The sequence below is a fragment of the Vitis vinifera genome, chromosome 13 (assembly GCF_030704535.1).
Source record: "Vitis vinifera cultivar Pinot Noir 40024 chromosome 13, ASM3070453v1".
Taxonomy (NCBI): Eukaryota; Viridiplantae; Streptophyta; class Magnoliopsida; order Vitales; family Vitaceae; genus Vitis; species Vitis vinifera.
In genome coordinates this window covers 6,116,864-6,223,161 of record NC_081817.1, presented here as the reverse complement: position 1 = coordinate 6,223,161, position 106,298 = coordinate 6,116,864, and the positions used below count along the sequence as shown (strand labels likewise).

Below are 106,298 nucleotides of genomic sequence, written 5' to 3'. Positions count from 1 at the left end.
TATATAACAAATATTTTAAAGTTTTTTTCTTTAAAGATAATTAATTCAAATATCAACATTTTTTTACTTATTTAATAACCAAATTTAAAATTTACAAAACTAGTAAATTAGAGCCACAAAATTAGACACTTTGATATTTCTATATTAAAACTTTAAAATTTTCAAAATCTATTGAATTATTGAATTATCGAATTATTAATTGTGGAAAAAGTCAACATTATGAATGATGTCATCGTGGAAATGGTGTTCGAGATTGCTTCATCATCGAGATGGGTCATCTCAGGATGATGTGGTTGTTTGGACAACGATGACATTGTACTCAAGTTGAGGGAGCGCAAAAATGTAGCTGGATGAGGGACAACAACAATGCAGAGCACGTTGTCGTCAAGATAGGTCGCCATCAGGATGGCATTGTCGTCGGGATGGTGCGGTTGTCGAGCCAATGACGACGTTTGACTAGAGCTAGGGGGTGACAACAACGTAAAGCAGAAGGTAAAGGGGATGGGTTTGAGGGACAAAATATCATCATTTCGATGCAAAACACATCTAAACGACGTTGTTTTGAAAAAGAGGAAAAAAAACCCTTTTGAATTATTTGATTTGTCCAAAACCAACTGGGTCAACCAGTTCACTGGTCCGATCGTCAGTTCTGGGGGTTTGAGACTAGTTCAAAATCTATCCGACTCAAAGGTGTGTGTCAAATCGAAACGGTTACCAATTTGACCAACTAGTTTGGTCCGGTTTTTAAAACCATGGTGTAGACCCCTCTTGTGGACCAATAGATTTTCCTTTGGACCGAGAAGAGTCGGTAGCATGTTGTTGGAATGGGGGGACAGTTTCCATAGTAACTGCATGCATGAGACGTGTGGCAAGGATGTGACCAAGGATGAAAATATCGGTAATCACGGATATATCGAAGATATATCGGCGGATATTTTGGAAAAAAATATTGATAAGACTAAAATTGATCAAAATTTATAAAAATATAAGAAAAACTTCATAAAAATGTAATTAGAAGTATAATGATATTTTTGAGTTGTTTTATTAAATAATTTGATATATGTATAATATGATTTATCATATTTGATAATAATATCGTATGCATCGATAAAAATATGAATTTTATAAGTGTACATTTACTATTAAATTACATATAATATTATGATATTTGATTGTAATATGTCTAATTTTAAAATATATATTAATATTAAAATTATGATTCATTTAATTCAATTGTATTAAATAATATAAAATAAATTATGATATATGTATAATTTTTTAATATTTAATTAATTATTAATGATATTAAAAACATTATGAAGAAAATTATATAATTTTTATATTTTTGGTAATCAATTAAAAGAAAATTTTGCATTTAATTATAAAATAATTATAATTAATTTGCTCTTGAAAATATTCTTTTAATATTTTCTTTATATAATGAGTTTAAGTATATATATCTTTAGTGCATAATATACAATAAGGGTGAGTGTGCCCGGATGGCAAGTGGTTTGAACCTCAAACCTTTTGGTTTGGGGTTCAAGTCCCATCAGCAACAAAGGATTTTTCAGACACTGTAGCACATTGACTTCACTGTAGCGCGTTTGACCGTCGTTGACCGGCGTTGGTAGAGGTTTGGAGATGGTTGAAAAACTGAACAAAAGGTAAAGAGGATGATGAGCTGGGCAATGTCGTCGTTGACCCGCGTTGGTAGAGGTTTGGAGATGGTTGAAAAACTGAACAAAAGGTAAAGAGGATGATGAGTTGGGCAATGTCGTTAACAAGAATAGCTCTATAGAGAAGAGGGGGCTGAAATAGGAAGTAAGGTGGGAAGTGGGAGCTGAACAAAAAAACAAGGGGTGAGTACTAGCTGAAAAAGAGGAAAAAAAAAAAGTTAGAAGCCATGCAACTCTTGATCATGAGGGATCATTCCAGGAAAAGCTACTGTGAGCTTCTCATCTCATTTCTAATTTCCCCACTGTTTCACTCTCATTTTCAACTGTTTTTTCTGAGATTGATTTGTTGAGTGGTGTAGACATCAAGGGCTACTCGTTTGCTTGGCTAGATCTAACTCCCTACATGCATGCTCTGTTTTGGCTTGGTTTTTGTATGTTTGTTTTCTCTTGTGAATGTCTGATGCCTTACTCTTTCTCTGAACTAGATACATAAAAATCATGCTCTTACTTTCTTTAAATCCCTCATGTTCTTTGTTTTTTGAGGATCCATGACATAGAGCCAAGTTCATGCTTTGTTTTTAGGTTTTTTTTTATTATTATTATTCATCTCTATTTCTTGCTCTGTTTCTTGCTAATGGTGGGGTTAAGGTCATCATGGCTAGTTCCAAGTGGGGAAGTTTCACACAATGACATAGGCTCTAGTAGAAGTAAGATTTATATCGGCATCACTATTCTTTTCAAGTTTTTTATGCACATCATAAAGGATTTTTCTGCAGTTCCAAATCGGTGTTCGCCATTCTTCATTTCACGTTGTCCACAACTGGAGATCGTCATGCACCTCCATTGGCAAACTTAAATTGGACACCAACATCGCTTCTAAAGAAGGATAACTGTTATCGACATCATCTCCTCTACTGTCTATTGCAATTGAAAACAAAGAGCAACATCTTCATTATCTTCTTGGTTACCACCAGTTCATGTCTCCATAGAGGAGTTGCAGCAAGTTAACTTACCATCACCATACCCGATCATCACCAGATTTTGGAAGTCATCATATTGTAAGACGGGCACTTTTCAGATGGATGCAACCATGAATTTCGACAGGAGGATTAGAAGATTGTAGCCATGAATCTCAGTGAGAGATTTTAAGGATCGTAACTATGAATTTCAACGGATGATTGGAAGATGTTTTGGAATTTTATAATGGAGATTATAGTTTTGAATATCGGTGAAATGGAAGATAATCTGAGAATGGTAGACATGAATATTGTAATATTGAAGACAAGAACACGTTCAGTTAGTTTGAGGTACTGATCATGAATCATTTTCTTCTTTTGTTGTTGCATTTCGTTGGGAGAATTGAAAAGTGACAACATCTAGTGGAGATCGCATTAGTGGTAGCAGCATATGGCAAAAACATGTGGATAAAATTCAAGTGGAAAAGGTGTTAGTTCCTAGCTGAAAATTAATAGAATTGGATGATTGAATTGTAGCCACGTAATAGAGTTTCATGGTTGCATTTCAGTGGAGATCAATGGTTGTATAGACAAAGATTGTTTATGGCTGAAAGTTTCTTTAATTTAAGTAGAAATATGGCTGAACTTCAGTAGATTTGGTGGCTGCATATAGGATGATCGAATGGTTGAAATCCAAGTGAAGTTTTGTGGGTATTTTCATGGTTGAATGTGTTGAAACTCTAGTGAAGAAACTAGCTTATAAGGTGATCGAATGGCTGAAATCCAAGTGAAGTTTTGTGGGTATTTTCATGATTGAATTGTGCTGAAACTCTAGTGAAGAAACGAGTTGAAGGTGACTGCATATAGGGTGATCAAATGGTTAAAATCCAAGTGAAGTTTTGTGGGTATTTTCATGGTTGAATTGTGTTGAAACTCTAATGAAGAAACAAGCTGAAGATGGTTGTATATATGGTGGTCATGTAGCAAAGAATTAATGAAGAAAATGCCACATGTGTATGGCTATGCATGGCCACTCTTGGCATGCAATCCCAATGGCCACATGTCATCCTCTTATTTTTTCATCATTTGATGTTAAAAATAATTTTCCACATTCCAATTTTTAAATAATTTTCGAAACTCCAATTTTTCTCAAATAATATTAATTTCACTTTGGTTTTCAAATGATTTTTTCAAGTCGTTAATTTTTCTTCCTTCCGTAGGGTTTTAGGTAAAAAAATCTCATTTTTTTTTTTATAAACTTACTACATTTCCCTTCAAGTAAGCATTTTCACAAATTTTCTTTGATTTTCAAATAATCTTTTATTTCTCTTGATTTTAAATAAGAATAAATATGATTTTCATAATTTCAAAATAATGGAATTTGTGGAATTAATTCATGCAAAATCAATTGGGCTTTGGTAGGAGCCCAACATCTAAGATATTTTCTTTAAAAATAATTTGAGTGAAGTGCATAATTGACATTGATGGTATCTTACTCTGTTTTGTGACACATGTGATATATTTTGTATTCATTATTATGCACTAATCACATTTCATGATAGCGCATTATTACTTGCTATACGATCTCACTCCTACCTTATTTATTCTCTATGCATGATTTGTTTCCATTATAAGACTATACTTTGGTATCAATTGATTTCCTTTTCAATTGTCACACTTGTATCACCTTATTTAGTAAAGACTTATTTTTAGGGACTTAGAGGGGTATTACGATCTTTTACCGTATCTTCCCAATAGGTAACCTAACCCCAGACCCAACTTTGGTTTTTCACAAACTTGTTTTTCATTTAGGGTTTTTCTTTCTTATTTTGTGTTTCCCTTTAAATAAAAAATAAAAAATAAGTGACGACTCCAAGTCTTTTCTAAAAATCAAAATTTTCACCAAATAAATAAAAAAAAGTGAGTCACGTCATCGTGTGAAATGCGGGGTCCACACATGATTTTTAATAATATGTCGCATAAGTATAATTACGAAAACGTTTTTAATAATAATAAATTACTAAAAATGACATTTATTACAAAAATAAAAATATTATAATAAACCAAAAACTTTTATTACAAAAAAATATATAAACATTTATATTGTTAAAAAACTCAAAAAATTATTTTAAAATATTTACAAAAAATGGATTAATAAATAAATATCAATCATATAACAATTCTTTAAAATAAAACAATTTATGATTAAGGTGTTTCGAACGTTGGTTCTTATAGTTTGAGGCTAATTCAAAAGTTGTCTGGCTCAAAGGTACAAATTAGACTAGAACGGTGACTAGCTGACAGTTTGATCGGTTTGTTTGGTTTGATTTTTAAAACTATGTGTGGACCCCGCATTTCGGCTCAATGCGTTTCCCACTCGAATGGCGAGCTCGATTTTTATTTGTTTTAAAAAAAAATGGTTTAATCGATTAAAAAAAATGACTTGGAGTCGCCACTTATTTTTGTTTTATTTTTAAAGGGTAAACAAAATAAGAAAGAAAAACTTTAAGTGTGACTCCTTGTTTTGGAAAAGGTCGGTCTACGAAAAATCAGATCAGGTTCGGGGGTCAGGTTACTTATCGGGAAGGTACAGTACAGACCGTAGCACCCCTCTAAGTCCCTAAAACGGGTCTCTACTAATAGAATGAAGCTGACATAGCAATTAAGGAGGGAAATCAATGAATACCCAGAACTATCATGCACATATGAGAATCAAAACATGCACAGAAAATTACCAAAGTGGATGTGGATGCGTACCTGGGCAACGATCCAATAAAGTGCTATCAAGAAGTGAGGTTAGTGCACAGTTAAGGAGTAATCGCATGTATGTTAGAGAGCAGGATAAATAAATCATGTATGATAACCAAGTCAATTAGTCAGTCAATCAATCGATCAGTCACATATGTAGGGCCCCCACTGAAGCCCAGTTCATTTTTGCATGGACCAAATCCGTGAATTCCATTATTCAGAATTACAAAATTTGATTCTTTACTTATTTCAAAACGTTTTTTAAAAACAGAGGAGGTGCAAAAATGGCTTGCCAGAAAGAAAGTGGCGACAAAGCTTTATTAAAAATGTGACTTTGGAACCTAAAGAAAATGCTCTAAGGATGAAGAAAAAGATGGAACGTCTGGTGGATAGAATTCCGGATGTGAGACATCCGGGGAAGGTGAAACGTCGACGGACAGGATTCCGGGTGTGAGATACCCAGAGAAGGTGGAAGGTCGGTTGGGTAGAATTCCGGATGTGAGACATCCGGAGAAGATGGAACATCGGCGGACAGGATTCCGGATGTGAGATACCCCGGATGGAAAATGGCGGCGGAGAGGGATTCCGGGTGCGAGACACCCGGATGGAAAATGGCGGCAGAGAATGATTCCGGGGGGTGAGACATCCGGATGGAAATGACGGCGAAGAGGAACTCCGGGCGTAGAACACCCAGATGGAAAAGGCAGCGGTGAGGGGATTCCGGGTGTGGGATACCCAGATGGAAAAGACGGCGGTGAGGAACTCCGGGCGTAGAACACCCGGATGGAAAAGACGGCGGTGAGGGGATTCCGAGTGTGAGACACCCAGATGGAAATGGCGGCGGAGAAGGATTCCAGATGTGAGACATCCAGATAAGGTAGAACGTTATTATGAGTAGCATGAAGGATAGACATGGGTTGTATGGATATGGAGGCTTGGGTGAGTGGTTTTAATGGATATGCGAAAGAGTGAAGGATAGAATGCACCCGGGAGACCCCATGTAAGTGGGGAAGTGGAGGATACTTGATTCCCGTAAGCTTGAGTGAGGAAATGGGTATGACGACCTAGAGAGAGAGGTGGATAGATGAACGATAGGTATGAGGATGCTGATGAGGTGAGCTTTGCTGCCATAACAACTACCCCAGATTTTCTAGGATCTCTTTCGGGCAGGGATGAGAAAATGGATGCGTACCATGGACGGATATCAAGAAACAGGGAAAGTAAAAGAAACAGAGCTCGAAAGAAGATGAACGAATAAAGGGAAATCTCAAAAAATCCACTTCATGAATCATCCATGAATCTTTTGAGCAGGTGGGTAAACCATATCCAATGCAACCATCCTCATGATTCTCAAGCATTTCATAACCACCACAGGAGCATATCAAATTAAAAGATGGACAAATCTGCACACATGCAGACATACATATCAACAAACAGATCAGTGGCCTTTAACATCCACCCAAAACAGCATTATGTTATGGAAAATCAATGAATAATGAGAGACAAGGAGAAAACCGCGTACATACCTGGTTCCTCAAGCAAAAAGAAGTCAAGTCTTAACTCTCTCAATGAGTTTCTCTCTCCAAAGACTTCTTAGGTAAAGCAGCTCACCTCAAAATGTCTCTCTCTCTGCCGTCAAGAACTCGTTATATCTCATTCGTAGCTTACTCTCTCAGCTAAAAAAAAACCTCCTCTTCCCCTTCGTTTTTTTTTTCGCTCCTCCCTAACAACCAAAAAGCTCCTCCTTCTTCTCGTTCCACCACCTCCCCTTCCTCTTTTCTCCAATCCTCAGAAAAATATCTTTTCCCGAAAAAAATATCTTTCCCATAAAAAAATATCCTCCTCTTTTTCGTATCTGTTCTCCATTTTCTTTGTCCCCCCCACGATCTCTGCTGCAGCCACCTTTTTCTGCCACATTCCTTTTGCACCCCCCTTTTCTTCTCTCTCATCTGCGCCCCTTGACGACCTGCGGGACCCCCCTCTAGAAAGTTCCTCCACGTGTCAAAGTCCCTACTACAGCTTCAAAAAGCGAGGTTGATTCCTATGGCCACTAAGGATGTGACACGTGGCCCACCGGGATAGTGACGCCTGGCGAAAAATGTGATCTGCAAAAACAAATAGAGAAAAGGTGACCCATGCCTAAATGGGGGTCTACACCATGGTTTTTAATAAAATGTCGTATAAGTACAAAAACATTTTTAATGATAATAAATTACTAAAATGGGAATTTATTACAAAAAGAAAAATATTATAATAAACCAAAAACTTTTACTACAAAAAAATATATAAACATTTATATTATTAAAAAACTCAAAAAATTATTGTTATAATTATAAGAAATTTTAAAAAATATTTTTAAAAAATCGGATTAATAAATAAATATCAATCATCATATGACAATTTTTTTAAATAAAACAAATAATGATTAAGGTGTTAAACAAATTCACTTTTGACTCAATGGAGTTGTTCAGCACGAAACCATTAGGAATGGAATGTAGCTATTTAAATGATTTTAATTTTTCAAACCTATATTTTTTTCATATTTTGTTCTCCTTTTGTTTGACACTTCGGAACAGATGATAGAAGGAAAGGGTATTTTAGGAATATTAAAAAAAATTGAAGTGTTTTTTTAAATAAATACCTCCCAAGTTCTTCTCTAAAAAACATTATAAGTGTTTTTCTAAAGTTTCAAAAGTGTTTTTCAAAATATTGTCAAATACCTAATTTTTACCATAAAAACATTTTTAGATGTTTTGAGGGCTAGAAACACTTTTAAAAAGCACTACTAGGCTCTAAGAACTTATTATTTAAACTATTAAATTAACATTTTTACCCTTATTCATTTTAAAATATATAATAATATACAAGAACCACTAACGTTAACCATGTTTATAATTTTTATTCATAACCATGTTTAGGCAAAACACAATCAATGAATTTTAAAAGTTATAACTTTTCTATTCCATGTTTATCATTTTTATAAAATAAATATTTTTTTTATTAGATCATTTCAATTAAAATTTAAATTCTTTTAAATAAAAAATTTTGTTATTAATTTATTCGGATGATAAAAATAAAATTCATTTGATTTATGGAAACTATATTTAATCAAACTCTTAATTGATATTTTTTATTCTTAGTTATTTAATATAATATAAAATTAAAATTCTAAATAAATTAATTAATTTATAATAAGTGGTTTTGGTAAAAGATGATGAAAAAATAGACTAGGTAATATATTCTTTTTATTTATTATAAATTATTTATGCTATATAAGATTTTCCTTTTTTACTTTCTTATTGCAATCTTTTACTCTAAAATTTATTTTAATTATTTTCTTATTTTGATAAAATATTAAGAAAAATATTTTAAATTTCTTCTTCTTCTTCTTCTTCTTCTTCTTCTTTTCTTTCTATCTCTTTCTTTTATGGCATCCAAATATAAATATATCTATATATATATATATATATATATATATATATTCTAACATTTTCTCTATTTTTCAAACATACCCTAAATGGTTTTCTTTAAAAGAAAATTATTGTAATAAATTTATGAGAATTTTACTAAATCTTTTTTAAAATTAAAATTGAACTTCTTTTAAAATAAAGTTTGTGTATATTTTAAAATAAAGTCTTTATCATAAAAAATAAAATTATAATTTTAAATAAAAAACTATTTAATTCATTTCGTTCTTATAATTAAAATGTTGAAATTAAGACAAGTCTCATATCACTTATGTTTTTTAGTAGAAGATAGTTGTTAAGAAAATTTTTAAACATTTATACCTTCTTTTAAATAAATAATGGTAGAAAAATACTAATTATATTTTATATAAGAAAATATGACAATATTTTTTATATTTTTAAATATAGCTTGTGAAATTATATTATTAAATGAAGATTTAATCATTTCACTTAGTCGTTGTATTTTATTTTCACAAGGTATTATATACACATGATGAAATTAAATTTGTCACTTAAACCTAAGATAATATAAATAAATAAATAAGTTTTTGTTTTTATTAATTAGAATTAAAACATTTTTTGTACTTAATTTTCATAAATTTTGGAGCCAAAACAATAGATCAAAAAGATTAAAAAAATAATAATAATAAGGTAATGGTAACCTAACATTATAAGCCATTTATTTTTTAAAATAATGAAATTATCAAGTCCTTCCACAAATAGTCAAGGGATATGATAACAATTAAGTATTAGCTATGACTATAAACGTGTTTTGGACACGACTTCATTTCTGAAACCAAAAGTCATTTCCCTCCTAATGTATCCTTCCATTAATTTTTTTTAATATATATATATATATATATATATATATTATGTATAGTCTGTATGGATATTAATAATAAAACCTTGATAAATGCTCGATAAGTTAATAACCCAACTTAAATAATAAAATCTTTCAAGCCAATTAAAGCTAGCATACTAAATTAATAACTTCACTAAATATATAAGATAATATTTTTTTTTTAGAAATTTTTAAAGACATAGGGAAATATAAATTAATAATTTTATAATACAAACTTTTTACAATTTCTATTTTCCCAATTTGATTTTTTCTTAAAATATGCATGTAAAGTTGTTGATCTTTCTTGGTATTTAATGAACTCAACCTTATTCTTAATTTTTATATATTTTTTCAATTTATTTTTTAAAATATTTTGAGTGAAAAGCAAAACATCCTAATCATTGGATGACAACGGATTTTTGGTATTGTGTCTACATATATATATATATATATGTTTGTATGTAATTGAAAATTTGGAATTCTTATTATATTTTTAAACTTGTAAATAGTTTTTACTATATTTTTAATTTAGAAACTATATTTTTAATTTAGAACCGATAAATGGATGAATGGTAGAGGCTATACATGGATATAATACATCAAATTTGTAAAAGTTGGAAATTCAAATATTGAGTCAAATTTCATCATTTTCCAAATATAAGAGGAATTAGAATGTGTTTTAATGTAGAAAAACCAAAAAGAGAAATAAATTGAAACATCAAAGGCTTAATGATCCGGTATACATACATTACAACTCGCGGCTAAAAAACCAACATAAATACTTTCTTAGTTATTTTGAATATGAATTTTTGCTTTGACAAATTTGAATAATTATATGTTTTTCCTTTTTAGGATTTACAATAAGAAAAAAAAGTTATGATTCCATTGATTATGTTTGTATTGATGAGATTGGATTTTGACGATCCATATGTTCATGTTAGATCTCCATATTTTAATCTTCAAGATGAATGAAAAGATGATTGTAGACCCCTCTCCCGGTTGGTTGAGACCCCAAGGCCAAGTATGGTTTGTTTTTTTGATTTTTTTTTATGGGAGTGGGTGAGATGGGAAAGATTGAGAGGATGGGAAGCAGTGGGAAAAAGGGGAATGGAGGTGAGGTTGTTGGTGGTAGAAAACGGGGAGAAGTGGAGAGAAGGGAGAAAGGAAAAAAAAGAGGAAGAAAAAGAAAGGAGGAGGGCAGAGAGAGAGGGAACCAGGGGGAGCTAGCTTGGGAGAGAAAGCTGGTTGTTGGGAAGCTTTCACAAGTTCCAAGTGAGTCCCTTTCGAGTTTAATACGTTTCTTTCTCTCGATATCTGGCATCATTTCTTTGTTGACCCATGGGTAATATTTTAGCGATTTTGTTGTGGACATCTCAGATTATTTGGTTTTGAGTTTGAATGTAGTAGGCTGCATGTACACGCCTTGTCTTTGTTTTCTCCTGTAAATAGTTGGCCCTCCATTTTAGTTTGTTTAATGCTTGAGGGTTGTATCGAGTTTGTTCATCCTATTTGAGCCTTTGATGAGTTTTGTGAGGTTCTACAAAGATCTCCAAGCCATCGCCGGCGCTCGTAGCGATGACCTCCGCACCTCCGGCGTCGCGAGCGGTCCTAGCTTTGGCGGCCATGGCGCCCTTGCTGGGGAGCTCCTTATTGAAGACAATGCCCAGGTGGGGCATTTAGTCTTGATAGGCTTGAGGGTTAATGGGCTAGGGTTGATAGTTTGGGCTTGGTGGAGATGGAGCCCAAAGCTTTTTTTTAATGATGGACTTGGGCTTATGATGGAGATGGAGCCCAAAGCCCCATTATTATTATTATTATGCTAGTTTGGGCTGGGTGGAGATGGAGCCCAGAGCTCTTTTTAATGTTGGACGTGAGCTTGGGCTTATAGACTTGGGTTTATGATATCATCATTATTAATTATTATTATTACTATTCTTATTAACTATTATTATTATTATTATTATTATTACTAACCCTTATCATTATTATTATTATTATTATTATTATTATTAACCCTTATTATTATTATTATTATTATTATTATTATTATTATTATTATTATTATTATTATTATTAATTATTATTATTATTATTATTATTATTATTATTATTATTATTATTATTACTATTATTATTATTATTATTATTATTATTATTATTATTATTATTATTATTATTAACTATTATTATTATTATTAACTATTATTATTATTATTAACTATTATTATTATTATTATTATTATTATTAACCCTTATCATTATTATTATTATTATTACTATTATTATTATTATTATTATTAATTATTATTATTATTATTATTATTATTATTATTATTAACTATTATCATTATTATTATTATTACTATTATTATTATTATCATAGTCATTATTATTATTAATTCAATTTTCCAAATCTTATTATTGTTATTATTATTATTATTATTATTGTTAATTCAACTTTCAAAATCTTATTATTATTATTACTAATTCAACTTTCAAAATCTTATTATTATTATTATTATTAATTCAACTTTCAAAATCTATATTCTCGCAGTTTAATTTCTCAAAATTCATTTCTTATCATTACTATTCTCGGCAGTTTAATTTCTCAAAGTTCATTTCTTATCATTGTTATTATTATTAATTCAACTTTTAAAATCTATATTCTCGCAGTCCGATTTCTCAAAGTTCATTTCTTATAATTACTATTATTACAAATTCAACTTTCAAAATCCATATTCTCGCAGATCAATTTCCTAAAGTTCATTTCTCATCTTCTTTGACAAATTTCAATTTAATTACCGGAGCTCTAATCTTTTAAATCTAATTCCAAATACTCCAATTTTCAAATAAACTCCAAGAATCCAGTTTTCACTCGAATAGTTTTAATCCCATTTCGGTTCCTAAATAAGTTTTTGATTTTCTTGATTTTACATAAGTAATAATGAATTCTTCATAATTGTAAAACACGGAATTTGTAAGATTAATTCATGAACAATGATTGGGGCTTTGGTGGGGGCCCTATGTTTGATCCTTTTTTATTGTCAACTGTTGTACTTAATGTATTTTGCTTGATTTTAGTTTTGCACTCCGATATGCATGAGTTATATTCCATATCCATTGTTCACTAATTCTGTTTCATGATAGCGCATTCGTGACTGGAGGTCCAGGTACGCGCTCATTCTTGTTTTGATCATTCTGTACGCATATTCTGATCCTCATATTGTGCACGATCAATCTGAATGTTCATTGTTTTTCTTGTCGATGACCACGTCAGCTTCATTCTATTAGTAGAGACCCGACTTTAGGGACTTAAAAGGGTGATACGGTCCATACCGTACCTTCCCAATAAGTAACCTGACTCCCGAACCCGATCCGGTTTTTCACAAACCGCCTTTTATAAAATAAGGAGTCATACTTAGAGTTTTCTTTCTTATTTTGTTTACCCCTTTAAAAATAAAACAAAAATAAGTGACGACTCCAAGTCAGATTTTTAATGAATAAAAATCATTTTTTAAATAAAAATCGAGCTCGTCATCGAGTAGGAAAAGCATGAGCCGAAATGCGGGGTCTACAATGATATTTATATTTATTAATATAAATAACTCTTCGAGAACATTTAAATATCAATATCTTATATTTTGGGTAACTGTTTAAGTATTATAGTTGATATTTGTATTATGAATAATGTGGTAACAAATCTTTGATAATTTAATCATTGTAATTAATGTGTGCCATATAATAATGTTTTGGTAAATGTTTTGTTGATTTATATTAATGAAAAAATATCATATTATATAGTGTTAGAAATATGATATATGATGACTTTTATTGGTAAAAGAAAATTTGTGAAAAAACTCAATGAATTAAGAAAATGTTATCATCAGTTTGATCGTGATTTAATTGGTTTCACCATGATTCAATCGTCGATTTGATCACGATTTAATCATTAGTTCAACCAATGAACCATGATCGGGTAACTTTCCTTGATTAATTATTGATTTAGTTTTGAAAATATTGGGAAAACAAAAAGAAATTGAAAGAAAAAATAGGATTAGGGTTTTGAATGAATGATTATGAAGAGGTTGAAGAAAAAAAAAATTACACATTTCATATATATATATATATATAAAACAAAAGGATAAAATGGATAGATGTTTATAACAGACAGTGACTGTATGCATTAACAATTTCCTCCCCTTTAAAATCCGAAGGAGACAACAATTTCAATATTCAAACATGTCCAAATGAAAAATGCCAAACCGAGAAAGAAAATCTACGACGTATGACGAAAGCACAAGGGGCATAACTCCACCCATTTCGTCACCCAAAGTCCAAACAGAACTGGACCCACCGCAGCTAACCTGCGCAGGAGGCACAGATCCATCCTCCTCGTCCTCCAATCCTCCGTCAAAGACTCAAAGGTTCTTGTAGGGTTGCAATTGAACAGACCCCACAAACTCCTCTGCAACTTCAGCCTTTTCTTCTCTTCATCATGTCTGACACTTTTCGATTTTACCCTTCTCTCACTCCCCTCCTACCCACAACCCCACGTGGTTCCTCGAGAATTCTTCAGCAGTTCTCCATTCCAGGCCTCTCGATATCTGATTTTCCAAGAAAATCTTTGAATTTTCCCCAGAAAATTGGTGTAAGTGGAGGGAAGGTCTGGGCATTAGCAGCTTGGAACCAAGAAGGGCCTTTGCAGGACCTGGATGATTCGCCGGTGTCGGTTGAACTTAAGCCCATTTCTAGTGATACCCAGTTCGATCGCATTCTTGGCGAGGCCCAGCAGCTTGAAGAATCCGTGGCCATTGTTTGGTATGTGTATTGCATATGGCCATTGACGGGATTTTCTGCTTTTGTTTAATTTGTTGATTGTTGGCATTTGGGTTGCTTGAATTCGGAGCATTTCGGTTTTGGGTGTTTCAAAATTTTGAAGTAGATTTAGAATCCTCTCCAATTTGATTGCCGAGTTCATCACACGTTGGCCATGTACCATAGGTGGACTTCACTTTCATGCAGCTCCATTTGTGTAAGAGGACACTCACTCAAAGGGTTTAGGCTGTGTTTGATTCTGGAAAATTTGAGGGAAAAAGGGAGGGAAGGGTAGAAGCAGAGAAAATAAAAAATAGATTTAAAATAAAATCAATAAATTATTTTTATTAAATTCTTTTTTTTCTTCGATTTAAAGATTAAATAATTTAATACTGTAGACATTTTTATTTAATTTTAATTATATATATTTTGGTATTTTTTACCATCAAACTAAACATAACAAAATCATATTTTTTAGCTTTTTTTTTGTTTTTTCTTTTTGTTTAATTTTCTCAGTACTCTTAGGAACCAAGCATAGCCTAATACTGATGCTTGCTGCAGCTTGAGTTTTCGAGTCCCAAGGACGGAGCTTATCGATAGGGACTTGGATACTTGAGCTCCAACAAGTGTTGGATGAGTCACCTAAATCCATACTCCATCAAATCATGCTGTTTCAGAGTACCTGCAAAGTAGGCTGGATGCGTCTGGAATAGAGTTTCAAACGAGCAGACTGGGAAAAACCCGAAAAGGAAGGCATCTAGGGCATTAGACAAGTTACCTCAAGATATTTTTGCCCTTACCCTTTGACGGTATTAACTCAACCATAGTTGTTGTCTTTGACTTTGGGTACCTCATCTAGCCTTAGGCTAGATGGTTATAACTGCTCTCTGTGTTTTGTCAAAGGATAATCCGGGAGTTCTGGAAGGATCTCATTCCGAAGTTAGGTTGTCTCCTAAAAAATTTCATAATAACAGTCTTCTGACCTCAAGATCAGGTGGCTTACCTTGTAACTGAACTACCAGTAATGGCTTGTCCCAGCATTGGCTTGGGTGCTCATGCATAGTTGACCACTTTATGGCAGTTCTGCAACAGCCTTGTGTTGCACTAGGATGAGTTATCCCTTCATGTCCTATTTTAATACATGAACCTGCTAGCAATTTCCTTATATGCTCTGTTGACAAGTCCCATGGCATGCAGACTAGCACATAGTCACATGTGGGTTATACCATCGCCCTACTCCTGGTGTCAGAAGTTCCATGGTCTTGGGGCCATTGGAATGATGACGTGTGTGCCCGTGGTCTCTGTGGTTCCATCTTATTAGTATGGGGTGGGAGGTTGGTGCCCTAGCGTAGGTGTTAATTCCATAGGTGGAGGCCTAAGCTTTTTGTTTACCCATAAGATGGTGGAAGTCACCTAGGAACTATGCTAAAGAAAGGATTTGATTAGGGCTAAGAAGATTCTATATGGACTTGATGCATCTTGGCATTGGACTCGATCTTTCTACTATTGAGTACCTAGTGTTGAGGCCTTGCGTCCCGATGATCCACGTACCTGCCAGGTGGACGCACGCTTTCAACCAAGATAGATTTCTGGTTCAGTCGTCCCTGCAAAAGATGTCCGGACAAGGTGTCCGGACACCCTCTTCGATGGTTTTGTCAGCCATGTCTAGAGAGATTAAGCAGTTGGCCTTTTACTAGGTATAGCAAGCTTACCTTATTCCTTGTGTGAAAGTTCCTTTATATAGTGTCAGAAGCTCGTCCTTCCTCTTTAATGATGGGAGGACTTTTTGGCTCGTCATGATGACTCCAAGGTGGTGGCAGGACCATCATCACCCTGTGGGCGGCTGTCAGAGATCTTGGGAGGTGACTTGCCATCATTCCTGTCATTTCACTCTGCAGGCAGTGGATCGTGGGAGGTGACCTGCTACCACTCCTGTCCTTTCGCTTTACAGGCGGCGGATCGTGGGCTGTGGCAGACTGTCGGAACGATGTAGCAAGACTTGTTCACTTCAGTCAATGATCCGGATAAGATATGTTATCGTCCGGACGTGACATTCGCGAGTGACGTGTGCTTCTCCCTGAGGGAGTCCGGATAGGGGAACGCGCCACATGTCCTCTTGGGGAGTCCAGATGGAGTTTTATCCGGATAGCAATGCGTGCCACATGTCCTTCTTTGGGGAGTCCGGATGGAGATACTTCGGATATCAAAGCGCGCCACGTGTCATTAGGGGGAGAGGTCCCTACACCTAGTACTTAAGGGTTGCGGCTTGATGGTTAAAAATGGATGCTTGCTAGAACAATAATACTCTTTAAGTATGTGTCAAGACCTTCTTGACCACTTTGGAAAGGGGCGTCACTAATGTACATAAGACACATGTCAATGCCACAAGAGTTAATGCCTTAATAATTACTATCTTTGAAATTTGGATCCCTTATTAAAAAAGGGCTTGTGTTTTTATAATTCTAGAGAAATGTAGTTAACTAATCAGTAGAGGCTCAACAAACCTTATGTGCAAATTAGTTTTCTTATATTAGCTTCCCTCTACTCTTTAGTTTGTAGCTCCCATCAAAATATTTTAAATGAATGTAGGATTTAATCACTAGGAGTGGTAATGAATTGGCTATGTTTACAATATCTAAAATTACTACTTGATATATTTTTAGTAGAAGTGATAGATTTTAAATGAATGTGGGATTTGATCACTAAAAGCAATAGAAAAGTGATAGCATGGATATTTCAATCATTCATTTTTTTCTTTTTATACATAGAAAATATATTAAAAGCACTTGAAAAGAGTGAAATGTACATAAATAGTGCCTAATAGACAAGCAAAAAAGAAGAAAGAAAACCAAAAAACAACCTCCTTACTTCGAACTCAACCAATTTACAAAGCCAATACACTCTAACCCAATCCAAAAAGATACACATAAAGAAAGCTTTGATTGCTCGATTCCACTGTTCTATATCTTTGAATGGCATCCTATTTCTTCCTTCCAGAATGTCCAAAACAAGCACAGAGGAGCCACCCTCCTAGCTTTCTTTATCTTCTTCCCCACAAAAGAACCATGTTAACTCAGAAGATTTCCATTTACAAAGGAGTGCATCACCCAAGTCACTCCAAACAAAGACTATCATAGGATTTTCGCCTTAGAAAAGTGAAGGAGCAAGTGATTAGCCAACTCTTCATCCCCTTTCATATTCTATATTTATGATCATTCCTTAATATTTAGCCATACAAATATATTCCTTTCTTTATGGGTGTTGACACAAAGTTCTGCCAAATTCTTGACTCCCCATCATCCCACATAGACACAAACAAAAAGAGAGCAAAAAAATTATGAAGTTATTGATCATGTTTCAAGTAAAAATCTAATGGTGTATATATGGATGAAAGGATTAATGATTCAACAGGTGAGGATACAAATGAGTTGAATTGACAACAAACTTCCACCAAGTGCTATGATGGATACATATGGGAGAAAGATGGTGTTAGTACAGAGATATTACTAAAAATCTGCTCCATTTTATGATTTTCAACAATATTAGATTTTTTATTTTTATTTTTTGCTGAAAATCATCATAAAAATTTCAGTTTGATTTGCATAGAATTAATTAATTAAATGGTAAAAATATAAAATCTTTCTAGTTTTAGTACATGTAATTTACTACACTTATATATCAGATCCATCATGTTCTCTATTCTTTTCTTCAAGCTGATCCCTTAACATTCTATATGAAACCTGATGACCTTTAGGGATGAACTCATGACCTTAATTTCACCTCAATTATTTTCCTTCATCCTGGGAGTGGTTGTGATTAAAGTACAGATAAAATTTCTTCATTCTTTTGATGTATGATAAACTGCTTTCCATGATAGCATTAAGTTTATATAATTAAGGAATACATGTAATTTTTAAAGCTTATATACTTTTTCATTTTATCTTAAGAGAAGCTTACATGAAGTTGGGTTCTTAAGTAAAGTTATTTGGGTTTGTAGGATGGCAACCTGGTGCAGAAAATGTATATATTTGAAACCCAAATTGGAGAAATTGGCAGCTGAATACTATCCAAGGTTGGATATGACTCTCTCTTCTAACCATCTAACTGAACTGATTGTTATTCCTTCATTAGGTCCTTGGGTTGTGTTATTGTAGTATAGCCATAGCTTTCTGGAAGCTTGTTTGTTTCCACACATTAAAAATTTTGCTAAATTATCCTGATCTCTGGCAATGGCAAGGGAGCTCTCCAGCAGGTTCTAGAATTTCTTCTTTTATCTGACCACTATTATTTTGAATAAATAATTTCCTTTTTCTTTTCAAAAATAAAAAGTAAAAAATTATTTTGAATAAAAATTTTGCATTCTTATAATCTCATTTTACTGTATCTGAACCATCCACTCTGCAACAATGGTTTTCACCTTGTCAATGTTAAATATAAATTCTATCTTGATGTTTGCCCTGATGATTTAGTCAACATACCTTATCAAGTTGCTCATTATCTTTCCACTTTCAAAAACCATCAAAATTGAAGTTCCACTCTTGGTTGGAGGTGTCAAATGTACTTTCTTATCTGTATTCTTCAAACATGGGCAACGATAGTTCAAAATTTTAAGGTACAGCATTAAGCTACTTCCCAATTTTTCTACGATGTGATAGAATTTTGGGGTTTATTTCTGGAATACCCTAGATTTTGTGGTTCTATAAATTCAAAACAATATATTACTTGATAAAAAGCATTTCTCCCCATGTTGGCCAGCCCAATGTGGAGTATCACTGTCTAAATAACCAATCTTCAAAGATATGCTTGGCAGTATACTTATTAATTAATCACACTACTGCATTAGTGTTTGTGGAAATATTGAAGCTTTGTGCACCATAAAAGGCAAAAAATGGGATCTCAAATGGTTTAGATGATCAAAAGGGGGGTGATTTCCTTTCAAATTGCAAATGTTTGGAGCATTCATACGAAATTCAGTCTTCATCCATAAGGGAAAAAAAATATTCACTTTTAGTTTACTCGTGTACATACTTATAGCTCCCTCATTTTCCCCAATATGGTTCTCAAAAGATTTCTTATTGCACATGTCATATTTCTTGTATTATTTTGATTGTGTTTCATTTCCTATGCCATTTTCTCTCCTGCTTCCTAATTGGTATGGAAAAATGTGTAAAATGGGGTATTTTCAATACCAAAAAGCTGCAAAATAATATTGAGTGAGTTCATTGCACCTATGTCATATTTCTTGTATTGTGTTTTGCAATCTGGCTTAGTGATTCAGTTATTTAGAATATATTTTTTTTAATATGCTTTGATGTAGATTGCGATTTTACTGTGTTGATGTCAATACAGTTCCACACAAGCTTGTTGCTCGTGCCGCAGTCACTGTAAGTTTCTTATGACTCCCAATGTTTTCTATTATACAGATGTTCATTTTGCTGCCTAGTTTCTGATTCTTCAACTATTGCTTGGTTGTATATTAATGGTTGCAGAGTTGCTCCCCCTGTAAACTTCCACATGTTTCACCCTTATTAATTCTTTTTAATGTGTCCAAAATGTGTAGCGATGCTCAGGACAGTATTTTGTTACCTAGTGAATTTCCCTCTGATCTTACATGAATTATAAGCACTACAACTTTCACAAATTATCTCCTTTTGGATTCCTCAAAAAAAGGAAAGAGGGAGAGAGAGAAGAGAAAAAAAAAAGGGAAAAAAGTTGTTACCTCCTGTAACATTTACTGTATAAAGCAACAACAGCTCCAAGGAGGAACTATGGCAACACGAGTTGAAATTTTCTTGTGGATAGTAGCCTTTTGTAATCCTATATAAATACATGGTATTTGAATTAACAGCGTTAATTTCTCTCTTATGGCTACTTGTTAGTTGTTAGAAGTTGATACAACTCGTGTGAGCTTTGAGTACACGTGGTGTGTTTGCATTTGCTTCTATTAGACACAACTTATTTAAGTCACTTTCTGATTTAATAATTTTTGGGTTGGAAACACCAGTTGGTTGTTCATGAAAAAATCGAGTCGTCTTTAATTACTTAACCAAATAAGTGCAACCCTTGTGAAGTTTATTTTTTATTGAATGCCACAAGGAATGAATGTCCTCTAAAAAAATGCAGCTTTATGGAAACCTCTTGTGGTCCTTACGCAATGGTCATTTTACTCAAGCTGTCAATAGGTTGAATTCAGGCAGATTAGCATTTGAGCCCATGATATCTCTCCTTGTTGCAGTGAACCCAACAAATAAAAGCTAGGAACAATGCACTAAAGTTAAAAATAATTAAAAATCACAACAAATAGGTTTCTGGTTGCCTGGTTAGAAAAATTGATGAGAACCTGAGGCCACCTTTTTATTGGGCAACCATATAGAAAAGTGCATTTAACTTTTAGTGATTCAGCTTAGGCATCATTTTAAGAAGTTTATGGTCAGATTGGTGGGGGGAATGAAAAGGTGGTATATCCGTGGACACACTAAAGCTTTTGTTTCCTTTGTCCTTTTTTAATCATACAACTATGGGATTGATTTGCTGCTATGAACCCTATGGAACTTTGTTGTTGCATTTTATATACTTATTTGCAGAAATGGTCACTGACCTTTTTTAATTACATTTCCATGTATGTGAACATGGGGAACCCGAGCAGAAGATGCCGACTATACAGGTAAATTCTATTGCATTGCTTGTCTTTGAGAAATCTACCATTTGATCCACCCAAATAATGGAAACAAACTGTGTAACAAACAGCTGTGGAAGGACAGCAAGAAGCAAGCCGAGGTAATTGGAGGACACAAGGCATATTTTGTTGTTAACGAGGTTCGTGAAATGATTGAAAATGAATGTGCCATGTAGTACATCATTTGAAGGTATTTTGTTACAGTTCCATTTAGAAAAAAAATAAAAAAAATAAAATCAATTTGTATATTTTCTTAATAAACTTTAGATAGAATACATATAAATGGAAATCTTGCATTTGTTTTTGTGTATTACTTTCATTCTGAGGCTACCATATTAAATGTTTTCTATTAGCTTAAATCTTGGGTGCCAATGTCATTATCACCCAAGCTCGCCTTCAAACCTAGCCAGTCACAGTTAGATCTGGAAGAAGTTGGTGAGGGAAGCGCCTAACTGTTGCTTTTGTTCCTGGCCTGCTTCATGATTAATGGCTCAGTTAGAGGTCTGGGTTCTTAGTCATAGTGCTTTGTGCTCTGCACATTTTAGATTGTAAAATGCCTCAGCTACAAAATGCTCTGGGAACAATAGTATTCCTTTGGGATGTCAATGTCTCTTTACAGAAAAAAACTATAGAGGTTGTTCACTGCTGTTGCTCTTGCAACTGGAAAAGATGAACAATCTGAATGGTTCTTTTCTTCAAATGAAAAATGTAGTTGCCATCTCTCTTTTGTCATTGATGTATCAATGTTTCAAGGTGCAGACAATGGTGTATGACTAGTTTTTTAGGATCTATGTGACCCTCTAAGGAGGTTGCTACCTTATAGGCTAGAATATTGACAAGGTCATTCTCACACTTCAAATGCTGTGCATCAATGCTCTTTGCATGCATACAAATGCTTGTGGTTGGGAACGAAAAACTAAGTAGGCATTTGGTAAAACTTAATACTTATTACTTAAATTAATTTTAAGCTAAATTATTGTTAAGGGAATATTTGGTAAAATTTAATATTTATTATTTAATGATTTAAGTTAATTTTAAATTAAATTATATTTAAGTTGTTAACTTAAAATTTAGAATTTAATTATTAATATTGTTTGATAAAATTAGCTAAAAATTTATTCTAAATCATCAAATTGACATATTGTTTTCGAATTGGAAAAACGGATGTCTATTTTTAAGATCAGAATAGTATATATAATAAATTCTTCTTACGGAATCAATGGTTATTCGTAAATAAGTCACTTTCCACTTATCTGAAAGGAATATGCTGAATTCCCCTGAAACTTGGATAGGTATTGCATGCTACTGAACATGGAATTAGATACCAGGAACTCAAAAGCCTCAAGTATTTGATATCAAAGGCTGGGTGGAAATTAGAATCAGCCAAGGAAAAACCTACACCACTTTAAATTCTTTTTACTCTAAAGTGCTTTAGAGAATAATTCCTTTATCTTAATCCTATTCAGCAATTTAAATCTTTTAAAGATTGTTCACAACTCTGACACAAGGTTGTCAAGGCAACCGCCCAAATTGGCCTCAATCTCATCCAACTTAATCCTACAATTTTAAGCTGGATTACTAAAAATGCCATTGCTGTTATAAGCCTTGTTTGGATTAGCTTTGAGGCTTTTATTTTTAGTTTTTAGTTTTTAAACTTAATAAAGGCTTTTATATTTGTTTAGCAATTCTAGTAATTTTGTTAATATTTAAAAGTTAAAAGACTTTTTTTGTCCAAATAATCCTACAACAAATATATGGACATAGAAAGTCCACGACTTAAAGAAAGTGGCAATCATCACACTTTGAAAACCATCACTTCACATCTCTTCAAAGTGGAGGTCGGCAGGACTTCGGTGGAAATATGAATAAAAAAAATATATAAAATATATATTATTTTTAATATTTTAAAATAAAAAATAAAAATTTTCTCATATTTATGATTAAAATATTTAAATTTTATAAATATATATTTTTATATTATTTTATTTAATATATAAAAATAATTTATATATATCATATATTAATATTATTTTATACATATTTTTTTAGTTTTCTTTAATTATAAATTTAATTTATAATAAAAAATTTATTTTACAAAATGAGTCTATAAAAAAATTTAATATATGAGATATGATATAATTTTTTCTGTTATATCTTACCTCATTCTCAATCCAATCACCGATAAAATGTGTACTAAAAATAGAAGATTAATATTTAATATGTCCAAAAATTGAGTGTAATGGGAATGTACACAACCAAACATGTAAACCGAAAGAAGGTTGCTAGTTTGCATGCACGTAACACCGTCCATCACCGTCCATATATAATCGCACGTCCCCGATTCCAACCCACCTCGTCCCCACACTCCCCCTTTCTCTTTCTCTCGGCGAACGTTTCGAAAAATCTCCTTCGAATTGTTCCAAAATCGTTCCTATATTTTCGATCTTCTTTTTCCTTTGATTTTGAAGCCTTCAATGCCTTGATTTTCTGATTTTTATTCCAAATTTCAACTCTCAATCCTCGATTCCGCAGCGTAAGTGCACTTACCACCACGCCGTTTCCTACTCACAAAATCTCTCTAGATTGTATATAGTGGGATTTCTGCATGGATGTGCACAATTTTGTTTATATTTTTTGACGTCCTTTCTCAAGAATCGATTGCATTATTTGTTCGTATTGATGGGGATTTTCGCGTGAAGGTCTGGAGTTTATTTGTTTATTTATTTATGTTTTTTTGTTATAATGATTGATCATGTTTGGTCCCTGAGAAAAGGAAAAGAAAAGCAAACAAGGATTTTAATCTTAGATATTTCATGACTTGTACCTAATACAACTATTTGGATAAATATCGGTTCCATTTTCTTTTCATTTCCTCTGGCAATCAAATAGAAATTAGGTTTTTCAGGAAAATTTAATTAACATATTTTTAATTTTTTTTTATTTGGTTAAATAATGATGGTTTTGATTTGATTTGTTTTGCTGGTGAATTAGGGTTTTGGATATGGTCACTGGGAGTAACACGGATATGAGGACAAGTCTAAATGAGGGGCAAAGCCTAGTGGATGGGAATATAGGGGATTATAGTTTACACGATGAACTTCAAGCAATGCTGCGAGAGCAGCGTAATAGAGGACTTGTGGATCGAGGCAGGGATCTGAACATTTTTCGAAGTGGTAGTGCGCCACCCACGGTTGAGGGGTCATTGAGTGCTGTGGGCGGTTTATTTAGGAACGCAGATGTTAATGAAATTAACCATAGGAGTAGCAATAAAACCACCAATGGAGTATTAACAGAAGATGAGATTCTCTCACACCCTGCATATCTTTCCTATTACTATTCGCATGAGAATATCAATCCTAGACTTCCCCCACCTATGTTGTCTAAAGAGGATTGGCGTGTTGCACAGAGGTTTCAGGCTGGCTCATCCTTTGGGGGAAGTGGCGGTTGGGAGAGGAAGAGGGCTCTGGTTGATGATAATAGTTCATCCTTGTTCTCAAGGCAGCCAGGACTTTCAGTACACAAGGTAGAAAGTGAATTAATGGAATTAAGGAAGGCTGCTGGGAGGCATATTCCAAGGCAGACCTCTAGTGATTGGCTAGAGAGGGGTTCTGACGGTTTGACTGGATTGTCAGGTGCAGGACTTGGTCCGAGGACAAAGAGTTTTGCTGACATTCTTCAGGTGATTGATTTAGGCCAATACTTATTGTTTAATATTTGTAGATTTTTGTGATAGTTTCTTGCAAGATTTATTTTTTGGATGCATGATTATGATTCAATCATTTTTATGATAGCTGATGTAGGACAACCCTAAGATTGCTGGCTATAATCAAATAGATGGGCTGAGGTTTCAATCATTTTAGGGTTCAACAAGGGGAACATGAATAGAATTATACCAGCAGGAAAAAAGTAAAATGAAAGATAGAAAAGGAAAAAATAAATAGGGAAGTGATCTTTGGCTGCTTCACATAGAAAGTTCAAAGACAAATGAGAATAAATAGGCAATTCCACTGAGGTGGAGACATTACCCGGGCATTGTCTAGGTGATAAAAGTATTGTTTTTTTATTTGCCTTTTATAAATTTTCATATGAACAAAAATTTTAATACATGCAATTAATGTCTTAGTTGTTATATTGTGGTATTGAGTGTACATTGTGTTTCCAACTTCTGGGCCACTGTAAACATGAATTTAAGTATATCTCAGAAGAATGAAGCATTAAATGCCAAACTGAAGTCCAGATTGATAGTTCAGTGTTTGTAAGCCAAATAGAAGGCAAATGAAAATGGTTTAGTCCCTTTGTTGCACCTGATCTTGAATTTGTATTCTGTGAAAGTTTCCATTTTAATGCGTCTTGCACTGTACTCAATCTCCATTGCTCAATTTTTCCCTTTTAAAAGGCTTCTCATATGAAAGATGTGGAAATTTGCCATTGGACCATAATCTGAATCAGATAAACTCATGTGCTGTGGTCAGCATGGTTTACGTTTATTATACACTTGACAATTTTTAAGTGAACTTTAAATTTAGTATTGTTCTTGTTACCTATAAAAAAATCATTTTATTTTTCTGCTTATTCCTAAATGTTGGGTCCTGAATAGCTCTGCTCAGTGTTTGTGCCTCTGATTCACAATGTCATTCCTTAAAAAGAAAAAAGAAAAATAATCAAAAGCAAAAACAAAACCAAAAGAGCTCTTTGCCTTCCCATGTATAAATCCCCAATAAAGAGGGAGGAAAGAGTGGTAGTGTGGAACTTCAATGTTTCAGTTTAGATAACTTGGTTTTGACCAATTACAATTCAGTCTTCTAACTTACATTGGCTTGGAAAGATTATTTTCCCTTTTTATTTCTACACTTATGCATTCATATTTATCATTATCCTGCTGATCCAATGGCTTTGGATAAAAGTTGCATTCCAGTTTGAAGTTTCTGATTTGTTATTTGTGCATTTACCCATCATACCCATAGACACATGCCCCATGATATTGGCTGATAGATGTTTTGAGCAATCCTCTTTGCTCTTTAGCCTGGCTATCACACTATTTCATGCATTATCAATTTATAATTTTGCATTTGTTGCTCTTTAGAATTTCTCACTTTTGCTTTTCTAGAATCAGGGCACAATATGGTGTGCAGGCCACTTTATATCAGTTCTTTTGATAAACTCCACCACCATAGCTTCTATCTGACTATCACACTCATTGAGATTATGGATTTCTGAGATCACCTTGGTTTTGCCTGTAAATATAAGTAAACAATTCAATTGGATTCAACATGCATAATCACTCAAGATAAGTGATAACAGTTTATTCTTGTTTTATCTGGCTTTCTATTATTTTAATAACTGAAGTTATTTTATGTTGCAGGAAGGACTTGATCGACCTGCATCCTTATCAAGTCCTTTCCCACGGCCTGCCAGTCATAATGCTTTTGGTGATGTTGTGGATGGAACTGCTATCTCTGATTGCTATCCAGCAGAGTTGTGTAATGGAGTGGAATCCATCAAGAGCTTGCATTCCAGATCAAGTGCTCCTGGCAATGTTAGACTTCAAAGTCCTGGTGCTACAGTTTCTCATTCTTTTCCATCTGCTGTGGGTTCATCTTTGTCAAGAAGTACAACCCCTGAACCTCAGCTGGCTGCGAGGCTCCCTGTTTCTGGGCTTCCTCCTGTTAGTAACAGGGTTTATCCAGTTGAAAAAAATATTGTTGACATGAATGTCCAAAATGGTCGTTCTTCTAGCATGACTGAGCTTTCTAATATCACAGCTACTTTATCTGGCTTAAGCATGTCAAGAAATAGATGTGTAGATGAAAATAGTCACTTACAGTCTCAACTTCATGCAGAATTTGATGATCAATCTGATTTCCTGTTAAATATGCCCAATGGTAATAGCCAGAGTGTGCAGCAGCAACTCACTGACAAATCCAAAGCTGCAAAACCCTACACTTCTACAAACTATCTTGATTTAGCAAGAAAAAATAGAATTGTAACAGATCTCGATGGGCAAATAAACTTTCCTAAAAGAACCTTTTCTTCTGCCAGTCTTTACTCAAAGGTGAACTCTTCAGGCCTTTCAAGTTTAGAAGGACCTAGTTATCAAAATGCAAATATCCCAAGCATAGACTTCACAGGCCATGTGCCTAGTGGATATCATGTGAATCAGAAGCTGAATACCATGATCAACAATCATAATGATTCAGGTCAGTCATTTGTTTGGTCATGTAGCTTTTCATACAACCTTTTTTTTTTTTTTTTTTAAATTATCTCAAGGTTTTGCTTTTATCATTTGTTGTTGAAGTTGCGTTTTCCTTTTAGGTCCAGCTTTGAGTGGTAGTGGAGATGGACAGAGTTTGAGTCGAAGTGGAAATTGGGTGAGCTCTGACCTTCACTCATACATGGAACCGCATGGTGTCCACTACATGCAAGGAACTTCAGATTATGCAACACGTACAGCTGCTAGCCAGGGTGATCCTTCTTCAGTGAGGAATTTCATTGGCACTTCACATGGAGATTTGTTAGGGTTGCAGAAAGCGTACCTTGAGACTTTGCTTGCTCAGCAAAAACAACAATATGAGTTGCCACTTTTAGGTAAATCTGGTGGTTTGAATCAAGGGTACTATGGGAATTCTTCGTATGGTCTTGGCATGGCTTATCCAGGAAATCCAATGGCAAATTCTGCACTTCCTTCTGTTGGATCTGGAAATCCAATGTTTCAGAATGATCAAATCTCATGTTTTACTTCCATGATGAGAAGTTCAATGGGTGGACCTATTACATCATGGCACACAGATACTTCTAACATGGAAGGAAGATTTGCGTCAACCTTGTTAGAAGAATTCAAGAACAACAAAACCAGGTCTTTTGAACTTTCTGACATTGTTGATCATGTAATTGAGTTCAGGTATGCATATAATCCTGTCTTAGTGCTGTATTCTACTTATGAAGCACAAGCTTGAGTTCTAAGAGTTTTAATCTCCTATTCTTAATACAGTACTGATCAATATGGGAGCCGCTTTATTCAGCAGAAACTAGAAACTGCCACAGTGGATGAAAAGATTAAGATATTCCCTGAGATTATTCCTCATTCTCATACTTTGATGACTGATGTCTTTGGGAATTATGTCATACAGAAAGTATATCCAAGAAACTTAATGAGTACGCTATTTATACATTCTGAATTGTTACTTAAATTGTTTTACTTGCATTTTCAGTTTTTTGAGCATGGAACAGAAAGTCAAAGACAGGCACTAGCCAGTGAACTTACTGGCCATATTTTGCCCCTAAGTCTTCAAATGTATGGTTGCAGAGTTATTCAAAAGGTTCTTTCTTAAGCTTTACATTCTAATTTCCCAGCATTCATGTTTTGGTGTTCTGTCTCTCTCTCTCTCTCAGGCGCCCCTCCATTTATCTACTAACCTTTGAACCTTCTTAAACCCTTTTTTCCCTCTATCCTGTGTGTACTAGTCCTTGATTCTTTGTGAACTTAAGGACAACCAGTCACATACTTGAACATTAACACAACAAAAAGGGTTTTCCATAAGGAGTTAACCGGGAAATATGGGTGTTAGGTTATGCAAAGTGCATTGAGTTGATTTTCATCCTTCTCAATAATAACTATGAGGATGGAAAATTTTTGTCCAGTAAGCTTATTATTTTATCTGCATATCACACTCCACAAGGTACCAAGTTTATAAAGAGACTTGCAACCTTATTACCCTGCACTTCCATTTGATGAATGTAATCCTACAATGAACTTTAGAAATTAGCAATCCTAGGCATGAGTGATTATGTTAAATGAGGGCGTTGATAACTGTTTAGAGAGCTTTTCTATCAAAAATAAAATTACTTAGAGAGCCTTGGTTATTTTAGTGATAAGAGTCTACTCTGAAGAGATCAAAAGGTTAATTGGGAAGTTGATAATAGAAACAATCATTCATTTTTATCCAGAGAGATTGGAACGAATAATTAATCAGGTGGTGAACAGTATGCAAACTTGCAGAGTCAGCAATCTCATGAGGTATCAACTATTTTACAAGGGCATAAAGATATTTGAAATGTACTTGCAGTGACTGTTTCCATATTTTTACAAGTAAGATAGATTGATGTTAATTATGGAATTTACTAAATGAGAAAGAAATGAACATATTTTGCAGCACATGACTAATCCAATTGAATATCCAATAACAAGTCGGCTTCAAATTCAACTTGGCCTTTTACACCTTAAGATGATCCAAGTGAATAATTCCTTAATGGATCTGACTTAAATATTCCCTGGTTGAGCCTCAATTCAATTCGTTTACAGGATTGGAACAGATATGAAGTTTTGGAGGAAGTTTCCAATATCGCTGGATGATTAAGTCATCAGTCTCTGCTATTGAAATGAATGTAATGGACATTTTAATGGATGTATCTATTGCATCATTCTACAGTATCACTTTAATACTCTCTCCTTAATGATTCAAACTCTTCCTGACACTAACATTCCTTTTCAAGCTGGACCCTAGATGTGAAGAATGCATACTTTGTCACATATCTGACAGAACCATATTTCTCCATTACTTTAGCAAGGTCATCTTGCTATTGTTCTTCTGACTTGGTCAGTTGGATTATCTATTTCTTAGCATTGATTGCCTAATGAAATGATTAGGCAATTAGAATATTTTTAGGACTAAGAGAATTGTTTGGGCACAACTATTGTATTGTATGAGAAGTGTTTGATCATGGTGTGATGCTCAAGATTTATTTCATTATAGAAAGGTCCTTCATGCTCTAATTCTGTCACAGGCCTTAGAGGTGGTTGATGTGGATCGGCAGACTCAGATGGTGGCAGAGCTCGATGGTTCAGTGATGAAATGTGTTCGTGATCAGAATGGGAATCATGTTATCCAGAAGTGTATAGAGTGTGTCCCGCAAGATCGAATTCAATTTATCATATCATCCTTCTATGGGCAAGTTGTGTCACTTTCTACCCACCCTTATGGCTGTCGTGTCATTCAGGTATGGAATTTGTAGTGTTGTCTTCATCTTCTTTTAGTTTATATCTATATCTTCCATTTTATAAAAAATTTTGTGGTAACAGAGAGTACTGGAACATTGTGATGATTCAAGTACACAACAAATCATTATGGATGAAATCATGCAGTCTGTTTGTATTCTGGCACATGACCAATATGGGAATTATGTTATTCAGGTACTTTTACTAATAAATTTTTTGTTTATTTTCTTGTTAGATTTCATGCTTGAATTCCCTTTCTCTGGTACTTGTTTCTTTTCTGACTTTTCCCTTTTGATGATCTCTGTTTTATCATTATTGTGTTATTATTTTACCTATAATTTTTTTTTTACTTCATTTGTCCCCTGAGGTTCGTTCCTTTGCTTGTTTAGCATGTCTTGCAATATGGTAAGCCACACGAACGATCTGCTATTATCAGCAAGCTTGCAGGACAAATAGTAAAGATGAGTCAGCAGAAGTTTGCTTCTAATGTTGTTGAGAAGTGTTTAACTTTTGGTGGTCCTGAAGAGCGTCAACTATTGGTGACTGAAATGCTTGGTTCCACTGATGAAAATGAGCCCTTGCAGGTTTGCGCATCCTTGCTTTCTTCTAATTCAAATACTATATTATTTTGATTATTTTGATAAGCAATACTATACTATCTTTGGTGCTGAAGATATATTCCTCTGTTTTGTTTTTTTAAAATTAGAATTTCATTTTGATAAAAAGATAAGTTGAGAAAGAGAAATCTAGGAACCAGAAAAACAAGAATTCAGAATTTCCTCCTTATCACTCACCATGTCATGTCTTCCTTACGATAGGCTGCCTTCTAATATCAGTGGGCTGCATAGACTAGTTTTCTCATTCCTGTATACATTTTGTACAAACTAAATGATTTCTGAAGAGCTGTGATGTTGGTGATGATCAGTCCCACCCAAGTTTTTCTGGTTGTCCATGAGAGTAGCCTTGGAATTGTTCTCTGCTTTTTTTTTTAATATTTATTTTACCTTTAAATATTACATGCCATTGAAGTCCTTGTTTCAGTGTTACATTCTCCACTTTCTGTTTAACAACTTAATATTCAACAACTAAGCCTTCTATTGTTCAAATTATGTCTTTTTGTTTTTAAAATCTCTCTATTAGATGGATATTGTAGTGTGGGGATGGATAGAAGTTTTCATCAGGCTCTAGTAGATAGATGTTGGGTCAAAATGATCATTATTATTATTATTTTGATCATTATTATTAAGAGATTCACCATTTTGTCAATTGCCATTTGAGTCCAGTTTGTGGTAAGAGAAACAGGCTTTGCAGTGGATTCTGCATTGTACTCCTTTGATTCCTTGCATTTCCTATTGAGATATAGGTGGAGTCACAAATCACGAGTCACCACTGAAGGCACCAGGTGTTCTCACTCAAGACACCTCTCACGATCTTGCTTGGAATGCACTAAATACCTGGCATTGGAATTCAATTCTCTAAGATGTCCATATTTTTGAGTGTTGAAAAAAAAAAAAAAGGAAAAAAAAAAAAATGAAAGATTGTGTCTGTGCTTGGAGAAAAATCATACCCTGCATTAACCACCTTTCTCCCATTAGGTTATCAGTTGGACTAATTATGAGAGAGAAAAGTATTTTGGTAAAGGTAGTTTAGTAATTTCTATATTTTTTGCACTAGTCTATCATTTAGTTTTAAGTCTTTTTTTGTTTTAATTGAAATTGATTTTAATAGGTAGGTTTTTTTTGCATTGGAATCTTATTGGGAAAAGGTTTTGACATTGGATCAGCTGCAAAGAAAAAAATGGTCTTTGGTGAACTAATATTTTCTCTGTAAGGAAGACAAAGAGTCAATAGATCATATCCTTCTGCATTGTCAATTTTCTATTTTTTAGCCTGTGATTTAATTATGAAAATGAGTCATTTTCCTACTAGGAAATAAAGTCTTACTCTTATTAGGAAAATAAGTTCTCTGAGTCTCATAAACATTATGTACCTATGTTGTTTTTTTTTCTTGAGAGTTTTTAATGCCTACCGAGCTTCTTTGTAAGGTGTGATCACCTTCTCTTCAGTGAGATTGCTATGATGCCTAGCAACCTTGGTTTGATTGCCAAGAGTATTTAGAGAAAAGCAGGAGGTGACACACGGAAAGATGAAAAGAAAGAAGATTGTTGGTTAATACCAGCGATGTTTTTAAGAAAAAAGTGGTGTTGAAAGCTGGGTGAGGCTATAGGGAAGCACAATTTAACACAGCTGAGATGACGGCTGGTGATTACTTGGCATGCATTTTGCTGAATTCACTATCCTCTTTTTAGTCTTCTTCGCAACATTGCTTTTCTTTTATTCTTTGATAATATTTTGTTGAAATGTCAGCTTGTGAGTGTAGAGGATGAATGAAATTAGAGCCATCGAGAGGAGTGCGAGAGTCAGAAGCGTCATGAAGTTTGGCACACATGGTGGGTGTGCAAACAGGGGCATCCTTCAATTTAAGTATAAGAGGTTGTGGCTGAATTGCCGTGTGATCTCTTTTACATACCCTAGGTAAATTAAGGTATCTTGGTAGTGTCAATTTGACATAGACAAGGAAAGAAGAATAGGAAGAATTAGGATACGTTCATCTAACATAGAAAAGTAAAGAAAAAATAATAAGAACTAGGATGTGTTCCTTGTTAGACATGTTTGGGAGAAAGACTGCCAAATACTATACCCAGGTCATGCAAGCAGGTCCTTTATTAGACATGCTTGGGGTTTTGGGGAAATTGATTTAGCATACCATAGCTTCAAGTTAAAATTTTGCTTCAAAGTTAATCATGTACAGGAGTTCTATTAGAAAACTAATAGATACCCACAAAACCGATTAATCATGTACAGGAGTTCTATCAGAAAACTAATAGATACTCACAAAACCGAAGTACAGTTAGTTCCATGGAAAAAGCTATTATCCTACTGTTTGTCGGTAGTACTAGGATCTTCGGATCCATGTTGGTCTTAAACCTTGGTTAAAGTTGAAGTTTCATCCTGATCTTGGATTCCTTTACATCCTTGTGGCCATATAAAATGAATTTTCCAAGTACCCTTAAATGATTTGGAAGTTATGATAGAACCATTATGGATTTTTAAATTATGGATACCCTCAAAAGTGATGAATTTAGGTTTGTGTTGGACAATAAATTTTCGTAAAAGCTTAAGCTTGTAGGATTTAGGCTCAAATAATTTAGAAGTTATGATAAAACCATTATAGATTTTTAAATTACGGATACCCTCAAAAATGATGAATTTAGGTTTGTGTTGGACAACCAATTTTCCTAAAAGCTTAAACTTGTAGGATTTAGGCTCGCAATAGATATTATGCACTCTTAACACCTTTCTTCATGTGTAGCATTCATTTTTGGGCGTATACATGGGCTTAATAAATTGGGTAAAATAAACATGCAGTGGTGAGGTTTGAACACTTGATCTCCCACCTAATAAGGGTGGGATATCATGTTGTACAACTAATTTTCCTAAAAGTTTAAGCTTGTTGGATATTGTGTCACACCCTACTCCAAATGACCCTCCTGTGAGTTTATATAGGGAGTAGGAAGCTTCTAGAGCCATCCACACTTGTCCATTGATGGAAGAATGTGGAAGATTCTAGAGAAGCCTAGAGATGTCCACACATCTCTACACTAGGCTAGGAGACATTGGAAAAGTGTGGGGCATTTTAGAGTATTCAAGAGTCATCTTGTACATAAGAATTGTGTAGGATGTTCTAAAGAATTCTTGACTTGTAAAGAACCCTTCAAGGTTCCTAAGAGTTCCTGAGGTACCGATAAATAGGTGAGGGCCCCATTTGACCAAGGCACCAAGCAAGTGAGAGCTTCCTAAGCATTGTAAGCTTACTTGTGCAATAAAAGCTTCCTTTCCTTGTGTTGCCTTTGGTTCTCTTAGCTTCCAAGTCGCCTGCCTAACTTAGCCTAGCTAGCTAAGTACAAGGGGAAGGTTGACTTTGCAACGTCAGGTATCTTAAAGTTGTCTAAATGCTGTGTGAGCTTAGGAGAAGACTAGCTCCGTGACATTTGGCTCACAATGTATTTCATACACTGTAACAGTTCTTGTGTCTTCCATGTTGGGTTTGCAATGAATTGAACTTCCTCCAAACTGTCAGATGGTGATTCCACACTAAGCTCAGCCAATTAGCATGTCTACTACATCTTTTTTTTTTTTGCTTAATTTCTTTTTATCTGTGACTCAGAGGGAGTTAGCATGGCTAAGCTTGTAAATTTTTATATAGATTGCTGCTATGTTTTGTATGATACATTATTTATACAGTTTCCCAATTGAAAACTAGTTTTATCGATCAAGAACCAAGGAAGATAAAAGAGAAGCACTTATTAGTTTAGTTCCTTCTTGTTTAGGTGACCCTTTATGAGTAAGAGGTTTTAACTTGTTTATTTATCTATCCTGTTCATCTAGTGAAAAAGTGTAGACTGAGCAACACTGATGAATTGCAAAATTGCAGATCATGATGAAAGACCCATTTGGAAACTATGTTGTGCAAAAGGTTATTGAGACTTGTGATGATCAGACTCGAGAGTTGATTCTCTCTCGCATCAAGGTCCATCTCAACACCCTGAAGAGATATACTTATGGTAAACATATTGTTTCTCGGGTGGAAAAGCTCATTGCAACAGGAGGTGAGTAACCCTTTTCCTGTAAATCATTTTTTTTTCCTTTTTTTTTAAAAAAAAACATAACTAGTAATACTCAATCTTTAATATATTTTTTGCAGAAAGGCGCATGGGATTGTCATCCTCATTTTCTTCTTGAGGTATCCCAATTTCAAAGATGAGATGAAGACACCCTGTGTTTCCCATCAAAAAAAAAGAAGGGGGAAAAAAAATGATTTTGTACAGCTGACAGGGATGGTGATGGTTATCATTCTGAGTCCTTATTTTCTGTTTTTATGAATGTAAATAAGTCAAAATGGTAGACGGACGGCCTGTTGGAATAAGATTTCACATGTCCAATCTCTCAACCAAGGAGGTCATTTTTTGACCGTGAAGGTGAGAGATAAAATAGGGTATAGATAGGCAGCCTTTCTGGGATTAGATAATTTAATAGTTGATAGTTTGTAAAGAAAAATTCCTGAGTGTAAAGGGTGAAATGCAACGGGTAAACATGTGAGGTGGAGTTTGTTTCACTAGTTTACATGTATATATTTCTGCACTTTATTTTTCACGACATATATTGTCATTTTTCCACTCTTATTTCCATGGAGTAATGGAACCATAATTTTCCTCCAATTTATGTTTGTATAGGTTAAGGTTTCAAGCCTTGTAATTTCACATTAAAAAAATAGGGTAGATTTATTGTCGAATTAGAAATGATAAAAATGGATAATTCTATTCACATCCGAATTCATTCAACAATCTGGTGGTAAGGGAAGGATGATTTAATGATTTGTAACCTTTGAGAAAGCATCCATTACCACTATCCCTATGCGTTATAAATCATTCCTTCATATTTCGTTATTTCAAAATTTAAAAAACAATAGAAAAAAAAAAACACTACTTGGAGATTTTGTAAAGATTTGGTAATTTATTCTTTTTTTACAGTCAACAAGATTAAATGGTTGTACCCATTGGGCCAACAACTAATTCACAGGTATGCACCCCCATTCAATTTTGTGTCTCTCTCTCCACGCAATCCAAATGCAAATCCAAACCCACATCTTCATGATGAACACCTCTGGTCTTCATCCTCCTGTTCTTCAATATCACTTCCGACTCCTTCATCAACTTGACATACTTCTTTCTTACACTCAAGAGCGGATGGACCTCTATGCCGGAGTTTTGATTGTAAGCCTGTTTGAGAATGGCAGTACAGGTCTTGTTCCGGAGGGATAAATAAAAGATATGGGGATGTCTCTCAAATGCCTTGTAGAACTTCTGCGGCAACCCCAGGAATTTCCTGAGGCACAGTAGCTTCTTCCTCTCTGCCGAGTGTTCCACAAAAATACTCAACAGCTCATGGAGCACACTCACAACTCGTTTCTCCGACGCATCACTGGTTGGATCCAAATTGGAAGAATCCTCGTAGGGAGATACATAGGGAGCCTTCTGGAACTCATCTATCCAATTCTCTATCTTCCTCTTCAACCTCAAACCCTTGGAGGGATAAAGGGGAAACTCAATTGCCTCGATTGACCCTTCCTCATCATCCCGCGTACCTTTCTCCATTGCATTCATCTCCATTACAGACAAGACCCTTTCGTCCGACACCACCCCTAGCCCCTTTTCCCCATCTTCCATCTCCACAAGCTCAAAACCCAAATCAGAATCAAAACCCTCGTCAATACTTGATTCGGGCAAGCCCAAATACCACCGCAGACCTTGAATTACCCTTAGAGGAAGCACCCTCCCCCTACTCATCAATATTAACTTCTTCAACCGCATCCATATATCTTTCTTCCGATCACAATAAACCGCGCGCTCTTCCTCATGGAGCGCCAAGGCTTGTGGGGTGAGCCTGAACCAGGGGTGGTTATACTGGGGTCCAACAAACTCCTCAAAAATTGATGGGTAGAGTCTCAAAAACCTGGCAACCTTGACGGGGACGTCCAATTCGAGACCCCTTTTGGAGACGGCAGAAACAGGGATGCAGGCATTTGGATATTGAGAGATGATGTTTGTGAGGGAGGTTATGGGTTTAAGGAATGGGGAGTAGAGGATATGTGGAATTGAGTCATAATAAGAGTCCTTTTTCCATTTCATGTAGACATTCACATAGTTGCACTTGCGGGTGTGGAGGCAGGGGAGGTTAATGATGGCTGCTTCTGAGGATGAAAGTAATTTCTTGAGGGTATTGCGGAACAACGCCATTTCGGTTTGAAGGTCGCCACCGCAACCGCCGCCGCCGCAACCGCCGCCGCCGCCTCTCTCCCACTCTCTGCCCTTTCACTCTCAAACCCCTCTCTGCAAGCAGTTCGGGAACCTAATAAAGGGCTCTTTTTGCCCTTTACTAAAAAGTTCATTGAAAACAAAAGATTTCGAAATCTAAGGGCACGTTTGGTTGCTGTTTTTGAAAATTGTTCTGGAAAACAGTTTTTGAGAACAGTTTTTAAGAACAGTTTTTGGTGTTTTTAAAAAAAAAATTATGTTTGGGAACTGAATTTTAAAAAACAGTTTTTGTTTTCAAAAACAAAAAAACATGTTTGGTTGAGTTAATAAAAAAAAAATTTAGAACAAATAAAACAAAAAACACGTTTGAAAGATGTTTTTTTTTTCTAATTAATAAAATATTTTCTTCAAGTAATTTTATATTATAAATTTATAAATAATTTTTGGATATATAGTTCATTTAAATTAAAAAAAATTATTTATTTTATTAATTAAAAAATAAAAATATTTTTTATATTTTTTTAAAATAAATCAAACATAATAAAATTATTTTTATTAATATTTTTTTATTTAATCTTTTACTTTATTAAAAATTATAACATATTCTATTAAATTGAGAACAATTAAATTTTTTTTTTATCTCTACTAAAACCAAAAATTAAAAATGCCACCCACTTCTCTCTCTCTCTCTCTCGGGCATCAAGAAGCCCTTTTCTGAAGTTGCCCTCCAGCCGAGAGAATCCCTAAAAGGCCCTATTTTCCTCTGCCACTCTCAATCCTCGCAGGTACTAATCTAATCATGTTATTATTATTATTATTATTTTTGCAACCCCCGTTTGATTCCCAAGAAAATCCATCCCCCATTCGATTTCCGGGAAAATTCATCCTCGTTTGATTTCCGAGAAAATCTAAGCAAAAACCCCAAGGAAAACCAAAAAAATGGATTTTCTTTTGCTCCCTGTGTTTTCTGGATCCGTTTTAGGGGTCTCTTTGCTATTGTGCCATTGGATTTAAATTTCACGAACCTTGAATCAAGACTGAGACTGTGCTGGAGAAGAGATGAGAACGGGAAGAAAAAAAAAACACGGAGAACAGATGGTTTTTTTTGTTTAATTTTGTTCTGTAAACAGTAAAAAAACGGGGAAAACAACATTTTGTTGTTCTTTAAACAGTGCCATTTTGAGAACACGGGAAACAACAAAAACAAAAACAACCCTCTCAACCAAACGAGTTTTTGGTGTTTTTTGTTTTCAAGAACAGAAAACAGTTCTTGAAAACACTAAACAAACAGGCTCTAACCATCCGCCATTTTTTTTTTCTTAAAATGATTTTTTTAATAATAAAAAATAAATTACTTTAATTTAAGAATTACAGTTCTTGAAAACACTAAACAAACAGGCTCTAAACAAATTTAAGAATTATTTTATCTATTTTAACTAATTAATTCATATTATAAAATTTAAACGGGATTAAAGTCTACCCTAAGGAAATCTTTGTACCCTTTTTTTATTTTAAGGTTATTTGGTTAAAAGATATGAAATAATATTCAATTTGAAAATTTAACCCTGTTAGGCTTAAAAATATATATTTTTTTTAATAAAAATATCCTTATTTAAAAAAAAAATCTTCTAAAATTGATTACTTTTCATGAAGGGTTAAATTTATAAAATTTGGATCATTTTCACCCATTTAATCAATTATTATTCTTAATTATAATTTTTCTAAATTTTTTAATATGAAAAATAAAAATTATTTATAAATAAATAAATTTCATAAATATTTTTTGTAACAAGCAATTTTTTATTTTATAAGTATTGAAAAAGGAAAATTTTTAGAAATTGGATTAATTTTTTTATTTAATTATATATATTATAGGGATAGTGTGAGGAAATAGCCAAACGAGATTATGGTGGAAAAGTACCACTTTTCCAATAAATAAAAAAATTGGAAAGTGAAATCTTTTCTAAAATATTTGTGAAACTAATCTTTGTACCTTCTATGCTCCAACACCCTTTATTTATTTATTTTTTATTTTCAAGAATCTATAGAAACAGGAAAACTCTTCTCTAAAGAGTGAATTTCACAACACACTTTATTTATTTATTTTTGCTTTTCAAGAATCTTAAAGAAAAAAAATGAGGAAAACTTCTCTCAAGAAGTGATGTGATAATAGTTTTATAAGCATACATTAGATGGCTTAAATAATGAAGTGATTAATCACTAATTAATACTACTATCAACTTCAATATAGAAGCAACACATGTACGAAACTATTTTTAGCAAACTTAATGTAAGTTAACTACTAGCTTTTAACAATCCCTTTCAAACTTAGAGTAGGTAAGTCTTCTACTTTTAGTTTGTATTTGAGAGTTTGGAACTTAGAACTTGGAACTTGAAATTGTCTCAATGAAGATATCAACAATTTAATCAATGGAGGGCATATAACATACATTTATATGTTTTTCTAAAATTTGTTCTCTCAAAAAATATAAATCAAGCTCTATATGCTTAGTCCTGGTATGAAGAATAGGATTTGCAACAAGTATCGTTGTGCTTAAATTACCACAACATATAGCTAGTACTTTGGTACGACTGACTTTTAATTTACCAGACAAGAATTACAACCAAGACCTTTCTACTACAATGAGTTTATTGAGCTTCCTCACTCAACTTCAGTGGAGAATTTGGGAACTGTGTCATTTCATTGATTTCCAAGCAATTACGTTTGGTCCCAAATAGAGATAATAGCCTAAGGTAAACCTCCCATCATCTTGATCCAGTGCCTAGTCCACATCACAAAAGCCAACAAGGTCTAGAGGAGTAGCAATAGATGATTTTCTAAGTAGCAAGCCAAATTCCATTATCCCACTAAGATATTTTAAGATTCTTTTAATTTGTTTCCAATGAGCCTCTAAAAGGTTTTGCATGAATGGACACACACCTTATTATGTTGAAAGCAATTTCAAGTCTTGCAATGTTAATATGCTACAAGGCTGCCCTAAGTACAGTTTTGTGCATCTATGCACTTTCTAGAGGGTCACTTCCATATGTTGTAAGTTGAAGTCCACTTGTCATTGGAGCATTGACTGCTTTAGCATATTGCATCTTCACTCGATATAACAAATCAATAATATACTTTTTCTATGAATTGTGAAGTCCTTTTGCAATGTGTTTCACTTAAATGTCGAAAAAGTAATCTACAACAATAAGATCCTTTAAGGCAAATTTATGATTCAAGCTAATTATCCATTCTTGCACTACTTTAATACTACTTCCAAAAATAAGAAAATTCATCTACATATACCAAAATAAATATAGAATCTTGAGAAGTTATCCAACCGAAGAGTGATTGATCTAACTCGGTTGGTTAGAAACCAAAACCACTAAGAGCATTGTATAACCTCTCATATCAAGCCTTTGAGACTTATTTAAGGCCATAGAGAGACTTATAAAGCTCACAAACTAAATGAGGTGCTTTTGGATCTTTGAACCTAGTTGGTTATCCATATAAACCTTCTCTTGCAAGTCACCATTAAGGAAAGCATAGTTCATGTCTAGTTGTCAAACTATCATCCCTCCTTTTGCAACAAGCTTGGTTTTATACTTGTTATCATTCCATCAAGGTTTTCCTTAACTTTGAAAACCCATTTGCACCCTATAGTCGTGATCATTTACAAAGAGAGCATAACCAATTAAGACAAGCAAATCAATGAAACCCCTAATGTTTAATAAGCAATCAATAGTTAATGGATTTAGAGGTTTTCTTCATGTTTTGCAATTGAGTTATAAATTGAGTGGCTTTACTTTGAATTTGAGAGGTGAAATATACCTCTAGAGTACTCCATATGTGAGTTGAGGTATCACAATTCACCATTTGAGGAAGAATTCCTTCTAACACTAAGGAGAACAACTATGACAATCAAATAATCATATTGTTCCCAATCCAAGAAAACTAGATTAATCTTATAGATTGCATCATTTCTAGGCTCAAGAACTTCAACAAAGGTGTTTTCTTGTCAAGAAATGTTGAACAATGTTTTCAAAACCAAACCGATCATTGAACCAGAAAAGTTACCGGTTCTTGAACAAAAAAGTTATTGGTTCATGGTTCACTAATCAGACCAGTAATCGAATCACGATCAAACTAGTGACATCATAAATATGTAATTTATATATTTTTAAAATTTAAAATTTTTTATAAAAATTTAAATATGTGAGGAAATTAAAAATTAATAATATTTATTTGTTTAATATTATCAAATTAGTATATACTATATAGATGTATTAATATTTTAACATTTTATTAAATAAAATATGCATAATATTTAAATGTGAAGTTATTTATTGAAATTTATTTAATTTATATATATATATATATATATATTAAAAGCTATATATTTAATTATTTTATAGTTTAAAAATATATATATTATTTTACTTTAAATTATTTGCATTTTTATTATTATTAAATTTTTGGGAAGAATCTATTTTTTTTATTTGATGTGGAAATGTTTACATAAGTCATAAATAGTGTAACGGTGGGAGTCCTGACTTTTTAACCTTAATGTTATAGGATCCCATGTTGCCAGTCCCACATCCAAATGGCATGGAGAATAAAATGTCTTTATATTGTTGGCTTGCCCAGCATCTGGATGGCCCATTTTGGCCAAAAGAATACAGGCTCGAATCAATGGCCCGGTTCACCGACCTAGACTGGATTTGGCTCCGATCAGATCGGCCCGTCCAGTCCGATTTTTAAAACTATGATTTTGAAGCATGTTACCACTAGCAAGAACTTGTTTATCCTAGATGATGAAATTGTTGTAGAGAGTGAGTGACTAAAAGAAACAAATCTAGAGGAGTATGAAGAAGTTGTCATAATGGAAACCAAAGAACTTCATTTGTTGGATAGTATATCTTTATACCATCCCAAGAATCTAAAGAAAAATAAGGAAGACCCTTCTCCAGGAAGTGAATTTCATAACTATTTGTAAGTCATACACTTTTAGATGGTGGGAGAACTATAGTTTGTTAACCACATACTGTCCTCTCGTTTTCTTCCGATTTTCCTTCCTTTTTTTCTTCTGATTTTTTTCCCCTCATCTTAACCATCTTTCCACTCCGAATCTGCTCAATTTCAAATCCCTTCTTCATTTTCGAATTTTTGTGGAAGAATGAGACAGAGAGATAAAAGGAGCACAAAAGGAGGTGGGATCCTCCCTCATGCATTGAAGGATTGAAAATCTTCTATTCTCCTTATAAATCTAACAAGACAGTGGCAAATTCCTATATTTATTATTTAAGAAATACTATTAATATTTTTTTTTTGAAAAAATATTGTATTATCTTTTACAATTTACAATTCAATTAATAAATAAAAACATGATTTTACCATACCAATAAATATTATTTTATAAAAATTCAAAAAGAATCTTGATTTGATTTAATTTCATTTGCATTCAATTTTCCAAAAAATTATTTACACTTATTTTATTAAAAGAATTTATTATAAAATTTTAATTTGGCAATAAATTTTTTTTTACTTGGTTTTATTAGAAAAAAAAATGAAATTTTATAACTTTATTTACAAAAGTATTTTGATTTTATTTTATTTAAAAAGGAATTAATTTCTTTATAAACTTTATTTACAAAAATATTTTCAATCCAATTTTATTAAGAAAATAATTTCTACAACTTTAATTTACAAAAATGACCTTCAAACTATTCTCATTAAAAAAAAAATTATTTAAAACCTCTATTTATAAAATAAAATAAAAATTACTTTTAATCCCATTCAAATTTGGGAAAGAATTTGTTTAAAAATCTTTTTTTTGACAATTTTATGAAAAAATAACTTTTTGGATAATTTTGTTTAAAAACATTTTTTTTTTACTTTTTATTGAAAACAATTGTCCAAATTCTTCTAAACACAAAATATCTGAATTTTTATTAAAAAAACATTTTTTATTAAGAAAATATTTTATGTTGTATTATTTTTATCAAAACATAGTTATTGAATTGTTTATTTCATTAAAACAAAATTTTTGGGCTATTAACTGTTCAATTATATATATACTCAATAAATATATACAAAAGAATATTTACAGGAATCAATAAAAATAAAACTAAATAAAAGTGTAGAAATAAAATATGTACCTAATAAGTCTAAGACAACCTCAATGTCTTCTTACAACTTTTCAAGTCTCGTTTTCTTCATAAAATTTGGTTATCCACGTATCAAAAATCTATATAAAACCAACATAATATCAATGTGAATAGTAGAATAGGTCCATACAAAACAAAAATGAGTATGAAGTAAATATTCAGAAATACACAAAATCCAAAACAACATTCAAACTCAAATTCAATATGTTCGAAAGTGTACTTCAAATTAGTCCAATAAATTTCACCAACAACAAATGAGCTCAAATTCCATATTAATTAACAAACCAAAATATGACAAATTAAAATAAATTCAATTAGCCTAAATACAATATCTCATCATAAAAAATAAAGAGCCCAAATCAATATCAAACAACAAAATATGCCAGCCTAAAATCCAATAATAATAATAATAATAATATAACAAAAAAAAAAACCATCACTAAATCCTATCAAAAAGCTCAATATGCATGGACTTAAATCAATAAATAAATCCAAATTGAAGTCCACAAACATGAGAATTAATTATTGTACAAACCAAAATAAAAATAAATAAATAATAAATAAAACAAAAATAAAATAGAGTAAAATGGAAATTTACTTATTTTTTGAAAAACCCATGGATGGCCGGAGTTGCTAGTCGGCGATGGTTGGTCGACAATGGCCGACAGTGGAGTTGAGGGGAAAAAGAAAAGAAAAAAAAAAGGAAAATAAAATAAAATGAATAATAAAAAGGGAAAATGGGTAAGGTGAGAAAGTGACGGAATGAGATAATGAGATAAGAGAAGGAGGGTCATCAGAAGTGGCGCTGACATCACATTACCAGCAATGGAGATGGTGATCGTCGATAATGGAAGGTGGTATGGTGAGGGGACATGGAATGAAAGAAGAAGATAAATAAAATAAAATAAAAAAGATGTGGTGTGTGGTAGTGGGGGGAGGGGGGAATGAAAAAGAAAATAGAGGAGAAGAAAGAGATGGGAGATGGGGGAGGTGTTCTCTGGGGAAGGGTACGGGCAGGAAAGAGAGAGATGATGGAGTAGATGGAGGAGTTTTGGGTCAAAATGGCCTTCTCTCCAAACTTAATATTAAAATTGGGCTTCATACAAAACTATTGTTCAAAATAAGCTCATCTATCCACATAAGTAGAGACAACATTTTTTTATGCTATTTTATTTACTTTCTCATTTGCTTTCCCTCTTGTGGTTGGCTTTCTCCAAAGTTTCTCTTCAAACCCTAGCCCCACCAGTGGGCCACTGTGAGAGACATTTTTGAAGTTGCAAAGTTGAGGTTGGTTTTGAGTTTATGCATGAAAAAAAATTTTGGCTTACAAGTTGTGTTTCATACGTGAGAAATTTTTTTGGGTTATAGGTTGTGTTCCATGATTCTATTTAGGAGTCAACTTCATGAGAGATTTATGTTTTTAACATTTTTTTTGCATTTCCATTATGCATGTCATTTTGTATTTGTGTCCCTTTCCATTTTGATGATAATCTAGCTTTTTTAGAGTTAATGGCTGAGGAAGCTTTTGCAATGGTTTCAACAAGTGGAAACCCAACAATCAACCAAGATCCCTTGATATCCATAAACCCCTTTGTATACTGGAAATTCTATTCGTATAACCTATACTGTTGTTTTCCGTGGTTCCCAATTTCAAGACTTGGGAAATGTTTTACTCATAAAGATTTTCCTATAGGAATAACAACATCTTGCCCAAAACAGAACTTAAAATTTGATGTTCATTACATTTTTCCTGAAGCTTATTTTGTTGTTCTCATCACTTAACACAGTTCTTATTTATGTAGTTGTAACTCTACCCAAGGATAGAGGTTTGCGATAAAACTATTTAAGGTCCCAAAACCTTCCCATGATCTCGACAAACTCCATCTTTAGATCTCTATTGAAGCTTTGTTGATGATGATAGGGATGGGAGTAACAAACTATTAGTCTTTACCTCTAGGTCTCTCCATGGGTCACATGATGTTTTTCATCATTTTCATGCCCCTTTTGGAAGACAATTGAAGATTACATACACATATCATGTTGGCACTGTGCATAAACCCAAACCACCATGACTGTGTTGTTCCTGAAAAGTGCTACGTCGATATAATCTTACATTTATGGTGGTCCACCTATCTCTCTTTACCATGAGGATAGAGTGAGATCAGACACTTCACGAGTGTTTTCGATCATCACTATATGTGAATACCAACTGAGATAATTATCCTAAGTTAAAGGCCGCTATTCCCTACTCATAGGCGGGAATAGAATAAGGCCTTGACCGATTGAGTTTTTTATTATTAGTATGAGTGGCAACTGGGGGTCCAGGGGAACTCCCCTGGGAAATCTTCCTTGAGTGAGAGAGTGACCCTGATAAGGGGCACGAACGGTAAGTTGTTTTATGGATATTACTACTCTGGCAAGCAAGTCTAGTAGTTGAGACGTATGAATAGGAGCCCACCCCAACATTGATATCTTACATGATTCATGACATTTTTTGCCAGAAAAAGTAACTTCTTTGTAGGCACTCATCGACATTCAAAGTTGAAATTGAACTATTCAAGTTTTCTAAAAATATTTTATAAAGTTTTGTATTATATATAAGTATGTAGTAATTTTATGAAGAATAAGTTGAGCAAATTGTATTTCATATTTGAATTTTTAAGAACTATAGAATAGATTTAGTTGATTTGTCTTGTTAGATGTGATATATGTTATTGGAACTTAGGGAACTTCCTTAGTAGCCTTTCAATATATTTTTTTTCCATGTGGTTATAGAAATTGTCAATGAAAAAACTATTAGGTGGAAGCTTGTATTTAAGGAATGATGGAATAATTCTTATCCATTTCGAATATGCTACCACCCAAGACAAGGGTCCTTATGTCCATATTGATGTTTAGTATTATGACCAGTGCTACAATTTATTGTCATTATTTAGGCCACCTAAGACATACTTATGATTTTTTATTTAAAAGTCAATAAAAAAAAATTGAACCAAAACCCTATACTATTTTCTTTTATTTTTTTAATATAAAATGACATGTGAATTTTCTATCATGCCCTTATTTTCTTCAAGTCCTAAATTTTTAATCTTAAAGAATGGGAAAAAAAATTAAATCCTAACCTTAGAGAAGGAAAAATAAAAAGAAAAAGCAGAGAAAGAGATAAGAATGATGAGGAGTAAAGTTAAGGTTTTGGTGTATTTAGAATTTCCAAGTGTTTTACACCATCTTACCTCTTTTTTTTGCACTACGAGTATCTCCACCTACACATCTATAATTGTACCTTATCAATGGTCAACTATGTCGTCACCAACACACCTCCAATCAAACACTCTTGATTCGTTTTTCCAATATTGTGAAGTTTTTTGCTAGATTTAATAAAACAAGAATGACTTTGCTAGCCCAAGAAAATTTGTTGGAAATTGGTTGGTTGGTTTTCATGTTTATGAGTTCTTCATTTTCAAATATTTTTTGATATTATGATATTAATTCATAATATCATTCTACTATTTACTTCTACATTTATTGACTTATAAATTGCTTTCATTTGAGTTGAACTTGGTATTTAGACATGAAGTTTTGTTCCATTTCAATATTTATTTGGTTTATTTTTGTCTTTTATGAATCATTGATCGTAAAGTATTATTTTTTACTTGAATAAATATTATTTTTTATGTAATAACATTTTTTCATTATCTATGTGAAGACAATTATGACCGATTCCACAGTAGAAGTGTTATGTTATTGGAATGAAACAATTTTGAGGACAGAAACGGATTTGAGATATATTGGAAATAATGTAGAGATTGAGCCTATAGATGTGTCCATTCATATGACCTTTGTGGGGTTACCGAAGATGATATATGATATCATTGGTGTTGACAGACACTATCAGCTAGTCTTGAAATGTCAACATCCAATTGAAATGAACAAATTTCAACCATTAGTGGTGAGAAATGATCGGACAGTTTTATGTATGCTAGTAGTGCCATCAAAGTATGAAATGTGTACAGTTCAATTATTCATAGAACAAACTCTCAATCATTATCATTTGAGTAATCAAATAAGTCATTTGACACGGTTTTTGGCAAGTGATACTGATGTTAATGACGAAAATAAGAAGGATGAGGAGGATGATAGAGATGATGTAATCGATACAGATGAGATTAATTTACCTAATGATGATGAAAATTGTTGTCAAAGAGAAAATATTGATTTGGTGATGGTCCAACAAGTTATGGAATGTGAAAACACAAAATATGTGAACCTTGAAGTTGGTTATAGGTCTAATAATCATGAGGTTGAGTTTGAGGTTGAAAACACATCACCAATTGCCTCCCCACATGGCACCCAAGTTAATATCTCTAATGACAACCTAGAGACAACATTTGCACTTGATTCATACCATATGCCACCTACACCACAATTTTTAAATATGGATGAGGCAATTAATTGTGTTGTAAATGATTGGACTCCATGGAAAAATCCAATTTTAGGAAATGTTGATAGGGAGTTATCAATTGTCCAAATATTTCCCTCAAAATCATATTTGCAACATGTTGTGAAGATGTTTTCCATAAAGTCGCACCAAGAGTTTACTATTTATAGATCAAATGCAAGTGTGTTGGTTCTTAAATGTAAAAAAACACCAGAGTGCCAATGGCGACTAAGGGCAATCACGGTGAAAGATACGGGTACGTTTAGAATCACAAAGTACAAAGGTCTTCATACATGTGTCAATCCATGTATTAATTAGGATCATTCATAGTTGGATTCTAGCTTTGTATCTTAGTATATTGAAACATTGGTGAAGGCATAAATGACCATTACAGTTGTTGTAATTCAAACTGTTGTTGCGGAACAATTTGGTTACCAAAATTCTTATCAAAAAGCAATGAACGCAAAAAGGAAAGCAATGAATCAATTATTTGGTGATTAGTACAAGTCTTATGAGAGAATATAAAGGGAAATATAAAGGGACTTTGCTGATTGCTATGGGATGTGATGGTAATAACCAATTGTTTCCACTTGCATTTGCCATTACAGAATGAGAGAATACAAATAGTTGGAGTTGGTTTTTGGCATGTATCAAAGTTGGAGTAACACAAAGGATAGGTTTGTGTCTGATCTATGACCGTCATCCTAGCATTATAGCTGTTGTAAATGAGACATATTTAGGATGGATTGAGCCAAATGCTTATTATAGATTTTGCATGTGTCATTTAGTGAGTAACTTCAACACAAAGTTCAAAGATAAGACTTTAAAGGATCTCATGTGTAGGGCTGCTATGGAGAGTAAAGTTAAAAAAATTATTTCTCACATGGATACAATTAGCCAGATAATTGTTGAGGTTAGAAATTGGTTAGAGCATATTCCTTTTGAAAAATTGGAACTCTCACATGATGGTGGGCGGAGATATGGGATTATGACAACTAACATGTCTGAAGTTTTTAGTGGTTTCCTTAAGGGTGCTCATAACTTACCAATAACAACTTTAGTCCAGTTAACTTTCTATCAGGTTAACAGTTAATTCACAGTCAAGCGAAAGCATAGTGCTAGTCGACTCGCTTTGGGTGAAGGATTCACTCCATATATTGATGTCAAGATAAATGCTAAAATTGTTAAGGCAGATTCACATGAGGTTGTTTTGTATGATCATGTGGAGGGACGTTTTCACGTTAAAACTAGACACTCTATTGGAAGCAGTAATAGGAAACCTCGTACATATCATGTTAACCTTCAAACGAGGTCTTGCACATGTAACAAAACACTTTTGTTAAGATTCCCATGTTCACACATTCTTGTTGCTAGTCATTGTTGGTCAATTGATTTTCGACAATTTGTACAAGGTTATTACACCACACGTGCTTACCTATCAACATGGGCTCCGTTGTTTTATCCCATATTTGATAAGTTGGAGTGGCCTCAATATAATGGACCAATAATTATACCTTCGGACTTAATGAAGCGAATAATTTCTAGTCAATCAAAATCAAATCGTTTATATAATGAGATGGATGAAGGGAAACTAGAACTCCACAAATATGTGGACTTTGCAAGCAATCGGGTCACAATCGACGTTCTTGTCCAAATAGAGAAACCAATGATAGGAGTTGATGTACTTCATGAACATCTTATTGTACTGTTATTTTCTTATTTACTAGTATTGACCTTAATCATTTTAAAATATATGTAGAAACTATCTTATTGAACATCTTATTAACGTTTGTTTGTTAGAAATTGTTGTTTCTTGCCAATTCATTCATATTTTGCTTATATCAAGTTACTTGGAAAAAATATGAATCTCTACTGTTTAATAGAGATGTTGCTCAAATTTTTAAAATTTTAATTATGAAATTCATGTTGTTAGAAATTGTTGTTTCTTATCAATTCATTCATATTTTGCTTATATCAGGTTCCTTGGAAAAAAAACATGAAGCTCTATTGTTTAGGGGAGATGCTATTCAAATTTTTAAAATTTTAATCATGAAATTCATGTTGTTAGAAATTGTTGTTTCTTGTCCATTCATTCATATTTTGTTTATATCATGTATTGATATACATGCAGACATGGACACTCGGTTGTTTCCTGTTCATCCTGACCATGAGGATACATCTGTTCTTACTGTTTAGCATCGACATCGATCATCCACAATTCATGTTGATCCAAATATGGGTCATGTTTTGACTTGTCAACACAGGTTTCGTCGAGAGTGGGTTTTGGATTATCGTGTTTGGTTGTACATTATACAGTCAGGATTTTATGTATTTCATCGAGTGGGGCATGTTAAGGTTGATTGGCCTTTGATTATTGCACTGGTAGAGAGGTGGTGCCTAGAGACGCACACATTCCACATGCCAGTTGGTAAGATGACCATCACATTGCAAGACGTAGCCATCTTATTTGGATTACGTGTGCATGGTCATACTGTCACTAGTACTACAGATATCAATTAGCATGCACTTTGTGAGGAGTTATTGGGTGTGTGACCAACAAAGACTGATATTCGTGGAGCATCCCTTAGAGTTCGTTTTATTACTACCCATTTCTCCCACTTACCCCTAGAAGTTTTAGATGAGGTCACATTATAGTGCCATGCTAGAGCATATCTTTTATTGTTAGTTGGTGGTTCATTATTTTCAGATAAGAAGGAAACCTACCTCCAATTAGCAATTCTACCCATGTTAAGAGATTTTGATGAGACTGCACAATATAGTTGGGGGAATGCAACACTAGCACATCTTTATAGAGAGTTATGTCGAGCTAGCTTAGATAGTGCAGAAACTATTGCAGGACCATTACAATTGTTGCAGGTATAACTACAAGTTTTATTAATTATGTCATTTTGTCATAATTATGTGCATTTAAACATAATTTAGTTTCATTTTTAGTTATGGTCATGGGGGGTGATTACACATGGGTCGTCCTAGTAGATCACTTCCCCATGCACCAGTGCCTATAGATGAGAGACTCCTGCCAGATGCACTAGGGAGTAGGTGGAGAGTTCTCTTATCTCATATAGACACTCCTCATCATGTGTTGGTCACATACAAAGATGAGTTTGACAGACAACGATCTGATCATGTTTGAGCTAAATATTGGTATTCTTTAACAAGATTATTAATATTAATATTATAATTTAAACTTTATTAAATACATACTAAGATTTGAATATGTCAAGTATTATGGCAACCTTACATAGATGATATACTAGCATTGTTTCCAGACATTTGTTTAGCTGATCAGGATATTTGGCGGACAATGTCACCACTTATATTTTTTGATATTGTTGAGTGACATTGTCCTAAGCTTGTGTTGCAATAGTTTGGACTCATATAAGGTATTCCTCCGACATCCTATATAGATTCTGACCGTCACTCCATAAATCAATACGGTCGAGCTCAATTTGATTGGAGGTTGTATCATGAGCGCTACGTGGCATTATAGGAGGCTAAAAGAGACCACATTGTCACTTCGGAACCTATCTCATATGGACTACCATGCTCCGTACATGACATGGTACCGTCGTATTACACATCGCTTTATTACACCTATGAATGATTTTGGACCTATGCAGTACCAAGTTACTGCCTTATCTGTCCACTTATTGGTTTGTATCACTTTAATATTATGTACATATTATGTATAGTATTTATTCCAACAAATAATTATATATCATTTTATATGACAAATTAAGACTATGACATCGATCATATCTCGAGGAGGTCATGTATTGGAGGACTCTGATAGTGATGTTTTTCGCACTGGTATTGTTGATATTATTCGTATAGCCACTGATGTTATGTGCATTTTTCGAGAGGATTATCGCATCCCACATGTAGAGCATGGAAGAGGTAGGTCACCAGCTCAATCGACAAGTGCTCAACTACCACTTATTCAAGGTCGATCGACATCCTGAGGGGGAGGTAGATATATTAGTCGTCAGCCTATCGCCTCGTCAATGTTAGCATCATTACAGTCTCCTACCTTTTTATCCCCATGATTAGTACAGTCACTCATCTCTTCAAACCTACTATCAGTGCAGCCCACTACCTCTTCAGACCCACCATCAATACAGCCTCCTATTTCTTTAGACCTATCTTCAGTTCAGCCCCCTACCTCTTCAGACCCACCCTTAGTACAGTCCTCTACCTCTTTAGACCCACCATTAGTACAACCCCCTACCTCTTCAGACCCACCATCAGTGCAACCCCCTACCTCTTCAAACCCACCATTAGTGCAATCTTCTACCTATTCAGACCCACTATCAGTACAATTACCTACTTCTTCAGACCCACTTTCAGTGTTTGCTACCCCATATGTCGATCCATTTTCATTGCACCTAAATGCTTCCTTAGCTACTCCACTAGGACCCGAGTTTAGTATATCAGTTCTACTATCACCAAAGCCATCTATATCCATAACTATGCCTATGCAAATTAACACATCGACTCTGTTAGATTTACCCCCAGCCATTTCGAGGGTTAGGCAAGGCCTACGTCGACCTAGATTGCTACCTCCACCACTACCTCTATTTCTAGCTCCAACTCCATCACAGACAGATATTCTTTATGTGTCACATGCAGTACTTACTACAGTTAGAGAAGAGCGACCAAAAAGGAAGAGAGTACCGGTTACACATAGTTTCTCTCCTTGTGGAGGTATATGAGATTATATATGTTTTTTTTTCCACTATATAACTGTTTACTGGGTATTTTTTGTGACTTTGATTAAACTACTAAAAATTACATTTTGTAATAGACTTTTTCTAATTAATTTCATTAACTAATTTTGTCAAAAAAATCTATATATGGCAACTATGACTTAATCGATACTATTATTTTGATAAATATAAATTTGTCATAATACAAATAAATTAATATCTTAAAAAACAACAAATTAAATATCTTAAATTAATAAATTATACAATTTTATATATTATTTATATGTTATATAAATTTATTATTTTAACATTATTAATTTATTAATAAATAAAATATTCATTTATAATATCTTCTATTTATCAATTTATGTTTGTTAAAGTAATACTCGATTCTTAAGTTTAAATATAAATAATTTATTATTAAAATATATATTTTTTATTTCAATAATAAATTGTAATTTAATAGTTTTAATTAAATTTGAAAGTAAAAAAAAAAATTAACTGAAATCTCAGTTGACAACTGCAGCTTAATAGATATTATTATTTTGATAAAGATAAATTTGTCATAATACAAATAAATTAATATATTTAAAAACAAAAAATTAAATATCTTAAATTAATAAATTATACAATTTTATATATTATTTATATGTTATATAAATTTATTATTTTAATATTATTAATTTATTAATAAATAAAATATTCATTTATAATATCTTCTATTTATCAATTTATGTTTATTGAAGTAATACTAGATTCTTAAGTTTAAATATATATATATATATATATATATATAAAATTTATTATTAAAGTATATATTTTTAATTTCAATAATAAATTGTAATTTAATCATTTTTAATTAAATTTTAAATTTAAAAAAATTAACTGAAGCCTCAATTGACAATTATTACTTCATTTCAAAAACTAAAGTCTCAATTGTCAATTGCAACTTTGTTAAAAAATAAAGTCTCAATTGTCAATTGAGATTTTAATTAAAATTATGAAGAAAAAAAAATATTTTTATGACATGGCACCAAATGGGCCAATTTGAACATAAGTTTCATAAAGTAGTTAGATCTTTTTTTTCCTTGTGTATAAATGGGTCATTTTGACCCAAAACTCATGTACGGAGTAACGGGAAAGGGGGGAAGAAGAAAAAGGAAAAAAAATTAAAGACAAGAAAAATGAAGAGAAAAAAGTAAAATAAAATAATTAAAACAAAATAAAATAACAAAAAAAATTAAAATAAAGTAAAATATATAATAAAATAATAAAAATTAATATTTGAAGGCTATATAAGCATGCAAAAAATTCAAATATAACAGGGTTTGAAATCTAAATATAAAATTAGACTTAAAATTAATATGAAAATAAATTTGGGATAAATTTTGAGATTTACTAATATACAAATATTTTATTTTTATATTAAATATATTTTTACATTAGAAATTAATTTATTTTAATGAATTAATTATAAGCATATCATAATATTTTATTATGTAATATAATTAAGAAAATACAGAAACAATGAATAAATACAACAAATAATAATGATTTTTTATATATCATAGCCGTCTTTTGAGAACATCTCCCTAAGATGATTTTAAACAAAGTAGATTTCTAACTTCAGAGTAAAAAAGATAAGAAAACACGTTTAATAAACAAAAAAAATTAAAAAATAAAGTATTTTTAAATAACATATTTTAATTATTTTCAATTATTTTTTATTATTATATTAAAAAAAATAATTATATAAATATAGAAAATGATTAAACATAAAACACTATATATAAAAATTATTTTTGAAATATAAAAAAACAAGCTAAAAAGCATTACAAGTTGTCAAAGTTTTTGTTCAAAATATCTCCGAAAACTGTTGTCAAAACTGTTTTTGAAAAAAGCTCCTGAACAAAACTCACATCTTCTAATAAGTTTCTAATAAGTTTTTCATTTCTCAATGTGGTAAAAGAAAAACCGACAATACTTTTGTAAACATTTTTGTAACTTCCATGTTTTGCAACTCCATACAAATATCAAAATCTAAATCTCAATCTTGTAACTTCATTTTTGTAACTTCTATGATTCTACAAATTATGTTGTTTCATCAAATTCTTTCCTCCTAAAACTAATTGATGACTAATAATAATATATGTATATATATAGTACACGAAATATTATTATTATTATTCTTAGGAGGAAATAACGAGGAAAAGGGCAAAGTAAGATGAATACCGGAAACAGTGGAAGGAAATAAAAAATAAATATATAAAATCGAAATTAAGAAATTATTTTTACATAATTTTTCATATAAGAATAAATATATAATTAATTTTAATTATATTTGACTTAAAAACAAATAAACAAACAAACGTAACCTACACATAAAATCTTTCCCCTAGCTATCGCTTTATGATCAGCCCTCACTCAAAATTCTCCCGAGAGGAAAAGGATTCAGATTCGATTTGAATAAAAAGAACAAACAACATTTACCACTCTCAAATTTCACCAAAACACAAAAAAAAAAAAAAAAAAAAAGCACGAACGATAGTCAGGCTTAATCACAACCAAGACACATAAATAAACAAAGAAATTGAATTAAATCAATGAATGAAAATATGATTACATGCACAATCTCAAAAGCTGAAAGGAAAAAAAGGAGGAAAAGAGAATATACACCAAGACATGGAAGAAAATAAATAATATGCAGAAGTGGAGCCTAAGTCCTATTTCCCATTTCTCTAGCAGCGAAAACCATGGGAGAGATGTCCAATCCAGCCAACAAGTAGGAGGGGCCCAAAACCTATATATAGATGCAGCTTCCACAGTTAAAAAGTTCGTGATCATATCATCAGTTATCCACCCATCGCCTCCTCTAGCTTCAAAGTATCCACCATTTCCACTTTTTCTTAGTATCTGATATTGGCATATCTGGATATATAACATCAAGAAGAGACACACATCAAATATTTGCTGTCAAAAACAAACCCACATTTCCTCTTACAACTTATATGTTTGTCTGCATGTGTGTTTCTGCATCCACCCACACAATAAGAACATGGATAAAAATGATAAAAACAAAAACAATAAGATTCTCGAATCAGATGGCATTCCTAGGTAGACAAGACCAAAAAGGGCCGCTATAATGGGGGCAAGGGCAACACAGTGGAGGAGAGATTATCATTCCAAGGTTACAATTAAATCAAGAAGTGTGTATATGCAATGCAACTCAGTAAGACCACCAACTGAAATTGGAATGATTTCAAAACAAAGTCATAACATTCCTTAAAGTTGAGCCACAACAATTGACTTCTACAAGTGTAGATTGATAGGAAAAGAAACATGACAGAAAAAGATAAATGCTGAAAAACTAAAATTCAACAGGTTAAACATCTCAGATTCTATAGGAAACAACATCAGATACTTGCTTCACGCAGCCAATATTAAGTCAGATTGCAATTCCTAGCTCATTCTATGTCACTTTGTGTTTTCCCATCCTAAATCTAGGACATTCATGTTCTTCTATGGCAAGGATATTAAGTCAGATTACAATTCCTAGCTCAATCCACCAGAAGTAACAGCTAGGGTGAATAACAATGATCAAGTTGAACAAAACACTATTTTTAGCCTTAATTAATGAGTCTCATTCTTTTCTAATTTTTTATTAAGAAACTGTATGTTTTTGCCCTTGAGGCCTAGCTCAAGTGGTAAAGGGATGGGGAGGGTTTGCGGGAGGCTCCAGGTTCAAGTCCCAATAAGGACAAAAAAATTACCTATCAAAAAAAAAAAACATGTTTTTTGACAGAATTCATCGTATTTATGCTATGCATATCAATCTGTTTACCTTCTTGTGGATAAATTGAGTTATAGTGCACCTCTGCCCAGAAGCTTAAGAAAATTACTGCACAAAACATGAAAAACAAAACTTAATTCTAGCATTTTACCAAATATAACATAAGCTACAGCAGTGGAGAAACAGAGAAATGCAACTTTCTCCTCCCATATGATCAATAACTAGTACAGGAATATTCAAAATTGGCAGTAAGACATTTTACAAAAGATGATAAAAAATACAGCAAATTACCATCTCAGTTTAGGAGCTTATTTTCATCATACTTGTTAAAAGAAAGCCTAAAATCAACCTGGAGAGAATGATCAGGATTGGAGCAAAGGAGGAAGTAAAAAAATCAGAGCATCACATGTAACCTGAATTGTTCCCAGGCATACACCATTATAGATGGCTGAACCTCTGCTTAAAACACAAGTCATACTTACTTTTCATCAAAATATTTTTATAGTACTTTTATACACGCATGAGTTATAAAACTCACAACATGGGGAAAAAGAAATTGGGGTTGCAATATGGTTTGGAGGATGGCTCCTTAAGGTTTGTTTTGGAATATTTGGAAATAGAGGAAGAGAAGGATTTTTAATTTGGTGTATTTGGATTTAACTCTGAAATATCATTTCTCAAATTTTTGGTCACTGGGGCCAAGTGTTGGGTGAGGGATGCTAATTTTCCTATTTAGACTTTATTCATGCCTTAGGCATGAGTTAGACCATTCTGTACTTTGTTCTCTCCTTTATGACCTTAGTGCACTCTGTATATTTCCAGTGTATTTGGGTCATTTTGTTAGGCCACTTTTTATATCTACATACACATTATTAAAAACCACCATTTCACTTGAAAAAGGACAAGAAACTTTCAATATATAAAAATGACCAAAAAATAAGAAAAGCAAGCCTACACCATTTCCCCCCCAGTCCACACTCCTCCAATCGCTTCCTAGGTTACTCCAAAGAACACCTGTCAAAATGAATAGCAAAAAAGCCCTCTGGAGGTATACAGGAAGTGTCTTCAATGAAACTCATGGACCTACACAGGGTTCCGATAAAGCAACAAAAGGCTCAAAGAAGTTTCTAAAAAGAATTCATCAGCAGAAGCCCAAAGAAAAGAAAGAAATAAGTAACCTAACTACCTCCACTTGCCCATCTATCCTCAGATGGTCCAACAAGTGAGACTGGCAACATGCCATAAAACCTTGCCTCTAGGAAGTTTCCCCAAAACTATTAAAGAATGACCAACATCACCACAACAATTTCACTTCCAATGCTACCAAATAATGTAGAAAAAGAAGGTCAACTAATTCTCCAATCTCCTTGCACATGACACAGAAAGAAGGTTATCTAATTCTCTACTCTCCTTGCACATGACACACAGAAGGTGATCTAACTCTCCACTATTCTTGCACATGACACATTCTAGTATTGACTTCCCGAACAAAGGCCTTCACTTTACAATCCCTTAATCCTAGAAGTCGGATTGTAATTTTGAATCTGGGATAAATACGACTGCAAAAGAGTTATTTCACTACCAAGTGACAAATGAGCTCTCTTCTAACCATGTCACGTCAAAAGATCCTTTCCAAATCTGGATCCCAAAAAGAGACAGGAGTAGGGTTTTTCCCCTCCCACTCAAATCAAGATTTTTCATTCATAAAAAGGTGTTGTCATTGATCAATAAAATTGACCTTTATTTTTTTATATTCTATTTAAAGGTGTTTTTCTTTCTTATTTAGATGCCTTTGCACTTGGTATATTCTCCAAGACAAGATCTAAGTAACATGGTGTTTTTGTCATTACTGAAACACATATCCCTACATAAACCTTGTGCCAACTGGTTTTGAAGTTGGGGAGTTTTGAAACTTGGAAAAGGATCTACAGTTTTATTTAGGGTTTGAGTGAATTTTTTCTATGTAATTGAATAGGTTGTAAACTTTCTTAGTAATTTGTCGTTGTACTGTTCTATAATATTATATTTGGACCTCCTGAATAGGAGAATTTGTGGGGCTGCAGTAAGTTGCCAACCATTTATGATTTATCATGTCAAAATAGAAAAGTCACACTAGTTGCACTAGAGGCATAGGACATGCTATATATGGACGCATCACTATTATGCTCCTTTTTCCCCTTCACCAATTTTTCAGCTATCTCATTCTAAAACCTTTAAGGTGTTGTAGGTATATGACATATAGTAGTGAGAGTCGGCAAAGTTCAAACTTCCTCAAATTACTATTCTACCTTTTTCCTTCAACAGAAGGAAGGGCCCAGATTGGTAATTCAGGTTAAGCATCCATAAGGAAGTTGACACCAATTTTCCTTGTAATAACGTCTCCTTTGTGATCAAGGTATTTTTTTGACCTCTCCAAGACCTTGATTGATATTTTCAATCTTCTCAAGATTAACTGAATTCCAATCAGGATGGGTATTTTTATATTCATTAGTATATCAAGATTTTGGGATTTATACCTATTAATCGACATCAACACTGAAACCCTAATCTTGCATCAATAACTTCCCTTTAATAGTTTACATTCTCAGCACTCAAATCTCATAAGTAATACAGATTGAGAAACACACTTAAAGTTCAGCAACAAAAATGAAAATATTTTGCAACACCTTACCTCGGTTGGATTTCTGAATATTTGGAAGAATCTCAATGTAACAGGTGTCCTTGAAGGATGTTAATACAAATATTTTGAGACCATACTGCATATCATAACCATGAATTAGTCAATTGACAGAACAAGCATTCACATGATACAAATACTCATGTGATTGCAAAATAAATTACTATACCAAAGTAATGATCAATGAACCTACACAGAAAATAAGTACACATCATACAACTTACATGAATAAGCCTTGTTATACAAAGCATCAGGTTTAGTATATAGGATAACATCATAGGAAATGTGATGTGTATTTAAGTAATAAAAACACAATTTTCCCACTCTTCTTCTCAAGCCATTTTTTGAGTATATCTCATATTTAAGTTTCATTTTAATTGATTTCATTTGTTTAACCATGGTTTTAAAAACCGGACCGGACCCGTCGGCCAATCACAGTTCCGGTCTGGTCCAGCAAATTGGACCGGAAAGTGATCGAATCGGGTGAACCGACAGTCTGACTGGAGAACCAACGGTCTGACTAGAGAACCGACGGTCCGACTAGTGAACCGTCAGGTTCAATCTTTTTTTTTTTTTCCTCCCAGCATCCGCGCAATTGTTCCCATTGTTGCCGGCCACTGGAGAGTTGTCCCACTGGCAGCACCCTTCCCAAAACGCTGCAAAGCCCCATCACAGGCCACTCAACCCCACCCCACCCCAACGCCAACACCCCCCCCCCCCCGGCAGCGTGCCCCCAAGCCTAGCAACTACAAAATTCCCCCACAGCACCCCTCCCCAAAACGCTGCAAAGCCCCGTCACTGGCCACCCAACCCCAACACCACCACCCCCACCACGCACCCCCAAGCCCAACTAAAAAATTCCCCCATTCCCCTTCCTCTCCTCTCCCAAAAACCCCCAACACCTTGCCTTCCTAGTTCCTACCGCCTTCTATTTTTGTTTTTTAAAATTTAATTTTTATGTTTTATATTTAATATCTTAATATTTAATTTCTTAATTTTTTTTTGTTGATTATAATTGTAATGATATGTTTAATATTTAAATTTTTCATTTTTATTTTATTTATTGCACATTGAAATTTTAATTTATTGAAATTATTGGGTTAATTGACATCCACAGGTAAAAAACTTTGTGAAAAAACTCAATAAACAAAATAAATATTGTCAAAATTTAGATAGAATTTATTATTTTTATTTATTAATTTTTAATAATAAACATATATATATATATATATATTTATGATGTCACCGGTTCAACAGTGGTTCGACCGTCGGTCCAACTAGTGAACCATGAACCAATAACCTTTTTGGTTCTGAAAACATTGTGTTTTACAAACTATTTCTATTCAATTAAAATAACATTTCAAATAAAGTGATTCGGATAATGAATATACTTTCAAAAATTCAACCCAGTCAACTAAGATAGCAAAAGGATGGTTTATGTATGAATAAATCTGCATCATCCATAGCTTCTTATTTTTTTTCCACCTATTCCTTGAAAAAAAATAAAAAATAAAAAACTGAATATTCACTAGTGTTCCTTAAAATCTGAAAGTTCAATCTTGGCATGATTTCATGATAGGCATTTCAACAGCTTATATATATGGGGAAAAATTATTCTAGGAAATATCTATCAAGAGAAACTATTCTCTACTTTGAAGTTACAACTCACATCAACTAACCAGACCTTAAAATCCAAACTCCTTGAGCTCAAGATTACATGAAGGCTAAGAGGTTGGGATTTTTTAAAAGTCATACCAATTTATCAGTGGGTGATGGAAAAAGAGAGTAATTTTGGAAGGATTATTGGTGTAGGGGCCCTGGTTTGAGTGATGTGTTCCCCAGTCTATACGTGTTAGCCAATTCGAAGAACACTTGGTTGGTAGAGGAATGGGAGGACTCCAAAGAGGGTGGTCACTAGGGACCTCACTTCTTAAGACAATTCCATGATTGGAAGTTGAAAGTGGTTGGATTTTCTTATAAGGATCTAAGAGCATCCAGTGTGGCAAAATGGCAAGGACAGTTTGGTCTGGAAGGACTAAAAGGAAGAAAAAATTTTGGTCAAATCCTTCTATACTTTTCTGAAGCCAAAGGGAGAAGAGATTTCTCTCCATGAAAGTGGTTTGGAATTCTTGGGTTCCTAAAAATATGACATTCTTCGCATGGGAGCAATATGGGGAAGGATCTTGACTTTTGATAAACTAAAAAAGAGAGGATGGACTTCGACAAATTATTGCTTTTTCTACAAAATGGAAAAAGAAACAATCGATCACATCCTCTTGCACTGCATTAAAACAAGGGTCTTGTGGCAATTTCTATTTTTGCCTTTTAGGGTAGAATGGCAGTTGTCATCTTCAATAAAAGAAACTTTACTAAGTTGGCTGAAGGCGGAAAGAAGTGAATTGAATAATCCTGTATATTGATCAACAAGGTTACAAGAGCTTATTATACACACCTACCCTGCTAGAGTAAAACAGAAATGAGCTATACAAGGGAAGCATTACAAAGACAATCCCTATAATTATTTTAAATTGTTAACCTATTCTAAAATACACACACACACACACTAATTAATTCTAATTTAAATCAACAAGACTTAAAATAGAAACAAGTATTAGGAAACCAACAACATTATTTTTAACACTCCCACTCAAGCTGGTGCATATATGTTATGGATTCCCAACTTGCACACAATAAACTCATATATAGCGTTAGAAAGTCCTTTTGTGAAGATGTCAACCGCTTGTTGTTTGGCAATCACAAAAGAAGTGGTGATCCATACGGATTCAATTTTTTATATTATAAAGTATCTATCATCTTCAACAAGTTTGGTTTAATTATATTAAATTGGATTATAAGAAAGTTGATTGTGCTCCATGGCTTTGTCTAATACATCAAATCCAATCCTTTTCTTTCCAACCAAATTGTATGGAAATCCAAAGATCCATCTAAAGTCAAGGCCTTTGCTTAGCTAGTAGCACACAAGAAGATAAATATTAACGACATGCTACGATTGAGAAGATCTTACAAAATCCCTTAGTCCTTATTAGTGCATTTTATGCATGGAGAGTGGAGAGATGATTGAACATCTCTTTCTTCATTATCCGCTTGCTTTGGAGCCTTACCAGAGTTTATTTAGACAAATCAAGTTCCACTGAGGAGCATATGCAACATAATGATCATTTTTTCTATAAGGATGTGGAGAGATACATTAGAGGCAAAACCATTTGGCAAGCAAATTGCTTGTCTCACTTTGCTTTAGAGTATATGCTAAGAGAGAAATGCTAGAATGTTTGAGGACAAGTGAAGGTTGTTAGAGATGTGGGATCTACTTCTCTTTTATTCCTCTTTTTGGGTCAAGGGCCTCTTGTACCAATGCTTTTAAAAGCATTCCTCTCAATGTTTTTCAACTCAATAGACATTCGGGGTCTAGATAAAAAGGGGCAGGGTAAAACCACCTTCAGTCTCTTAAGTGAAACCCTTCTAGAACTTCTATTATATCATCCTTGATGGTCCAAAACCACCTTGATCATGAAGATTTGGCATACACATTTCTTCTAATTTATCTCCCAAAAGGTCCTGCAACACTAAATATATGTTATATAACATATTCAATCACAGTTTTTAAGAAACCAGGCCTGACATACCAGGCTCAGATGCAAATGGCTACCCATACCTCCATCTCATAACACTAGAAAATAAACTAAATTGGAAAGAAGGCCAAACATCTTTTGCAAGTACCTTTGAAACTAAACACCTTTTTGTAAGCATCTTTGAATCCCAATGCCTCACACACTAGGCTTAGATGCAAATGGCCGCTATACCTCCATCTCATAACACTACAAAATACATTAAATTGGAAAGCAGACCAAACATCTTTTGCAAGTAACTTTGAAACCAAACGCCTTTTTGTAAGCATCTATGAAACCAGTTTACCAGGCCCCACACACCAGGCTTAGATGCAATTGGCGACCATACATCCATCTCGTAGCACTACAAAATACATTAAATTGGAAAGTAGGCCAGACATCTTTTTGTAAGCGTCTTACCACACACCCCCATCTCATAACACTACAACATACATTAAATTGGAAAGTAGGCCAACATCTTTTTGTAAATTACCATCATCATCATTGTTATTATTTTCTAATAGTTATTATTTTTTGAATTATTATTATTGTTGCTGCTGCTGCTGTTGTTGTTGTTGTTGTTGTTATTTTTATTTTTATTTTATCAATGTAGCAAGTATGAGTTCTATTTTGTGCATTGCATGAAAATAAATTTAGTAATTCTCATTTTCTATAATTCCTAAAATCTACATATTTCAGATAAATAAAATAAAATCTACATATTCAATTAGTGGAACAAGAAGCGATGCTTGATAAGAAGGTCAAATAGCCAACATTCAACCACCTAATTCGATTTCAAAACATAGTTAGCTAAAGAAGGGCAAAGCAGCAAAAGAAAAGCAAGTTAGTTGCAAATACCGTGTCTGCAGCAGCCTGTAATGTGACATGATCACCCCATTCACCATTCCTATTTCACCCATATAAAGTTATGTAAGAATGACGATTTCTGCAAAAACCTTTAATACATTAAATAATTTAAAAATTGATCATACTTGCTCATTTTCTTCAGGTATTCACCATAAGCCATTGGGACATAACCCTCATAAATTCTTGGGTTAGCTTTGAGCTGATGAAAAAAAACATATCGAAACAAACAGAATTGTCAAGTTTAAGTGATATGCTAAATAATGATATTAACAGGACTCAAACTCACTTCAAAAAATACACACATCTTTTGGACATCAAAAACCAACCAAACCTGATTAACAATTTGTTCTCTCACAAATTTGTGGTGATCAGGGGTACGATAGAATTGGTCCGATAAGGCACGAAACTGGCAAGATGAAACTAATGAGACAGTGATTAAGCTTCTAATGCGTATGACTGCAAATATGAACAAGGCTTTGTAGCAGCAATATGTAGTGAAATATTATAAAAATAAATCTATTAATATATTACATCTATCAATTAATGGTGGGATATTTTATAAATAAAAGACTATAGTTTAAGGCAGTTCAGAAACATTTGAAAATAACAACATGACCGCACACTGACAAATAGCAACTTAAAAGCAATGACCTTAAGGAAAAAAACATGCCATACTACCAGAGGTTTATTTTTATTAATTGTTCATCTTTTGTTTTTTTTTCCTTTAACAAAAGTACACTACATGATGGAAAAAATATTCTATTTTCTTAATTTTGAAAATATTTTGTTTTATTATAACTCCAATTGACTTGTTATCAGGTTTTTATTTATTCTTATATATATAAAATTATTTTTAAATGTTTATTAATTTTAAAAATGAATATCTCAAAAGGCTTAAACCTCAACACTTCAAGGCTTACACCTCACCACATAGACACAAAAATGTCTCGCCTTACATTTCCACATTTAAAAACTTTGGTATAGATACAGATATTGATAAATAGATAAATAATAATAATAATAAAAATAAAATAAAATAATAAAAGTCACTGAACTTAATATTCTCCAACAAGGTTTTTAACTCTATGTACCAGTTCCCAAAGGACCATGTTGTCTAAATCCTACTAATAGCATGCTTTGAATCCCACCCATTATGGAGCTTTGCTTATTTTTCTTCCAAATGACAGAACACTAAAGAAATGGAGGTTCCAGGTCAATCTCCATAGTCATCTGTTGAGTCCATAATCTTCACAAGTCTTTTAAAAAAACCAGGTTTCCATGGCATACTACAAGGAAAAACAGATCTAATCTTGAAACATATGATCCTACAGAAGTTGATTTGAAAAGGAATATGAATCAGACCATCAGATAACAACAAAATCCAATAATACAACACCAAATGGAAGCCATAATTAATGTCATCCAATCAAAAGAAAACATGGTGTGTAGGCATAAAATATAATCACATAAAACATCTAAAAAAAAAAAAAACAAACATACAATCAAATAAAGAACTTCACAGGGAAACTCTGGATATCTGCATAAAATTTATTTGTACTTCACCTTTAAACCTGTGTTAATTCTATCAAGAGGTAGACTGCAAATTTTATTGCATGTATCCAGAAAATATAAAAAAGAACTAACCTGACAATTCCCATCTCCTTGAACCTTAAGCTCAAACAGATCATATAACTGCAACCTGAAAAGTAGTACTTCCATGATTAAATGTAATGCATAGAAAACCAGCTTTAGTAAAACAAAAAGAATGAAGGATAATAATTACAGATAATAAAATTTCCTTTTTGCCAATGGAGTTTTGTATTAAGAAGAGCTTAGTTAAAAAAGGAGGCGCAACTAATGTACACAGGAAATATATAAAGAGAGCTGGGAAGAAATACCCCAGAAAATAAACAAATAAACACCCTAGTGAGTACATCAAAAAAGTCCAACAAAGAGCCAAATTCCAACCCTGTAGCAGTTCTAGACCACTTGGACAGATAAAATTTGATCAGAATTGTGCTCAATCATAAAAAAATAAAATTAAAAAGTAAAAAAAATAAAAACACACACAGGGCACAAAATTGTTGATTTCCAATATGGATACAACATTACTAATGCAGGGACCTCCAAAAAAGAGCTTGCACTATTTTCTTTCCCCGGCAGAATAAGCATATTCTACTTCATAAAAATTTTCCATCCCATGGTCAAGGAAGAACTTGCAGATTAATATTGCTATAATTATGATTAAGTCTTCTTATCCAATGTGACTCCTACAGCTTCCCCCACAACATGAGCAATTTATGAGGAATCTACATCCAACTGCTTTAAGGCCAAAATATTGGTTTTTCTCTTTTGGAAGTCAGAATTCACAGATGCCGCAGAAGTGGGCAAAAGTAGCATCAACACTTTTAATGTATAGAATTAAAAATAAATAAATAAATCTGATTCCATTTATACATTCTTTTTCTTCTCTCTCTCTCTTTTGTTTTATTTCGTTGGCACCACATTATTTATCTTTTATTCACTTCATACTTTCAGCCTTGTCAGGTCTTGTGAATTGTTCAGCCCATTTGTGGTGGGTAGTAATGCCATGACTTCTATTATATATTCCACACATTCTATAACAAATTGTCTATGGCCAAATAACTCAAAACTAAACTAAAAACACCTGTTTTTCATTAGAAGCAACAACATAATAGCTTCTTGAGTCAGAAGTACAAGAAGGATGTCTTATCCATCAAAGATACAGGAAACACCCTAAAGGAATCCAAAAGCCCAATAAAGATCAAAGGCCTCAAGGAGGCATAAACTCCCCTACAAAATCATCTAGCCCATAGTTTGAAAAGTGCGCCTAGGCTCCAGGCGCACCACTCCCTAGTTATAGCACCTTGCTTGCCAAGACATGCGCTTTATTGAAGAGGCGCGCTTTATCGACTTTACTCTTCTTTTTTAAATGCTTTTATTTTTAAAATTTCTAGTTGAATATTTGAAACTTATATAATTTTGCTATTTTTTTATTGAATGCTTCTTTTAAATATTTGGAATCTTAATTTTTTATTAATTGGATTAGATTTTGAATCATATTTTATAAGATTGATATGCATCCCAAGTTGCATTTCACTTTACTCCAGCGCGCACCTTGTGTTGTGCCTTGCACCTTGCACCTAAGCTATAGGAGACTTTTGCGTCTTAGATGTGCCTTGTGCCTTTTAGAACTCTGATCTAGCCTAGAAGCACTTTTTTTAGCTAAAACATCAACTAAAAACATTAAAACTGACATACCAATTAGAGAGCAGGACTAAGAAGCACAAAAGTACATCTGGAAAGACTCGGTGGGTTTAGGTGGAAATCAAAGATTATCCCATATTCACAAGATAATATGGTGGAAGCTTCCATGAGGCATAGATTGATATCCACGACAGGACATGAGAATCAAGGAACTCCAAGCCTAACACCCAACTTATATAGTTTTAACAAGAAAATATGGGAATGGATAAACCCAAAAACAACACTCAAACACAAGCCCAAGAAGAAAAATAACTTCAAGGAGACCACACGCTGTTCCTACAGACCATGTAAAGAATATGGCAGGGAAGAATTTTAACAAGACCTGTTTAGCAGCCTCTCATGATCTGATGTTGCTTCATCAACTGAGGGTATTTCTCCATTAACTTTAGGAACATGCTGCACCAAAACAGTAAACATTTTAGGAGTGTCAATTACACACTTTATAATGTAGGACAACCATAGGATCGTGTCTACAATTAAATAGTGGTCTAGGGCTTCAATATTTTAGAATTTAAGGACAAGAACAACAATAAAATTATAGCAGTAAGGAAATAAAATAAAATAAAATAAAATAAAAGATAAGAAAAAGAAATGATGAAGAAGAAAGATAGGAAACCTTAAAAATCTCATTAAGGCCTTCTAGAAGTTTCACCTAGAAGAAAATCAATGAAGTCTCACAATTGAAATTGAAAAGTATGCAAAAGTTAATAGTACTCGATCATGAATCATTCATCAATCCCATTTTACATTAACTAATCTCATTTATAAGCTTTAGAAAACCCTAAAAACTTGATAAACTATTAAAAAGTATATCTATGAAGTAACTTATTAGGACTCTTATTTCTTTTATAAGACTATTAAGATGAGTCCCATTTTACATTAACTAATCTCATTTATAGGCTTTAGAAAACCCTAAAAGCTTAATAAACTATTAAAAAATATATCTATGAAGTAACTTATTAGGACTCTTATTTCTTTTGTAAGACTATTAAATCTTTTAAAAATGGTTTTTAAAAAATAAGAAACTTTGAATTAGAAACTAACTTTTATGGAGACTTCTTGTAATAAAGTTTCTAATAAAGAAAAGTTCTAAATTCTAAAGATTCTAATAGCAACTTCTTTTAAAAAAATAAAAAGATTAATTTAAAAAATAAAAAGTTCAGAAACTTCTTTTAAGGAGCTAAAACTTAACAAATTCTAAATAACTCAAAGACCAACTATTAACTAATTATGACATTAGATAACCTAATAAACTGTAAAATTACCTAAATACACTAGATAAAGTAATTTAGGATTTCTTTATTTCCTCCTTGGGTAGATCTTTGAGATTCATCCTCATCGCTTCCTCATCTAGTTTGATTTAATGCAAGCAAAAGCAAAATAGATGTTATTGAAGCAAGACTATCCAGTACAATGTAGACTGTTTGCTTCATTGGAAACCAAAATCAAAGGCAAGGAGTGCATGAAATAATGTATTGTTCTGATGTGGTCTGGGTATGATGGGATGTACAAGTAATAATACGAGTGAATGACACCTATATGTGTTTTATACCCCATAAAAATGTATCCTAGAAGATAAAGTAGACATTCTGCTTCTGATATTGCAAACAATATAACCCTAAGAGCTATCTCAAAGGATAACTTCAAATGGCTCAAAAATAACCCCATAGAAGCTACTCACAGGAACAGGAACCATCTGATTCAGCCTTTTGCCCACTTCTCCATCAAGAACAGACTCATCTGTCATTTCTAGTGAATATGAAAAGTCCTCTCCACTGAGTGGTTTTCCTTCCGGGCTAGAACATGAACTAGAAACTCCAATTCCATCTGCCTCTTCCTTCTTTCTGCTAGAGTCATCCTGCCTCTCATCATGCCCTAACAATTGTAGATAATATTATCACAATAAGTAAAAGAAAGAAAAACAGTAGGGAACAACATTGGAAACAATCATTGAAGACTTGTAAGAGAAGAAGAAAGAATATCTCAACAAGAGTAGTTTAGTAATTTCCATATTGTTGGCATGGGCTAGGCTACCCACCAATGAGTTTGGTTAATCTTTATATTTATTAGAATAGGTATTTTTTATCTGTTTTTTAACGTCTAATTTCCTTTCAAATTCTTTTTTTTAACATCTAATTTCTTTTTAAATTTTTATTTGTTTGAACTTCTAATTTCCACAAATTCCTTTTTTTAATATCTAATTCCTTTTCAAATTTTTATTTGTTTGAACGTCTAACTTCAAATGGAAGAAGAGTTTTTTTTTATAGGAAAAGTAAAATATCTATTAAAAAAAGGCACCAAAAGAGCGACTCAAGGTATACAACACCTATACCCCCACCGCCAGAACGGCCAAAAGAGGAAAGGAAAACAACCAAACAAATGGGACTAAAACAACTTTAACAAGAGCCCGACCAATCAATAAAACCAAATAAAGTTAAAGAATAATCATCTATAAACAACTTTGTCTCTGACCAAAGGGAATAAGCAAAATAATATTTTAACCTTGGATTGAAAACATGTCATCATCGAAGGTCATTCTATTCTTCGCCTTCCATACCGTCCAAAAGATGTGTAAAGGAGCTACTCTCCAAACCTTCTTGCGTTTTTTGGCCACAAACAAACCATTCCAATTGAGAAGAGGCTCTCTAATCAACAAAGGGAGCACCCAGGACACCCTAACCAAAGAAAAGAACATCTCCCATAAGACCCTTGTTTTAGCACAGTAAATAAGAAGGCGATCTATAGTCTCTTCATTCTTATAGCACATAAAACATTTATTTGCCAAGCCTCATCCTCTTTTTTGAACTAAATCCAAGGTTAAAGCTTTACCGAACATTGCCTCCCAAGCAAAGAAGCTAATCTTAGGCTACACCCGCATGTTCCAAATGTTTCTTAAGGGGAAGGAAGAAAAGTTACCCGGCTCTAAAGTGTTGTAGAGAGATTTGAGCGAAACCTTGTCATTCTTCGTTTCAATCCAAAGCACCGTATTCTCTACATCTTTGCACACTCTCTTCCCATTCAGTCGCACCAAAAAGTTTTCTACCACCCCCACCTCCCAATCATTAAAGGGTCTAGAGAAGCAAGGATTCCATCCCTCCACCCCACCTCTCCCCACTCCTTTCCCCCCTCAGTCGAGGAGTTCCAAATATCCACCCACGCCTCCTTAGAATTAGATAAAGCAAACAAGGATAGGAAAGACACACACAAAGAAGAATCCCCACACCACTTATCCTTGCAAAATCTCACCATCTGCCCATTACCCACTGAGAAAGAGATCCTAGTACTCACAAGATACCAATCCTTCCTTATCCCTTTCCACAACCCAACACCATACACCTCTCTCACCTCCCAATAGCACCACCCCCACTTTCTTCCCCATACTTCCCTCTAATCACTTGATTCCACAAAGTTCCTCTCTCATTCACAAACCGCCAATTCCATTAGCAAAGAAAAGCCTTATTGAGAATAGAAGGACACTTGGCCCCCAAACCCCCTTTCTTTTTATCCAAGCGCACAATATCTCATCTTACTAAATGTGATTTCCGCTTCAAAATCCCACCTACCAAAGGAAGCCCATTTAAATTTGCTCTAGTGTTTGTCTAACTAAGCTTGGCAAGTGCAATAGAAACATAACATAAATGGGCAAGTTAGACAAGGTGCTTCGAATTAGGGTCATTCTTTCTCCTTTGGAAATGTATTGTCACTTCCATATAGCCAACCTTCTAAAGAACCACTCTTCCACACCGTCCCAAATTGTCATTGATTTAAACAGTGCACCCAAAGGAAGGCCTAAATAAGTGGACAAGAGACCACCCACCTTGCATCCAAGCTCAAACGCAAGGTCATCAATATTTTCCATCCTTCCCACAAGGATTAATTCACTCTTATCCAAATTTATCCGCAAACCACATAAGCAACCAGCAAAGGAAGGTCATATGATCTTAGAAGGCTTGGCAAAACACTAGCGTGTCATCATCAAACAACACGTGGGAAATCTAAACCCCTTCTCCTCTCCTTCCCTTCACCCTACAACTTGATAAAAAACCTCCATCCACTGCCCTCAAGAGGCAACTAAACGCCTCCATGGCAATCACAAATAAATATGGCAAGAGAGGATCCCCTCGTCTCAAAACCCTTGAGTTTTGGAAAAAAAACCTAAAGGGATGTCATTGACCAACACAGAGAAACTTGTTGTGGAAATGCACCACTTGATCCACACAACCCATTTATCCTCAAATCCCATTTTTTGCATAATCACTAGGATAGACCAATCCATACGACCATAGGCCTTCTCTACATCAAGTGTGCACAAAATATCATACTCATTGTTTTCCAAGATTAAATCAATGGCTTCATTAGCAATAAGCACTGCATCTAGAATTTGTCTTCCCTCCACAAACGCCCCTTGGGCCTTAGTAACCACCTTTCCTTCCACCTTTTTTAACCTATTGGCTAACACCTTGGCCAACCACTTGTATAGCCCACCCATCAAACTAATAAGCCTAAAGTACCTTAAGTCTTTAGCACCCCCCTTTTTTGGAATAAAGACTAAAAAGGTTGCATTTAAGCTTTTAACAAAATTGTCATGCTCATGGAAATCCTTGATGAAGCTCATCATCTCGTCCTTCACAAAATCACAAGAGAATTGCCAAAAGGCCATAGAAAACTCGTCGAACTCTGGTGCTTTATCCCCACTAAAACCCATCAGCATAGCAAAGTCTCAAAGTATCATGAGCCTCCAAAGTCTCACACAGCAGCCCATTTAAAGTGGGATGTCAGTTCTCTGGATTAGACAGTAAAGACTAAAAAGTTGTCACCACTCCTTCCTCGATAGCATTCTCCTCCCAATAACAAACACCATTAATCTTAATTTTGTCCACATAATTCATCCTTCTATGGGCATTAGCCTTCTTGTGAAAATAACTGGTATTTTTTTTTTTTGATAGGAAACGACAAAGGCATATATATTAATATAAGGGAAAGTACAAGAGAAGGATGAGGAATCCTCCCCCCCAAGAAAACAGAACTACAATGAAACAAGTACGAGAAAATACAAAGTAGATACAGACAACTACTATGAGTTAGGCCAACCCAATGGAGTTGCATGTCGCTAACCAATCAAGGTGAATCACATTAAGGGGAATCCCCTTAAAAACCTTAGAACAAGAAACCCAAAGAGAAGCAAGGAAATGAATCATGTCCCAAAGGTTCTCTGAATTCCTTGATTTATCCTCAAAAATCCTTGCATTTCTTTCCCGCCACACCACCCATAATATAGCAATGCACGCAGCTTGCCATAATACAATCCCTCTCTTAGAAGATCCAAAACCATTAAAATTGATAGATATCATGTCAAAGACGCTCCTAGGAGGAACCCAATCTATCTTTGTTAACTGAAATAATCTGTGCCACAACCCCATCGTCATAGAGCAATGAAGAAAAAGATGATCTACTGTTTCTCCCCGCTCCATGCACAACATGCAAATGTCGGGACTAAGTGCTTTGTAGGGTCTTCTCAACTGTAACATGTCGTTAGTATTAACCTTCTTGTGAGCCACCAACCAGACAAAGAACTTGATTTTGAAAGGGACTTGAGAATTCCAGACTAACTTGGTAGGGAAAACTGAAGGCAAACCAGATATTTGGGATAAGGCAAGGAAAAAAGATTTGACTGTGAAAAGTCCTGAAGAAGATAAAGACCAAGATCTCTTATCTGGAATCGAAGGTGATAAATGTAAATGATCAAGAGACTGCATGAGACTTTCTAATTCTTCTATCTCATAATCGGAAAGGTTACGACGGAAGTTAAAATTCCAAGAGAAGGGGCGAGTGGATCCGAGAATTGAAGAAATAGGAATGTTTTTATCCATTACTGCTCTAAGTAGTCTTGGAAAACGAACCCCCAGAGATTGATCCCCCCACCACAAGTCTTCCCAGAACCGAATTCTATCCCCATCTCCTACCATGAACCGAGTAAACTTGGAAAAATCTTGGAAAACTTGTGCAATAGCATTCCAAGGACAACGATGTGACCATCTAACAACAGTGTTGGCGTCCCAACCATTAGAATGTGATCCATAAATGCTTAAAATGACCTGATGCCACAATGCTGAACCCTCCCTTGGATACCTCCATAACCATTTCCCTAAGAGAGCGGAATTCCGTAAGGAAATCATTCCAAGCCCCAAACCCCCTTTCATCTTTGATTTACACACTACCTCCCAACTAACTAGATGATCTCTTTTGCCTTCCCCAACTCCAGACCATAAAAAATCTCTTTGCAACCTCTCAATTCTTACTGCCACGGAGGCGGGAATCTTAAACAAGGAAAGGAAGTAACAAGGCATATGAGTGAGACAAGATCGAATGAGAGTTATCCTGCCTCCAAAAGATAAATACGCCTTCTGCCACCCATCTAATCTGCTCGATATCCTCTCAATCACAGGATCCCAGAAACTACTAGACTTGGGATTCCCACCCAGAGGAAGACCCAGGTATAGTATAGGCCACCCAGAAGCCTTGCAATCAAGCAACTCGGCCAACCTATGTAGATGATCCTGACCGAGATTAATGCCATAAATATTACTTTTGTCAAGGTTAACCTTCAACCCAGAAATATGCCCAAACACTAACAAAACGCTCTTGAGAGTTAGTAAGTCCTCTTCTCGAGTGCTAGAGAAGAAGATGGTGTCATCTGCAAATTGTAAATGGGACACCCTTGTCCTGTTCCTACCCACCCTAAAACCCTCGAATACATTTCTTTCCTCTGCTCTCAATAACATCCTACTCATTACATCTGCTACTATGGTGAACAAAAAGGGGGATAAAGGATCCCCTTGTCTCAAACCTCTAGATGTCTTAACCCACCCTTTAGCATTACCATTCACTAGAATTGCAAGACACCGAGGACAAACAGTCTCTTATCCATTTCCTCTATCTAGGATTGAACCCCTTTTTCTCCATCACATGGTCCAAAAAATCCCAACTCACATGGTCATAAGCCTTTTCAAAATCAATTTTAAAGACAACACCTTCCTCCCCTGATCGTTTTTTCTCATCCACTATCTCATTGGCTATGAGGACTGCGTCCAAAATTTGTCTCCCTTGAACAAAAGCTCCCTGAGTGGAATGGATAGTTTCATGAAGTACCCCTCTTAGACGCCCTGCTAACACTTTGGCAATAATCTTGTAAAGACTTGTGATCAAGCTAATGGGTCTATAGTCTGACAACTTCTTTGCCATACTTTTTTTAGGTAACAGAACTATGAAGGACGCATTAGTACTTTGATTAATTATCCCACTTCTGTGAAACTCATCGAACACTCTCACTAAATCCTCCTTAATCATATCCCAACAATCTTGAAACACTGCAATAGTAAAACCATCAGGCCCTGGAGCTTTATACCTATCCATCTGAAAAATGGCCTTAGAAATCTCTTCTTCAGTAAAAGGGGATTCCAACCTAGACGCACTCTCACTAGATATAGGAGACCAATCTAAGCCTTCAACTCTCCAAGATTCTCCGGAAGGACTAGCATAGAGCTTTTCAAAATACCTTAAAATTTCCTCTTTGATGCTATCTGAATTATCCAACACCAAGCCTCTTTCATTCTCCAACACCTTGATAAATTTCCTATTTCTCCTGCCATTAGCCACTTTATGGAAAAATTTTGAATTACAATCCCCTTCTTTAACCCATTTCACCCTAGCTTTTTGTCTCCAATGAATTTCTTCCCTTAAAATCAACTCCTCTAACTCCCCTTTCCTTACGGCTCTTTGGATTAAAAGTTCAGGAGAGAGACCCCCTTCTTGCTCCATGGAGTCAAAGTTAGCTATATCTAACAAAATGCATTTTTTCCTTTCAATTAGGTCACCAAAAGCATTCTTATTCCACTCTTTTAATTTGGCCTTAAGGAATTGAAGTTTCCTCATGAACTTGTGACCTTCCCAACCATCTCCTTGAAACTCCCTCCACCAACTTCCAAAGATCTCCTTAAAACTTGGATGATGTAACCACATATTCTCAAACCTAAATGGAGTTGGGCCCCACTTGAACGGATTGGTTTCCAAGACTATCGACCAGTGATCCGACGTCCATCTAGGAAGAACATCTTGGAGACTTTGCGGGAATAATTGTTCCCACTCATTTGAGTAGAGAAACCGGTCTAATCTCTTGCACACGGGATGCTCTTGCATGTTTGACCAAGTGAATGATGCACTCCTTAAAGGAGGATCGATCAGTTCGTTTTCTCTTATAAAGTCATCCAAGTCCTTCATGCTTGGGGTCAATCGACCACCACCCAATTTTTCTGAACATCTCCTTATGACATTGAAATCTCCACCCACGCACCAGCATGGGGAAGAAAGACCAAAAATGTCTGAGAGCTCCTCCCAAAAATCCTTCCTAAGAGCTGTGCTATTTGGGCCATAGACAGCTGATAACCAAAACTGTTCGCTTCCATCCACTGCAAACTTGACTGAGACCGAAAAGGAACCTAATACCACCTCCTCACTGTGCAACTTTTTAGAGTCCCACATGACTAAAATCCCCCCCGAAGCCCCGCACGCCGGAAGGACTGCCCATTCCTTATTTCTGGCTGTCCACAAGCTACCCACAAACCTCCTGTCACACTCTGCCTTTTTTGTTTCCTGAATCATCACTATATCTGGTTTTTCCGATCTCAGAAAGTCTTTAACTACCCTTCTCTTTTTCCTTGAACCCAACCCCCTGGTATTCCAACTGATTATCTTCATGGATTAAACACACGGACCCTAAACCTCCAAACCAGATTCATCTCATCTCACAGACCTTTAGAACATCTGTTCTTCCTCCTGGAGTATACTTTTATATCCAGAGTCTTTAAGACGTCGCGTATTTTTGCCATTTTTCTAGGAGAAATTCCTTCTATTTGGAACTCTCCAGTTGGGGAACCCGCAACCACTCTCTGACTAACTGTAGTCTAAATAGGAGATGGATTGGTATTAGGCATCACTGGGTTAACACTGTCCGTCATCTGGCTAGGATGAGCAATCTGGTTCACCTCCACAACGAGGTTAGGGAAGCCAACACTATTTTGACCCACAGTACCATCGTCACCTTTTATGTCAAAAAATTCGGACTTTTCTCGGTTCTCCAAAGGATTCAAAGACTGAATGACTGATCTGGGAAGAGTGGGGGCAGCAGGACTCAAGAATGGAGGAATGGAACCAAAAGAAGGAGGGAAATGAGATGAAGGAGACTGAAAAATTGAAGACGGGGTTACCTCCAGATTTTCCGCGGCCAACAATCCACAATTCCCCAAAAATCTTAGCCCTTTACCTCTAGTTTTAGGAGTAGAAGGCAACACCATGACTGTTCCGCCACAAGGATCGGACCCCACTCGGCCCAAAAATCCTTCCATATAGTCGTTGGAGAATAGATTGTGCTGGGCCTCTTCGTTTTGTGATGTCGAATCCCTTTCCCCAAGGCGATGCTTCCAGATCCTTGAATAACGGCGAGAGAATAGAGGACTCGCACTTAAACCTCTTCCCGCCAGGTAACCGGCCCCTAAATCCACACCTTCTGGGTTCACATCGAAGACTACCTTGTCCTTCTCGCTCAAAAGATTCTCGCTGCGACACCGAAGGCCTTGTCGTCGCTCAGAGCTTGGAGGGAGAAGGATAGACCACAACTTTTTTGAACCGATCGTCGCTTTCTTCTTCGCGTGACTACTGGTCTGAGCCTCAAGACCATATCCAGAAGCTATTTTCCCCTTTCCCACTGCGGGTGACTCGTTTCCAGTTCCTGACGACACCTCCATCTCCACTGGGTCATTTCCTCTTGGGCTAAGGCCCAACCCCGACGGGCCTTTATAACTGCAGTCCACTTTTTCAACTGTAGATCCACACTTAGATGGAGGCTGGGCCTTCCTCTCATAGGCCCGGTGGTCCTCAACAGCGGAGGCCTCGTCCCCTCCAGCCCTTTCCCCACCCCCTTCCTTCTTCTCAAACGGCCCAACATCCTTTTTATTTGAATTCAAATTGGGCAACGACTGTGCCTGCACTCCTTTGCTACGTGTCCCCTCTGCAACAACCACAGCCATACCTCTTTCTTCCCCCTTCCTCGTCCTATTATCCTCCTCGACACGGCATCTTCCTCCAGCCGTTGATCTGATTAACTCCTCCCGTCTTCCTCCACCTGTCCCCGTGTTAGATGCAAAGGCCTCCCGAGTCGACTCGCCCTTTACGCTACCTCTTCGGCAATCTTCTTCTCCGACCACTACGACGGCAACTGTAAACACCCACTCCCCATCTGTCACCTCGAGTAAAGCCGGTAGGACTGTCCTTTCTTTCATTGCGATTCTTACCCTCGCCTTGCTAAGATCGAACAATTTTAATGTGCGCCAATCAATTTCAGTCACCGTCCCCCATTGCTCCACTATTTTCTTCAAGTGAACCTCAGACCAGAGGTGAAATGGTAACCCCCGTAGTTCGATCCAGCCTCCTCTGAATTTCCCCTCTATTTCCGCATTTTCCTTCGGCGACCATCTTCTCATCTGTACTGAAATCCTCCCCTCAACCCGTAACTTCCTCAAGTCTTGAAGAAAGGTAGCTTCCTCTGTTGTTTCGACGAAGAAAACTCCTTTTCCGCCTGAGAATGGTACAATCGTGACTACGCCTTTCTTCCCTAATTTTCTCGCCACCACACGGCCAACCTCAACCCAGTTAACCCTATCCTCAATGCATTCACACACCACTGCACGCGCCCATCTCCCGACAGAAATAATGCCACCTTCTCTTAATCCTTCACCACTGACCACTTTCGCAAAAGACCTATGTAAGGGACCCACAAGATTTTGTGAGGAACCTTCTCCTCTGTGTTGCCTTCCTTTTTCAACTGTATTCGCCGAGGGGACCACCAACATTGAAGACAGCGCCCTTCTGATATTCTCCCACCCGCTGCCCTCCTCGCCCTCTAGAATCATCAAACAGCAATATCTTCTCTTGGTAGCAAACTCTGATATCCTTATGAACCTTCCATAGTCATTGAAGCCAACTTCCATCAAGTGGGCACAATGTTTTCCCCTGAATTTTCTGTTAAAACCTAGGTGACCCTCCATTTCTATGGCTTTCGTCAAATGCTTGATCATCCACCCGACTGCTTCCTTTTCAAAACCTAGGACGAAATTAGCGCCTCTACTGTGCTCTGTGATCGAACACCAAGTTCCTTCTTGCTCGCCTACCAACTTGACCAAGAAGGTCTTCCTCTCCACGATAACCTTCACCATTTTTCAATCTTTCATAAAGTTTCATAAACTACTTAGCTCATATTAAGGAGCTTCAACTGCTAATGGCTGCTTGATCAGCATTCCTCAAAGGGAAACAGAATAAAGTAAAATAACTGGTATTTTTGTCCTCCTCATTCAGACACACTTCCCTAGATTTTTGTAGCCACAAAACCTCTTCTAATAGGACCCATTTTTTATAATCTTCCCTAGCTTTCTTTCATGCTTCCATCTCCTCCAAGGACAAGGCACCGGTCTTCTCCTTTTTATCCCAATAGTCAACTTGATTCAAAGCCATAGCCTTCCTGACTTTAATTTTGCCAAAACCTTCTCTATTCTACTCCTTCAGATTTGACTTCAAGGACTTCAATTTTGCAGCTAGAATAAAACTTGAGGATCATCCAAAACTGTACTCCTCCCACCACGACTTTAGAAGATCCTTAAAGCCCTCCACCTTTAGCTACATATTTTCAAATCTAAAAGGAGATGGGCATTGGACAAAGAGTTTTATTTCTTTTGCAAGAGTTTTATTTGTACTAAGAAGAGAGTCTAATTCTTATTAAGACAAAAGAACTTCTATGAGACTATATAAACCTATACAATCTTTCAAATTTGTTAATAAAGTTCACTAAGAGTTTTTAGCTACTACGTAGCTTCTTTGAGGGTGTGATGGTCTTCGTAGTAAATGTGATTGCTTTGGAAACCCTAAGTGTAATTGCCTAAGAACCTCAGTGTGGTGTGATCGCAAAAGATTTCTTTTCTTCTTCCTAGTCATCCTTAACTCATTCACTTGTAGATACAATTAAAGAAACTTTTATAGTACCTGAAATTAAACAGTCACAATAGTTTTATGAGAAAATTGACACATTACCAACATGATATTGAAAGTGATGATTCCTTTGGTGAAATAGACCCTTAAACATTGAGGTGAGGTGAGGATTATTTTTATCAGTTGTTAGATGTATTCTTATCGCACCATAGCAAGTAAGTGAAGATTAGAAGTGTACCTCTACATTCAAACAACAGAGCATTGCAGGAATAAAGCTAGTAAGTCAATTATCAATGAGAACGGCAGCATGATTAGTGTCAAGCAACCATTACAGGGTTGAAGTTTCCAACCATTAGCCTATATAAACCTATACGGTCTTTCTAAATTTATTAATAGAATTCTATTGAGAGTATTCTGCTTCAAGATAGCTTCTTTCAGGAGGCGATTGCCTTCCTTGACATTATGATTGCTTAGGAGACCCTAGGCATGACTCCTTAGAAGCCTGATCACCAAAGATGTCTTTTCCTTTTTTTAGACATCCTTACACATTCACCCCTCTTTGTACAACTAAAGAAACTTCTATAAAGAAGGAAATTTAATGATCACAAATTAAAGCAGGTGTCAACATGATCAGTAATAGCCAAATCAAAGCTGCAAGTTTTCCCAATACCAGAACCAGGATGTCTTTTTGAGGGACCAAGCCAATCCTGTGCAAGAATGGATGCTTGCAAATGATCCTTGCCAACATTTGATAACCCAGATGCTTCAGCAGCTGCAATGTGTGATAATTCTTCTTGAAGAGCATGTGCAATAATCTCATCGTTCTCTACACTGTTGTGCTGTTCTTCATAATAACCTTCTCTAACATACTCGACTTGACTTAGGTCTGCATCATATCGAGTAACAGAACTACCAGAACCAACATTAGAAAGAGAGCAAATGTCTAGAAGATGGAGACCCCAACGAACAACATCAGGGTCTTGTTCGTAGCCAATCATATTCATGAATAATACCCCAAGAAATCTCCACCTGCTCCCTTGATCACCCACAGAGCCCAAAGAATTACTGACTAAAGCAACTGTCCTTTATAATGCCAGAGCCCTAAGTATTTTAGCCTGCAAAACAGTCATAAACATAAAAATTTGTTCCAACAGAGCTGCTTAGAACAGCCAAAAATAAATTTCATACACAGGTAAATGCAAAATATACAGTTAAGGACATCAAATTGAGGATCACAAAAATTATGAAAAGATTGCATTGGCAACAGAAAATATTTACAAGTGCTTTTAGGATGTAGCTTCCCAAACATGGGGCCTAGGTGAAGGGAGTTAAAGCATGAGAAAAGAAAAAGGAACATATTTATTAGACTAATACTTCGGAGCTGAACCAAGATGTAAAAGCAAACAAATAGTAATACACACCCACATATACATATGCAATCTACATATACAAATATATATATATATATACACACACATACATATATAACTGCATACACAAAATGTAGCATACAATGGCTGAATAATTATTTCCCAAATAGGCCATAATGATAAACCAAGTACAGTTGCAAAATTTCTTATGAATCTATTCCATTATCCCTCAGAAATTATATCAAGTCAGACCTAGACCTAGAACCATCATAGCTTCCCTTGGCCCATTTTGGCCAAATCAATCATAGACTCGATTGACACATTTGTTACATCATGCATTCATTGTCTTTGGCCCTAATAAACCACTTTGGTTCCAAAGGAATGGAACACCTTTCCAGAAAAATAGAACTTGGCCTTGATCCAATTTGTTGCATAAAGGCCAGAGAAGCAGAAATCAGTTAAAAATCACACCAAGCATGTTATTGATTAAAGTGAAGCATCATACTAAGCAGTCAGGTGCACATTGAAGGCCTATTTGGGAATTGTTTTTTAGAACAGTTTTCTGTTCTTCGTAAAAAAAAACACAGAAAACACGTTTGACAACAGAGTGTTTTCATACAACATCTTTTAGTTGTTTTTCTTTTGTTTTTATTTATTTTCTTATGGTTTTTAAAAAAAATAATTATACAAACATGTAGAATGATTAAAAATAAAACACTGGATATAAAAATTATTTTTAAAAATATTAAAAACAGGTTAAAAACATTTTAGGTTTTCGAACATACTTTTGTTCTACAAAAATCAGAAAATAATTTTCAAAAACTATTTTTCAGAATTGTTTTCGAAAATAGTTATCACACAAGTCCTAAAGTTTTCCATAAATTAATATTCTTTTACAGCACTTAAAAGACCAAAAGCATCAAAAAAAAATTATGCAGCCCATGAGGCCTGCTAGTGATCTCTTTCATTCAGGTTCTTGAATATTTATTTTCCTTCAAAGTTGTATGTGTTGGTTAAATCCATTATCTTCACTACTTAAACAATTTCGGCAACTTGTTTGATTGATGACTCGCCTTCAAGATAAATTAACCTCTCCAATTTCCAAATTACCCATAAATTGAATCTTTATTTTCTCGAGAGCAATATCCAAAAAGGCCGCACAACCTAGAAGCAGAAACTTAAACGTTACGAAACCTCAAAGAATCAAAAATCAAAACCCTAGCACCCTATATATTATCAAACTCATACCACGAAACCCTAACCTCCCAAAAGTATAAAAAAAAAAAAAATCAATCCGATAACAAACCTACTACAACATCCTGATCATCATCAAAAACACCAAAAGAAAGGGGAAAAAATAAACCATGCATATGAAAATCAAAGCTCAACATTATATTACAAAGTCGATGGATTCATAGACAAACCTTTGATTTCGAAGAAAGAAAGTACAAAGGCAATGAATAAAATCCAAAAGAAATCCGAGAGAGATGGCGGGTGGGTATGGGCTTCAAAAGTGGGCAAAGAGGACGTCACGTGTTCATGTGGAGGGAGGCGGCAGGAATTAAACGTCGAGCAACTTTTGGATACGAATTGGGCGAAAGTTTCCGTCACCTCAAGCGTCCTTTCTTGAATCAGTTATGTCTTATGTGGGCCCCAAACCCCACCTTCCCTCGCGAAAAGGAATTGCCACGTCACTGAATGACGTGTCAGGTGTAATCGGTTTGAATTTTGCGGCTTTTTGTTTCATGTCGACACTTGTCACTTACGTAGCATGAATGACTTTCTTACCCTTCTTTTTTGGTGTACAGTAACTCGCTAGCAATGGAGTTGAATCAGTTGAAAATAGAATTTAAAATGCAATTGAGGAGGTTGAAGGTCGAAGCTCAATATTTAGAGTCTATTTAATAATAATTTTAAAAAATATTTTTAACTCTTTTAATATTTTTAAAATAAAATTTTTTAAATATTAAAAAAATTATAATCGTGTTTTAGAATCATTCTTCGAAGGCAATCAAAAATGTTTCAAATACTAAAAATAAATTATTTTAATAAATAATTAATTTAAAGGCACAAATGAAAAATTGTTAATAAATTTTAAATTTAAGAACAACCTATTCACCCCTTGTGTGCTTAGGTGTGAAATTCCACTACCAATATTTTTATTTTTACTTATGATATAAAAGGTAATTATTTTCTATGATACAATAATAACTTTGATGTGATAACAGTTGACAAATCACTTGATGTTTCATAAAGTTTTTGGTACTTATTTAAACTTAAATACTACAAAGGATGCTTGATTAGACATGACTAATTGGGAAAGGAATAAAGGGTTTATTTTAATCAGCACTTATACTTAGCTTTTATGTCTACAATGTAATATACTTCGCTTTTATGTCTACAATGTAACATTTACATCAAAGGAACATTCAAATTTATTAGTTGAAAGGTTTCATATAGTTTAGAAATAATAGTAAAGTAATAATAAAAAAGTTTTTTTTTTTTACTTGGGTGCGATAGGTATATAAGAATAAAAATGAAAAAAAATGATATAAATAGAAGTAAATTACAACACCATGCAAAGGAGAGGGACTAAAATCCTAGTGTGAGTGAGATGTAGTTTTCATATTAATAAAATTTTAATTCTTATTCCTCATTTTAAAAAATTACAATATTGATAAATGAAAATAAAAAAGCATCCCATTCTTTACTCCAATGTTCCAAACCTGATCGATATTGTTTGTCATTTCTCTTGTCGTGATGTAAAAAGTAGTTTTCATATTAATAATTTTTTTTTTCTATATATATTTTTTTTAAATTACATTGATGAATGAAAATGGAATTGATTTTCCATTCTCACTCTTTACTCTAATGTTCCAAATGTAATGGATCTTGTGTGTTATTTCTCTTGCCATGTTATAAAAAGTAGTTTTTCTTTTAATAACTATAAAATTCTGTTTATAACATAATTTGAAAGTAAGTCAATGTTTGGTGAATCAACTTAATAACTTAAAGTAAGTTAATAACTTAATTTAAGTCATTAAAAAAATTAAGTATATTTGATAAAATAACTTAATAGTATAATTTAAAGTCAAAAATCATTTTAATTAATAACTAAAAATAATTAACTTATTCTTTAAGTTCATATTTTTATTTTACTTTTTTGCCCTCATTTGTCTTGGTTAACTCTACGATTTCATTTACTATTCAACAACCTCCACTATTACTCGACATCCTTTGCCCTAATTATAATTTATGAGGATAAACACGTCAATTTGATGATTTAAAATAAATTTTAAGTTAATTTTATCAAACAATCTTAATATTTAAAAGTAGAAGAATTAAATAACAGATTTTTAGTCAATAACTTATGTAATGCCCCAAACCCAATTTAGGGGTAAAATCGTAATTTATAAATTATTAATTAATTAAAGTATTTTAATAAGGGTAAAAAGGTCTTTTCGTATTTAAAGTCTCTAGATATAAATTAGATTTTTCCTACATTCTCTATTCAAAAAACCTTTTTACACATATATCAAAAAGATCAGAGAGCATAACTTATGTAATGCCCCAAACCCATTTTAGGAGTAAAATCATAATTTAGACATTATTAATTAATTAAAGTATTTTAATAAGGGTAAAAAGGTCTTTTCGTATTTTAAATCTCTAGATGTAAATTAGATTTTTCATACCTTCTCTATTCAGAAAACCATTTTACACATATATCAAAAAGATCAGAGAGCATAAGGCTGAAGATTTGAAGGTTTAGGATTTGAAGATCAATTTTTCAATAAGATTTTTAATCTTTAAATTAATATTTTATATTCGTTAATTAGTTTTGAACACTTTAAATATTATTTGAAATATCTCAATTTTGATTAGAGTTCGTTTAATTACTTTATAGGTCAAAAAGATTAAAATTTTATTAATATAGTTTAATTTATTAATGGAGATCGACAGATTTTGATTACTCAAATGAATAGATCTAGAAAAATAAATAAATAAATAAAATAAGAGTAGCGTGATTTTTTGGAACGGTGAAGAGAAAAAAATAATAATAATAATGTAAATGTGTGTCGTATAGCAGAGGGTTTAAAAGAAAAAAAAAACAAAGATGCGTGTGGACGTCAAGTAAGAAACAAAAGAAGCAAAAAAAAAAAAAAAAAAAGTATTATTATTATAATAATAATAATGAGTGTAGTTGGTGGCTTGGACTAATGGTATTATAGGGTTTTTGAAAGTAATAATAATAATAATATATTATTACTTTTAAAGACTTATAATAATTGTGATTAAGTGATAGTTGGATTATGGGAACAATAATAATAATAATAATAATGGTTTTTTGTATAGGTTTTAATTTAATTTAAGTATATAAAGAAATAAATAGTGAGAAAAAGATTATGAAAGAAAATGAATTGTACAATAATTTGGAAACTCAATAAATTAATTTATTATTGTTAAGTAAGTTGAAAATAATATTGGGTAGTAATAATATTAGCATGAGAAATTAATTAGGATCCCTAATACTAAATAAAATATTTTTAGGATTGTCAAATATTTACCTTTAGATAATTGTGTATGATATTTGTTAGGTAAGAAGTAAATTCGTCAAGCTAAATACTTCAAGTTTTTTAGCACTTCTTTATGATAAGAGAAATTAATGTAGATTTTTATAAAAGAAAATAATTTCCTTTATATATTGTATTTTGAAATGTGTAAAAATATTATTTTTATCTTTTCACATGGATCAAATATGTGTTTTGTATGGAAAGTATATTTGAGAATTTTCTTTGTTCATGAAAAATGAAAATTTTTGGAGATATGATATTTTGTTTTGCAAGTTTGAATTAATGAAATAAAGTGTTTTGACTCTGGTTCCTATAACCCTAGTCAACAGGTTATAATTGTTGACATTTTTATGACTCTAGTTAACGGGTTATAATTGTTGACCTTATGACCCTAGTCAACATGTTATAATTATTGACATTTGGTTTTGTTCACCTTAAATGGAACAAATTTGAAACTAGTTACTCAATTGTGAAGTCTCACTTAATTAGGCACCATTTGTCATACGATAATCAGAGTAAATATATTTAGAATGTATTCGATTTGGTTTTGATGATAAATTGTTTTGAAATGGATATAAGAAAATTTCGTTGAGAAGTTTGAATGTATTAGTATTTTGAACTCAAAAGTTTTTATGAAAATAAGTATATGTTATATTTCCTATTTGCAAGCATGATTGAAAATGTTTGATTCATGAAACTGTATTAATTTTCCCTATTGGGTTGGGCTTTGAGTTCATTCTCCTTGTTGATAATCTTTCAGGTAACTTCAGTTCGGGCGATGAGTAACCATTATAAGGGAAATTTTGTTTTATTAGGACATTTGTTTAAACTCTCTTTCTTTTGGACATTGTTTAAATGTTAAAACTTAATTTTCGTTTGAATTATTTTGAGTTTGGAGTTATTTGGACAAAAACACTTTGGTTGATGTATTATTATTATTATTTTTTTAAAGTCGATATTGGGAGATTTTAGAATTTTGTTATACTTGGCAATTGGTAAATTTCTAATCACAATACGAATGTTTGTGTCGTTTTCACTTTGAGCTTTTGGCTTGAGGTATGAAATGACCGTCATGCCTTTGGAATGGGTTTTGGGGTGTGACAACTTAAATATAATTTAACTTAAAATCAACTTAAATCATTAAGTAATAACTATTAATTTTTACCACACACCCCTTATGAACCAATATGAAACCGGAATTTAAACTTTCTTAATTTTCTAGACTTATTTTTACATTAAATTCAATTATTAATTTTATCTTTAGTAGACCAAATCTAACACTATATATTTACCTAAATTTACTTTATTTCCTTAAATCTTATATCTTTCTCTTCAAGCCAAGAAGTCCTTCAAAAGTAGTAGCATTAGATCCAACACATGAGAAACAAAATTATCAACCTACTATAGCTATTCCAGTATACTAAAATGAGAATCATTTTGGTTAACCATTTTTTTCTATCCTTGTTTCATTCATGAATCAAAACAGAGTGTAATATACTCTCTCTTTTTTTCTCACTACTCTCCAAAGGAATCAACCAAACATATCTAAGTGGAGTTGAAAGTTAATGACATTTCTATGAATTCTGAGCAGCAGAAGGAAAAGATTAAAATATACAGATATTCAAATTCAAGAGAATACCAGTTTTAAGACCATTAATCAGCAACTCCACCTGGATTATCATTTCAAAACCTCCAACACCAAGCAGAGTCTTCAACAAGGCTAACACAAATTTAGGATGCACTCATCTGTATTGATTTCAATATCATACCTGTACAGTTGTATTGCCCAAAGGCAAAGATATAACGTAATAGTTTACACATTCAACATGGGAAAAAAGGGGGGGAGGTAGAGGAAAACAGCCTTGTTACATGGTCTACTGCATCCACACAAGAAGAAAATCTGCCTTGTCTCTTTGTTTGTTTCCATTTCTCTCAGGAAGTCCTCACCAGCTTAGGTCTCCATTTTTGCCAAACCAATCTCCTGTTTTCTCCTATTATTGGATCCACAAACATTGTCTTCAGTCTTTTTCTCTTGGATTCCTCAGGAGCATCTCTTGGAGTAGAACTCTTTATCGGAGGTTGAGGGCTCCCAGTTTCCGCTGCCTCCACAATCCGATTCACCATGTCTAAGATTTCACTCATTTTGGGGCGTGTTTTTATTTGTCTCACCAAGCACTTGTTGGCTACTGCTGCTAGTTTCTGGGCAGACTTAAGGGTGTATTTTCCTTCGAGCCTAGGGTCCAAAATCAGCTGGAACTTCTTTACATCAGAGAGGTGTGGCCTGATCCACTCCAATAGTTTTTGCTCATTCTTGGGGCGGTTTCTGTCCAAAGGCCGCCTACCAGTGATGAGCTCATAGAGAAAGACTCCATAGCTCCACACATCACTTTTGGCTGTGAGCCGCCCAGTTTGGATGTATTCAGGAGCTGCATATCCAATGGTTCCTACAACCTGCTTGAAATTAGACAGATTGATCACCCCAATTACTACAACATGGCATTTAATATTTAGGAAGCACATGATTACTTATAATTCTGAATGCACGATCAATATTAAATGAATCAACCAATTCACACATAAACAGAACACCATCTATTCAAATGCATCCATTTAGACTGTCATTGAAATCAGGTTTTCAATCAATAACAGGTGATATGAAAGATTTTATGAAACATTCAAGGAGCATCCAATGTAACTGTAAACATACCGCTGTTGATACATGACTTAGTCCGTCAGAAGGCCCCAGCCTGGCCAATCCAAAGTCAGACAACTTTGCATTCCACTGCTCATCCAAGAGAATATTCGAAGATTTGAAATCTCTAAAGATAATCTGTTCCAATCACAAAACAAAAAAATAACATCTTTGAAACAAAAAAATAATCCATATCATCAAATGCAATCTGAGAATAAAGCAGGAGTAGCAGATAAGCATGTTGATTCCACACCAGAGCACCCCTCCCCAGCCCACAGAAGCTTGCTAGCAGCAGTCATTCCATGGCAAGTGAGCATTTTCAAATCAATAGCACCAAAGTTTTGAATTTGTGTGCATTAGCATCAAGTCAATTAATATCCTAAGAAAACTACCCGACAACTTAGTCATTCCATAACCTGCAAAGGAGGTTGATGATTAATACTCATTCAGTTCATCTAAGTCATGGTAGCCTTGTGACTAGGAGAATCACAAACTATCACAAAAAAGTTGGTTATAAATGCTCCTCACTTGTACTCACAATAATGAAAACAATAAACCTATAGTTTTTTTTTTTAGTTTAACTACAGGCATCCCATGCTTATTTAGCTCATCAAAATTAATTTATTCGTACAGCTTGCATGATTGATGGAGAGAATAAGTATGAAGATGTGTTCTCAGTTTTGCATACACCAGAAGTGAAAACTCAAATCCCAAACCAAACTTATAACTCATCTAAACTCCAGGCACGACTTTTATATGGTGCTAAAATTTGGGAAAGATCCAAAGAAGTATGTGGTTCAAGAATCTAATATCGATGGTCAAGCATGTGAGACAAATCTTTTTAGAAAGCTTCTTACTGGCCATTATCATTGCTGGAAAGAATGCTCCAGGTAATGCACAACAGAGCTCTGACAAGTAAGAAACCATTTGGAATTTTTAGAGGCCATTTATGCAGTCAAGATGCATTCTCCTGCAACTAGAGTTTGGCCTAGCTCAATGAGTTAAATATTGTTCTAGGTAAGATAGAGGGGAGATGCCTAGCTGGCATTATTTTGGTAGACCATATTTCCAAACTAGGTGAGCATCCTGTATGTTCTGCCTTCATCTTTTCCCTATCATGCATCATGCGTGGCCCCCAAGGATTGTGCCACAGACACTCACAATACTCAAGTGAACAGTTTAGTCAGGTTAAAGCACTCATTGGTGATCAGAGATAGAGGGTTTGAATGCTGGCTTCATGGTGCATGTGGTGAGAAGGTCTCAAATGCCTATGAAAGCCTATCCATGAGAACACAAGGCTTTAATAGGCCAGGTGAGAAATAAGCATCTAAGACTTGGAATCAAGTTTTTTTCATTTGCAAGTCTTGTCTGGGTGGTCACGCATAGGGATGAGACATATGATTCTGAGAGGCATAATGCTTCAGTCGTGTGAAAGGGTAAACCTGAGACACAATTTTTACTTTGTTTAGTTCCTTGAAGCTAAAAGAAGAGTTTTGATGTGAGCAGTGAAGTCATACTTGAACCATGATGCCAACACACATACTTACAGGACAAAAATGATTACATGATTGATGGATAATTCATAGAGTGTCAGAAGTTATCAATACAACCAATCAGTTAAAAAACATCTTGCAGGACTTGGATGTGTGTGTTAGGTGCCAGTGCCTGCCTAGGTGTTAGACTTGTCTTAGGACATGGGATGTCGCTGAATTGTTTAGATTTTAAAACTTTGCTTCACCTATTCCCAATGATAGCATAAAGTGTCTATGCAGTGGCACTTGTCTAACATTGATTTTCACCCATTTTGGAATATTCAAGTGAAACAGCAACAACTTAATAAAAGATATGGGGAACTTCCAGTGAACCAGAGATAAATCCCTCTTCCAGCTTGATGGGTAATTTTCCTTTAAACATGTATCCAAAAGATGTGATATATCCCTCTTCCATCCTGTTGGGTATTTTCCTATAAACATGGATCCAAAATATGTTCCACACCGATGGCCATGCCTTGTAATGTCCGACAGGTTAAAAGATCACCTTAAATCCTCTGAAATTGAAAACTGATGGACCAACATCTAGATCAAGGTGTCCCCTCCAGAATTGTTTGATTCACAAGAATAATAAGAAGAAAGCTTATCCTGAGAGTGATATCTATTCAGCATAGAAAGGAAGATTTCATGACAAGGATTGTAACCACTTTATGTGATGCTAAACGATGCAATCAAACTAGACAAACACTAGGTACTGTACTGAAAAGCAGCCCAACTTCAAAGTCAAGTTCACAAATATGAGAAGCTGAGTCTAACAGTCAACCAGTGCCTCCACTTTGTCCATATAATCAGCATGAATTTCCCTTGTCTACGAAATTAAAAAAATTTCTGAAATTTCCAGGTGCTTTTATGCCTCTTCAGATAAGGTAGTAGGATTGAAATCCTTTGATGACATTTAATTTGAGTATAAGCCTATATATATAAGACCCTGGAATTGGGTGGAAGAAGATGATCAAATTTGAAGAATCTGTTTGCCATAGGATGCTTCGTGGTGGCTAGTTCCAGATTTCAGCATTTTTTTTTATTATTATTATGAGGCTTGGTACCAATTTCATACATATTTTTCATTTTTCTTAATATCCTAAATAAGCCAAGGAGTAATTTCAAACCATCCAATGTTACATATACTATGTGCCAAGAGTTCACTCACACATGAATGGCTGCCTATCAACCTATATGCAATATAAACTAGTGCCCGGAAAAAGTACCTGAAATTCCATTCCTTCATGGAGGTATGCTAAGCCACGAGCAGCATCTTGGGCTATTCTCAGTCTTGTGGACCATGAAAGAGGTGTTTCAAATCGATTTGTTAAGTGATCCTGCACGCTTCTATTGGGCATATATTCATATATCAGCAGTCGTTGGATCCCTCTTTCATCATCCTCAGCACAATAGCCCACTAACTTGACAAGATTTTCATGTTCAACAACCCCCAAAACATTTACTTCTGTCACCCACTCCTTATGCCCCTGTGAGATAGAAGGTAGGAAAAGAAAAAAAGAGAAATCAAATATCTAGTGAAAATAGAAGTTTGAAAGAGTAATATTGAAAGACACATGAGCAGAAGCAAATAATCATAAAGAGTTAAATTTTTATTAAAAATGGATGACCGTACAAGTTCTCCACCTAGTTTGGCTCGTATTTTTATCATGAAGCTCAAATCAAATGGAAGCTAGAAATAAGACTAGCAAGATAATTAAAAAGCCATTTCAAAATCAAGATCTCTGAAAATTTAAAAATGCATCAACATGAGCAAATGACAAGTAAGGCTTGAATTTCACTTCTGCACCACCACATCAAGTGTCATTGCTTGTTAACCTCCTTACTAGCTTGAATGTAAACTTAATCCTAGTGCTAAAGGCTCATTTGTTTGACCAGGCACACGATTCGATAAGTAGGTCCTCCTCTTTGTCTTTTTGGGATGGGGTGGGGTTTACATGTCAAGTAAGGGGAGGAAAAAAGGAAAAAAGCAACATGAGAATCTAGATCCACCATGTGTCATAGAAGATATTCTAAGAAAAGGTTCCATCAAAAAGAAAGGTCACTCACTAATTGAAAAAATTAGATTGCTGATTTACAAAATTAGACTGCTGAAGAAGATTCCCAACACTAGAAAACAGAAACAGAAACAATCACTAAGACAAAAGAATAAATGGTAAACTGGGATTCACTTATTAGAAAGTTTCAATCCACCAACTGGAACCATTTGGCCATCTTCACATATTTGCACACTGATCAATAAAAACTTATCAATGGGAGTATATGTTAGTAAAGACAACCAAAGCCACTGTGTTTAGGGTACTCCCTAGCAAAGTTTTTGCTATTGATCCAGCTCCTTTTGGAAGTTGCACCTAACACCAATTACAAATAACATGGTCCCTTCAAAGCTAAGGTAATTGTGTTGGATTTATGGATTCGTTATGTCTCAAGGTTAAGATTAAAGATTAGAAGGGAAATTTTATTTTTAACTAATTAATGCATAATATTAAATTATATACATTTAATGACAATGCATGATAACCACAATCAGGAAAACAATTTGGAAGAGATCTTACCTGCAACCCTCTTCTACTTAGTTGCTTTACAGCAATATCAATTTTCTTATGTGGATCCTCTGTACTTCGAATCACACCCCTATATACACCACCAAATCCACCCTCACCAATCATAAGAGAGCGGCTGAAATTCTTTGTAGCTGACTTTAGCTCAGAGAAGGTGAATACTTTGAGATTGCTGGGTCTTTGTTGCAAACTAGTAAATGAGGTCTTCGCAGAGGATTCAGTGCTGATGTCTGATGCATTTTGAGAATTGAATTCAGACCCAGATCTCCTCACCTCATGATCAGTGGACATGGAAATGGAAGTGGAAGAACGCACCGAAGTAGACTTTGTAGCCTTGGGTTCATCATTTTTCTCTCCCTTATGAAAAGGAAAACACGTCATAGCCCCTGAAGCACTTATTACCTCGCTGTTCACCCAAAACATGAATTGGTTAAGAAGAAAAAATCTTGACATAAAACTACATTACCTAGGAATAAATCCACAATTCAAACAATACCCGCAATTCCCTTTTCCTACATTCAATTGGAAAAAGTCCAAATACCTTCAGCAAAAGAAAGGACTCCTAAAAAGGTAAACACAAAATCAAACCTGCCATAGAAAAAGTTTAATTTTGTCTCCCACAAGCACTTAGGTAAGTAGGTAACCCCCCTTTCTAAGGTTTTCTACCTTTTTCTTTTCCTGCAAACAACTACCATAAATCACGGCCAGAACTCAAAAACCCAGATGCAACAGAGGAAATATGGAAAAATCATATTGATTAAACAACAAAATTTGAAGGAACTATCAAGAAATTTAAGAAACCCAAACTTTATTGCTCAGAACCCAAATTACATATCAATTTCAAACGGAACCCCATCTTGAATACCCGCAATCAAAGAAACCCAGTTCATAAAATTTGCATTTCCACAAACAATTAGGAAAAAAGGAAAAAAAAAAAAACACTCACCTTTTATGTTTTGAATCTAATTCCAGGAACAAAACGCTAACTTTCACATATCTTCACTTTAAAAGTCTGCAAGAGAAACCCAGAAACCAAAAAGGAAGCCTAACACAACGAGCACTCCATGAACTCCGGGAAGTCAATAAGAGGCAGCTGGAGTTCAGCTCACCAACCAAAAAACCGCATTAGAAAAAAAATGCATGAGTTGTAAGGTGTTGTGCATTTATATATATAGGTAAAGAGGATGAGAGGGGTTAAAGAATAGAAGAAAAGACGGATAATGAAGCTGTAGAAAGGGGTTGAAGCAGGCAAAACCGAGTGAGATGAGAGCTTTATCTGGAAGGAAAGGCTTGGCTGTATAAGTCAAGAAGACCGAGTCATCACTTGAGGGGCTAATCTCAACAATAAAAAGAGGCGGTACTGAGTTGTCATTTGTAGAATCCTAATAAATGGGAGTTCAAATTGTAGTTGGGAGTTGGAACCCGGTTCAATCTGGGATCGGGCCCTCTTGGTCCTACTCCTTCTGTATCTTACCAGCTGTTTCTTCGTTTAAGCCAAAATGTTAAAAGACTATATACGGTTTGAAATGTAGTGCTTTGTTTCTAATTGATTTTGTGGCTTTTGTGGTATGTCTGATTTGGTTTGTTTTGGTCTGGTTGAGGAAGCATTTGGGTTTGAAGACTAATATTATACTCTTCTTCTATATGTTTCATTTTTCTCATTTACTTCATAAATTCATTTCTTAATAAATTTAATAACGTATATGTAATTTTAATTGATGTTAAATCCCATAATAGATTAGACTCTAATTGGGAGTCCATTTGCTTTATGGTGGGTCATGTTATAGCATAATTTATATTATATACTTTTAGATCAGTGATTGGAAAAAACTTAGGAGTTTGAAAAAATTTTAAAAATATTTTAAAAAAATATTTTTAATGTTGAAAAAATATTTGTAATGGTTTTTTTAGAAACATTTGATACTATGTTTTTTGAAATTTGTTTTTAAAAATTTTCATTTTTATTCTTTAATTTAACAATAGTTTTTAAAAACAAGTTTCAAAAAACATAATCAAATTGACTCATATTTTTCTTTTGTTTTAAAAAATCTATGAAAATAGTGTTTGTTTCTTAAAAAAATTCTCTATTTCACTTTATTTTAAAAAAATTATTTTCAAAAAATAATAATTTAAAAACAATTTTCTACTTTTTTATATAAAAAAAAACGTTTTTAAATTACACGCCCAATGAGTTTTAATTCTCTTAAAAATAATTTCAGATAAAATACTTTTACTAAAAATACTTCCAATAAAAATATATTTCAAACATAATTTTAGAGTATATTTGAGAGTAATTTTATAAAATATTTTTATCATTTTCAACACTTGAATGATAAAATTTTTCAAGTATTAAAAATATTAAAAGCGATTTCTAAAATCACTATCGAATGGGCTTTTATAACTCATTTGATAGCGATTTTAGAAAACACTTTTAATATTTGAAAATTTCAACATTCAAATGTTATAATGACTTTGGGAGTTATTAAAAAACATTTTAACATCTCTAATACCAAATTTGGTAGTAATGGTAGCCGGTAGGTTGTCATTACTATTATTAGAAATTCCACCCCTTACGTTATCACGCCACTACTTTATCTGCAAGTGGGAGTCGTGCCGCCTCGTCATTAAATATGCTTGGACACATGGAGACCGTTTAAGCGTTGGCAAATTGAAACTCAGCTTTCTAGAACAGTTTTATGTGTAATGCAATGATTGGTTGGACTGCCATTTTGTGAATCTTTCGCTAATCACGGACGCCAATTATCAATCCACGACAAGAATTATTTTTTATTTTAATATATTTGTTTATCAGAAAAAACAATCAACTTCTTTTTCGATGCCCATGCACAATACTACACTGATATTCAAGAATTTTTCTACATTTTCAAATGCATGTGAATAAAATATGTCTACTTCGTATTTAAAATCAATTTAGAAAAGAAAAATAATGGATTTCTCATCTTAGTCCTTCCAAAATTCAAAAATGTATTTAAATAAAATATAGTGTCATGCATGAATATTTTTACGTGTTCATATTACTATTGATTAGATATAATATAAAGTTTCAAGCCACCATTATTTCTTAGATTTATGTGTTCCAAATTTCAGTAAGTTGTATTAGAGCCCAAAAAAAATAAAAATTGAAAAAGGTGCAAATTGAGAAGAATTTTGACAATTAGAACATTCAAACATACTTGTAATTTTGATCTAAAAATTTATTAGATTTGATAGAGAATGATTACACCAATGTCACTAATTCCAATTAAGCACCAGGAGAGAAAAAAAATTGTTAAAAGATTATTATAATTAGGATTGACCATTTGTGTTAGTGGGTTATGTTCATATCATGTTAAAACTATTAAGTAGATAACACTTTGTATAGCTTATTTAATAATCAGATCCTCCTATTAATTAGGTTGAGTTACATCTTGTATATGTTCATATGATTAATGTACCAGTTAAACATGCTTATAATTTAATTTATCTATTTATTTGAAAATAAATTTAAAATTAGTTAAATATGAGTTAAATAGTTTAAATATATAATTTAGTTAATATCAAGATTGATAGATGAGTCAATTTAAGTTAAATTCGTATTATATAGATTGACAAAAAAAAATACTTATTTATTAAATGAGATATGTAGGTTAATACAAATTTGATCTAAACTTACTCATATTCAACCAAAACATGTGCAAAGCGTGTTTAAATTTGTGTCGTGTTGGCAAAGCGTATCAAACTTTACCACTCCTAACTATACTATCATAAAACATTTTATGTGATATTTGAAATCATAGATGAATCTTATATTTGAAAAAATCTTATGAGCGCAATGAAAATAGAGGCACGAAATACTCTAGAAAGATTTTACAAAAGCTTTGAATATGCTAAATGGACAAAGTTATAAATATTTAGAGGTAAATATGAGTCTCTTCACATGAATGACTTTAAAACATTCTTAAGAGATTTTGATCAAGTACAATAATTATGTGTTATTTTGGAATTATCACAAATATATGGTTAAATAATTATTTATAATAAATAAACGAGAAGGTAAGTAAATATTGAATCTTACAAACGGTTGATCGAGGTTAGAGTTTGACTCTATGTCCTTAAAACGAATTTGTAGCGCACCGGTGTTTATGGTTTGTTGACAATCGTCTCCCAGGATACAACGATCACTTTCTTGTAATAGTAGCACTCTAAATCACAAGAAACAACGAATTACTTGATGATTTGAACTCTCTTGAATACCAAACACTTGAAAGAAAGGAAAAGAAGTGGAGAGAATTGATGATGGAATGAATGAGAAATGTCATGGGGGGAGGGGGGGTTATTTATAGAAGAGATGTGTCTTAAATACTTAGACATATCCTTTGACACAAGTTGGGTCCATTAGGAAGAGTTGTGTCTAATTGAAACGGTATGTCTTAATTTTCATTCACCTATAAATATCCCAACATTATGAACCAAATGTGGCTTAACAATGAGAAACTTGATGATAAAAGGGCAATAGAGAAGATCAAGTGACGTTTAATTAGAACATTTGATTATCATCATAACCAAGGAAAGAAAGTACATGTTCACTTCAACAATTGAAAGATTGATGAATTCATTGTATTCACTTGAGTGACAAATGAATATGTAACTTTACAAAAACGAAGCAAGATTTATAGAGTGAGACATTTACGAGAAATCATGATAGTCAACAAGGCAACATAAGTTATCTCACAAACATGCACAAAGACAATGACAAGAATTTTCATAAGGAAGAGGGATCATTTTAGGTCTAATGACAAGTCCATTGTTTCATACATAAGAATACAGAGACTATAAGTATGAGTTTCAAACAAAACTGCAAAATAGAAGAGAAAAAAAAAGGCATTAAAATACTATCAAAGCAAAATGAAATTTGGTATTGATGGGTAAATCGAACGATACAAAGTATGATATTTGGTGTCTTGATACAAAATGTAACAATCATATTTATAAAAAAATCACAATCAGATAACTAAGAGTGCGTTTGATAATCATGATAGAAAATGTTTTTAATATTTTTAACACTTGAATAATAATTTTTTTCAATTATTAAAAATGTTAGAAACATTTCTTAAAACCATTGTCAAATGGGTTCGAGCGTATTTTGAAGTATTTTTATGAGAATAGTCTATTAAGTGTTTCTTTAGAAAACACTGTAAATGATTATCAAAATTTTAAAAATGTTTCATAAATTTTGTAAAACATCTAATATTTTTAAAATTAAAAACACTTCATAAAATTATTGCCAAACAAATTCTAAGAGTAAGAAAAAATTAATCTGAAAAAAATAATCTAAGAAACAAACATAAGACATATAATAATAAAAATTATTCTAAAGATGGTATTAACTCACTTGCTGAATTATTTTATGTGATTGTTTTAAAACTAGAAATGCTTTTCTTTATATTTATTATACACAAATATTCTGAATTTTAAACATATTTGTGCTAAATATCTTTTTTTTTTAAACTTTATTTAAACTTAATTTAATTTTAATTATTTATGGACAAATTGTTTCACAATAACTAAATATTATTTTAATTATATAAAAAAATGAAACATACAATGAAATACATTAATGTATAATGAAAAACATTTAAGATCAATTTAATAATTGTTTTAAAAAACAATTATAAAAAATAGTATTTGAGAACTAAATTTTATAAAAATAAAATCTATTTGAAAATGAAAAATGTTTTTAATAGGTTTTTAATATTTTTAAATATGTTTTAAAAATAATTTTTTATATCTAGTATTTTATTTTTAATTATTCTATATTTGAATAATTGTTTTTTAAAACAGTCACTAGAATACAATATAAAATAATTAAAAAATATTCTTTAAATACAAAAAACAAAAAATAAATTTTTATTGTTAAATGTATTTTCGTGTTTTTTTTTGTTACGAAAAAGAAAAAGAAAAAAAACTGTTACAAAAGACAATTCCAAATATACCCTTAATTAATTTTGGAATTAAAAAGGAAAAACGTGAAGAGGTCAAGCAAGCAAGCACGTGCAGCAGCAAAGCCGACCGCACATGTGAGAGGGCCGGCTAGTCGTTAGAACGTGGTTCGGAGATGTGGGTCCCACCAGCCGGTCTTTGACCTTTGATAATAATCTCCTCCCTCCTCCATCATCGCCTATCAGTCTCTTTCCCCGCGTTTGGTTTCCAAGAAAGCCCAGGAAAATAAATCCAAATGAACTCCCATTTTCACGCCTCCACTTTCCCACGGTTTCTTCCCAACCAAACACACTATTTCTGAGCTTCAGCACTTCTTTTCTCTCGACGCTTCAATCGGGTTTCGAAATGAGAAGAGAGAGAGTTGGCGCTTATTGCCCTTCCCCTGCTCCCACATTCGTGGTTCTCATTATACTATTGGTGGGTTCGGTGCAGTTCGTACAGTGCCAGAACGTGGATGACTACAGCGAGTTTGATAATCCCGAGCTTCTTCCGTTGTTCACACAGCTCGTCTATGGTCAGATTTCCAATATGACTACAATGCTGAGTGCGGAGTTTCAGAATCGCTCCAGTTTCTGCGTTAAGGATCCGTGAGTTCTCTGTCTGGTTTCTGAGAAAGAGAAGAAAATATGTTGATTCTGGTTTTGGATAATTGAAGAGTGAACTGAGCTGGGGCAATTGGTTTAATTAAACTCATTTTAAGCGTTTGATTCTTGTCAAATTTGGTTTGACTTTGAACTTGTATTGCCCATCAGGGACGCTGATTGGAACCAGGCTTTTAATTATTCATTTAATTTGGACTTCTTGGCTTCTTGCATCCAGAAAACTAAAGGTATGAGTAGTTTTTACAAGTTACATTTGAGCTTGTTTGGATGTCTAGAAAATCCGAGTAAAATAGGAAAAAATGGCTTTCATGGGGGAAAAAAAACATCTGCAATCAATCAATTCTAATTAAACTAGTTGGTTACCAGAGTTGAGTTTCTCATTCTTTTTTAATTCTTTGGAAGGAAGACAAAATAGAATTTGAAACTCAAATCTTAATGGCTTTTCTTCACCAACTAAAATGGAGGGTCACTAGAAATACCTGTTGTGTTTCTTGGTCAGAAACTTCATATTTGAGTGCACTGTTATATTATTGGGAAGAATTATAGGAGCATTATTAATGTGATTCGGCTACTGAGATTTCATAGGAAGGTGGTTTGGGCCGGGTAGGTGTGTATTCCAGTTCTTTTTTCTCACTTGTCCTGGTGAATTCTTAGCAATGAGACTATGATTTAAGCTCAAAAGGTTATACATATCCACTATTTCTAACTCTTTTAACTTGTTATGATTGATGAGGAAGATGATAGTTTCTTTCTGACCCATTATTGGAAAGTTTCTCTTTGAGGCACCATCATGCTCTTTCCTTTGCATTTCTTTTTGTAAGGATCTGTTTTGGCCCAAAGGGCGGTAAGCAATAAAGAGGGATCTTGTAAAATATCAGACAGAAAACCGAGTGCTAGCATTTTCTGTTGTTTTTCTTTCAGTAGTATTTTCTGCAACTAGTGGGTCATTTTGAATCATAAGTTGCATTCTCATGTAGTACAATGGTTTGAATTTCCACAACAGGAGATATTACCCGGCGATTGTGCACATCTGCAGAAACAAAGTTCTACTTCAGTAATTTCTTTTTGAAATCAGAGAGTAGCAATTATTTGAGACCTAACAAGAATTGTAACTTGACTACGTGGGTTTCTGGCTGTGAGCCTGGATGGGCTTGTAGTGTTGGTCAAAATCAGCAGGTTAACCTTAAAAATTCACAGAACATTCCTACCAGAACTCATGATTGTCAGGCTTGTTGTGAGGGTTTCTTCTGCCCTCGTGGTATCACTTGCATGATACGTAAGTATTGAGAATTCTTTTAATTCTTTGTTACATAATGACTGAAAGCAACTTTATGATTTTACTTCATTGTTTGTGGCTTTTGAGAAGTGATTGGCATTACTAGGGATTGACTTAGAGGAGGGGGAGAATAGCTGAATAGGTCAAGTCACTCAATTTTTAGTTTTACCAACTTTAATCAAATTAATCCAATTAATGAATCTTGATCCAACCTCAATTTACAACCAAAAAGATCATAGGCACAAAATAATGAACACGTGACGTATGTAGAAACCCCAATGGAGAAAAAATCACAGGCCTAATGGCTGCAAATCTCCACTAAGGAAACACAATATGTTACAAAGTTTTATTGAGTGACACTTCTCCCTATCCAAGCTGCAAATTGTTCCAGTGTCCTTCTACCTTGGCACCAGGAACCTCCCCTTAGCTCTTTAGTGAGCAAACTGTAGACCCCTCCAGTGCAAGTGCCAATGGCTTCCCTGAAGGACTTCAAGGACCACGATCCTCTACTGAATATTGCTTACACCATGAAGAGCTTGAGAGAAATTGGGTTCAGGTTTTCAAAACTTAAAGATGTGATTGCTATGCAACTTTTTGATACTAGGATTAACCAACAGGGAGTGAATAGGTGAAGTCCTACAATTTTTAATTTTACCAACTTTAATTGAAGAAGCCAATTATTCAATTATGGTCCATCCTCAATCGACAATAAAAAAATCAAAAGCAGAATATAAACACATTGTATACTTGGAAACCCAATGGAAAAGAAATCACCGGCCTATTGCTGGGAAACACTCCACTAAAGAAACACAATAGTTACAAAGTTTACTGAGTGAGGCTACTCCATATCCAAGCTGCTGATCCTTTTCCTATCCTCATACTTTGTTAACTCTATGCACCTTGGCCACTTTCACAACACTGCGAAGCTCCCTGTTCGCTCTTTAGTGAGCCAACCCTGGATCATTCCAAAGCAAACACTCAAAACCTCTGCGAGTGCCTTTAAGAACAACAATCCTCCTCTGAAGATCATACTTCATAAAAGTTTGATCACAAGATTTGAGAAAAACAGGGCTTTGGAGTTTTCAAAACTCAAAGATGCAAATGCTATGCAAGTTTGAAACTAATACACAGGAGAATGGAAAACCTCAGTGGATACAATGATCTCAAAATCTTCTGGGAAATGAGAGTTTGAAAAACCCTAGAAGAGTTGGATATGACAAATATTTCACATATTCTTCCTCTCAAAACTCAAGCTTTGATCCATCAAAATTGCAAGCTTTATGAATCAAAGAAGTATAAACTGAAATTCAAAATTAAATTGCCTTGATCGATCTAGCCTTGTATTTTCTTAGAACTCCCTTGTAAACTTCTATGTGACCAATGCTTAATAAAACCTTATTTTATAAGCTTTTAGAAACACAAAAATATGTACATGAAAAGCCCCAATCATATGAAAAGCCCCATGTGGTACTTCATTGCTGTATAGGTTTACTTAAATTTTGGAGGCTTCAAACATACTTTTTAATCAGTTTGCTGTATCTCAGGGAGGATTCCTCATCCTTCTTTTTTATTTCTTTATCCAGAATTTAATACATTTTTTTTTTTTGTTTTTTATCAAAAAAAGCAAATATATATATATATATATATATTATTTTGCACTGCAGAAATCCAACAGGATGCTTGAACAAGGAGCTCCAATTCTCCATTTTGTTAGGATCATGGGTTGGATGTGAATGGATATCCAACTCAAAATTACATCATCAGCCTGGCAACATTTGGAACTGATTCCTTAGCAATTTTTTTTCTCACTATAGGCAAATAGAAAGACTATTAAAATGCGCTTAACTAAAAAACAGATTCCTCAACAGTTTTTCCATTTCTACTCTATGTACTTTCAATAGGTGCATAACCACATGCTTTCGGCAACTATTGGTGGATGCCACAGGTCTTTTAGCACCCAAGATCCTTGTGGTTTTTATCTAAGGATTGTCATAAAAATTTTGGTGACTAAATATTTTGTGGCTAAATATTTTCTGGTGCTCTTCATGTCAGAAGCATGCATCTAAGTAATCCTTCTAATTGTATGATCCATCCTTACCTTGCAACAAGCTTTTACAACCTTGAACTGTCACTCTAAGTTTCTTTTATGTATGGAAGATGTTTCAGACATAACTTCTTTGTTTCCATATGCTATCTATTCTTGCAGCGTGTCCATTGGGTTCTTACTGCCCACTTGCAAGGGTCAATAAAACGACTGGTGTATGTGAACCGTAAGTTCATATTTTAGTTTGGAAGTTCCCAAAAATGGCCTATGGAATGTATAAAATATTTATTGATAGGTTTCTGCAGATACCTTTATCAACTACCTCCTGGACAGCCAAACCATACCTGTGGTGGAGCAAATATTTGGGCTGATGTTGGTAGTAGTGGTGAGGTTTTCTGTTCAAGTGGATCATATTGTCCTACAACCACCCAAAAAATTCCCTGCAGTGACGGGTACTTGTTTAGCTAATTGCAGCTTTTTTTTCTTTGTTAGGCATGTTTTTGTTCACAAGACAGTTTTGACATTTGAAAATTTAAATTTCCAATTAAGGTATTCCTATTATCATTTTTCTTGTGGTATTTCAGGCATTATTGCAGGATGGGTTCTACATCTGAGAAAAGTAAGTTCTTGTTGAATTGTGAGCTACTGGATGCAATAAAGAATGGATCCTTTTTTCTTCCCTTCTTTTTGGGTCCTGATTCATAAAAATCTGTTTCTTCTTCTTGAGTTCTGACCCTTTGTCCTAGATTTTGGAGGTTTACTTACCCTCTACGAGTAGCTATGCTATGGAAATTACTTTATTGTTACTAATCACTTACCTTGCAGGGTGCTTCAAGTTGGCTTCATGTAATCCAAACACTGCAAATCAAAACATTCATGCATATGGAGCTATGCTTATAGTAAGATGTTATGTTTACTTTTGAACCAGATTATTGGTCTTGGATAGGTCCATGGTTTCTTGGCTGGTCCATGATTGTGCTCCATTAATTCATCATGCTGAGATAAATTATGTTATTGACTTAAACTTTATTTATTTTTAATAGTTATCATTGTTGTTGCCGAGTTATCATTTTCTATATATGCATGCAAGGATTAAAATGTCGAAAGTTATGGAAATATTAGTAGTTGGATTTTACGGAAATTTAAACAAAGATTATTGATAGAATAGAAATTGATCAAAATTTATAAAAATTTTGGGAAAAACTCTAAGAAATGATAAAATAAGCAATGATACACATATTGTATTTTATTGAAGAAAATATTATGTGTATGATAACATTTTCAATATTTGACAATAATTTGCAGAACTTGAAAACATATTTAATACTAAAATAATGATCCATCTAGTTTGGATGTATTCAAGGATATAAAAGAAATGATAATATATGTACAATTATTATTTTTATTTAAAAATATTATAAATTTATTTATAACTTTATGTTTTCCTTTTATTTAATTACTATACAAAAGCTGCAAAAAATACTTATTAAAAAATTATGATGAGGGTTTTATATTCTTAACAATTAGTTAATCAAATTTGAAAGTAAGATAATTAAAATTAATTATTTACTAAAGTTTTGTTTTAATATTTAATTTTGTGCATAGATACATCAGAATATTACTTAAATTGCAAAAGATCCAACTTTCCCCATGCTAGGGATCACAATAAATTGCTGAATTTTGAAGGAAATATTCGCCTTAATACCCTATCAGTATCCTCGGAATATGAAAAATTTGCAAAAATATTGGGAAAATTTCCAGAAACTTTTAATTGCTGCATGTATGTATGTTATGTATATATGTATTTGTCTGTTTATGTGTGCATGTTGTGCATATATGTATAGGCCTTTTCCTGAAATTTTATTTAACGCTTGCTCCTTTGGTTTTTCTAAAAGCATATTTACAGCCCTTGTTATGAAACCACAGCCATTAGAAACTGATGTCCTGCACTTGCAAATGCAGGCTGCTTTGAGCACTCTACTGCTCATTATTTATAACTGTTCTGGCCAAGTACTAACAACTCGGGAAAGGAGACAGGCCAAAACCAGGGAAGCAGCAGCAAGAAGTGCAAGGGAGACAACACGAGCACGTGAAAAGTGGAAAGCTGCAAAAGATGCTGCCAAGAGACGTGCAGTTGGATTGCAAGCTCATCTGTCTCGCACATTTTCTCGTAAAAAATATGTCACTAATTCTGAGGAACTTAGGATTTTGGGTCAGGATAAACCTGTGACAGATGATGACATATTATCACCTATGCACATAAGTGCTTCAGGGGCATCTCAGCTTTCATCTGTGGCAGCAAAAGGAAAGGAAAAAGAACCTAGTGAGCTTGCAAAGATGATGCATGTACTTGATGATGACCTTGATAGTTTTGAACGTTTCAATCTGGAGAATGGAGATAAAAATAGTAAAAAGCATATGCCAAAGGGGAAAGAGATACACACACATAGCCAAATTTTTAAGTACGCATATGCTCAACTTGAGAAAGAGAAAGCTCTGCAACAGGAAAACAAGGACCTTACCTTTTCAGGAGTAATTTCAATGGCTACTGATACTAGAATCAAGAAAAGGCCTCTAATTGAGGTTGCTTTCAGGGATCTAACCCTTACTTTGAAAGGGAAAAACAAACATCTTTTGAGGTGTGTCACTGGAAAAATTATGCCTGGACGCATTACTGCTGTCATGGGTCCATCTGGAGCTGGAAAAACAACATTTATTTCTGCTCTGGCTGGAAAGGCGATTGGATGTAGAATGGCTGGTCTGATTCTTATAAATGGAGTGAATGAATCAATCCACTCATACAAGAAAATCATGGGATTTGTGCCACAAGATGACATTGTGCATGGAAATTTGACAGTGGAAGAAAATCTCTGGTTCAGTGCAAGATGCAGGTATGCTAAGTTCCACATCCAAATGCAATTTAATTTATTATCTTCAACTTCTTGATTATCAAAATATTTTGACTCATAATTAATTATCAATCTTTTACTGCAAACCGAAAAACAAAAAAAAAGAAAGAAGAAAGAAAGAAAGAATGAAAAGTTTATTGTCAACTAGTTCTTCATTATAAAATAGCAGCAAACAACATTGAGTTAACTAATTTTTGAACATTGGGTTTTTGTTGTTTTTGCTTCTCTTTATCCGCTCATTGAAATCGACATGTTTGCCTACTTCCACAGTTCCTCTTTATCCTTATTCCTTTGCAAACTATTGGCATGACAATGAGTAATTCTCTCCTGGAACTTTACTCCTCAAGAACAGATAGAAAACTGGAAATTTTGATCTATTAGCAATTTACCAATATAGGGTTCAGATAAGAGTGCCAGAAATTTAACTCCCCTCAAGAATCCTTAAATTCCCAGCAGTTGGGTAGGCTACATGTATCCTTTTTACCATTTAAATCTACCAAGGTTCGTATCTGTTGACAAATCATGGATCATAATGTCTTTTTTCACTGCTTGGATTCACCTTCTTTTGACCTCTCTGTTGCCCTTTGGATCAATCTTACTGGTGCAGTCATTGCCATTTGTAGTGAATGACCAACTCATCTTAGGCAGCCTTTTTTCATTTGTCTCCAATTGGTGCTAACTCTAGCTGCTCACTAATGCATTGCTTCCTTGTCTCAATCTTTTCTTTCTACCATGACTACTCATCCTTCTCCCTATTTTCATTTCAGCTGTCCTTATTTTACCAATGTTATTTCTTGACTTCCCTCCATTCCTTAATCTTTGCCATATTACATGGTGGTCTGATGGCCATCTCAAAAACATTTCCCTTGACATTGATAGGTAACCAGTGATCACACAGTATTCCAGCAGAACATCTCCAATTGATCTTACCAAGTCTAATCTCATGGATGGTTGATCAAAAGCTAAAAGGAAAACAAAATTGAAACAATAGATATTTAACATATGTTAATGCTAATCCGTGAAAATAGTCCTGCTGAAGATGGTGGATGGTAATATATGTTATCTTCTTAGCTTCCTAGATATGTCAATACCCCTCTCATGCTCATGTTGACCACAGCTAGACTATCCCAAACAGAAATGGTCCAAGATAAACAATTTTATCATTGATGTTGATATCCTGAGGACATTGCTCGAAAAATATCTCCTTTCAATAATTTTTTTATAATTTAGATATATGGATTTACAAGCATTTGAAGGAAAGATCTCAAACACTCAGAATAGAGAAACAGATGGTTGGCCTGCCTGATAGACCCACAATTCCAAAGTGAAATAAATGGATAGAAGACAAATTTTCTGTATTGTAGTCAATTTGGCACAGAGGCCGAGTTGCCACTGACTAAAGTGTGGAGTCCGGAACCATGATAGGAGGAACCCATGGGGGGAATTAATAGATAAAATCAGATAAGAAGCAGTCTACAAAGAGTGAAAAGAAAACCAGATTGATGAATGCAGATTCATGCAAATGGAAAATGGTAAGGTATGGTTCATATGATTCACCATGGACTCCATTAAAAGTAATGCTCAACCGAGTATTGGATGAACAGAAATGATGAAATGAGGACCTCATTGACTGGTTGTTAAATATTCAGTGTAGCATCCACTTGCTCAAGCTTGTCTTGTAATCTTTCTTCTAAAAATAAAACCAGAGCTTGCATTCTTTGTGGAAGTGATTGTCTTTTTATCTAATCATCATGAGCTTTATCATTTTTTCATCTTGGTATAAAGCAAATTTATATGAATCTTAGAAATAATATATCGCTGTGAGGGGCAAGCAACGTCCTCACCATAGATAAACTTTTTGATTGGATCACCATAGATAAACTGGTGATGCCAACAACAGTGAACAGAGGTTTCATTGGATAATATTAGTTCTGAAAATATTACAAAGCTGGGAAATATTCTGTCTGTACCATTTAATGGATCTTGAGTGGCCTCCAAATAAGGACCTACATCACTACAGCACAAGCAGAGAGTGAGGCTGAAGATGAAGAGATTTTCATTGCAGCA

The 106,298-nt window shown here is 33.9% G+C and overlaps 6 protein-coding genes across 12 annotated transcripts in view; 3 read left to right on the top strand and 3 right to left on the bottom strand.

Moving 5' to 3' along the window:
* The first annotated feature begins 13,924 nt into the window (after positions 1-13,924).
* On the top strand, positions 13,925-22,031 carry LOC100247940 (thioredoxin-like 3-2, chloroplastic). Of its 2 annotated transcripts, none has more exons than XM_059742219.1 (6): positions 13,925-14,506; positions 18,501-18,575; positions 19,821-19,887; positions 21,150-21,167; positions 21,251-21,369; positions 21,533-21,638. In XM_059742219.1, exons 1-5 carry the CDS (start codon positions 14,184-14,186, stop codon positions 21,353-21,355), a joined length of 588 nt encoding a protein of 195 aa, XP_059598202.1. In that variant the 5' UTR covers positions 13,925-14,183; the 3' UTR covers positions 21,356-21,369; positions 21,533-21,638. The 2 variants fall into 2 exon arrangements, with proteins under 2 accessions (XP_059598202.1, XP_002273467.3); XM_002273431.5 differs by having other exon boundaries at positions 13,927-14,506; positions 21,251-21,319; positions 21,533-22,031.
* Positions 22,032-23,468: 1,437 nt separating this feature from the next.
* Positions 23,469-35,387, top strand: LOC100242795 (pumilio homolog 4). Of its 2 annotated transcripts, none has more exons than XM_002273467.5 (11): positions 23,469-23,878; positions 24,171-24,858; positions 26,542-27,376; positions 27,492-28,077; positions 28,168-28,309; positions 28,388-28,495; positions 29,961-30,173; positions 30,256-30,366; positions 30,561-30,755; positions 34,666-34,840; positions 34,936-35,387. In XM_002273467.5, exons 2-11 carry the CDS (start codon positions 24,181-24,183, stop codon positions 34,971-34,973), a joined length of 3,081 nt encoding a protein of 1,026 aa, XP_002273503.1. In that variant the 5' UTR covers positions 23,469-23,878; positions 24,171-24,180; the 3' UTR covers positions 34,974-35,387. The 2 variants fall into 2 exon arrangements, with proteins under 2 accessions (XP_002273503.1, XP_010658380.1); XM_010660078.3 differs by having other exon boundaries at positions 23,505-23,712.
* A 337-nt stretch (positions 35,388-35,724) lies between these two features.
* Positions 35,725-37,149, bottom strand: LOC100265085 (protein WHAT'S THIS FACTOR 9, mitochondrial). Its single transcript, XM_002273505.4, has one exon. It carries the CDS (start codon positions 37,025-37,027, stop codon positions 35,825-35,827), a length of 1,203 nt encoding a protein of 400 aa, XP_002273541.1. The 5' UTR covers positions 37,028-37,149; the 3' UTR covers positions 35,725-35,824.
* Positions 37,150-54,949: 17,800 nt separating this feature from the next.
* Positions 54,950-81,655, bottom strand: LOC100254784 (OVARIAN TUMOR DOMAIN-containing deubiquitinating enzyme 9). 4 transcript variants are annotated; one of them, XM_010660081.3, is made up of 11 exons: positions 81,451-81,655; positions 79,327-79,771; positions 68,305-68,498; positions 66,946-67,019; positions 64,980-65,034; positions 63,667-63,741; positions 63,461-63,534; positions 63,327-63,375; positions 58,837-58,921; positions 56,217-56,273; positions 54,950-55,303 (listed from the first exon to the last, which is right to left on the bottom strand). In XM_010660081.3, exons 2-11 carry the CDS (start codon positions 79,658-79,660, stop codon positions 55,254-55,256), a joined length of 1,047 nt encoding a protein of 348 aa, XP_010658383.1. In that variant the 5' UTR covers positions 79,661-79,771; positions 81,451-81,655; the 3' UTR covers positions 54,950-55,253. The 4 variants fall into 4 exon arrangements, with proteins under 4 accessions (XP_010658383.1, XP_059597785.1, XP_019080109.1 ...); XM_059741802.1 differs by having other exon boundaries at positions 54,950-56,273; positions 81,451-81,646; XM_019224564.2 differs by lacking the exon at positions 63,667-63,741 and having other exon boundaries at positions 81,451-81,646.
* A 4,663-nt stretch (positions 81,656-86,318) lies between these two features.
* Positions 86,319-92,882, bottom strand: LOC104881112 (serine/threonine-protein kinase PCRK1). Of its 2 annotated transcripts, XM_010660086.3 has the most exons (6): positions 92,347-92,758; positions 91,989-92,078; positions 91,395-91,806; positions 90,048-90,308; positions 87,305-87,427; positions 86,319-87,048 (listed from the first exon to the last, which is right to left on the bottom strand). In XM_010660086.3, exons 3-6 carry the CDS (start codon positions 91,779-91,781, stop codon positions 86,530-86,532), a joined length of 1,290 nt encoding a protein of 429 aa, XP_010658388.1. In that variant the 5' UTR covers positions 91,782-91,806; positions 91,989-92,078; positions 92,347-92,758; the 3' UTR covers positions 86,319-86,529. The 2 variants fall into 2 exon arrangements, with proteins under 2 accessions (XP_010658388.1, XP_010658387.1); XM_010660085.3 differs by lacking the exon at positions 91,989-92,078 and having other exon boundaries at positions 92,347-92,882.
* A 4,609-nt stretch (positions 92,883-97,491) lies between these two features.
* Positions 97,492-106,298, top strand: part of LOC100244471 (ABC transporter G family member 28) — a 14,176-nt gene continuing 5,369 nt past the window's right edge. The window contains exons 1-8 of the mRNA XM_002271516.4: positions 97,492-97,987; positions 98,153-98,229; positions 99,006-99,278; positions 101,485-101,548; positions 101,628-101,774; positions 101,907-101,941; positions 102,148-102,221; positions 103,285-104,213. Coding sequence (XP_002271552.1) covers positions 97,746-97,987; positions 98,153-98,229; positions 99,006-99,278; positions 101,485-101,548; positions 101,628-101,774; positions 101,907-101,941; positions 102,148-102,221; positions 103,285-104,213 — 1,841 coding nt within the window. The 5' untranslated portion in view covers positions 97,492-97,745. The remainder of the gene's footprint in view (positions 97,988-98,152; positions 98,230-99,005; positions 99,279-101,484; positions 101,549-101,627; positions 101,775-101,906; positions 101,942-102,147; positions 102,222-103,284; positions 104,214-106,298) is intronic.

Excerpts from the sequence above, each read along its gene's own strand:
- LOC100254784 (XM_059741802.1), bottom strand. The coding sequence starts at position 79,660 with ATGAATATGATTGGCTACGAACAAGACCCTGATGTTGTTCGTTGGGGT. Across the intron at positions 65,035-66,945 it reads CATGAGAGGCTGCTAAACAG|GTTGCAGTTATATGATCTGT; the intron begins GTCTTGTTAAAA and ends ACTACTTTTCAG. Across the intron at positions 56,274-58,836 it reads TATTCAGAAATCCAACCGAG|TAATTTTCTTAAGCTTCTGG; the intron begins GTAAGGTGTTGC and ends TGTTTTGTGCAG.
- LOC100265085 (XM_002273505.4), bottom strand. The coding sequence starts at position 37,027 with ATGGCGTTGTTCCGCAATACCCTCAAGAAATTACTTTCATCCTCAGAA.
- LOC100247940 (XM_002273431.5), top strand. The coding sequence starts at position 14,184 with ATGTCTGACACTTTTCGATTTTACCCTTCTCTCACTCCCCTCCTACCC. Across the intron at positions 14,507-18,500 it reads GAATCCGTGGCCATTGTTTG|GATGGCAACCTGGTGCAGAA; the intron begins GTATGTGTATTG and ends TTGGGTTTGTAG. Across the intron at positions 18,576-19,820 it reads GCAGCTGAATACTATCCAAG|ATTGCGATTTTACTGTGTTG; the intron begins GTTGGATATGAC and ends GCTTTGATGTAG.
- LOC100242795 (XM_002273467.5), top strand. The coding sequence starts at position 24,181 with ATGGTCACTGGGAGTAACACGGATATGAGGACAAGTCTAAATGAGGGG. Across the intron at positions 27,377-27,491 it reads CAACAATCATAATGATTCAG|GTCCAGCTTTGAGTGGTAGT; the intron begins GTCAGTCATTTG and ends TTTTCCTTTTAG. Across the intron at positions 28,496-29,960 it reads GTTGCAGAGTTATTCAAAAG|GCCTTAGAGGTGGTTGATGT; the intron begins GTTCTTTCTTAA and ends ATTCTGTCACAG.
- LOC104881112 (XM_010660085.3), bottom strand. The coding sequence starts at position 91,781 with ATGACGTGTTTTCCTTTTCATAAGGGAGAGAAAAATGATGAACCCAAG. Across the intron at positions 87,428-90,047 it reads ATGAAGGAATGGAATTTCAG|ATTATCTTTAGAGATTTCAA; the intron begins GTACTTTTTCCG and ends TGATTGGAACAG. Across the intron at positions 87,049-87,304 it reads TAAGTCATGTATCAACAGCG|GTTGTAGGAACCATTGGATA; the intron begins GTATGTTTACAG and ends AATTTCAAGCAG.